The sequence below is a fragment of the Coffea arabica genome, chromosome 7c, assembly GCF_036785885.1.
Source record: "Coffea arabica cultivar ET-39 chromosome 7c, Coffea Arabica ET-39 HiFi, whole genome shotgun sequence".
Lineage (NCBI taxonomy): Eukaryota > Viridiplantae > Streptophyta > Magnoliopsida > Gentianales > Rubiaceae > Coffea > Coffea arabica.
The window spans coordinates 9623083-9729427 of NC_092322.1; the positions used below are offsets into that span (position 1 = coordinate 9623083).

Below are 106345 nucleotides of genomic sequence, written 5' to 3' on the forward strand. Positions count from 1 at the left end.
TACAAAGGGACGAGTGCATTGCACTTAGAAGTTTGGTCTTGGCATCAGTCAAAAGGTGAGAGTAGGGCTCCTCAGAGTCAGACCCCTTTAATATCCCGGGCATTTAATTGGATCTTGAGGTTTGGCCAAATCACCAACTAAAGCCAATAGGCAAAATGAAAGAAATGCAAGATTTATTCTTTAATGAGAAGAATTAAATAAATGCCAAAAGATTAGAAGACTTTTGAAAAATAAGTTGTGAGTTGCCAACAAAAAGTTTAATCATGAGCAAGAAATTTGCATATATAAAAGGAATGCATGATCCCAAGTCCCCAGCTCCTAATATAAAGAAATTAGCAAATAAAAGAAAAGATAATCATCGAAATTGCAGAGAAACATGAGAGGAAAAAGTCAAGTGCCATAGAAAAAAAAAAACAAAGAAAGGAAAATTTAAGCAAGAGGTATTTGCCCGGAAACTTTAGGAAATGAGAATATATAGGAAACGCATTGTGATGATCAAATACTAAATTGGTGCAAATTAAGTAGCCACAAAAAAAAAAAAAAAAAATTTTATTTGGCTTAAGGCTTTAAGCTTGTAGCATACTTAGGACATGTAGCTTTTCTTTCATACTTTTAACTATGTGTAACTTTTCTTTCATACTTTAACCATGTCTAACTTCATATCCTAATTATGCAAATTTTAAGGCTTTAAGCTTGCAATATACTTAGGATCATCATATCCAACTGATGCAATTTTATACTCTTTCTTCGTGTCTTATAAAAACATGAGGGAAAAAGGGAAAATGATATATACATTTACATAGAATGTCTAGAAAGTAGAAACCTCATTCTCCTTTGCAAAACGAAGAAGAACAAAAACGTAAAAAATTTGATTGAAAATTCAACCAAAAAGGCTATAAATGGCAGCTCTTCTTTTTTTTTTTTCTTTTCCATTGGCAATTAGCAAATAACATAAAACGCAATGCAATACTAATAACTTTGCATAAGTCAATGTTTGATCTTCGGCGGAAGTTTCACAAATCATCAAACTGGATGGTCTAGAAGGCATTCACTTCGACTCCTTATCCAAAACTTTGGAACAAGCGGCAATGCCAGTTTGACTAACGGAATCCTCCCAATTCCTACCATCAATTTGCTTGATCTCAACATGGTTTAGCGTTCCAGGGTCCACACAACGAAATGTAACTGCTATACCATCTGGATTAGATCGAGGCACATAGAAGGAGGTTATGCCACAAATCTTGCAAAAAGTGTGTTTAGCAGTGTGAGTGCCAAAGGTGTAGGTTGTAAGAAACTGTTTGGAATCTCCAAGAAGCTCAAATCTTATAGAAGGGACGATAAAGTGAGTATTCCCTCTCATGGAGCAATCAGAGCAGTTGCACTGCCAGACAACAATGCTGGCTGGTGCTTGGACTCGCCATCGTACACTTTTGCAGTGGCATCCACCGTTATGTATGACCATCTCAGGGTTCATCCTCTAAAGGTTCTATCTGTCTGGAGTTGCAAAGACAAGCAATATGCTGTTGCTGCAATCAAGGACAAAGATCTGCAGAAAACTTAAGGAATGAAAGACTTGCAAAGGTTTCAAGCACTAAAACCTATTGGAGAAAAATACTAAATAGTAGAAGAAGAATGTTTTGTATTAAACTCTTAAACTAACCAACAATGGACCAGAAAATATAATAATTGGAAAGCGTCCTCAAGATTCTCAACAACATTCACCAATTCAGTGCGTCTCTGCAAATACTCAAAAGACAGAGAACACAACCCCAATAGACTTACAAATCAGTTAAACAAGAGACCAAAATCACTATCCAAAAGCTCAACTCATATAGTAATTGAATAGGGGGTTGTTGTATAGATGAAAAAATTTGAGAATAATATTTGAGTAGCCCATGATGCAGGACCCCTTGTACTTGTCGACCAAGTTCTTGATCTCTTGAAGAAAACACATAATATGAACTGCATATAGCACATGCATGGCAAATATGATCAAGCTCGCCTAAATGATTTCATTGAGAAAATATTATGAATGCAGAATATACGTTATGAATTGGTTCAGGTAAAAATATCCATGCACCAGAATAAGCTTCAAGTAAAGGGTGATTGTGGCCTATGACAGATTACTGGGATAATATTTCACTGGTAAAACATGTCTATTGTGGTGAAGATTGCATTTTACATTAGAGAAAGATATATATATATGTGTGTGTGTGTGTGTGTATCACCTCAAAATCCTCTAGTAAGTTGACAAGTATTTGATGCTTACAGTATGTCATAGTTATATAGCTCTCAAATAAGTCTCAGGTTTTAGCTTATTGAGTATCAACTATCAAGAAGATACAATAAAGACCAAACCAAGAAACTATTTCCATTCAATTCCTACATGCTGAAAAGTGAATTAAATTCTAAAAACTAAACAACTCCACATACAATCATTTGAAACAACTGAGCAAATTCACTTATCTTTATGCACCAAGGAAATTGGATAAGGTACAATACCTTAAGACATCCAAAAGAATAGCAGTAAAATATGATGAGACAGCGTTTCGGCATATATCTGTCATCCAATTATTGAGACTATGCTGGAGATCAGTCTCTGACCTCAACAACTAAACAAAGACTACAGGAGATTGTCATACTTTGTAATTTGGCAGACTTATGCTCTGCATAATAACTGCCAAGCAGGATACACATGCAGCTAGACCAGTGAAAACTGAAAGGAAGTCATGTTTCTCATACTTGCATGAAGTTCTGTAACACTATGAAATCAATCACATCCATAAGCTGTAGATGAATGAATGAATGACCAAAAGTCAGACAACTTATATTCCATCTTACTCAACATAATTGTTCAATGGTGTATTATCTTCAACATTCAGTGGCATTTTGATTTCGGTTTATTCCTTGGAAAAGAAACCATCATCTAGGCATCAAATAACCTGGGTTTCTTCTTACTGAGCATCAAAAGATAACTTCTCTAAGGATCAGTCAGTGATTGAAGATTATTTAGTCAGAAATTTGAAATGAAATAGTGACACTACTGTTACTCCTTAGGCCCTACACAAACATTACAAGTACATATTTTTGGATTCCACTATTGCCACTGCAATTTCGTTTATATGTACGGAGGATACATGGAGAGTCTTATGTTAGTTGTGTGCCCATTGTGCTTGGATGGTGCTATGGCTGAAACTTGTGTGAACTCCTGAATCCTGGGCCAAACGGTTGTTCGTGTACTGACATCAAAAGTCGACTTATAGAACGAAACTGATACATTCACTATCAAAGTCTTCAGTTGACGATGGCTGATTACATAGAGGCAAAGGGAAAGAAATATTAGGAAATGAAAAAGCATTTTGTGCAGTGGCAGTTTGAGCTCAACTAGAAGGTTGGATTTGGTTTGATCAGATTAAGATATCACAAATGTGTTCTTCTCATCAGATGCTTCAGTTTCAATGGTGTTGGAATCCCACTGACTTCATTTGGTGAGATTTGTCCCGGAATTCCTTCCACAATTAGTAACAATTATGAAGATTTTGAATTGGATTTTGCGTTTGATGGTTTTTTTTTTTTTCCAATTGGATTAGCGTTCAATTAGTACTAGCAGAATATGGTTCCCCTCAACAGAGGACTGACAAATCTCATATCATTACCCTATACATGTTGATTGTCACACACAAAAACACAGTTCAAACTAAATTGTAATAACTTCCAAGATGCCACACTGCATAGACAAAACAAAAATTCGACTTATCTGAGTTAGCCAAGTAAGAAATATTTTCTCCTAGCTTTGGTTTGGCAAGCTACAGTAAGTTTTAGATGAGATCTTTAATAACCAGGACTATCCCCTAACCACGATATCTAAGCGACTAATCCAAAAAGAAATTTGTAGGAATCTCATTCCGAAGATATTCATATGGCTTGAACTCAAATCCCACTAACCTTTGGTCCATATTTACATATTCTCACTTGTAAATCACTAAATTATAACTTTGTAATTCATCCTTGGTACAACCAATACAAAATAACCAGTTTACAATAATAAAGAACTAGAGGAAAATAAAACTCAGGCGCTAAATCAAACCAAAAAGGGAAAAGCACAAGTCTACTTTGGCTATATTGGAGAACTACTCATCATTTTTACGCCTGAGTGGTACGAAGTTTTCACTTCAAGAAAAGTTCCAAAAAACTGCATTAATCAGAAATGCTGCAAGAGCCATTACTCAATGAGCTGATACATGTCACTACCGAAAAACATGACTTTATTATAATTATTTCTTAATTTTAGTCAACTGGATAGGCAGAGGTAGATGGCAGTCCCAGGGTAACAACTGAAAGTCTTCTTAATAATAACAAATATCCGAATCCCAGACGAAATTCAAAACATCCCGAACCAAAAGATAAGTGGACATGAGATTATTTTGCACGAATAAATTCGCTTGGCATGCATCAGCTTAGAAGGCAAATTATCGATGCACCAACATATCTTGAATTAGTAGAGGGAAACTGAAACAGTAGAATGGACAACAGAAAAAAGTACCTTTTCTTGATCAGATCATCAGAGAAGCAAACTGCAGAGGAGGCCGGAGATACCGAAAAGAGTTTTCAGAAAACAAAACGTCAAAGCGTGTTTCACTTGCATGCGAATTCGTGAATTTGAGTATTCCAAAGTCCAAACAGAGCCTGGCTGGCCAAAAAAAATGCTAATTTTCCACCAAACTGAAAATGGTTGAACCAAACTGAAATGCTAATTGTCAATATTAAGTATTGTACAAAAACATATTTTTAAATTATGGAAAAACAGAATGCAATTACGAAGGACCCAAAAAAAAAAAAGGGTCTCTTGGGCTTGTTAATAATACATCCAAGAGAGAAGCCTGTTTTACTTGCTCCGGTCAATAGCCAATCTATAAGAAGGGTCTTAGAAGCCCAGCTCTGCGATATAAGCATAAAAGCCCGGCTCTTGTTCATTTCGTATTGCCAAATTCTCATGGGCACTTTGAAATTTTCTTTTTACCTTATTTATATTCTTTTCCATATTGTAGTTGACTAGTTTTGAACGCTATTATGTTTGATTTTCTTCATAAATATTTTTTTCCTCTCCTATCATGATTTTAATAGTAAGTTACCACTAATATTTAAGGAGCAGAAGCAAGAAAGATTACTTATTTGGATAGACAAACTTACATTTATATGAAAAATTTAGGGGATATAAGTGAGATGTAAAATCTTTAAGAGAAAGTAATTGGTTGTATTTTAAAATCTTGGGGATGTCTTTCAATGCATGATTTAACGTGAAATGAACCAGCATCCGGCTACTTCAACCCATCAATATTTGTCTTGCAAAACAAAAGAAAAAAGTTTTTCTTGATTTTTTTTTTCTTGGGGTGTTCATTAGGACCACATCAAAGAAGCTATATATATCTAAGGTAAAATGCTGTGTCGAGTTTCAATTGGGATCTTCTGGAAATTGCATGGATAAACGTTCTTTTTTTTTTTCTGGTTACGTATTTAAGGCAGAAGCTAACATGCATGTGCGAGGACCATTTTTCGGCTTGAATTCATCCATTTTCTAGCTCAAGGATGCATAACTTATAGTCTTTTTCTTCTCTCTTGTTCTCACCAACTATGAAGAACTGCTTTGCCAGCTTCTTGATGTATGCATATGCATGTATATGTATTGGCTTAAGCTATTAAAAGCTTGGCCGAATTGCGGAATCTGGCCCCGTACCAGTTGACTGTTATTCAATGGGGTCATGAAGACAAAATACAAGTCTCGCTCTTATCTTTGAGATTGTTTACAAGAACTCCAATTTGGAATTTGCTCCCAATTATTTTGGCAGTTGAGGGATAAACGTCAATAAGGCTATTCCTGTGAGTATAAAAACGTGTGGAATTAATCAAATCAACACAAAGACGTTCAATTTCTTTCTATACGTCATGCCGTCAATGATTGCAAGTTACATTTTGGAAGGTTGCATCCTCATTTGTCAAAACTTATCAGAAGTAATGAAGACATTATTGTCTCGGATAATTGAGTATGTTCGTTTAGCTTTTTGGAGCACGATATTGTTGATGTAAAATCGGACATTTATCTTTGTAAAAGTTGGAACTCCCTTCCGACTTTTGTCAAATAAATGGTGCTAAAAGATTTTCAATAATCTCATCAATAAAATCGCTCTTGTTTTCTATAAAAGAAAAATTATCAAAAGGATGAGCATCCAAAAAAATTTAAATGTTTATAGATGCATGCTTTGTTAAAGGGCTCCAATTAAGGAGCATGGCGAAGATCAATGACCAAAAATGGGAGGACCCCAAGAAAGTTGGCGATGTCAAATGCTGCAAATGGCGATGTCGATTGCACATACATCCACCCGTGGAAATAAACATGTATCTGATCTTAAAGGCTTTCACGACGATTGATTGAGACCTCTCACAAATCGTGCAATCGATTTTTAGATCTTTAGTTTCTATGAGATGTTTATATATATATATGCTTTCTCTTCAGATCTTATAGATATTCACTGTCCAGAAGGCTATTATGGGGTCATTCCATTAGATTTGAAATTGATAGAAATTAATGAGATCTCTAAACAAATTAACAGCAGAGATGATACTACCCTCACAATCAAAGCACTTCATCATTAGGCCGGAGCAGTCAGCAATTATGTGTCACACGGTGATATGCAAATTAAGTGTGTCGGCCTCCCTGCTACTGCTGAACAGTTTGGCCCTCAATTATGGAGATACATACTAGACGGGCTAGTAATTGACTAATTGGTGAATTCTTGAAATGCAATCTTTCTTTTTTTAAAAAAAAAAAAAAAGTAGAAAGTTTTGAATCCAAGATCTTTTATTTACTTATAATCGCTCACATTTTATCTCTCAATTCAACCTTCTGCTTAGAAATCTAATCATTACTAAGCCTCAATACGTATTTATTTATTTTTTTGTAGAAGGAACTCTTATTTATGTATAAATCATCAACTCGAATTTCCAAATCTTTTAGTAGGGTTGTTGGAAGGATAAAGTTCCTCTCTGTTGAGCCATCAAACTAGTTAGGATAGCTCTTAAAGTAGCATCATAACTAGTTTGATGGTTGTGCTCGAGGGGAAAAAAAATCTTGTTTTTTTTTTTTAAAAAAAAAAAACTCTCTCACTCCTCCCTCATTTGATGGTAGTGCTCGAAAAAAAGCTTGTTCTCTTTTGATTTCTTTGAACCTTTCACTCATTTCCATACCCTTTTCACTCCAAACTGCTAGTAACTTATTTTCCATTTTACAAAGAGTTGTCTAGACAAGTAGAGAAAGCTTGTTTTAACACCCAAAAAAAAAAAAAAAGAAGTGTACAATTTGCTGTACACTCATCAACACCAACCGAAAAACTGCACCAACACCTAGCGATAAGCATTATAGAAATTTCAAAGAATTACACACAAATTTTGCCAGAATATGGTAAAAGATATAAAATGAACATGAAACCACTTAACTTAGCACAAAGTAGCCTGTATCATCAAACTAAACAAATACGACCTTGTCCAAGTCGGTTTTTCACCCTTTTTCTTTTTTCTTTTTTTTTTAAAAAAAAAGGAAGAAGAAGTGAAAAAAAAAAAAGATTACGTTACTCAATTCTTTGAAAAAAAAAAATTTTTTTGGCCTTTTTACTCAATTCTTTGATTGGCATATCTATCATGCATGCACGTAAGCTCATCCTAGAGTCGGTTGACAGCTACTTCTTCTGAATAGTTCTATATTTGTGAAAGTGGATATGAGTCATATCCTTGATTGAAAGAAACTGATGAAAAGATTTAGTGGCAAACCTCTCGAATTTCATTATTCTAGATAAGATAACTTTAACAAATCGATCGATGGGTATTGGATGCGAATACTGATTGATTAGTCTTGAGGCGATTTAGACAGATTAACCGCTCCAAGTTCAACATCAAAAAGACCAATACTAGCCAGCCCGTGATCCCTTCAGTGAAAACAAGAATCCGTGAATATCAATCTTAGCATACTACCTTTTAGGGTTCTTTTTACTCTTTTAACTTTTCAATTCTCACCTTCAACGTTAACTTCATCTGGGCTTTTTCCAGTTGCTTCAAGTGAAACTTTTGCCATCAATTTTATTTCACACAAAGATCTTGTCACATGATCAAGTGTTCATCAAAGAAACAAATGCACATGCACTCATTCCTCAGGGGGCTCGCGAGTTAGAAAATTTTGTATGAAACATATTTTCAGATTTATTAACTTATAACAAAATCACACAACATAGTGCGTTTGGATGGTAGACGATTTGGAATAAAAAAATTTTTTTTTTTTGAAAAGATATTATAATACTTTTTTAATATGATGTATATGAGATAAAAAGATAGTTAAAAAAATGTGTTAAAAATGAAAGTAAATAAATTTGTGTAAATAATTCACTATTTACTCTCATAATCTTCAAAATAAAAAATTACCAATGAAAGCCCATATTGGCAAATTTCAATTGAGAGGAACTAATCAGTTGCCAGCTAACAACTTCAGAATCCCTAAACCACCAGTTGAGTCAAAAGCTATACCCATACCGTGATGTGATGACCAAGTATTTGATGCAATACGTATAGGCTAGTATGGCCATCAACTTTGAACCATAATCGAACCCTGGTTGGTCCAGTTTCCAACATGAAGCTATAGGGCCTGGAAATGTAATCGAATCGAATCGAATTCAAGTACGGAGATATTCGAACTCCATTCGACTCAACATGCAAGAGCCCGAGCAAGTAGTATTATTGGAACTCGAACTCGAGTTCAATGCTTGCTCGCAGAACTCGAGTTCGACTCGCATGAGCTCGAGTCAATGCGAGCCTTATCGAAGTCGAGTTAGAAATTATAATTTTTTAGACAATTTTTTAGTAAAAAGACATTATTGTCCTTCAAAAATTTTTATATGATTTAAAATATTTCATAAATTCAACAACTCTTTTGGGTATAAAGGTAATTTTATAATAATAATATATTAAATAATTAAATTTAAAAAGCTCGATAAGGCTCGACGAGCCTTCGAGCATTGTTTCTAAATGCCCGAACTCCATTCATTTAGCTTATCGAGGTGCATCAACTCGATTTCGAGTCAAGTTTTTGATCTACTTGCGAGCAGCTCCGTTCAATTACATCCCTAGTAGTAGGGGTGGCAATTCGGGTCCAAATCAGGTTGACGGGTCGGGTTCGGGTCAACCCGCCAGAAAATCTGTTGACTCGAACCCGACCCGCCAACCCGTGACGGGTCAGGTATGCTGACCCGAACCCGAAAATTTCAGGTTGACGGGTTGGCGGGGTCGACCCGAAATGACCCGAAACTTAATTTTAATTTATTAATTTATCACTATAATTTCTAATAAAATCAATTTCTCACAAAACTAATTACATAATCAAGAAATAAAAATTTAAATAAGTAATTCCAAACCAAATCTAAAATAAATTAAACACCGTAAAAGTGTTTTATCCCAAACAAAATCTAAAATAAATTAAAATAGTATAAAAGTAAAAAATAATATAATATATTATTTGTCCAAATATAATAATTTCAACTTCACACAAATTAAATAAATTCATTTATGATTAAGTAATTAATGCCTTTGAAAAAAAGAATAACTTAGGTTAGTTAGATAAAATTATTTTTATATTTATTAAATTATTTTTAATTCGTAAACGGGTCATATCGGGTCACCACGGGTTGATCCGAAATCGACCTGTTTTCTTTTCGGGTTCATCGGGTCCAACCCGATTCTGACCCGAATTCCCAAAACCTCAACCCAAACCCATTAATTTCGTGTTAGGTTCGTGTCGTGTTTTCAGGTCGTGTTGAAAATTGCCACCCCTACCTAGTAGGACCTAAAAAAATTGTACATCATAAAAAAAAAAAAATTCTATTATTAATTCAGCTAAAACATCAAATAATGATAAATTGAACATTCAGAGCTCATCCACCTCAATCCTTAAATCTTCATTAATTCTTCTTAATCCTTAACTGTTTAAGACAAGAACGTCAATGATTGTAATAGTTCCAAAAACCAATTAGAATTGATGATTTTGATGCCCTATCCGTTCTAATAGAGACGGACAGACGGTAGACTGCAAGAGTCTTGCATCTCAGTTTAAGATGGTGACACATTTGAGGTATAAATATAATAGAAGTTAGTCCACGGGCACAAAAAACCAAGAGTCGAGTCATCCCAACTTTCTCAAGAAAAAGAGGAATGGGGAAAGGAACCCTCATTACTAGTGACTAGACTAGTTCAACGCACTTCATCAAGCCACTTGGCTCGAGTTAACCCAGAATTTGGTCAGTGATGCTGCTTTCATAATTGGCTCCCGAGGGTACGTGGAAGGTCTGGTTTTACTGGACAGCCTTGTCATAATTATGGAGAGTTACATCCAAGGTTAGATGGAGCATATGAATTGACTGGGTTTGTCAAATTTTGTGACTTGAAAAACCATGATGAGTCATTTTCTGTGAAGCAAACACCATTTTTCGTTTATGACTGAAGTGTAGAACACGTGAAATATATAATTACTTAAAGCAGCCTTGGGGGGCTAAGAATTGAGAATTGATGTGTGAGAAGTTCCTTGCCACTCTTTGTTCTTCTTTTAATTTTAGTTTCCTCCTTTTGTAGAAAAATCAAGAAAAATTTTGATCTTTCTATATTAACAATGTATACATTAAGATCTAAATACATATCACACGTGCAAAATGATATAGCTACCATTCATCCAGCATGCCAAAGGAAAACGTGCATAATAATTAATTTTCTTAGAAGCAGAGACAATTCCTTTACAATAGATTAGCACAAGGAATAATCACCCTTTACACTAGAAATTTTTTTTTTTTTGGGGTTGTACTCTAGCATCAAAAGTGGAAAGAAATATTGCTAATCTGAAAACGTGCACGTAGAGAGGACTCACCAGATTCTCACGATTCTGTCAAGGCACCTCCCAACAGCATGATATTTTCGGAGACACCAAGACAAGGTTTGATGAAACAAATTATGGCCAGCACTTATTATTTGTTGATGGGATTCAGCTGCCAAAGATTGAACCTAGCTGGGAGTGACAGGACAATCTTTCAAAGGCCACGCAGCTTCCTTTCAAAATTTGCTAAACGCCTTTTCTTTTTAGCTCGAGGAAGAAAAAACCGATTATCAACAAATGCGTAGAATTTCTAAGCAAACAAAGCAATTATTATCAGTAAGTATAAACCAACCATAATCTGCTAATTACGCCAAGAACTATTATTAAGAAAGACCCTAATCAAGGTGTATCTACGTATATAGGCCTCAGGGCAAGAGCCGCGATGGACCGTCTTGTCTAGAATCCCTTGACAAATTCTAGGCTCCAAGGAATTTAGTGCCAAATTATGTGCATCAAAAAAAAATATATATATATATATATATAAGATTATACTAGTACAAAATGAAAACCTCAGTGTGTTTGATAGAGACATGAGGACCCGCAGCTGCTATTGGTCCCATAGATTCAATTACTCGTTTAAAAGAAAAAGAAAATGTGAACAGATGAGGAATGGATTAGAGAAGATCTAAAGACGTGTGTATATGACATTAATAAAAGATGTTCTAGTACTTTTTGAACGAAACTGAGTGAGAATCCTGCATCTGTTGTGTTGATGATTTTGTAGGAGTAATTGACTTTAACAAAAGGTTTCTTATTCGGCAGGGCAAAGTGAAAAGGGGGGAAAAAAAAAGCCAGCAAAAGAGAAGCTGCTGCGGTTTGGACCCTCTTTTTGTTGGTCACTCAATGTGCAACATTTGTACTTGGAAAGATTCCAGTTCACAAATCAAGATTTACAGTATTTAGGTGAACCACAAGGGTAGCTGTCATATGGGTTGGAAATTGGAATTGTAATTATGAGCCTTGGAAGTTTCTAATACACTACTCTGTGGACATGAACTTTTTTCTCCATGTTAACTTTTTTCTCCTTGTTAAAATTCAAGGTTCAAAATGAGGGAGAAGATGATGGTGACAAAAACAAAAAAAAAAAAAAAGAATGAATGAAGTTTACTAGATTTAATTGGATAATTTGTGGGATTTGTTAACCGTTCTGATTAACTTGACTTCAATTTTGGTAGGACAAAAAATGTTTTCTCTTTTTTTTTTTTTGGCCCTTTTTATTGGGGTCAACACACAAATTGAAGAAGAGGATGAGCACCAGCCCGAGACCCAAAGGTTCTTCTTGGCAGTTAGCAATAAGGGCAGGCCAGCTGTTGGGATATTAATGGAGTTTAAATTCACGAGTCCATGCTTTGACAAAATAGAGTGAGGAACTCGGAACAACCTCCCATTCAATCAAATACAGGGTGAAAGTCGCGACCAGGGCAGGATCACCCAACCGGATTAGTTTGAGAACTCTTGCCAAGTTGGCAAGAGATTAGTAGTATTTTACTAGCCGTAGCTTTCAACATGAGTCCTTGTGTTAATGTATTTTAAATTCCTCAACAGATGAAAAAAAAAAGCTTGACGGCAAGAATAAACTTTTCATATCATGGTTGCGACAGTAAAATTGCAGCCAATCTTTGAGCAATTGCCAACTATGATGATAGTGAGTTGAACGTGTGACAATTAGAGATTAAGAGCCTTGTAGTGATAGGAAGTCAATCAAGACCCTCATATGGAAAAATTACAAGCGATCTATGGTCTAAATCGAGAGATACAAATTTGAATTCACAAAAATAAAAAATTTTCCAATTTGAGCGAAAGACATTGGATTTTGAGGATAATTGGCACTGCCCGATCTACTCGGCAAATTGTCCCTTAACTTGCGACATGGAAGACTTTCAGGAGATCAACAAAAATTGGCACACTTAATAAGTATGTGGACGGTACGAGAGAACTCTTGTCAATGATTTATCGTTCTGTGAACGTACCCTGATTCATGGTGATGATCGCAGTCAAATCTATCCAAATTTTAATTATTAAAAAAAATGATCCTGAGGAGGGAGCAAAATAACCAATTGAATTAAGAATTCAGCAGTGAAAAGATAACTATTTGGGTGATTAAATTAAACTAATTATAGCAAATTACATAGCCCACGTATTATGTGGCACCATTGAGAAGGACAGTCCAGCGCACGGTGAATCTCCCTCGCTTCACTCGGTCTTTATATATTTTCGGACAGAGCAGCAGTACTGCTCAGCTAAGGAGGCGATCAATTAGCTGCAACAACTCATCAATAATAAGGAAACCGCGTTTTTCCGCTCTCTTTGCTTTTTTGGCTTTGCATTGTTCTTTCCGGACCCTTTCCAACCCATATAAATACCAACCAACCCCTCTCCACTTCTCACGCCCTTCCCCACACTTCAGAGTCCAGACTCGCTCCCTTCTCCCCCTATAAGTTTCCTCTGCCAAAACAATCTTTGTTTTCTTCTCAGGAAGCTCTTGAAGTTTTAAACTTCTTCTTCATCCATGGCTTCCTTCAGCCCCCTTTTCTTTCTTTCCCTCATATTCTTCTTCAGCTTTCACAATCTTTCATCGGCAGCCCACAAGAACCATCACTCAAAGCTGACTAAAGCAACAGTCTTGGACCATTCCTTTTCTCTTTCTTTTCCTCTAACCTCAGCCCCTCTATCCAAACATGCTTCGTCAGAAACAAGCTTTCTCTCGTCTCTTGCTTCATCATCAACGAGCACCAAGAAACGGAACCGGAATGCTGGAGAAAAGGTCGAGCAACCATTGCCATACGATTACAAATCTTCGTTCAAGTATTCCATGGCTCTGATTGTTTCTCTACCAATAGGGACCCCCCCACAGAGCCAGCAAATGGTTTTGGACACCGGAAGCCAACTTTCTTGGATTCAATGCAACAACAAGAGTCCATCACCGAGAACGGCACCTCCTACGACGACGTTCGACCCTTCTCTTTCCTCTTCTTTCTCCGTTCTGCCTTGTACGCACCCCATGTGTAAACCCAGAATTCCCGATTATAGCGTTCCAACTTCCTGTGACCAAAAGCAATTGTGCCACTACTCTTACTTCTATGCCGACGGCACATTGGCAGAGGGCAATCTCGTCAGAGAAAAATTCGCGTTTTCTAGTTCCCAGAGCACCCCTCCCCTGGTTCTTGGATGTGCAGCTGATTCGAAAGAAGACAAGGGCATTTTGGGAATGAATCAGGGGAGATTATCCTTTGCCTCCCAAACTAAGTTGCAAAAATTCTCTTATTGCGTGCCCGTCCGACAGGGTCAAGGTAACCTAATGCCCGCGGGAGGATTTTACCTAGGCCAAAATCCGAACTCAAACACTTTTCAGTACATCGATCTTTTGACTCTTCCGGATGGTCAACGCATGCCCAATTTTGACCCTCTGGCCTACACCATCGGGCTAGTGGGCATAAGAATTGGCACCAAAAAATTGAACATATCGGAATCCGTGTTCCGGCCCGACGCAGGCGGTTCCGGCCAGACGATGATCGACTCCGGCACCCAGTATACATTTTTGGTCGAGGAGGCGTACAATAAAGTGAGGGAAGAAGTTGTACGGCTAGCAGGTCCAAAATTGAAGAAGGGGTACGTTTACGGGGGTTCGCTGGACATGTGTTTTGATGGCAACCCTGTTGAAATTGGGCAGCTGATAGGGGATATGGTTCTAGAATTTGAAAAGGGTGTCGAAATATTTGTTAATAAAGAAAGAATCATGGATGATATGGGTAACGGGGTGCATTGTCTGGGCATCGGACGGTCACAGTCCCTTGGAGTTGCAAGTAACATTATCGGCAACTTCCATCAGCAGAATCTGTGGGTGGAATTTGATTTGGCTAATAGAAGAGTGGGATTTGGAAAAGCCGATTGCAGCAAGTCTGTGTAGTACCAAATAGGGCTGCTCTGGCTTGGTAAATATATTTTCTTTCTTTTGGGGGGGTGAGGTGGCTAGCTGGAGATAAACGAGAAATGCATCCATATTGTGTAAAGTATTATACTACTGTATTGTGCTAGTGAAGATATTTTTTTATTTTATGTCTGTGATTTCCTTCCTCTTTTTTTTTTTTTTGGACATTAGTATCACCTGTAGCACAATAATCATCCAGTCTTTTTTGGTCAAACGTGGTCGTTTTCCATGCCAAACCGTACTTGGTTAGTTACTAAAAAAGCGTTAAATTATATCCAACCATTGCTCCGCATTTCAGCTTTTTCTATTTTTGGTAATTACAGAATTTTTTTTTGTGGTGAGTAATAACAAATGTTTGCCTTACATTAATTATTAACAAAACATCCTTTAAATACAAATTTTCATTTTATGTTTTGCATGTGTGGGAAATTTTAGGTGGGAAGCAGCGCCGATCCTTATTAGAAAATAACTTGTGAAGAAAGGGATACCAACAAAAAGGTGGTTATGCAAATCATAATTCAAACTGATGGTTGGTTCAATCAATCAATGTTTAAACGCACTCAATTCTTTTTATTTTGTCATCTAAACAGAATCTTTTAATTAGCACAAATAATAGAAAGCAATAGATGCCTAATGTATGGGAGGAAAAAAAAAAAAAAGGATTTGGCTAAAACGGGTAGCGCTCACAAATTTGTGTTTTAAATCGGACAAGTATTAGTACTAGAATCTAAGAGATGCAATAAATATGAGTATTTGACTTCTCAAACTGTTGCAGAGGATAAATGTCCATATTTTTTTTTATTTTGGGGTGGAAGATAGATGATAATAAATTATAATAATAATTGTTTCTTCACCTAACCCACGATGGAGTAGACCGGAGCCATTATTATTAGAAGGAGGATTAACCTAGTAGTAGTAGTAGTTTCTTAAAGTTTAGGATATCACAGCACAGGTAGTAATGCTGGGGTCTACAAAAAAGGAAGGTTGCATGCAATCTGGAAGACAGCTTCTTTAGACTCTTCCGCCGGCCCTTACTCAAAAGCTTATACATTCCCGACATGCGCAAATAAAATGATTAAAGAGGCTCTTTCATCTTGTCTTGTGGGATTAAGCTTAACCACTCTTTTTTTTTTGTTCTTTTAATCTTTGCATGTGCATTACTGTATATGGTTACTGCATATGATTCATCATTTGTAAATTATGGTGATTTTTTAATATCAGTTCATTTTTTAACAACTTTTTTTTGTAAGAGATAAATCCTGTATGACAATCCACTGTTGGGTAGCTTTGTATCTTCTCTTCCTGTTTGGATCGCATAATTCTTTTCTTGTCAGGGAGACTGATGTCAGACCTGCTAGAAGTTAATCCAGCTAGCTGGCTGGCTAGCCTGAATGGATAAGAAATTGGATTTACTCTCAATGTTTTTGTTTGTACCCTGCATTTGTACTTTTTTTTTTTTTTTTTTTTTACTTCAAGGGTAACCTGGAGGAGACAGGAACGATTAACCTATTCTATTTTATATTAGAGGGAGGGAACAAATCTGAAGAGATCTAAAGGTAATTCGAAGGAGATTGAACCACTACCAGATCAAGGATAGGAAATTGGATTTACTCTCAATGTTTTTGTTTGTACCCTGCATTTAAAAGGGAGAGCCGTGTACCTTTTTTTTTTCTTTTTTTTTTACTTCAAGGGTAACCTGGAGGAGACGGAGACGATAAACCTATTCTATCCTGTACTAGAGGGAGGGGACAAATCTGAAGAGATTCAAAGGTAATCCGAAGGAGATTGAACCACCACCAGACCAGACAATTGCACTACACATCCATATAAATTTTTTAAACAAAGTCACTTAAATATAACGATTGGTGGAAGACAAGGTTTGAACCATTGCCTCCCATCCTACCAAGCTTTAATGCTTTGACGGTGACCATCAGATCAAAAGCTGCTGGTTGGAAGAGCCGTGTACTCGTACGAGCAATAATTCATAATACTTGACGAACCAAAAATTATGTGAACTGAATAGATTTACTTTAGGTTGTCCTTGGTTCGACAGAAACAAGTATACCCTATTCAAATTTCAAGTCCAATCAAATTTCCAACTCCTACAGAACCAAACGCAACCGGAGTAGATTCATTCCAATTTTGGTTTCAGTAGGGAATTGTCACTCCAATCATGAAGTAGAATTTGAGTCATGTACATTAATTGTGGAGAATAGTTAAGTCCAGCACAAAAGAGTGACAAGATTATCACGAGCGGATTTATTTTCTTCTTTTCGTTTTGTATATATTTTTTAATTATTATTATTTTTTCATAGGAAAATATTTCGATGAATACAATTCTAATCATCATTACGAATCAAAACACATATCATAGGATCATAAGTGGCTTACAGCTACATGAGTTCTTATAAATTATTTATCAACATAACTCTCGTGTTAACAATAAAATTTGAATATACGATTTTTTGTGAATAAATGACCATCTTGATTGAGTGGGGTTTAACTTATCTATTTTTTGGTGGGGAGAGGAGTGGAGCCTAAAAGCTTAGAAGTTACCACAAAAGAACGAAAAGAAAAAGCGACGTGCAAAAGCCAATCCCATGACTGGAAGACAATTAGAGTTTGGGATTTATCTCTTTCGTGCAGTCCCCTCAGGATAAACTTTAAGTTAGTCGGCAGTGACTTCTCAAGCTAATTTCCCTGTATTTGCCAGCCCTATAAAGGTCTCTAGTAATCACCACGAGATTGACTAACACATTGCATTAGCTGTGTAACATCAATAATTGTCCCATCATAATCTTGGTCTTTTTCGTCTTTCTCCTTTCTCTTTTCATTCTTCTTTTGTCTTTATATATTAAGCAACCAAGTCTTTCAACTTGATTGGTCTCGTGCATTTGACTATAAGCTAATATTGTATGGCATAGATTTTTGATTAAGAACTTGATGCAAGAGTTGAAGTAGCATCTCTTAAAAGTAAAGATGATATACACACATACTATGATATTAATCCATGCAAAGTTACGCCCGAAAAACATATCATCTATCCAAAATTATGGGCATCTAAATTAGAGAAGACTGAGTCTAGAACATCAAAATTTGCATCACAAATTGTATATTCTACTGATTGGAATTGGATTTCCTTTTTGAGATACACGTACAAGTCACTCTTTCCAGCATCCCATGCCGAATTTCTTTATTAGTGTCATGATATAACTTATACCTAAGGGAGACATATTATGACATATCCATGGACGAATTCAAAATAGCACGATTGATGGATTAAGACAAGTCCTCAAGTGGAATGGAAATTTTCCTGGACATTTTAGGTGCAGGAACTCACAATAATAATGATACGGTATAAAGAAGGGGCCACCTAGGAAATGACAAGAACCAAATCTCACCTTACTAGTAAATGGCAATCTTATGTTCAACCCAGTAGAAAATAATAATAAAAAAAAAGAGGTTCAATTTTAGTTTTTTGATCAGGCCATCCATAAAAAAGAGTGCAAACCAGTTCTTTTAGAAGCCACATATGCTTGGCATTCTTAGCCAATGCAGTATTAGTGCAAAACTACAGATACACTGAAAGAAGGTCAGTATGAAGATCTAACTAGGATAAGATTTCATCTTACATAACTAGCATGCACTTGGGGCCAACCAACGAATCATCGGGATATGCCATTTAGGACCCCCACCCCCTCCCGCCCAAAAAAAAAAAAAAAAAAAAAAACAAAAATAAGAAGAAGAAGAAGAAGAAGATAAAAAAGGAGATTGCAACTTGTGGAAGGTTGCATTTTGGTTGGAATGGAAGCAAACAAACAAATGCAGTTGAGACTTGCAATGCGAAAAACAGCTGGAAACCAAAACAAAAGCACAACAAATTAGGCTGCGATCCCTTTCAACTTTCAAGCCTCCTCGAGTACCCCATTTTGCCGATCAAATACGGCGGCTCGCACAAAAACGCATTGTATTGATTAACATAAAACATTAGATTTTAGCCACGCTTTTAGAATCTCATCACTTTATTAGGGTAGATGACAGAAGCTGCTGCTATGTTGTTGCATGGATATGATATAAAAGCGCACACTTCTTTTGAAAAAGTGTGTCAAACTCAAGTTTTTGTATATTTGCTACGTGCTTTGATATGCTAGTACGTACCATCGATTTGGACCCCTCTGCCCCTCACCACCTCCCTTGCGCCAAAACAATTTCTTCAATTCTTCTGCGTTTACCATGAGATGGTTGGCCTTGGCTGCTAGTTACATGAGTAGTTATTGCCAGCAGGGAACAGTTTCCCTTTTATTTTGTCCATGTCCTTTTGTTGGTTATGGTACTTTTTTTTTTTTTTTTTTTGTCGATACGATAGATTATCTTGTACTAGGAGAGGGGAGGACCTGAAGAGGTTCAAGGATAACGTGGAGGGAACTGAACCACCACCGGATCAAATGGGTGCACTACGCACCGATCTGAATTTTTTTAAGCATGGTCACTTTTAATGTGTCAAATTGGTGAGAGGTATGGTTTGAATCCTTACCTTCTCTCCCATCAAGATTTAATGCATTGGTGGTAGCCACGAACCTTTGTACTTGTGGAAGTCAAAATGGAGAAATGGATGGAAACAAATAAAAAAGAACAAATATCAGGGATCAGTGTGGTCCTATAATGTAGTATAGTACTAGTTCATGTCCCTGTTACAGAGTACTACTAATTGTTTATATGAGGTAGAAGATGGTGATTCTACAATTCCACGGTTCATTTCCCAGGTACATCATGTAGGGTAGCATATTGGGAGATATAAAGTAGTTGATTTTTTAAATATATATATAAAAAAGAAGAAGAAAAAAACCAGTAGATTAGACAATTTTTACCGCATTTACTCTTTCTTTTACTTTGCTTAGTTAGAAAGTGGCGCTTTAAATCAACTTATATAGGGTTTGGTGCTTTAAATCAATTTTGAGAGGAGTCACACTCAGGTATTGATCATTTGGCAAAAGTGAAATTAATTTGAGAAAGCATATAAATATAGAATGTGTAAGAAATTAATTTGAACGTATGTACTCACAAAATAAATTAAATATAATCTAGCTAGGGCACATGATATATATTCATGAACTACATCTTCTCCACTTGTGATGCAATCTGGGGCACCTGACATATATTTATGATGAACTACATCTTCTCCATGGAGTCCTTTCATAAGACATGGACGACTACAATAAGAACACTCAGACTTAGATTTAATTTGCAGGCATATGACTGTCAAATCATTTTCTAGTGCGCAGCCCGTGGGAAACACAAACTGTGACTTGCTAGCTTTTTCTCCTCTTTCGATCTGTGACTTTATTTTTTAAAGGCATTTTGGCATTTCGCATGTGGAGAACTGCATAATGTTAAGATACACTTTAACGTGATTTCAGACGAAAACACTGCCTGCCGAAAAATAAAGGGCTCTTGGCTATGACCCTGACTTGTTGGGAAAAAATTTAGCTTCTACATTTGTTTTTCAAGACAATTTTCGAAAACAAGAACAGAAAATTAATTTGCGAAACCCTTTTCTTGTACTAACCTAGGAGTACTTCAACATGGCTTTCAATAACATAATCAAAGCCATGCCCAGTTTTAAACTTCCAATAACAGCACAGTGTTTCTTTCTTTGCAGTTTGCAGGGATTAGTTATATTTTTTGGATTATTAAGGCATTTGGCATTGGGATTCTGCCCAGCGGATTCATTGCATTCAAGTTGAAAAAGTTGTCATGCTTTTTATCCAATGATGCATCTAGTGCTCGATGCATCTAGTGCTCGATGATGAGCTATCAAAGCTTCTTTTTTTTTCTTTTTTTTTTTTTTACGTCTTTTCATGCTGGAAATGCCAATGCAAAAAATAAATCAAGAAACATTCGGACAAAGAAGGCAAGAGCCCCACAAAAAAAGAAAGAAAATTCACCTAGGCCCAATGAGACTCATAATTACTCCATTCCTTTTTTTATAGCTGACGTTTAAGGTTTTGCATACCAATTAAGAAAAGTTTTTCATTGCTTAAATCTGTACACTACTTTCCTTTTGTACCCTTATTAATTGTCCAATTCACCCATGTTTTCTCTCACTAGAGTACTAAATGGTACTGTTTTACTGGGCCAAAAGCAATAATTACTAGGAGTAGATAATTAAGAACCCTGTATTGGAAGAGAGAGATAAAAGGGTAAAATTGTGAAAAAATAATTAATACTGTATGGGGATAATAAAACGACAGATAAAAGTACACTAGAGCAAATTTCTAAAACGTCAGTTATAAAAAAAGGAAGGGAGTATTAAATATCAATCAATGTACGTTGATATATTAATTGGAGGCCCGCAACAAAACCTTCAAATTTCAAAGTTGGCGATGAAGTTCATACATGAAATTAACCTGCCTCCCATTATTGGAAAAAGAGTCTACTTTTGGCTATTGGAATACCTCATAGCACACTGCTGGATCCAACGTTCTTCCAGTTTGCACAAGAATTTGAACAATTTTTACATTAATGGTTTCTACTTTATTTGTTTTCTTTAGGCTAATAAATGCTGATCCCTAAGCACTTTCCCAGTTTTCTTTTAGGAGTAGCATTATTGAACAATCCCCATGCATTTATTATTTTGAATACTTCAATTTTGAATTCCAAATGAAAAGGGTTCGAATTTTGTACCATCTCCCACTCTTGCTGATTATATTAAAGATTTCGATGGCGATTTGCTGTTGAATATATGCACCTTCTTTCACATTCCACACGGATTCTTGAGAGCTCCTGCCGCCTATAGGCGCCATGGCTACCTACCCAATATCTCTGTCTTTGTCCTTGTTTTGTTGGTCTTAAAGTCTGGTAATAAAATACTTTTGGATCCATCACAAAAGTTTTTTTATAGATAATTTTCTTTTTCTTCAATATCTTTTTTTCTAGAAAAGAAGCAAAATTTTATTTTTGAGATTATTAGAATTCGTCCAGTACCAATTGCTTTACAAAATGGTCGGAGGGAAATTTCAAAAAGATTAAATATGATTGGACATCTTTGCATGATGTGCTGATTTGTGCTCAATGTTTTCCTCTCTAGAAATCCAAATTACATCCACTACATGTTGATGTAATACAGTAAAGCGAACGTTCTCAATTATCGAATCTATGTCTGAGAGAATGTCTTCAGAACCGACATCATTTTCCTCAAGTCTCTTATTTTGAATAATTGAAATATTTAGACTAATGCCGGTTTGCCACTAGGGATGGCAATGGGGCGGGTACCCACGCGGGGGGCTCTTGGGGCGGGGGCCGGGGGGGGGGGATTTTTTCCCCCCGCTTAGAAACGGGGCAGGGGACGGGGGAGTATACCCCCGCCCCGCCACTCATAAAAAAATATATATATATAATTATATATAATATGTAAGTTAATTAGTTATAAACTTATGATAATGATATTATTAGTTAGATGTATTATATAATGTATAGTAGTTTATGTAATATAATTGATATTATCAATTATATGAATAATTATACATGTCTACTAATAAAATTTATTAATTAGTTATACTAAATTTACTAATACATTTATACTAAATTTCTAATTACACTTAATAGAATAACACTTTTTTCTCAAAAAAAAAAGCACAAACACAATAATGAATTAGTGATTACATTTGTACTAAAAGTGAAAACTTGACTATTTTAGTTATATTTATTTCATCATATTGGATTGTATTCAAATAACTTCTGTTTAATTGTTTTTATGAGTTTCAATTGTAAAATTATAATGAATAATAATTTGGTGATGTGTTGATATTTTAGTACTTGATTATTTATTAAAATTTAATTATAATAAAATTTTATTAACCCCGCGGGGGAAGCGGGGCAAGGCGGGGAGGGGGCGGGGCGGGGCGGGGGGAGCAGGAGGCGGGGGAGGGGGCGGGGGACGGGGGAGGGTCCCCCGCCCCAACCCCGCCCCGTTGCCTCCCCCGTCCCCCGCCCCAACCCCGCCCCGTTGCCATCCCTATTTGCCACCATCTTTTCGACCATTTCCGTTTAAATTTTTCTATAATTTGTCATCCCCCTCAGAGAACGAAAAGGTACCATTTTGTGATTTTGCATTGAAAAATATTTTGTGACATACACTTGCCAAAATAAAATTTTAAAGTGTCAGCGTATAAATCATGAATAGTTTTTTCTCTTTCTCTCTCTCTCTTTTTTTTTTTGGTTGTGAAATTTCATATAATGAATGGTTTTCTCAGTAATAAAGCTTTTATTTACCTATTTTGACAAACTTCTTGGCAGTAAAGCTCATATCTTAAAAGGCCGTGTGAACTAAATAAAACAAGCATTAAAAGGGCCAAATTTAGCCGATCGAGTCTAAGTATACTACAACAATTTTCCAATTTTCGGTGTGCGACCCAATCAATTATTGGAAGATCCATCCCACTGAGCCCAATACATTGACCCAGTGAGGCTATCTAGCTGGATTTCTCCAATGACTTTTGGGGAAAAAAAAATTAAAAAAGGAAGCAAAATAAACTAAAATGCGTTTACCCTTTTTTTTTTTTTTTGTCCCTATAATTTACTCCAATGAGATGGTAGAAAACATCATACTTTTTAAGCCCCTTTCAATTTATCTCCTACATTCTTTTTTTTTTTTTTTTTTCTACTATGCTAGAAAGTTCAATGAGCAAGATTATCCAATACATTGGTTTTCAACAATAAATAACATCTTAATCATACTGGCTTCCGTAAGCTTGACCATAGAACAGAGACTTCTAGTAATTAAGAGTTACAAATGATGAAAGTAGCCAATCATTCTTGCAGTGTTGTGAAGAATCATCGAATGGCAATCTTGAATAAGAAGAAATCAACTGCTTTGTTTCTCATCAAGAAGTATCGCAACTCCTCATAAGAGGAGGAATGAACCCACCACCCAAAATAAAAAAAGGAGAGAGCATAGCCATGGTGGTGCATAGAGTCCTTTTTTTCAGCTACAGGAGAAATCTTTTACCCGTATAATACACGTCAATTTACTTATCCACATTGCATTTTTTTAATCCCAGACAAGAACTTTAAGTGCCAAGACAAAGTTAATGAAAACATCATTTAGACCTTTAGTTGGTAGAATTTCTTGTTACATTGCTCTTTGGACATCTCTTAACATAGGTTAACAGCCCTGTATTCTCAGATCCCTCTAGTTAATTTAATATTAACATCATCCCAGAAGTCGCTTTTCTATGAGATCAAGCCAAATTTGCAATATTAAGTGTACCTATTCAATTCTTCAAATCCATAAATTGCATCAGCTTAGTTGTCCCATCTGTTTGGACATCGCCTTTCAGCACTGTTCTCAAGCCTCCTGCCCGGAGAAACTCAAGGTGTTGCTTCCACACCCAACAATCCCATTAGACAATCAGATTCTACAATGCACCAATAATGAAGCAGCAATACTGTCTCACTTCCATGAGGCTGTTTGCGACGCAGGAGAACCGACTGAATTGACAGAGCCTTTTAAATCTACCATCTTTCTCAATTTCGGCAGAACTGTATCTTTGAGCAAACCCGTGCAATTTCCATACCCATGAATTATCACAAGCCTAGATAGCTACCTAGCATGCATTTTCCACCTCAAGGAAATGTAACACGTATACAACCTGGAAAAGGTCCGCCCAGGAATAGATATCTTGAAGCTGTTTAGGCTGTTTGCTAGGAATACTCAGTTTTCTCCACCTGTACAACACATTTCATCCAGTCTGAGGCTATTGTAGAAAAAGTCCTTGAGTTTTGATATCCAGTTATTCCTTTGGGATGAGCACAATGCGGCGCTTGATCATCTATTGTATCGTTTTGAGGTTTTACTTAAACTGGCAATCAGTGAAGAATAAGAGCCATAGTCAAGAATAAGCCCTTTCTCACTACGTAGTTTCTCATAATTGTCAGGGTTGCCATACTTGCAATGCCCATCCAATAGGATGTTAAAAGTAATGTCATCCGGAGCAACTCCCAGATTGAGCATTGCATGCAAGAGCATGTCAGCATTCTTCATCTGTCCCAGCTTGCACAAACCATTCATTAGCACATTGTAAATTATAATACCAGGTATATGTCCATCACTCTGCATCACTTTCAGCAACTTGAAACCTTTCTTAACATCTCCCTTCTTACAAAATCCATCCATGACCATAGTAAACGTAGCATCATCAGGCTTCAAATCAACATTTAACATTTCCCTCAACATAATTTCTGCATCATCGATAAGCCGTTCTCTACAAAGGCCAGAAATAAGAGCTGTATAGGCAATATCATCAAGCTGAATTGCTTCACGTACCATGACATTCCTAATTTCTAATGCTGCTTCCAAATCACTCCCTTTACATAATCCATCAATGAGACTCGTATATGTAACTTTATCTGGCTTCAAACCTTTTCGTGTCATCTCTTCAACAAGACCCCTCGCTTTGCACACATCTCCAGTCTTGCACAGCCCATCAACAAGCGTGTTATAAGTGATTAAATCAGGTTGCACTCCATCACTTAACATTTTCTGATAAACTTCCATTGCCAATCCAATCCTTCCATTCTTGCAATAACCCTTTATCAATGTAGTGAAAGTAACATGATTCGGAATTAAACCTTTCCCACACATCTCACCAAACAACTCATTTGCACCATCTATCTCACTTTCCCTACACAATGTATTAATCAAAACACTATAAGTATAAACATCAGCCAATATTCCACTCCCCTCCATTACTCTCTTCAACCTGAACCCCTCGTTTAAACTACCTAACCTACAGTACCCATTAATCAAAGTATTAAAACTAACTAAACTAGGCTTCAGACCCCTTTTCCCAATTTCATCAAAAACCAACTGGGCTTCCCTTATTTCACCTATTTTACAAAATTTGTTCATCAAAATATTAAAACAGAACAAATCTGGTGGAAACCGAGCTTCCAAAATTTCCTTATAAAAGTCCCAAGCCAAAGCTGGGGACTTTAACTTCATAAAATGATTAAGAATTCTCAAACAAGCCTCAAAAGGGACATGAAGTTGATGTTTCTTAATCAATTTATAACACTGCATTGCATCGTCAAAAAGGCCTAAATCCAAGTAAGCAATGATCAAACTGTTAAGAATCACATAAAGATTGGATCTTTGGCTACCTTTGGTCTTGAGAATTGCTGAAAAAACTGAGAAAGCTGAATTTTTGCCTTTTCTTGAAACAACAATGTTGATGAGGTTGCGAACATATGGGAGCATTTTGTGGCTGCAGAGGAAGTGGACCATCGTGCAATAAGAGAAAAGGGTGTGGCGATAGGGGGCGGGGTGTGAAGGAGAAGAGAGCCATGTGAAGAAAGAGTAGATGGAATCAGGGGAAATGGAATGAGGATTGGTGTTTATGAGGTTTATGATGTCCTGGGGTTTTAGAAAAGGGAGGAGGGTTTTGAGTGAGGTTTGAAGAGGTTTTTTTGGGGAGTTTATTATGGCTTCTGAGAGAGTTGTGAGAATTGGGTCTGATGAGCCCTGAATTTGAGGTTGGCGGAGGGATTTTGGTGGTGCATACCAGGCGGTGGTGGTGGAGGTGGCGGCAGCGATGGTGGAGAGATGGCGGAGGTGGGTTAGAGAGGATAAGGAGTGTTGGGGTGCTCCCGACATCTGCTGTAGTGTCACGTGTTCAAGGTCATTGAAAGCAAAGTTAACAATTCCAAATTCTGCGCCTTTAAAGACAATGAGGATAAAGGCGTGGTATACACAAGAAAGAAAATCAAAACTTTCTCCATGAATTTGTCCGGGAAGCGTGGGCCTAACCTTTTTGTGCTGTTTGTGCCCCTGAGAATGGGCGCGTGAAGGGGATCCTATTACTACTAGTTACTGGCCCTGAAAGCGTAACTAGTTTCACGCTTTTTGTGGAATTTGTGAACTTGGTACTAAGCTGGATAAAGCGTCGTGTTATTTTTTTTTTTTCTGAACAAAAACTACAAATTTACGTTAGAACCCGTTTAAAACAAATCATTGTAGTAGCAAAGCCAGCCCAGAAGTACCTTACAAGTTGATGGAGCAATCTCCAGAAAAGCAAGAAATTTTACACTTTTTGTTTACTTCAGATTTCTTCACAGTTTCACACTCCATTCAAAAAAATGATACCAATAGAGGAATTGAAAAACTAAAAAAAAAAAAAAAGAAAAGGGTCCACCTCAATCAGATCCATAACTAGCATACATTACTCCTACCACGCCTCAATGTACTGTTTCTGTTTTGAGCTTTTAATTCCAATCCAACAATCAACTGAACATATCCAATCACATCAATTTTGACTAGACATGGATGCCCCGTGTTCAGCAGCTAGAAGTTTTGACCTCCGTTACCAGTTTTTCCGGCCACCATGACTATATGCAATTTTAAAACTCCGACCATCCACGACATCATCCTTCCTCGAGCCACATACCGCCCCATACTTAATCCAAAACCCTCTTGAATTTTTGGGTTTCTGCTTACTTTTTCTCTCACTTGTGCCACTTTCTGATAATGACACAACTTTGTTGTTAGCGCGATGATCACTGCCAAGAGAACTTTTTAAATACTCGGCTCTACTCGACTCTACCATATAGCGATCAAGTTCCTTCGATATCCTCTCGATTTCATAATCATCAAGAAGAGATATCTCGCTCTGTTTGCTACTAGCAGTAGAGAACGGACTAAGAGGAGCTGATGTTGGAGGTGAGAGACGATGTATAGGAGCTTCTTCAGACTCTTTCATGGCTTCAATCTTGTACCTTGATGGTTTAGGAGCTCTTTTAGGCATTGCAAGATCGTACTCGCGCACTGCTCGGCCTTCAGATCCTGATCCATGTTGATACCATGCCCATGCTGCTGCCTTCACCAAAGCCAATTCATCAATGCTCCCTCTGCTACCCTTTCTTCTTTCCATCAAAGAAGCAACGCTATGGCGAAAGGGTTCTTCTGGAAATGGCCAGTTTTGCTTACTATTGGGGTCGGAATGGAATGAAACACAAAGCTCCACGCTATACTATTGGGAATGTGTTGGTTTTGTGCTTCAACCATTCGAACAATGTCTCTTTCAGAAAATGAAAGTAACGTACGTATGCCATATTGTTATGGAAGTAATGAAGGCCGTAGGATAATTCGTTAGTTACATGAATCATAATAATATATGTCTAGTTGTGGAGCTGATGTGAATGTCCATTTAATTCAATGTGTCACTAGGGGTCCATTTCATTACAAGGACTGTTTTTAAGTTTGGTGAGAAATAGAATATCTAACCAGGTGAAACTAAAAACAACAGAATTGGTCCCTTAATTTATAATTCCCAGTTGTTAGACGTATAACAGACTTTATCTATTCACCAAAATAGATTACATATGAAGTCCGGGTGACCGGGAAAATCTTCATCATGTTCATATTGCTAGAGAGAGTTAGCCAGGCTGGTCATCCCATTCAGCCTCTTTTGTTTTATTTTTTTTAAATTAAAGTTTGGATGGATTCGATTTCGGTCACTACCACCATGAATCAAGATATATTTTCGAAACTATAGGTCAGTAGCATAACGGTATAAAAATTCATAATCTTGTATTCACGTTTCCTTATCAATTGAGTCAACTTGTATTCGTGTCCTGCTTAGCCTTTATAACTTGTATTCGTGTCCTGCTCAGCCTTTATATATCTACTAGTAGAAGGAAAAACAAGGTTGCGTGCGTTCAGTTGATTTGTTCAATCCAAATTTGTTGTTGAATACGTTACTTCTAAAAATCAAATGCTTTGAACTGTTTTCACATGCCCTGCACGTTTGAAATTTTACACTTAATTATGTACGTACATTGGTTGGAATATTATTGGTTGAGCCGGTTATCCGTGATACTTTAATGAAACTTCAGAAGAACTTTAGACTTGACACTTTTTCTCCAAAATTATGATGGTACTTTTGGATCTTCCCTCTGATAATCCGGTGGTGGTTGAATTCTGGCACGGCACGGCGGCGGCGGGGCATTTGTTTAAGCTTCCACCCGTTGCAATATTTGTGATTTGGATCTTCCACCCGTAGCAGTTTTATTTTGGCTGTTGCTTACTTGTTTTTGTTGTGTTTGGTCATGTCACCTAATCCAACCGTTGCCGTATCTACTATTAGAAGAAGAAAAAGTATTGGATAATCACTTGATAACAAAAATTCTTTTCCCTTACATTGCAGTGTTGCAGTATATATACTAATATTATGACTAGATACTTTATCATTATACTTGCAACTATTCTGAATCAGCAATCAAGCACTTTTTCGTGTCATCCCACTATGCTAGAGTGCCTAATGCAAAAGTTGGCCGATAACAAATCGGAAAAGGAGGCACTAATTTGGTTGTTTCTCTTAATTAAAGATGCCAACAATGAAGTAAATTTGTCCTTGATTCCAGCTTTTTGAACTCTGTAGCTGCAAAAATATATCACCTACTAGCATTCTGTGTAAAAGCATTCATGACCATATATGCTACAAGATGTGCATTCTTTCATGTGTGTGCTGATTTAATTTTCTCTTTTCTACTTGGAAGCTGTTGTTTGTTATATTTTCCTTATCTTCTGCTTTCATGGGAAAAATGTTAAAATGAGCATATGCTGGAGAGCTCTGGAATTTCAGTCACCATGTACTTCACATTCTGAGTAAAAATATCTGTACAGAATACCTATCGAAGCAAACCCTGTAAACCTTCAAAAGAATAGGAATCAAAACTCCCAATTGCAATTGAGCTACAGAAGCAAAACTGTGGAAATCCAACAAAGAGAACTAACTATATGCACATTGTGCTTTCTTTTAGCTGAACAGCTAGCACAATTCTGAGGACTTCAACTGCATGTTAAACTCTGCTGGAACATTCTTTGAATCTGCAGATGCCAGTGACTGAACTTACATCATGTACAAACAAATTTAACTTCTACGTTTTCTGGTGGCTGAAATTTCAACTTCTACATGCTTGATTTCGTCTTTCAACTCTTCCAAAGCAGCCTTTCTGGATTGCTTAACGCTTGCTGTTGAGTTATCATTTATCAAAGCGAGTAGATGCTTCAAGCACGAGAGGTACTCGGTTTTTACCTCAGGAGAACTAGACAAGGACGTCTCGGTGCCAAACTGCAAAGAAAAACCATACTGCCTTGAACAATTACTGCCAAACAGGGAGTGACAATCTCTTCATGTGAGGTCAAAAAAAAAAAAAAAAGATGATCTCTTCAGCCATTGTCAGGATTAGACCTCATTCACATGCAACTAGGATCAGCAAGACGAGTCAAAAGGAGGTCAACAGGAAAGGCATGAGCTACAGTAGAAATGGTAAATTATATCATAAAAGGAAGAGCAAATGTAATGCAGAAAAGCTCTCCCCGCTAGTGACCCATGAATTTGGATTAAAGAAGGATTATAGGAGGATAAGGTTCTGGGTTTTGTACCCTAAAAGTGTATTGTGGCTTGATTGTCAATTTTTTTTTTTTTTATTTAAACTGTCAAACCAGCTGGGGAGATGCATCGCTGAATCTTCATATGCTCTGAGAAGATCGTGTTCCATGATGCATCATGTTGTCTGCTGAGTGGAGAATAACGTTGTAAGTTGCAAAAGAAGAAAAAGAAAAGCCACATGTGATAGGAGGAGACCGGGAAGCCGATTTCTTAGTATGACTTCAAAGTCATTTCAAACTTATAAAAGCTTCAATATTTTTGTTCAATATTTTCTAATTTGGTAAAAATATAACAAAAATATTGTAAATAATCCAATATCTGCAGCTATATGACGATTTTTTATGTGTAAGGGAACACATCCATACAACTAATTTCTGGAAAGGGAGAGCAAAATCAACCTGACAAGGATCTATAGTCCATTTTGCACGTACCTCCTTAAAAGTAGACATGCATTCGTGAAGAATTTTCTCAGCCTCAAAGACAGGACGATCTTCATCCTGTTTCAGAAAATAGAACTTAAGAATGATTAAACTGCACTAAGAATTTTCAAAACCAGAACATGGTAGAGAATTTTAGGATTAAATCCTACAGAGATAATATGAAAAGAACATCCAGAAGATAGTGAAATTTCAGCTGGATATAAGCATAAAATTAATCTTTCTAAAAGTATATTGCCCATTATGGTCAAGCTGCTTTATAATGTATGCCCACTCAAGCTCCAATTGATCAGAGAGATGCAGTAGTGAATTGGTAAGGAAGATAGAGAAGATCAAAAACAAGGGCATCAAGTGCTATATATTTGCTTTCTGTTGGTCATTTTCTTAATAGCCTTCTCAGTATGACAACATTACCACAATAACCACCATAAGCAGTAACAAGAATTTGCACAAAACCCCCATAAGAAGCATGTTTTGCTACAATGAGGTCAAAGAAACGTCCATGGTACTACCAATGCAATTACAAACATTACCATATTCATAATAATTCAGACATCAGAAATGACTGGAAAAAAAATGATGAATTGATAATATCTAATTATCAAATCTGATGAAAAAAATGAAAAGGTATAACATCTGATCTGAGAAAATAAAAATAGTAATTCTTCCATCAATTCCATTTTATCAGAGCAGATTTGTTCCTGAGTATGTGAAGAAGTAACAGATGCTTAAGACTTGGACATTCAAAATATTTGTAACCTGAATTGGATGCTGTACTTCTAGTTCAGATTTGTTCCAAACCGATGGCCAGGTATCTCAGAGGAATCCTTTATTCTAATGACCTACCTTATTCTATTTGAGAATATAAAATAATCTTATCAACCCACAATATTCCATTTTACGAGATCCACACTTCATCTTTTCTATCTTTATTCAATTTTTTATTAAAGGTAAAGTATCACACTTAATGTTTCACCAAAAGGTCATCAATTTCATTGATTTTTCACGGAGCTGCAAACACTGACCATAGACTCCTGCAGTTCTAGCTTGGTGATCTCCAATGATGCAAGTGCATTAAGTGACTGCAACTGCAGCAAAATTCACCAGCAATTGTAGTTAGAATCACATAAAAGTCCCTTGATCCAGAACAGCAAGTATTGCAAAGCACATATCAGTATATTTCTGCAAACCAAACTTAGTGTATGAACTCATATAACGTTAGATAAAACATAATTGACTAAGCTTTTCCAAATCAAACCAAGTCAAACGCATTAAGAAAACAGAGGATTCCATTTCTCAGCTGATTGAACTGAAACCTCATGTAACCTTCATGTTATACAATGAAATTTGTTAATTCAATTGAGTTAAAAATAAGTTTAGTAGATCTCTAGCAAATCTAAGTAAGTATTTTGAACTAACTTGAGCAGAGCTTTCCCCAATACCTACAGGGAAGCATTTTCCTCTTTTCTATTTAAGAAATTCAGCAATCTTGATAGACCTTATCTTTCTCTTTTCCCACCCGTTTAAGAGCTTTTCAATCTTAGAAAAAAGCATCTGCACTGAAGCGATGTGCAACTAAACTAACATAGTTTAAATTTCTTTTCATTGAAATTGGATAGATCTTCAAGATGTTTCTTTCCAGAATTTTGATCTTCTGAACCAATTTACCTGTCAATACTTCTAGCTGTAAATACCATTAGAGGTATAACCATCACAAAAGGAAATAGAAAAAAGATGTCTGCTTAAAGAACATACATCAATGAAAAGCAGAATCAATAGCAAAACGAAAATGTCAAACTTGTCCATATGAAAATATGAGAGAAGAATACTACATGAAAATGATTGTGATAATCAAAGTTCCTTGAACCAAAACAATGAGATAAAGAAAATGATAACCATCAAGAGAGCCCCAAAACTGATGAATGCTTGAGAAGGTTACAATATTCCACCCAAGATTTTTTTTTTAATTTGCACACAAGAAAGCCTGCAAACAATAAGGAAACTCACAAGTATTAACATTGCTGAATGCTCATTTTTGGCAATGTTTCGGACCACTCCATGGGGCTGCTGGTTTCTATTCTGCTTTCTTAATTGAACCAGAACTTTTCGAGCTACCCTATTATTCACAGATCAAAAATGGGAAAGGAGAGGATCAGAAGAGTGAAATGTTCCATAAAATGTATTCCAATATCAAACACACGAGATTTACAAGAAAGATTACCACCAAATAAGAAAACTTGCCTAATACTACTTCTGTCCAAGATCATAATGATCTAAGAAGCTATACCACTTTTCTGAGTTAAATAGTTAAAGATCCGCTGATGGTCTCTCACAATTTCTTTTAGTGTATACATGTAGTCTGTAGAAATAAGTTCTGTTCATATGATCCTCAACATTTATACTTCCTCATTTCAATTAATTGTTTACCAAAAAAACATTCAACATTAAACCTAGTCTTTTATATATTGCACAATCTTTTTCTAGCTTCAGCAGAGACGCTAGGAGAATACTAAACTTACAATCTCTAATTTAGTGCTTCAAACTTTCCTCAAAATGAACATTGATGTTCTTCCAAAAAAAGTTTGATGTTACTGTATTAAGACTCCCAATAGAATGTCAAAACATCAAAAACATATCAATAATTATATTGCCTTGAGGGCAGCTACAGTTAACTTGCTCGTCCATGATTACTAGGCCACTAAGACGAGCCTAAAACTCATGGATTAAGGACTTCTTATGGGCCACACTGGACAATATTTGAATATCTTGAAAATGAGAAAGAACCAAAACCAAAATAGCATAAAGAATTAAACTGAGTTGACACTCTCATCTCAGCATCATTGAAGAGCCAATTAACATATATCAAAAGCTATACTGCTAAAGCACACAGCCCCCAACTAAAATTTAGTTTCTACTATCCAAAGACAACATTAAATGTGTGAAGTAAACAAGATCAAGATATATTGAACAGACCTTATTGAATTACTTAAAAGGCCTTTTGCCCTCTCCAGCTCTTCCATTGCTTGAGGGACATTTTTCTTCCTTAGCTGGTTAGACTTGAGCTTTTTCACCCTAGCAATGTAGAGCATATTTGCAGCAGTCTGCATGTGAACCAAATTAATCATCTTAGTTGAGATCATGTTTCTTGTTCTTTCTTCTTTTTCTTTCAACTGGGATAAGTTAGGCAGCAGCAACTATGTTCCCACCCAACTTTGTTGATTCATAAAATAGTTGCCAAAGTTAACCAATCAATCAGGCTTCATGAGGTAATTAAAGGAATAAGTTTGTTGTTATACGAAATTCCAATGTTTCCACCTTCAAGATAAGCAGACTTTTCAATTAGAAAGAACCGCTAAAAATTGACAGCTACAGAGGTGGACAATGTCAGTGTTTTTTGTTGACACAAACCTCAATATGGTCTTCAGGAAGTAAGGTTTTTCTGGCATCAAGACATCTGCCATGTAAATTGATGCATTAAACATTTTTGCAAATGGAATTAGTAAACTTGACAAACTTCTGTCTTTGATATATGAAATTCACCTTTCTAAGAGCTCTTCTGCTTCCTTTAAGTTTACAACTGATTGAAGAGTCAGGGCAAGGCGTTCTGCAGCAATTACAGTATCCAAGGAAGTCCAACCCTAAGAAATACGCTACTTGTTATGCATGTATTGTGCACATGATGACCAGAAAAAAATGGAATACATAAGTACAGAAAAAAGGTAGCAGCAATAAGACATATCAAGAAAAACGAGTGTATTGCATACAACCAAGATCAGATCAAAGCCAAAATACAATAGTAACATGAAGATTGTGAAGGCAGCTAAACATCAGCAGCTGCAATTGGTATGACAGCTGATGGAAAGAGCACATAACACAATGAAGCATTGTTGGGGTTCAGTCACAGAAAATGAGAAAACGTTTCTTCCCGTTGGAAAATTTCAATGTGTCCATATCTTGATAAGAAGAACTTGTTTGAAGCAAAGGGACAATATACAGCGAGAGACTTACTGTAATATGAAGAAATTCAAGTTCTTGAAAAGAAGAAGAAAAAGTGAAAGTGTGCAGGGAGTTGCGAAAAGAAGCTATCTAAGCTGTCCATGTTGATACTGTGGGCACTGTTGGCACAAAAAATCAGCTTATGAAGGAGACTTCAACCATCAGCCACACTACTACCCTATTTTGTGATTGCATTTCAATTCAGCTGATTTGAAACACCAAGGTTGTTGATTTTCTATATGCATCCTCAATTTTGTATTCATTCATGAAGAGATATAATCCAGAAGGCTATTTATGACCATCCCGTGCATGTTTTCCCATCGTGAATACCATTCAGCAACTGGGAAAAGCTATAGAAAATCCCAGCCAGTTGTAAAAACAACTATTCAGCGAGTATCGTTTCCACTTCACCACAAAAGCTAAAGTATAACCAAACAACACCAAATGAGACAGATTCTTGACTGGAGTTTGAATAAGTAGTAAAGACAGAAAAAGGAACATGCAATACCTTTGATAATTCCATCCTGTGTAAGATCTTTCTCTGTATATTCTCAGCTTCTGCAATTTGGTTGGACATTGTGTAGATCTACAAACCCAAAAAAAAAAATCTTATTGAAGAGCTTTCAATGATTCCGCATGAGATGATCAGGATACAGGATCCTGTTACATCCACAAAGCAACTGAATATATGCACAACATAAAAGAAGGAAAATGAAGGACTGAATACAATTATGCACATAAAGTAGATGAGCATCTTTGAAGAACTGAACATGGTTTAGGCAGAGGCAAGCAAATGGTTGAGGTAACAAGCTAAAGCAAAATCTTATGATAACTATGTTTATCTGTTCTGTCTGCTTACGTCATTGTCTTCACAATCAACAGCTTAATCAAGAGCTTAAGAATAAACTGAACAATTTTCAAAAACAGAATATATTTACTGAAACTCCTTGAAAGACCTTCTACCTAGATTTAAGATATAATTAAAAAAAAAAAAAAAAAAAGAGCAGGTAGCTGACACCATAGGAACAATAATAGATGCAAAATTAGGGTTGCATCCTCCATGACAATGAATTTAGAGAACCTTCCTCAACTAGATAGTACAGAAATACAACCTGAGCAAGATATTGCAGCCTCCTGAGACATGTAAATGATTCCCCTAACCCAGCTTCCTACATTTTATGTACAAAGCCAATGAGGAAAAGAGAAGAGAAGAAATCATTGACAGCAAACAACCAGCAATTGCAACAGATTAATGGACCTCAAGTATTCGAACAGAATCTCGAACCAAAGCCTCAGCATCCTTCTCTTTTCCTTCAAGAAACATTACCTGGAAGTCAGGTTACATGTATAAGACGACGAACAGTGAGAGAACCATTATACATAACAAAAAGAACTTAATCTAGCTGTCCTAACAGAAAAAATTTTACTCCCATTAATGCATACAAGAGAAATCACCCAACTGGAAGCATCTGAGAAGGAAAATTATGTTCACCTCTCATATTACTTCATCCTGACCTTCCCAATGTGAATCTAAAATTCACGCAAGGGCTCAATTTCTGAAGACTTTGAAATGCTTTTCACTAGTGGCCACATAATGGAATCAATAGAATAAATAGAGCGCTCTCATCCATTATACTTGTTAGAACAAAAAAGGAAAACATAGTAAAAACACCAGATGAATTATTGCAACTGCTTAACCACTAAAACAATAATTAAGTAGTGTCACAACTGTATCTGTTACTCAAGATCTAATAATAAGGCTGAATCAATCGCCTCTAAAAATCATGAGGCGTATTAACACTTACAAGAGTATAACCAAATAAAGCTTTTGAAAAATTTACCAAAGGCAAAAAGTACCATTTTTTCCTGAGAATTTACCGGTCCCCAAGTCTAATGGAGGATTACCAAATAAAACCTATTAATTTGGCAAATAACAGAAATGAAATCTGAACAAACTGAGAATCAAATTAAGGAACTCCAAGAGTAAAAAACTTCAGCCAATAGCAGTAGCCAAGCATTGCTGCCAAAGTAATCTATTCAAGTATGAGGGACAATATTAGATATCTAAATGTTGAACTGATCTGTAATCTGAAGTTGTGGGCAAAAGTAATCATAAACAAACAACAACTCCTAGGAAAGCATATGCCAGGACTGGCCATACTTAACTTAATGGCCTTTAAGCATCTAATGATCATAGCTTTTCATTATTGTGCCAATCATAACCCAGCCGCCAATTAGAGCCTAAATGTATCTTTCATATCAGATCATTCCTTAGACCTAATTTTTTGGAACTGAACAATGTTAAGGTTAAGAACATAAGCTACCAGAATGCAGCAAGTATGGGAAGATTTAACAGTAAGGCAGAAAATTAAGGCATTACAGTTCCAAGATGATACATTGTATCAGCATGGTCCGGGTGGCCCTCTCCCAAAACACGCCTCTTTATCTAGATAAGAAATCCAGGAAATAAGACTAGATGTCAGTAATTTTATTTATCAGAGTAAAGGAGAGAAACCAGTTCAATGATTATAGCATACCTTTAGAGCACGCTGCCAAAGGAATTGTGAAAGAGAAAGGCAAAAAACAGTATTAGTAATTATTACACATGATGTATACCACTTCTCCTTAAACACAAAAATGAAATGTATATTCTTGAATAATTCAAATCACTCGAAAGGAGAGAATCAAAGTCTATAAGGTAACATGTCAGATGCAGAAACTCAATATGCATGGCTTTCTATGTTTTGACTGCAAAAGTGATATTAGTTATGGGCAAATTTGCAAAGGTGAAGTGCACAGGGCCAGAAGTATCTCGCTTTGGTATTTCCATTGTATCCCTTGAACTTAATCAACAATCTCATAGAATTGATAACAGCTCCATGATTCCTTGCCAGAAACACGGACATCCAATTTTCCAGGAATAATTACAAATTCAGTTTCAGGCCTTTCTGTTAAAAATTTGTGCTTCCAAATCTGGGCTGTAGTACAAAAATTTTGGTCCTTTTGAGCCAAAAGCGGCTAATTTGTGGATGTTATGCTTTATAGAGAATAGCCAAGCATACAATTGGTTTTTGCACTAAACTCTTATATTCGGATTAAAAGGGAAACAAATATGCCAGGCCCAATCACTATGCTATATTAAAGCTTAAAGTTCATTTGAACCAGGGGCTATGCCAGATTGAATTAGACAACTAGACGCTGGTCCTTAAAAAGAACAGAATTAGACTGATGGAGAAATGGAATCCTGAAGGAGAAAACAAAGAAGCAGTGAAGACATGCCGGAAAGTTACGGTGCTTTGTTCATGCAGTTACCTCATAGCAAGCACGAGCTTTTTCCAATTTCCGCTGGACTAGATAGAATTGGCCAAGGTTGTGAAGGGCAGCCCCAACTCTATAATAAAGCACGTGCAAATGTATAACAGTTATATAGTGGTTAGACATGTACATTGAAGCGTCAAATGAGTTACTCAACTAGTAGCCCAGTAAATCACATAAAACCATTCTACTTCTCTTTAAGGCATGAGGATGAATGTAAATGTCACTAAATGCATGCAATAGGCAGGCTGTTAAATAGCTTGATCACAGAAGTTATAGCAATTTAAACTTGTTTATGCTTCATTAGTCATCCATGCATTGGACACAAATAGGTATATTACTAAACAAAGAAAATCTTGGTGAAGTTCAAAGTATAGTTAACCAAGAAAGGACAAACAAATGCAGTTTTGTACATAGTAATAACTCAGTTAACAAAAAAGAAAATTTCCTACCTTATGTCATCAGGTCCAAATGACTCCTCAAGTATACTGATAGCTTCCAAATATAAAGGTTCAGCTTTATTAAGTTCCTTCTTAACTCTATATAATTCTGCCTGCAACATTATCAGAGTTGCAATAACATGAAAATTCAATTTTTTCTAAAGTAGAAAAATAAAGAGAAAGATATCTATTGATATTTGTTAACCATATTTAATACTGGGAGTGTTAATTAAAATAATGTAAACACAAAATTAGCATTTGGACCAAAGCAACATTTCAAAGTATGATTTTAGATCTTTATCTGCAAAACAAGGCATCAGAATTTGCCAAATATTGCACTCTCATACATCTTGGAGAGAAGCCATATCCAGGTATCACTACATTCAATTCAATAGTAATACTTATTCCTACCCAAACTTCAAGAGAAAAACCTACGTAATTGTTCAAACATCAAGAGAAAAACAATGTATATAATTGTTTATAAGTTGTGAATGACAACATAATGAACGCCCATGACCACCACGACACTTGATGACCAATTTAGATGAATTGAAGCCGTTAAGACTAAAGTTTGCCAATCTGACGGCACCTCCAATTACGTATTGTCCAAGGAATTGTTTTTCTAGTCAAAACAATAAATCAAGCAAACATTTATATGGAGAGTCCTAAGAATTATATTTGAAATTTCTCCATCTACAACCTACCAAGTTGTTGCATGCCGATGCAACATGTGGGTCTCTCTTGCCAAACCCCTCTTTAGCTTCTTGTAATGCAGAAAGAAACAACTTTTCAGCTTCATCCAGTTTTCCCTTGGATACAGTAAAATAACAAAGATAAGTCCAGAATCACGACGCGCACACTCAGAGAAAGATAAATCTCTGGGAAAAGAGTCAGAACATTGCTTACCTGCAAAAAGAAGTCCCTTGCATTATCTGTAAAAACTCTCCATTTAGAAGTATGTATGTTAGACACCACAGAACCGTCCTCAACTTGGCGCAAATCAGCTATCTCGGGACCGCTTGTATTTTCAGAACTTAACTGAATTGAAGAATCATCTGCCAAGGCTGGGGTTCCATTGATCCCAAGAAATATTGCTGAGAAGAAGGGTACAAGGAGAGAAAAGGAAACTCATAAGCAGGAGATTTTCTAAATAGAATCCGATGTTTCTGAACATTATTTATAAATATTCAGTACCATTTGTTATCTAGGTACACTCAAAAGTGGCTAAATGTGTGCTTTGAACCAAGAAACGTTCAAAGTTAGATAGAATGGAAGAGAATTCCAAACATTGCATTTCTCGGTTATTGTGAAGTGTCAACTATTACTATGTAGTGCACAAGATATCTAAAATCTCATAATATGCATTTTCCCTCGTGCAGAAACATGATATAGTGACCATAACAACCCTTATTTTCAAATGCTGCCATAAAAGAATGATACTACCAGCTTGACCAGACAGAAGAATCCATTGAAAGGTTTCCTTATGCTGCCCACTCCTGCCATAATCTCCAAAACCATTTTCAGCAAAATATTTTCGCCTTCCTGGAAACAAAAAGAATCACCTTCTTCAATGAGGAAGCACTAAAACATATATCATCAACTAAATTTATCTAATTTTCAGCTACCAAGTATATTACCACTCCATAAATTTTATCCGGCCAAGAGACTATTACTGATTTTGCTGTGGCAATGAGATCATCTATAACCCTTTATTCAGTTAATGGTTAAAAATGACAACTTTATCATCTGATCAAATAGAATTCTCACGTTGGAATATATGAAAGGTCAACTTAAAAATCAAGAAATCACGTAATAGTTTCATTCAAATTCGAGCAATGCAGTTTCATAAATCACCTGGAACCGGCAAATAATTCGTGGGCTTTCTTGAAAATGGAAAGGTAGAGCGAGCATAAGGAGAATTCCAGAGCTTTCTCAGCAAATTAACTGCTGCTTGGCCGAAGGAAGACATCGTCTGGTTAATACAAAACTAAAGTTTTGGGTATATTTAGAGAAACCTCTGCAGATTATTTGGTCAATTTTTGGTTTTTCCAGATAAAGCTTTTGAAGTTTATGTCGTTTATTGATCAAATTCTTAAACCCTTCACAGCCGAAATAGAGGGATTTTGCATTTTCACTTTGTGAGCGCTGCCATCAGCAGAGGTGACATGCTAAACCGGAATACTGTTTCTGGTTCAACCGGGAAGATTAACTCCGGTTGCTAAATGACAAATCAGTTGCAGGTATTTTCTATGGGGTTTAAACCAATTTAAAATTTTGTCGAGCTTAACTTGGTTATTATTAAAAAAAAAAAAAAAAAAAAAAACTTGGTTATCATTCACAAGTCACAATCGGATAAACTTTTATTGAATCTAAGTCGAGCATCTATTTATATATAAAATATAAGATTTTAGCTTACAGAATTCAATTATTAATGCAATTTAAAATTTTTAGTAACACCAAATATCGTTGTTGATATGTACTAGTTTGGGTAGATAACAAAATCGATCTTAATATAACTCTCTCATTTATTGAGCTCGAATTGGGTCTTTCACCCTTAGCGGGGTTCTATGTCATCTTGCTTGTGATTTAACAACTTGATCTCAAGTTGGGCAAAATCTTGAGTTCAAATTGGGTAATGAATAATTCGACTTGTCTTTCAAACCTAGTAGGTAGGCTTCTATGTCGTATTGCCTGCAATTTGACAACTAGGCAGTTTCACTGGCTTTGCTTCTAGGCAACTTAGTAGAGAACGATGTTAGTCACCGGCTTGTTGAATTGTTCTTCACACAATTGTATTGTTGAGCATCATTTTTCACGCCTTTATTCTCTTGATGGCCTCATCTTTTTCCCCTCTTGGCAATATTCTCTGAGGGCAGTATCGATACTTTCAAGTTTGACGCCAACTTCCAAGTTTTAGAATGACAAAAAGGATGTCACGCTTCAACTGTCATTAGTAAAATGACAACTGTTATTTTAAGACTGCTGCAAAAGCACTAGGCAACAACGCAATGAACTATAGTCCTTGCTGCCTGAAATACAAGGTAGCAAACAACAAGGACACTATTCTATTCAGTAATACAAGATAGCAATTGTAAGTGAAACACAATTCTTCTGTGTGAATTATCTCGTCTTCAGGCTAATAGAGCTTTCAAGGTTTCCAGAGGATAGTAGTATCTGCAATCATTGAGGTGACAGTATATGGATCCATGTTTGAAGCAGGCCTTCTGTCCTCAAAGTACCCTTTGCCCTCTTTCTCTGTATCTCGGCCAACACGAATTGATGCACCACGGTTTGCAACACCCTGGAAAATCCCATGATTCAAGAAATCATGTGTCATTATATGATCAAATGTCAAGTAGTACGTCCCTAAAGAAATGTCGAGAGAATGTCAAGGGCTCAAGGCATTAAGAAAGCATCTGTGGTAGATTTTGGAGGGAGAACTAGATGGAAGTAGGAACAAAGATATTGATATCAGTGGTAATTACTTACCCACAAGAAGTTATTGATATCAGCTGTTTCGTGTCGGCCAGTGAGACGACGTTCATTTCCTTCACCATAGGCGGCAATATGCTCTTTGTGCCTAAGTCCAAGCTTCTCAATTGCCTTCTTGATGACTCCATAACCTCCTTCATTCCTCGTAGATTTAGTGCTGAAAAGAACAAGACAAACTTCATTTTCAGAGAGAGAGAGAGAGAGAGAGAGAGAGAGGCGGGGAAGGTGTTGAGAGGAAGCTGAGAAACAAGTCATCCAGATTCTATACTACATTACCTGTAATTGGTGTGGGCACCTGCACCATTCCAGTCACCCTGTAGAGAGTTAAAAAGTTGTGTGAAAAGAGAGAGATTATAGATATTACATCACATAGTCTATTGTTATCCTGGTTTTCTTTCCAGCATCCAATTTCTGCCCACTTAGATTTTCTTAGCTACATTTCAATATAATATAAAGATATCAGACAAGAAGTTCCCTCAGAAGCTGTATAGCAAGCAAGTTCTTGCAATAGTTAAAAAAGATGTAGTATTTCCTGAAACCAACAGCATATAAGGTTCTTTTCAGATCCCAAAAAGAAGCCTCCATGTTCTCCAAGAACATCACTCACTTTGACAATGACAAATCAAGATTTCGTAAGAAATAATAAATAAAAATAAAAATCCTTACCTGAATAGGTTTGGGATCGAACGAGAGCACCACCCCAGCAATCTCAGTGATCCTCTGTTACCAAACAATTTTAACTGGTTTAACGACATGTACTATATTTCAGCTGTTACTTGAACAAATTGTCCTTGTTTCAATGACTCAAGAAACTAAAGCCAAATACCTCCAGAATGTATCGAGCAACCCAAAGCTCATCTGCTGCAGAGATGCCAACGGCTGGTCCAACTTGAAACTCCCACTATAAAAATATTCAGGAAAATTTAGAAATCAGAGATGCTAAAGGAGATAACAAGATGCCAAGAGGAGACATAAGAAGCAAGCTTTATCTACCTGGCCAGGCATCACTTCCCCGTTGATGCCGCTTATGTTAATTCCAGCATAAAGGCACGCCTTATAATGTGCATCTACTATATCACGTCCAAATGCTTTATCAGCTCCAATTGCACAGTAGTAAGGGCCCTGTGCAATCAAAGAAATGGGGAGAAACATAAATGATCTAAATCTTGAACGATTAAAGACAATAACAAGAGCACGGAAAGAGAAGAGAACAAACTCGAGGCTTGGTGGTAAAGGGAGGAAAATCTAAGCCCATGTTAAGAAATTTGAAAAAAAAAAAAAAAAAAAAAAAAGAAGAGAGAGAGAGAACGTACATGGGGATATTTAGAAAAAGAACTGAAAAAGATAGTTAACACTAGGTCTTTATTCTACCGCAACTAACATGAAATTCTTGTATGACAGGTTAAGAGAATTTGGGTAATTTTGGCCATCCTGCAGACTGATATATTACCAATCAGTTATCCATATATCCTTAGTGCACAATCCTATTGGCATCTGCATTGTTAGCAAATCTTCCGGCTATATTATCAGGGGTAACTTCAAAAGAGGAAAAAGAAAGGCCAAAACCTCAAGAATCATAATTAACTGCACCATGATTGAAGAACCACTCAGTAGGAATTATCTGAAGTGGACAAACTATGAGGATAGAATTGAAAGCAACTGGTAGAAGAAAATTACCTGAGGCCCAGGGAAGCCTCCCACGGGCCATCCAATAGGCCACTTGACATCCTTTTGCAACAAGGTGTATTCTTGCTCAATTCCGTACCTTATTTCATGGATACGTTTCCAAATGAAAAGAGGTAATAAAAGAAAGAAAAGCAGATAACTAGATAATAAGAAACCACACTCCAGAAGCACTAGAGGATTAAGAATTACCAGGGCTCTTCAGCAGCAACGTCAGGATGACTGAAAATTTTGGCTGCGTTATGCCTCTTGTTTGTGGGAATCGGCTCACCTGCTGGCGTGTAACAATCGCACATGACCTGAGAGAGAGAATCGAGACATAAAGTCAAATCAAATCTTGTGTATTTTATGTCAAAGATTATACAACTGAATACCGCTTACCAGAATGTTGTTGCCCCTCCTGAAGGGATCCTTGAAAATTGCTTGAGGACTGTTTCATTAGATGGTGAAAAAAAAAAAAAAAAAATTGGTTCATTTACCAAATAGTCCATTAGCAGAATAAGAAAACATTCTAAACGTTGCGGATATAAACTTACTATATGATCACTTCACTGTCTTCGCCAGGAGCTTGGCCTGTGCTAGAACCATCATAGTTCCACTTAGGCAGCTTTTTGGGATCGTCTACGGGACCAGAAATAGTCTGCAATATTTCAAGTATCTCATACGTCATCGACCTCCATAATCACTCAGTTAAACAACGGACCAAAAATGGCTTAAACAAAATTCAGTCTTCTGGTAAGCAGAAAGATTATTACCCTGGCTTTGCTTCTGAGGTCCATACCGGATCCCCCAACCCTGTTAAAAAGTTTAAAACCACAAATCATTTAGATTTAACCTATTCATTGACCTCTGCAAATGCATGGAAAAAGTATCTCCCGGAGTGGATCATTGCAAAAGAGCCTTGCAATCTTCACCTCCGTTGGAAAAATTAAACATCAATAGAAGCACAGCATTTCTCTATAACAAGAGTGTATACAAGGAACAAGACTCGTGATATCAGATTAGATGTTACTCCAATAAAAATATGAACACAAGACCCAATGGGAAGGTGAGAAACCATGAAGATTACTCGTTGTTAAACCATCTTTACTAAAAAAATATAAGAAAAGCCATCAAAAATGAAACCAAAAAGAACCCTTTCGACGGAAGCATTCATTAAGCAAAATCTTCACCAGCCAAGTTAAAGATAACGGATAGAAGTTCACAGAAAACCGAGGAAAACAGAGCAAAGCAAGTGATTAGTCTCACCATATATACTCAACGATCACCTTCTCTGTAGAATCAGAGAGGTTAAGATTAACAAGATCCGAGAGCAAAGCCATTTTAAGCAAGAAAATAAATTCTCTGAGCTCTGAGAATGAATGAAGGATGAATTCTTGAGGGCAGAGAAGTACTGAGCCAGCCCCTGCAAGGAGTTTGTTTATATAGTGCAGTTTCAGAGTTGGCCGCATGAAGCAATTCAGATGTCTGACGTCTTCTTCATTTTTTTTTAAACGTATTTTAAATTAAGTAGACCAGATTTATGACGTCTTCTTCCTTTTAATGGTATTTTTATGAGAAAATACACGGATTAAAGTACTAATATTGGGAAGCGGGGTTGTTCGGAGAAGTATACGACTGCGAGAGAATCTTCAATCAGATTCTCATCTTCAGACGGGTAGTTTAACCTGGTAACTATTTTCCCGGTACAATAAGAGTCCTTTCCTTTCTCAGTCCAAGCTCTTTTTTTTTCTTTCTTTTATTTTTCTTTCACAGAACGTTTTCTTAATTTCAAAACCTATCCTTAGTTTTACTACTTGTTAATTGTTATAAAGTAGTTTCGGATTGAGAAAATAAAAACCTCGTAGAGGGATTTTTTTTTTTTTTTCCCGTATCAACACTAGAATTGCTACCCTACTCTTATATTTCTGCATTATGGAGAGGATTGGACCCAAAGGAAGCCAAGGAAAATTTAGAGGGAACTAAATCACCTTCAAACAGTGTATTAGAGCACTTCTTGGATTAACTAAAATTGAGGAGAAAGATTAACTAAATCCAGGAGTGGAAATGTTTCTGATTGGTGAAATTTGTTTTTTTTTCTTAACTACTAATTAGGTTACGAGTAAAAGATAATTTCAAACTTTGATTATAGATAATTATAATATTTTGAACTCTTAGATTACATTCATCCATAAATTATGGATAAATTTCCTCTCCATTACGAGACATGCAATTATATACTGCCATGATAAAAGAAACTAAGAATTCTATTATTATATTCTCAACAAATGAAAGATTGTTATGCACATTCAAGATGATTGAGAGTTTTGAACCAAATGATTCTCACTCTAATATTTTTATTGGAGATGTCATCTTTCATTTGCAAAAATTTCTAATCTTGGAAGGTTTATTGGACGCTCCACTTTGCTTTGTTATTTCTATTCCTAGAGAAATTGATTAGACATACGTGCATTGATTTGGCTTTAATCAGTCATGCTTAATGCTATGGATTTCGGTATTTGTGAAGCATTAAATGACAAATCGAAACCTCAGGTAGTCCTCTCATTCTCTAATATTGACAGATTAGTGTTTGAGAAGAAGCTGCTATTTTATCCCAAAGAAAAAGAAAAGTGTTTGAGAAGAATGGCATCAAATTAATTTCCTCTCCTACGCAGTGATTAAAGCATTTCAATTTCTAGAAACAACTTAGTCTCCCTAGAAAAGAGAAAAAGAAAAGAAAACTGAATTTGGGATCTTATGACTTGGACAATAATATTCAACAAACGTCCGTTTGTAGATTCAAAGCACGAAATGCAGGTTGGATGTAGAATATTTTTTAGGGTGTTTTGCAAAAGTTACACTAGAACATTATATTTCAAGAGCTTTTTCACTTTAAATGTGATTTAGAATATTTTTAAAATTTAAAATTTTATTAAAATATTTTTAAAAATTTATTAAATCTTTCCTCACCATCTCGCACCTTCTCCCTTCTCTGTCACTACCACTCCATCCTCCTGTCTTCCACTCTTCCTCTCCCTCATCCTCATCCTCATACAATGATAAATCTAGCAAACTGAAGTAAAATCTTATCTGAAAAGGGATTTTCTATAAAAAAAAATTTTGTATTTTTTATAAATACATTTTTCAATCATATTTTTACTTCACATATATCAAATCGTTACGGTATATTTTTTATAAAAATTTCAGAAAATTACAATCCAAACACAATTGAATTCGAAAAGACATCCAGTAGTGGCGTGGAGTGCATAGTATTTACCGTCACGCAACGCAACCTCGAATTCGAAAAGTTCAAAGGCAAAACCTCTTTGGAGTCCCACAGCCAACTGGCCAAGGGAACCAGTATTGCCTTGAAATCGCATCTTGTGTGTTTCGCTTAGAGTTCTCTTTTAGATAGATTCATTCCACCAATAGATTTTGGCTGAATCTTCCGTCCTCTCCCGGCTCCACTGTATACTACTCCGTATCGTATTACAATTTGCACGCGCTCATGACATGTCATCCATGGGAAGCTCTCGATCCTACTATTTTCTCCCTAGTCATCTTAAATCATGTACTAAATGCATGACATATCATTTTTATTTTTAAATTTTAAATTATTCTTTTCACATTTGTATAAAAAAAAAATCTTTAACCTAGTGTCGAAGAAAAGATCCTTTTTTTTTAAAGCAAATTAATGTTTAGAAATAATCAAATTATCCTTCCACAATATTAGCAAAGAGTCTTTACTGATTATAAATAAAAGATTTTGAATTTTAATCTTATTAAATACTTCACATCTTCTATTTGGATTTACGATTTATCTTTTGACTTGTTTACTCAATTTTCAAATGTCATGTATGTTTAATTAATTTATAATTTATGTTTATCTTCACTTGAGTCATTTATTTTTCATCGAGGTTTAAAGGAAAATGACATTAGCAATTTAGCATGTTGGCTTATATTCTTCCACCAAGAAATAGTGGGGGGAAAATGAATATTCCATCAAATCCAGCCCTCCCAATACTAAAGGTTATTAGTTTTTAATAAAGTAAAATGGAAAAATGCTCCACAAGGTTCTCACTTCGTGACATATTGTATGTTGTAAGTGGACGCGCCGCTCCTTGTTCTGGGGGAGGAAATGTACAGTCAATAGAACGCACGCCTGAGCTGACGTGGAAGAACGTATGCCGCTTCGCTCATAAGTCTATGTTTCACAAATGTGAGATTAGCGGTCGGGATTTTGTTTTGCCCTTAAGAAGTTGACTTTCTCCAAGTGTATGACTTCTTAACATTTTTATATTTTTATGCCTTGAATTGGAGTTTGAGATGAGTTACACACTTCTTGTTTTGCTCCCTTTTTTTTTATTTTTTATTTCATGAGCTGTAAATGAAATTTTGATACCTCCACCTTTCAGTCTTATGGATGGTTGGTTTTGGTTTTTTTTTTTTTTTATTTTAAAGTTTACTAGAGTATAACTTGATTAAAAATATTGTACCTAACAATAAAGTAATTAGAAAACGTCCTACAAACATTAATTTTGTTGAACAATCTAACAAAACATGTGCTATGGTAATATCCAAAAGGAAAGCCAAAGGAAAAAAAAAAGAGAGTCACATCGCTAATTAATACTTAACTAAAAACGTTGTTGGTTTTGAATTTATGATACTGTTTTTGCATATGAAATTAATTTCGATTCAGAAAATGATGGTCCATGGAGTTATGTATACGTGCATAAAATTTTAGACCACCAAATCTAAAGGGATTTTTTTTTTTTTTTTTGTGTTTTGTTTGTTGGGGGGGGGGGGGGGGTGGACCTAAAAGATTGTTCAGTTGCATTAGGGTCTAGAATTGCTAATATGATAAATGCTTGTGTCTTGTCAAAATATACCTGACCAATTGCTTAAAGATTTTCCGCATTTGTATGTTGGGAAGGTTGGTTTTTGTCTTTCTACTTATTTCCTTACGCGATCCATCCTGATGCATTGTTTACAAACTACCACGAAATCAATTGTTCAATATTCCAAAATACAAGAATCATTTGACTTCTTGTGTATACACATGCATGTGTGATGTGGCTTGCAAAAAAGGAAGTTCATATGGAATATCGTAAATATGCAGAATCAAGTGTATGAAAGCACGCATTTGGCGTAATGACTTCAAACTCGAGTTGCCTTTGGACCTAACCTAGCTCAACTTGGAAAAGAAAATTATTTATGCCCAATTTTATGTCCTATCAATATTATCATACGATATTTAATCAAACAATAGGAGATTAGAAGAGACAAAATTGAAATCTTGTTGTTATCTGTTAATTAGGCTAGCCTACTCTGCAAAATGCATTTTCATGGTCGAACTATCACACGTTTACTTCGAATATAACTTTCATACATTGATAGCGGATACACTAGTCAGATCGATTCGCGTCAAATGCGTAAGAACGTAAAATTTAGATTCAAATTTTGCACAAGTCATACATGTGCAAAAGTATCAATCATTTAACTTTTGTTTTCCCTAATTATCTACACTACAATAAACCACAACCTATCACCTACTTCTAATTGTGTAAGCTCGTGGATACAACTACAAGCATGCCTTCTCAATTTATTTAGATTTAGATGCTAAACGCCCAAGTTTCTACCTTTATTCCATTCAGTGCTGCCACCGAATAATTCAGAGGGATACAATATACGGTCAACCGAACTTTCAGGTAATCACGTAACTTTGGTACGGCCAGAAGTTTCTTATTTATGGCCAAACCTTAAAGTAAGAGTTTCTTATTTATTATTCTTATTACTTGTGATTTGTATTTATGATTTGCTTTAGATGTATGACAACACTGCAGAAGGGCAACAATGCATGTAGATTTGGAAAAATAGTTCGTCTGCATCCTTGTTGAAGTAAATTTCATAAGAAATTGCATTATAGCAAAGCTACACATCTAGGATTTCAAGGAGTATTGAAGTCCGTTTTAGTAATTCAATGCCTCTTAACTTTTTTACGAAAAAAATTTCATAATACTCTTGTAAATAAAAATCTTATAAGTAGTAGTTATACTAAAAAAAAGTCTGAATTAGCCTAAAAAAAGTCTGAATTAGTGGCACCTATTTAATGGCATTTTTTAAGGGAATGCCATGATTAAAACTTTTATCCACTTTAGAATTGCGTACAAACATAATTTGAATAAACGTTACTCCTCATGCAATGCACTTCCATTTTACTTCTACAGCTCCAACAAACAACTGCTAAGATACGTTTGTATCTTTTTCTTTTTTCTTTTTTTTTTTGAGGAATCTGTATCCACTTTTCAGAGACTTGCTGAATACGATTATCTTAATTTTCATTATAAAATTTTGTTAAACAATGCCTAATAGACAGTGATTTAGTGCATGCAATTTACCATATAAATATATACATACATACCCGTATTTATTACCTTTCCTTACATTTAGGTATATTATTAATCAACTTCACTTTTTAAGAATACTAGTGAGACGGCCTCTGTGATGCAAAGGGGGGCTAATATTTCCTGTGTTAACTGTTTTTTGTTGTGTGGGTTTATTAGTGTACATCTCTGTTATTATCTAATTCATTCGGATCATTAGGAAATTATTGTTTTTGTTAAAGGTTAACAATTATGAAATATATAGAATGTATGAGGGTGCTTATATAGAATGCATAAGGGTAAATTAGAAAATCGTATAAGGTTATTTTGCATTTGGATCAGGATAATTAGAAAATTGTAAAGTGAATCATTCCCAAAAGAGTATTAATTATTGTTGACACAAAAAAGAAGGGATTCCGCAATTCAATTAAGCACTTAAACCATAGAACTTGACATTGCTAAAAATTAATCACCACATGTCACAGTAATAAAACCCATTTTTCAAAGTTACTAAAGCCAACAATAGTTTAATGATTGTTTCCTCAATAATTGTACATTTACAGAACAATTAACAATTTTATTTCATGTCAAGCCAACAATAATTTATTAATTGTTTCCTCAATAATTGTGCATTTACAGAACATTTAACAATTTTATTTCATGTCACAGCAATAAAGGCCACTTTTAAAGTCACTAAAGCCAACAATAATTTATCAATTCTTTCCTAGGTAATTTTGCATTTGCGGAACACTTCAAAATAATTAACCACAAAAAATCAACTTTCATAGATTTCACTCTTTACACCACCAATTACCAATTCGGTCAACATGTCCGGTAAATGCACCAAAACTGTACCAGTTGCAAATAAATAAAACAGGCAATTGACGAAAATAACCCGAACACCAATAACAATTGCAGGATAACCGCTTGACAAAAAAATACTGTTCATAGAGCAATTCTCCCTTTTATATTGTTAGACTAATACTAAAAGAGTTAATATTTTATGCACTTTAATGTATACACTATCACGCCACAACAAGATTTCGTTTTTTATTCCAAGTAAAAACCCGGCTGCATGAATGAAAGTAAGTCAGCAAGAAATATTAGTGTTACTGATATTTAATTAACAAGTATTACATCAATCATTTTCATGGTAAGAAAATGGCAACATCAGAGGTGTCAGTTTTGTCATTGTGGAACTTGGTTCATGAATTAACTCATAAGGCACGGTACGTATAGACCTGGTAAAAAAGAGATCCGGTCAACCGAAACGAAACTTCTTATTCGGTGATCATCAAAGTCATTGCAATTTTTCCATAGGAATATCAACTTCATTTTCTTTTGACTATCTGCCGGATAAAAAGAGGCAGATGGAATGAAAAGCACTGTAATTCTGTAAATGATTCAAAACATACTTAATTTTCTTCTACCTTTTTCTAACTTGTTGAATTGGCAATTCTAAAGTGGAAAAAGAAAATTAATGAATGGTTTAGACTAACTGTCAAGTGGTTGCTTGATCCAACATTATCTTTTGTTTCTATTAATTGACGCCGGTTAGAAAAACCTTTTTTAAATTCACAATGGACGCATTTGCCAAACTTGGATCCCGGAAATATTCTCAGAACCTCAACCCTGAGGAAAATTTTAACAATGCCCATTCTCAGGATTGCCAATTGGAAACACAGTCTTGCAATTGTCCTGTATTCAAACTGTTGAATATGAATAGCCTACAACTACAAATAACACAATGGACAAAGTCTGCTAACTCATAATAATGTTTAACCAGCAAGCAAGCCGTCTAAAAATGAAGCAAAGCTGGCTGCTTAAAACAAGGCGTAGGACAAAAATCTCACGAAATTGTCAATGCCAGAAGGTTACTTCACAAGGCATTCTTCTCAAAATAAATTTAGTTTGAAAGGATATTCAATAAAAAAAAATAATCTGAGGAAAAATAAATGATAAAATTAACATGCAAAAGATCTTTGTAACCCACACTCTTGCGTAGAAGCCAAATGCAATACTTATTCGGAGCCAGAAAAGTCATCCAAGGGACGCCAAGACCTTCAGCAAAGGCCAAGATTGATAATGACTTGCCATGAATTAATTTCCCTGATGATTAATTAGAGTTGAACATTAGCATTTTTTATGTAATTATAGAGATGATTAATTAGAGTTGAACATTAGCATTTTTTATGTAATTGTCGACAATTTGCTCAGTCTAATCTTAGCGTCACATTCTTGGTATCTTAACAAAGTCTGACCAGCATCCTTCATTAATTACTAGCGAGAGAATCTACAAACAAAGGGCCAATCAGAAGATCTAATAACAATTTTATAACTCAAAAACTGCTTAATGATGATGAAGACGGTGATGATATAGAGTAAGAAGGTTGTCTTTAACTCTTGGCATAATAATAGAAGCCGCTTGAAAGGGACTTGATGGAAAACTGGCTTTGAGATGAAGGTCAATCATATCATTATTTAGTATAATGTGGAAATTCATATATGCAAGTTTGTCTTGCATCTTACTTCTAAGTCTGGTAAGAAGATAAAGAGTACCTTTCCAAGTTCAAGAAGAATCGCCCCACGTTGTCTGCTTTAGAATCAGTTCCTCAATGATAGTTTTTCTTGAAAGAATTTCAGGACTTCTGTTTTGATTTGGATTTCTTGTGAGGGCCATTTCATTTTCACTTTCTTTGTTGGCTAGTCATAGAATAGCCAAGAGAAGCCAATATGGAATTTCTTTTCTTCTTTTGTTCTTTTACCAAGGATTCAGTGTAAATGCATTGGAACTTTCCACGTAGGACATTAAAAGTGAATATAGAAAACTTAAAGCAAATCAAAATTGTGAAGCTGGTAAGTTATAAGAAGATATCATATAATTTTTTCTAACCAATGCCTATTATACACCGATAGATAAACCCAAAACTTAAACCTATCGAAAGAACAAACAAAATAGAGCCTTGTACGTTGGTTGGATTTACCAAATTAGATGCATTCAAATTCAAGTTGTTCCACGAATACTTTAACCTAAAAAAAGAAAAGATTGTACAGTGTATATTAATATTGTCAGAATCACACATCAAATAACTACAGAAAAAGTAACTTTTATGCAAGCAGACGTTATAATTCACCGACGTACTTTGCGAAAATGTGTCACTAGAAGTGGATTCTTTATTTCAAGGTATCGTGGCTAGGGTTGCAAAACGAACCGAACCGCTCGTGAGCGGTTCGAATCAAACTCGAGCTTAAAATATTAAGCTCGTTAGCTCGCGAGCCAAAGTATCATAACTAGGGTTACAAACGAACCGAATTGCTTGTGAGCGGCTCGAATCAAACTTGAACTCAAAATATTAAGTTCGGCTCGCGAGCTCAAGTATATATATATATATATATATATATATATATATATATATATATATATATATTATTTTTATTTTTTATTTTAATAGTATATATATTTTTTATTTTTTTAATAGTAAAATTATATATATTCTTAATATTTTATTATTTATTAAGAAAAAATATTATTTTATTTATTTTTTTAAAAAATAAAATAATTATTTTTTATTTTTTCAAACTCGAACTCGGCTCGAATTGAGTCGAGCTCGAGCTCGAGTTTTAAATTGTTAACTCGTCTAGCTCGAGCTCAAGTTCGAGTTCAATAAAAATAAGTTAAGAATCGACTGGATTAGGCCAAAACTCGACTCGTTTGCAGCCCTATCGTGGCATAGGCCTTCTTGTTTTCTAAAGTCCAGCTAGTAAGGATTTACCACCAGTGTGTTCGTCTAATCGAGTAAAGCTTCCAATAACTTGGCCAACTCTTCATTGTAGTCTTCTTGAATTTACATTTTCCATCATCTTATTTAACTAATTTTTCGCACCTTACTCATCAAAAACTCAATACAATTAATAGGCTCTCTATACTAATCTAACAAGTTGTAGACGTCAATATTTTGTTACGTGATTCTGGGTCAGGCAGCCATTTATCATCTTTCCACTTGCTGATCAAGCTGTTAAAAAAGCAGAGTCACAGAGCCGTTCATTGATTCATTGGAGATGGCCAACTGCGAGCCTCTACCAACGGTGATTGTAGGTATCTGGTGCCAAATTCGCCAGGTTTTTGAATGGTCTGGTTTGTTTTCGTAGTCTTGTACATATTGGGGGATGAGATGGAAATCACAACAGGAAACATATAGTAATTCATTTGGCGATCATGCTGTAGCACCTAAGCAGCAGCAGCATCTGGAACATATTCCACGCACTGCTGCCTAGGTTCCCAGAAGCCCATAATTCCAATATTCCATATCTATCCATCACATTGATTATTGAACACAATTGAGCCTATTGGCACTATTTTTGGATCTTCTTTTGAAGCATTTAGGATCATTGAATCAGATACGAAGAGTTTTCTAAAGATTTTGTATATACGGGCATTTTACAATTTGCTTCGCAATTTGGAGAAGAACTTCAGTTCTTTTCTTTTTCTTTTTTTAATTTCGAAAGAGACATATAAGATTAATTTTTCTACATTAACAGTATATATATATATATATATATAGGTTGGATCTCATTTTGATTTTATAATTCAAATTTTATACATGTGACATGCATTTAAACTTGTAAAAACATACGCGACCAATAGATGAAATATTAACCCGTATTTCTATCAACTTTTTTTGCTGCAGGGAGGAGGGGCAGTTGTCCAATCTTAAAGAGCAGCTATCCGCAATCACATGAAGCTCATGATTTAAAAATTAACAATTTAAGTTAAGAATTAATTGAAATGCTCCTAAAACTAGCGGTGAAAGACGAACCAAATTACTCGATACTCGAATCGAGTTCACGTGGTAGGAGCTGGTTCAAGTTTGATTCGCCAAATAGTCAAACAAATTTGAACACTATTTTATGTTAGATAACATTCAAATTCGATAAAAAGAAAAAAACTTGTTTAAATTTAGATCGACAAATAAATAAGTCAAGTTTGAACAAAATTTTGTACCCATTAACATAATATAATCAAACAAGTTTAAACGCTAAGACGATTGACATGATTAAGTTCGTTTGCACTCCTACCTAAAACTCAATTTAGCTAGTAGGCAAATTAGATAAGTGGCGGCAAGGTCTTCTCTCTCCCCTTTATCTTTGTAAGTTTTAGAGTCTCAAAAAAAAAAAACACGAAGATAGAACACAGGAAGATAGGTAAAATTGCTTTGTGGTCTCAATTTTCGTTCGAGTACAGAAACAGTAGTGCAAACTTTATTAAATTGCCAAGAATGCTCTTGTTAGTAAAGGTAACAAAGGCAGACAGAGATGATATTGTAGGTGTTTTTGGTCGATGTCTCAATCATGTGAATCCATTAGGACCAACACTGGGCACGGGAGGGAAAAAATGCAAAAGTTGCCATTATGAAATCTGAGTCAAGGAATTTGAAGAAAAAGAATCAGATTCATTTATAGGGTAGACAATATTCTTTGATATCCAATCATCCATTAGTATTTGCTTGCATTCTAGAAAAAGAAGGTCTTGCTTTTTGGTAAAACAATGACATAACCCAATTGACGAAAGAAAACTGAACCAAACTCTGAAGACTGATTGTTCTAGCTTAGCCCTGCAAAGATTGGCGCTTGCAAGAACTGCAGCTGAAGTATTACCAAGTTCTTTCTTTAAAGCCAACATAGGCATAAAGAGTCAACTTCTAAGTTCTCACACTGAATTGAAATACGAGGATTAAAAGTTAAATTGAGACGAAAGCCTTAGGTCAATTTATACACCAGTTCAAGTTTCAGCTTGTGTTATTTACCTGACTTAAAAGTTCTGTCCAAAGGCTACAAACCCTTCTTTTTATTTCATTCTCCTGAGGGAAAATGTGTGTAGAACTTTTCTTTTCAGCTGAAAAAGGATAAGCCTTTTTTCTCATTCGACTCAGTACAAACATGGAAGCATGCAATGTGATCTTCTGACCAGCAGCATGCAAGAAATTCAAAAAAACGAGCGTACGTAGTCATTCTTAGGACTTGTTTGGCAGGCAAGTTTTTTGCTAAGTTTGTCTGCAACAAGTTTTTTAAAAACTTTAGCTACGTTAATCTCAAAAAACTTTTCAAAGTTTTTAAACTATACATTTCAAAATATTCAAAAATTTTACACATTTCAAAAATTTTTTAAAAAACTTTTACAGTAAACTACAGTAAAGTTTTAGATAAATAACCAAAAAACTCACTTACCAAACGGGGCCTTTAAGTTAATTTGGGAGGTATAAAGCTCACATACCTCAGTAATAAATTTTGCAGAAGTTTGAAAACCAATTGTTTTTAGTTTTCAGTAGCCCACAAAGAACACAAGATAGAAAGTAAGACCAAGGGGAGTTTGGTACTTTTCTTTTTTCTTTTTTGGACCATTATTAGAATTTTGCCTCATCGAATGTTAGTTATGATGAGCCCATGAAAAATAATTATCACAACTTTTAATAATTTCATTTCTTTCTTCTTTCTATAGGATGTGTATTTTCAACTGGCAATAGTTTTAGATTGTCTATAACAATTCTAATGCTACATAAGTGCTTTAGGGACATGTCTTCATGATTTTATATATTTTTTATTAAACCATTTATTAGATCATATCTTGGAAGGGACATGTCTCATAATCTACCACCTATTAATTGATATTAAGTGTGAGTATACATTTTTTTTCTTTTTTGGGTCAAGAGGAGGCCAAAAACCAATATTATAGAGTTACAAATTTGTGATGATTAACACCCATCACTATTGTGGCTTAGGCACCACATGGGGTTGTGGTATATTTACCAAAAAAAAAAAAAAGTCTTAAGTACTAAAAATACTTTTAGGGTGTTTGATAACTAATTTTTCATAATCTAAGGAGCTCAATTTTTTGTAATTCAAAAACACTTAATAGTGAAAGTGCTTCTTGTATTGCAATGCAAACGTAAGAAAAAAACAGAAAAAAAAACTCCAAATGTGAGAATACTTTTTTAAAATGGATTCTTACAAGGGGTCCAAAGCCATGGCATGCGGCCTTTTTCGATGCACGCATTTCAGCCTATTGTACACATTTGAACACATCATATCACTGGGCTTGTGTTGCACCGCCCAACTCCCAAGTCACAACTGAAGCCCATTCGAATGGGCCCAATGATCCAAAAACCACTTTTTTTTTTTCCCGCTCGAAACTCGAAACAAAATTTAAAAACTAACCGATCAAATTTCCTCCGACCACACCTGACCCCTCAAAAATCACACACAACACACACTCAGAGGATCCGGGGATCACATATTCATCTTGTCCAGAATGCCGCGCGCCACCGAAGAAGACGAATTGCACCACCACAAGTTACTCAAGGAGAAAATCGCCAGGGTTTTCGACGGGACCAGAACTTCTCACGCCACGCATACTCGAAAGCTCAAGGAGCTCTTCACTCTATTCCTCTCATCGGCGTCGCCGGAGAAATTCTTCACAGCATTTTCCGAAACCTTAGCTCCTCTATTTGACTTCAGTCGGCGGACGGCCTCCGCGGAAAGGATTATCAAGTTTGTCGCCGCCTTCGCCACTTTTCGGTCCGAGAAAAATATTAACGCATTGGAAATTGACGAGTTTTTGGAGCGGTTTTTGAGGTTTCTGCTTGTGGCTTCTACTGCGGCTAATAAGACTGCTAGACATAGGGCTTGCCAGATCATTTCCGAGGTACTTTATGATTTTTTTAGTAATTTATTCTCTTTTATTTGAGATTAATCTGAATTTCTGGAAGAATTGAAGCTTTACTTACTTGGCAATTGGATTAATTTTCATATTCTAATATTCAAATGATTATCGGACTTATTGTTAATGCATGTAAGAGAGAATGAGCTCTTTTATTTTGAATCAAACTGTATATAGTTCGGTTTACTCACAGAATTAGTCTTATAATTTTTGCTAAAATGTCACCTTGTAGATTATAATGCGACTGCCTGATGACACAGAAGTGAGCAATGAGCTCTGGGATGAGGTGATCGAGCATATGAAGTTGCGAGTAAATGATAAGGTCCCAGCTGTGCGTACATTCGCTGTTAGGGCTCTTTCACGCTTTTTAAGTGATTCAGAGAACAGTGATATTCTTGAGCTGTTCGTTGATAAACTGCCTTCAGAACAGAACCAGGTAATTCTTCTGTTCCAGTTTAGAATATGCATTTGTTCATTTTGCTGCATTACAACCTTGTATCAAAATGTTTCATCTTGAATGCACGTGTTATTGTTAAGCCCTATATTGCGTTGGTGCAAAAGGTGATGGTGAAATCACTTCAGAATGAATCCAAGTAGATGAGTATGATGTTTTAAGAAGCCAGGTAGAATGATGGAAACTTGAGACAGGATTAAATATGCGAACACATATTAGATAGCTAGCAGCTGGATGACAGTGAATTTTGTGCAGTATGCTTTCTTTAGTGAACTTCATATATGTCTATCCATGTATATATTTTTGAGTTCTGAACGGCATCTGTATGCAGGATGTTCGAAAGACAATTGTGTTATCTTTGCCACCTTCAAATGCAACTTTAGCTGCAATCATTGATTGCGCATTGGATGTAAGTGAATCAGTACGCAAGGCAGTTTATTGTGTCCTTGCAAGTAAATTTCCTCTGCAGAGTCTCAGGTAATTTCAAGTCTTAGTTTTTTGAATGCTGCCTATCTTTTGCTTTCTTTGGTCCTCTAATTCAGTTCTTTAGAGCTCCAATTTGGAAATGTTCGAAGTTAACAAAGTTTACAATTATGAGAACCTCAAAGAGAAGCTTTTTATACCAACAGCTACTATAGCTGGCAAGATACCTTTTCATTCTAGTATGTCCTTCTAAGTGATCTTAATTTTTGATGAAGTTTAGATTCCCTAAGTTAATGTAGGTGTGGTTTATATGCAGCTTTGAGATTTAGTATACTTGTTATGACATTTGCCTGCTGAATATGGCTATACTTCATGCACATTTTGTGCAGTATCAAGCTCAGGACCACGATCCTCCAGAGGGGACTTGCTGATCGATCAGCAGCTGTGGTGAAGGAGTGTTTGAATCTGATAAAAGATGACTGGCTTCCAAAATTTTGCAATGGAGACCCTGTAGAACTTCTTAAATATCTTGATGTTGAAACCTATGAAGAGGTTGGGGAGTCTGTTATCTGTGCTATATTAAAAGAAGGGTTGGTGAACTTGGAAGATGTTAAGAGCCTTCATGAGTTCTCGACTTCAGATGGTGAGACAACTGGAGGTTGGTATAAAACATGTTGCACTGTTGCATTTGGGTTTAACGAAATACAAGCTTTTCAGTTTTCATTGTTAAGTGTTCCTTTCGACCTTGTATCTATGGAGCATTCTTCCTAGAACACCTTCAGTAGCAATTCTGCACCATTGTTGATCAACTGGCTCAAATTTCTCTTTCTTCAATTTTTTTTCTGCTCTGTAATAACCTTCTAGATTTTCATAATATCTTCACCATGTAAGATCAATTATGTGTAACAACAGTCTTCCTAGTTCATAATACAATGAGGTGATGAACTGTATCATTTTTTTTTTATCTCTGTAGTATCTGGATGTCGTCAGCATGTTGTGTTCCTGACAACATCTGGTGGTCTTATCAGTTTCACGAGACCAATCAAAATTGGTTCTGAGATTATCGTTATATAGACAGATGAATGATAGTTTAAGTGAAGCCAATTGCATATTTAACTCTATGTTGTTGAACTGTAGTTCCTAAAGCACTTAGATACTGTATCACACCGAGTAGCTATAGTAATGAGATGTATAGTCTGAGAGTTGAATGTTCTTTTTGTTGAAATCAGGGCCTTTAAAGCATGACATCCAACTAATGGAACCTGAAGTTGCTCTTTACTGGAGAATTGTGTGTAAGCATTTACAGATGAAAGCACAAGTAAGTGATTTGTCTTCTGCTTGTTGATTCTGATCTAGTAAGCTTTTAAATGTACTAAAATTATATGTAAATTTATTTTTCTAGGTTAGGAAATATGCACGTGTTTACTAGGTTGGCAATATATGCTTAAATCAAAAACCTTTCAGTAAATTTTGTCTTTTAAGATAGGGGTTGGACAAATAAACTCTTTTAACCATTTTCCACTTTATGATGCCTTCTTTTTGCTATCCTAGTTACCTTTTGTGCATGTATTTTACGATATTCTTAGATGAGTAAGCTTTAAGAGTTTTTAACGTGAGTTCTGACATTGACATACTCAATACTTCTGTTGTCTTATAACTGATCATACCTTCTTGTATGTTTGCTTGTTTAGTAGTCATATATTGTACCACCATCACTCTTCACTTCATTAGCATGGCTGAGGATATTTGGATATATAGAGGGTTGAGACGGAAAATTTTGCATTAGGCCTTAAAAAAATTTTCACTAAATTGTGTATAGTTGGGGTGCCAGAAAATTATAGTGGAAGAAATTCAGAGGGTATTTTGTTCTTGAAGTATGTCAGGAGACTGGGAATTTTATTACGTGCATTTTAACCATATTCTTTTGCATTTTTCTATACTGTAGTAGCTGAACTAGCCACCAATACCCTTTGTATCTAAAAGTCTCTTGTCTAGATTCAGTAAACTTTATTTAAAGAGATAATTTGGGAATTCTTTTATCCTGGATGGTTTATGAGGAATTTGCCCATGATGGAACAGGTAAAGGGCTCTGATGCAGCAATGACGATGGGAGCCGAGTCTGCTGTATATGCAGCAGAAGCATCTGACAGCAATGATCTTCTTGACAGAGTTCTTACAGCTTCTGTTTCAGAATATGTGGAATTGGTCAAAGCTCATCTTACTGCCGGTCTGTGATTTTTGATTAGCTATCGTGCACCCCATCCCCCACCCCCTTCTTTTTTTGGCTGTAAATGTTAATTTTTTGGCTGTAAATGTTAAAATCACTTGATCATTACAGGATCAAATTATCGATTTGCTTCTCGCCAACTGCTATTGCTTGGTGAGATGTTTGATTTCTCTGATGCCACAAACAGAAAGGTTGCCGGTGAATTGGTGCAGGAGTTGCTGCGCAAACCCCTTGATCATGAAAAGGATGAAAATGATAATGACATAGTTATAGGAGATGGCATTAATCTTGGAGGAGACAAAGATTGGGCTTCTGCTGTGTCGAAATTTGTTAGACAAGTTCATGCAGCATTAGGAGAATTTGAAGAAGTTGTTCTGACGGTTGTGGCTGAGCTTGCTCAGCCTTGCAGAGAGAGAACTGCAGACTACAAAGAGTGGCTCCACTGTCTTGCCGTGACTGGCCTCCTTTTGGAAAGTGCACGATCATATCAGTTGTTGCAGGGCAAGGCCATTGAACCTGCTGAAATTCTTCACTCGTTATTGCTTCCTGGGGTGTGTATCTGGGGGGAAATTTGCCTTTACTCTTTTGGTTAACTTTTTGATTGTGCATTGCTGATTGTTCTTTTTTCATGTTCCTTTGGCAAATTACGATTTCGAACTTTCTGTTTCTCACAACAGGCAAAGCATGCTCATTTTGACGTTCAGAGGGCTGCAATCAGGTGCCTTGGTCTTTTTGGGTTGCTGGAGAGAAAACCATGTGAAGATCTAGTGAAGCAGTTAAGATTTAGTTTCATCAAAGGTCCCTCATCAATTACCATCATGTCAAGCAAAGCCATGCTTGATCTGGGACTGTGGCATGGTCCTCATGAAGTTGACAAAGCCATGAATCAAGACGTAACATCACAGTTCAAAGACGAAAAAGTGGATTTTAGTTCTATAAATTGGTGTGATGCTAGTGAAAATTTGCATATTGGAATGCTTGATATGCTATATTGGGTAATGGAGAGGAATTGCATTACTGATTTTGTAGAAAGCGATGAGATTGAGTTTGTTCAAGCTGTTCTGGCAGAAGGTTTTGCAAAGATATTACTCAAATGCAGATGCTTCATCGCACCCTTTATTATTAGGAAAGCTGATTGGCCTCTTTTTTTCTAGTGACAGAAAAGACCATCTGAGGTGGATTCCTTTGTCCCTTAGCATAATTCTTATTTTATTTATATCCATGGCTGACCAATCGACATTCTTTCATTTGACTAGATTGAAACAGTGCCTATCCGTATTCTTTGAGCATTATCCATCCCTGTCTGCAAACCATAAGGCATGTGTTGTAATTTCAGAAATTAGATGAATGCAGTGTTGGTTTGTTTTGTTTTTGCAATTCTCTGATCTGCAGGCGGTACATGCTCATTTTTTGGGGCGCAGAAATGCTTATCAAAGGCTTTCATCCCAGTTATGCGCTCCTTGTGGCCAGGCATCGTGGATAGTGCTAAAAGAAGTTCAGCAATGGTGGCAATGATGCGCAAACGTGCTGTCCAAGCATCACGCTTTATGGTGCAGATGATGCAAGCTCCATTGTACACGAAAGATAATGTACCTAAAGATGGAGATGGAAGCGAGGACACAAAAGATGTCTTTCTCGAGTTTGATAGTGGAGAGGAAGGGCTTGCAATACGCATAGCTGCAGAAGTAATTATTTTCCATCTCAAACTTATTTGGATATGCAGCTACTCTTTTCATTTTTAACTTGAATGAACATCAATAGAAGTCCTAATTTCTATTTAGCTGGTTTTTTTTCTGTTAAGTGATTTGACAAACTAAAGCTTGCATTCGGAATCATATGGCATGGAGGATTGGGCTATAGTTAATTGACATTCAATGCCGACTCTCTTTTTTTTTTTTCTTTTTGAAGGTTATGGGCTTCCCCTCAAATAAAACAGCTGCTGAGAAATCATACGTGTCAGCACTTTGCAGAATACTTGTCTTGCTTCACTTTCGATTGTCAGAACAAGGGCCAATAAAGTTAATGCGGCAGCTTCTGAGTTGTATTGCCCAATCTGTAGTAGCCGAAAGGGAGCTTCTAAAAGAGTTAAAAGAGATGGCTTCACGCTTAAAGGCTGCAGATAGAAGTCCTGATCAACAATTATCTTCTGATCAGGCTAATCACATATTTGGTAATAAATTTATCCTTTTCTCCCATTTAATAAAGGAATCTGCGTTTAGCAGGTGAAATCCTGCAATATTCGGACTAGTTTAGAAAACTTCATCAGTTATAACATGCTTCTGTTCATAGGACAAATTGGAAAAATAGACAGCAGTTTAGGGAGTGACTACAAATGCCCTGTCCCATGGGGGGATATTTTTCCTTCTCCAGTGGACTAGAAATGCATTTTGGATACTTTATTCTTCCTTGTGACCACAAGCGAGTCTAGTGGTTGTTATTAACACCTCTCAGCTGAGCCCTAGCACATAGGAATCCAGGTCTCTGATCCTTATATGCTTCCTGTTCAGATGCAGTTCATGTGTTAATTAATCTCCAAAAGCATGACTTCTTTTTTGTGTTTCATCTCATAATGACTTGTGTACTGGATCTATCTAAAGAAATGCTGGAATCATTTTCTACTTTTGCTTTCTTTTCCGCACTTCTATGATCTATGCATTTTTATCTGAATTTTATTGTCAGAAAATTACATTGTTAGATTTCTTTTCATGCTTGAAAGAATGTGGAAAGTATCCGTGTATTGCCACTCGTATACGAACGATAACTTGCTCGTAGAATGAAACTTGAGTTCTTCTCGTCCAATGTTACTGGGCAGACCAAATAGGACATCACATATGAGAAAATCCGAAGCTTTCTCTAGGTAGCTTAACTCATTTGGTAACACCTGTGAAACCTTTAGGGACCGTATGTTCCGTAGCCATTATCATGGTATCACTTCTTTAGACATGTCATTTCTTGCGACCTAAAGAATTACCATGCCCCCATTGATTGTCTTGAATAGATGGGTCGATTAACTTTACGATATGAACATAACTCGTTCAAATTCATTGCTATGAAATGGGAGGCCACGGTGTCAGGGTGCATAATAAGCAGGCTGCTAGTTTTCCAATTTTTTTTTTTTTTCTGTATTCTCTTGGACATCTATGAAATGTATGGAAGTCTTATCAATCTTATTTAACTTTAACGACTCCAGGGAGATTGGAGCTAGAAGTGAACCTCGATGAAGTTGAGTCAGTGGAACTTCCACCCACTCCAGCACCTCGATCAATTAGAACAGCCCGTGCACGGAGACGACCAAAAGCTGAAGAAGAATCTTCCTCCGATGGTGAATTGTCGCCAACTTCTGTCGTTCCTGCAGATTCGAGCAACATGAGAGCTCGCTCACAGAGGGCCAGCAAGACAGCTGCTATGACCAGGATGACAACCAACAAGACTTCAAGCATTAACGAGGAGGAGGCAGAGGATGATGACAGTCAAGAGGATTCAGGTTCAGAGGTGACATCTGCAGATGACTCTGATGCTTTTTAACTGGAAGATGATTTCGTGGAAGTAATGGTGCAACATCAGACTCTGCAATCGTTTGTTTTTGGGACTCTGAAAGTAGTAGAATCTAAGCTCATTCGCGTCTTTCTCCTGCACTAAACTACACTAGCGAGATCCTATCTTGTTTATTTATCTGTTGTTATTTCGCATGAAATGCGCTGGAGCCCAATGCCACGCTGCTTTGCTCTGTACACGTGAAAGGAGTTGCACCTATGAATGAATGTTTTTGCTGCGGACTGACACTGGCAACAACAAGTTTGGCGATAAATATCTCAAAAGAGACTCGAACTTTCAATCTCTTGCTCAGAGCGGAACCCATCCAGGGCTGGGCTTAGCTGTTGAATAGGAACAGAAGGGATGACTTCTTTTAATTGGCCCAGTTGAGTGTCGGAGAGGCCCAACCTAAAACTCGTGTACTGCACAAATATTTTGAGGGGATCATACTAATGACTTCCTAAGTCGTAGGAGTATTTTTTCTTACGCGCATGTATTTGCTTTAGTTTACCTAACATTCAATGTAAGCATCAGAAGCTCTGACTCAGCATTTGCTGATTGGATCAACGGTAATTGAACGAATTAGCTAGCAATCCAACTAATAGAAGGCCATCTTTTGATGTCGTTACACTTGCGCAGCTGCACCGCCGAAAGCATTGATGAACTGTTATTGGTCATAGAAGACTTGGAGCCGTCGAATCTCCTCAAGCCAACCATTCCGAACAACACTTTATTTTCGGGTCTTTCGGATTGTGGACGACAAAGTGTGATCCGGATGAATTTCGAGGAACTTGGGTATGATGACCCGTTCAATTTAGTTTAAGCTTTTCTCTTCTTCTCAATTATAAAATGTGGATGGATGCCTTTGGATATCTAGTTTAATTCAGACCACATCTATTCCATCTCGAAAAAGTATAGTAGAAATTAACCCAGACCGCCTTGCCCACCCTGTCGGAATAATTTAACTGCATAAGAATCAGTTGAACTCGGGGTTTATTATTCCTTGTCCGTTGTTACTCAAAAAAAAAAAAAAAAAAGAATATGTTAGCTTAGCTTGATTATTCATTCTCTCAAATAAAACATGGTAATCCTGCCTTTGCGCCACTAAATTGTGGGATGAACTCGCCCCTAAACCCAAGCAGGGGGGAAAGAAAAGTCCTTGTGTCCCATGAATTTTGATATCTGCTGAACTTATATCCAGTTTTAGTCCACAATGTGTACGCCTAGACGTTCTTTTCCCCCACTGTAGACGTTCTTTTCCCCAACTTCAGATTGTGATTTTAGCTGAATTGGACCTTTTCTTCCTTTATCTTTTAGAAGAAGATTTTTGTTTTCTTGAGGACTTTACAGGTGGCCACAAATGAAGATTGATATGTAATGAAGATGCAACGTGGATGACCAGGCAAGGTACATATGTTTCTAGAATGGAGACCCCATATGTCTTCAACTCCACACTCTATTTTCCTTGATAGTCATATCATCTTTATATTTCACAATAATTGATTTGCCCCACCACAAATCTGAAACCGATCCTATATAATTGGACAATAATCATTTCCCTCTACAGCTAATCATATAAATATAATAGTATTGGTTTGTAGGAACTCAGCTTAAGGAACGCAAATCTCTTATTCTATCCTTGCCCACCCTCGAACACATATACCATGATCGCAAAAACTTGGAATGAATAATCTCTCTTCATACATATGAGTTGCATGTTCAGGTCTTCTCTCTTGTCTCATGTCCTCTAAAAAGTCAAACTTTGCCACAAATTAATCATTATTCTCATCACAGTCTGATTCACATCGAAATTTCTCTGAGTCTGCCACTACTGTTGTTGTCAGTTGTCACTAACTAACTCCCCCTAATGAAACCCGTGTTACATATAAATGTAAATATATATTAAGAGAATTCAATCATTTTGACTAATGTGCACTAATTTAATCCACAGAACCCCATCGTTGGAACTTCATTTTCAACATAAAGACAAAAAAGTTCCCAATGCTAAAGCGAGAAATCAGTATCGATTTGATGTCACCTAATGCATCTTAGAATGCGACAGAGTAACAATTATTAACTCTGCCAATTAATAATCAAACTTTCCCAAAGATAAATATACTTGCATTTATTGTCGACATGGTGTAATCATATCTATGCCATTACTACCATCTTTCTTTTTCTTCTTCGTTTACATAAAACCGACCAGGCGTGGATCACGATCCAGCCAATACTTGAAGTCTTCCCAGCGCTTGGTTCTTTGTGCATGATTCTTTGTACAGACATTTGCGTGCTTTCTGGGTTCTGGAAGGATGGGGCACTTCTTAGACTTTCTTGCTTAGTTATTGCATGCTGGAGTCGGACAAAGTATTTTGTCAAAATTGTACTTGGGTTCAGACCATAGGGTGGTGGTAGTCCGGCAGAGTTAAAATTGTTGATCAATTCAAAGTATTCGTTGAGTGCTACATACGTTCTGGACTCGTGATCATAGCAGAAAATTTTTGCACTTTCTTTGTCAATCGACATGTCTGTGGTGAACTTGTGGGTTGATTCTATGGAAGTTTCGGTTTTTATTGGTCCGTGAAGGAAGACTTGCAGCATCAATAAGTACATGGCCTCATTTTGTTCATCCTTCTTTTAACTTGAGCTGTCCTTATTAGTTACCAGAAATTTTCGTCAATGATCAAATATTATTGATAAAATCCCCACACCAAACACCCCCTCTCCAAAAAAAAAAAAAAGAGTAAAAGGAAAAGAAAAAGACAAGCAGCAGCAGTATCTGAATTCATTTGTAGAAATTTTCTGCCAAAAATTGGACTCCATGCATGTAAATTTGCCACGTGATCAGATATGGGGCCGACGTTTCTTGCCTTGAGGAGTACCTTGGTTTGCTGCTTTTCAACTGAGTAGGACATGGTTTAGCGGACGTTGTTTAGATTGAAGTATACGCAAAGAGAGGGTAAAGATTCTTGGGATCCGCCAGCATCATTTAAAGGAATCAAAATGTGAAACAGTAAGAACGCTTTCGGCAAAATAGTCTATCTGAAAATTGCCTGCTGCAGAAGTATAGCAAGCCACAGTAAATAGTAAATAGTACATGACCGTCAAGCAAAAACCAACCCTCTCCAATTTTAGCATCTTAGAATTAAATTACCGAGAAGAAAATTGAATGGCCGGCGAGCCAATATGAACTGGAATTATCTGCTTGTTTCAAACTTGGCTTGAGATGCATACAAGTGATGTATATATATATAGTGGTCAATGATACTCAACTATTAGCCTTAATTTGTTGCCCTTTTACATTGTTAATTTAATATTGCAGGCCATATGGATCATCGTCATGCGCTCGGTAAATTTCCTAGAAGAAGCTTGAAAGGTTTTCAATTTGGCCTATATCTATAGCAGCTAGTTTTGCTAGGTTGATCTATATTCTACATTCTACAACCGGCCGGCGCAAAAACACAACTACTTTTCGGCTGAAGGGTTGTAAAGAAACCATCTGTAGATAAGTAAAGAATCCGTTGTCTGACTGTTAAAACTCAAAACAGGAAATGGACAACATTTCCAAGTCGGAAAGGTTTTTTTTTTTTGCTCTTCTTTTTTTGGGTTTTTAAAGTGTTTGTCATTTTCCTGAAGATGGGACAAAAAGAATGACATCTCTAGCTGCAGTCCTGTCCACTCTCTAAGATGTAATTAGAGGTTTTTGGTCATCAAGGATAGGTATCAAGCTTCATCCTTATCTTCTACACCGTTCCAATCCAAAATGCACCTCTTAAACAAATAGACAGGAGCAGCTCTACCTCTTGGGAGCAGGCAAAACGGAGGGCAAGAATAGAGTTTGAACATTTCAATGTTAAAACCCATATATCATACAGTAGTAATTTACACTTTTTATGCGGGAATCGCCCACCAAATTATCTCTCGGTCAATAATTCGATGAGAACGTGTTTTAAAATCACAGGCATCTTGTAAAGAAGTTAATGCAGTTCCCGTACAGAAATCTGCAGCCAGGGGTTTCCCCCAAGAAGTCAATGGTATCCAAGAATGGGAGCTTGCTCATTTGGCAGCCATATTAGAAAATTTTGCATGTGATTTATTGTCCTTCCAAATTTCGAATCAATTGTTTATTAGGTTGAGGTATCGAAATTAAGTACCGTAACAATATTATATATTATGCGACTTTAAAATGCAAATGATTACCCAAGCGAACAGATGATTGTTCCCCTCAAAATCATTGCCAGAGTCATGTCGTGTTAGGGTGTGGTGATATTTGTTTATTTATTTTTATTTTTGACAAAATTGGTGATAAATTCTCAAAGATGTATTTTTTTTCCCCTCAAAGATGCATTACTGTGTTTCAAATATATTTTGAGCACACCTATGTATAATAAATTAATCTTTTATTACATTAATAACATATGTATTAATGAATTTAAATACGTGTTAAATGTACAAATTTTGAAATTCAATTTCTGATTGAGATGATGTGATATCCATCTAGATTTGCTATATATATATATATATATATATATATATATATATATATATGGATTAATTTGTATTGACCCTCCGTGAAGTTTGGGCGTAACATATAATTCTCATCTCATGCACTGGGGTGACACTACTATAAGCTAATTATTTGGTACAAAGATTCCTGATTGGCAGTATTTTTCATCGGTCTCCAAATTTTTGCTTTAAAATTTTATTCAACCGACAAAATTACAAATGCTGCTTAAAGTATTATTGATGCTTCAAAATAACTTGGACGTAATTGGGATTATGGAATATTTAAACCTCCGGTCCATTGATACAAGCTAAGGTCAAATAAACATGCTAAAATTGTAAAAAAGAAAGAAAAAATTAGTATGAAACGAGCCCATGAAAAGAGTTTTGTGGTTTTTATATTTCTTCTATTAAATCCATTTTTTTTTCAATTTGGAATTCTTTTTGATCTATCTCATCAGATGTCACCTTAACATCTGGATCGAAACCAATTCATTAGCATATTTGGGAGAAAGGAAGCAGTGATGATTTTGGGACTACAAGTGTTCTATCTTTGGGTTCAAATCTTCTGTCCCCGAAGTAGTCTCTGTCCCCCCTGTCCCTTATTTATACAGCTGCCACGTGTCTCTAATTATTCATTTTTTGAGTCTTGATGATATAATTATTCATTTATATTTTTTATTTTTAAGCAGGTGCATGAAGGTCCTAGTGGTAGTAGAGATGGTCTAAACATATGGGAATCAAATAGCCAATGTATGTTGTGCTCAATGCAATTGTCACAGGTAATATTTTCTTATTTATAATTAAATTTTAGTTATTCCAAAATTCACTTGTTTGCAAGAAATAGTTATTTAATCTAAAATTTATTTGAGTTTGGGTTAACAAAAGATTAGAGATATGTGGCAGCTGTATAAATAAGGGACAGGGGGGACAGAGACTACTTTGGGGACGTAGGATTTGAAGCCTCTATCTTTTGAGTATTTTTGGAATTTTGCAGTGTAATAGTCCACTGATTTTCCATAACTATAGTACGGTATTTAGTATTTGTTCTTCAGATGTGTTTGTATATGATTGATGTAATTTATGTCATTAGTGCAGATTTAATAAATTAATGGTGTTTTTATATATAGATAAAAAAAAAAGATAAACTACAATCGTTATTAAATGATGTGACCATTAGTAACTGAAAATGAGATGAGAGAGTTCCCCAAAGGAACTATAGAATTTTCTTGAAAAGAAATTTGAGTATCTTGAAAAATTTTTTTTTTTTAGAAAGTCGTCGGTTGAAGTTTATTTCAGAGAAAAATAAATGAAAGTGATGTAAGATATGACGGACATCGTAATTAGGAGGCAAAGGGGTATTAAATGAAGTCTCGCCTAAAATAATCCAGTACTCCGATTCGGTCCTCCCATTGTCCATTTTCAGTAACCGACGACCGCCGTATCCCAACCGTCTTCATCGGTCGGCCGCCGCACTCATTACTGCTGCCCATTCAACGCTCTCGTACCCTTTTCGGTTGAATTTTTTCACCGACCTATAACTTTCTAGCAAAACACGGAATCAAGAAGGTTTTTGCGCTGGCTTTTGAGGTGTCTTCTGGGATAAGGTTTATAGACAAAAGTCTTGCCGTTTCAGTAAAAAAAGAAGGTTTTTGCATTTCCCTACCGCAAAGGTAAATAAACAAATAAAGGCTTCTGTCTTGACAAATAAAGGTGAAAAAAAAGTCTAGTGACTAAAGTTGAATAGTCTAAAAATTAGAGATTTTGAGTACTTCAAATTTGCATTCTCTTTCCTTACTTTTTGAATGTCATTCATTTCCTGCTAGAAATTATTTGGAAAAAAAGTTGTGTAGAGTCCGATTTGTGACTTAACGCGGGTTATGTTTGCTCGACTTAAGTTGTTTATTTTGAATTAGAAAAAAAAAAAAGCAAATTTTGTCTTCTAATTTGATAACTCATATCTAAAGCCTTATTTGATAACCCAATTCAACACTTAAATTTAAATGAATTCAGATCTTAATATATTCAGACACGTTTGATAACAAAAAATTGAACATCTAAATTAATTAAGAAACACTAAATTTTCTAGGCAAACTTGTTCCCAAAAAATAAGTAATAAACTATTCACTTATCAATAAATGTGATATACACTCAAATGTATTTGATTTAATATTTAATAACTTAGTGGATTCAAACTTCAGTTTTATCAAACGCACCCTAAATCACATTAGGTTGCGAAGCCAATGCAATTGCAGAGAAACCAAAATTGAAAAAAGTTAGGCTTATCCTTTGAATGGTATGACCTAAAATTTTTTCTTCTTATGAAAAATAAAATTTTCTTTCAAAGGATAATGCTCTGTCCAAACTCCAAATTCAACCTCAATTACAGTAAAATTGGAAACTATCTAAGCCTCTATTTTTTGCTAGTTGCACATCATTTGTTAAAAAGGTTTTTGCCAAGACTTTCGGCCTTGAAACCTCTAATTCATGTGCATCCTTCACAATTAACAAGTTATCCACTATGTCACTGTTGCAAGTGCTGGTAGAAGAGTTTTGATTAAACCAAGCAAATAGCAAGTTTTAGCCGGCATTCCTAAGCGGAAATATTAAAAAGCTTGATTAAGGCCTTTAACTCAAAATAACCTTTGTTGCATCGACCATATATATATACACACACACTAGAGGGTATGAATGTATGACAATTACTCTCAATTTGATATTAAACTTTAAGTTCTACACATATTGCATGCATCCACTTCTACTAATATTACGTTGATCATCGGCCGTGTAGCAAAGAATTAATTCTTGACTCAATTACTAAATAGATAAACTTTAATTCGAATTCATAGGACTGCATCCTTTCAGTAGTGCAGATGATGTCCTGAGTTGATCACTGATATTATGACGAACAAGATTGAAACATTTTTTCACACCTTAGGGGCTACGTTAGAAAAAAAAAATGTAACAGGTTTAAGAGCTTAAAACTCAAAGGAATCCATCTCTGTTGGCTTGGAGTAAATGATCAAATCTACCACCCTTAAATTTAATGTTCCATTGCCATCAATGTACACTTGTATCTTTATTAATTTTGTGAATTTAACAACCCACTGTGTCATTCCCACCTACTCCCTCCGTCCCACTTTGATAGTCTTGTTTTCCTTTTTCGTCTGTCCCAAATTGTAGTCCACTTTCCCATTAAGAAATGTAGTAATCTTTCAAATTGTCTAAAATACCCTTATTAAATACTCCCTCCCTTTTTTTATAACTGACGTTTAAGAAATTTGCTCTTAAGTACTTTTATCTGTCGTTGTATTATCCCCATGCAGCATTAATTATTTTTTCACAATTTTATCCTTTTATCTCTCTTTACCAATACAGGGCTCTTAATTACTACTCCTAATAATTATTACTTCTCTCTTTGCTTTTGGCCTAGTAAAACAGCACCATTTAATACTCTAGTGAGAGAAAACATGAGTGAATTGGATAATTAATGAGGGTACAAAAGGAAAGTAGTGTATAGATTTAAACAATGAAAAACTTTTCTTAATTGGTGTGCAAAACCTTAAACGTCAGTTATAAAAAAAGGGAGGGAGTATCTTGTTATTAATACATTGTTATTACATACTAACCCACTACATTGAATACATTGAGCTTTTCCAATACTAACCCATTAGCTGTAACTGATATTAATTGGCACTCTTCGTGATTAGCATAAGGGTATTTTAGGAAATTATTAATCTAAATTTATGTTTCCAACCAAATTAATTACACTTTCTTAATCTGTGTGAAAAAAAAAAACCAAAACTAACAAAACGGGACGGAGGGAGTACAATATTTTAATCCAGTGTATATAATCAATCATAAAAGTACATGAACTAAAATCGGACCGTGATGCACCTAATAAATACTGGTCCTAGGTATTGTTTGAGGAAGTCTTTATGATCATTAATTGTATGTATCTACTTGAAAAAGGTGAAACCAAAAAAAAAAAAAAATCTAAATCTAAATCTGCTTTTTTTTTTCAAAAAAAAAAAAGAAAGTAACTAAATCATTATAACATGTATTGAAATCACTTATCTGTATAGTTCTAACGTGTTCCAAAAAAAAAAAAAATTTTTATCAGAAGATCACACAGCATCGTTTTCTTCAAACATGCACTCACAGCATTGTTCAAAATGAATGAAGGTCCAACAATAGAACGCGCACTAATGTGGCCAAAATATATATATATATATATATGTATAGTTTGAGGACTCATGGTTCAACCAAATTGTATGGTCAGTTGATGTGAAAAGCACAGCAAGTCCACACATCTTATCTTTTCCTTGTAGGGAAAAAATTCGTTGCAATTAGGCAGGATAAGTACCTTCATCAGCATCCTTAATAAAACGAAGCACACTAGCAGAAGCTGTGCCTAAACCATTATCTAATCTCAGAAAAGAAACTCATTTCGTGGTCACAAATTAATGGTTGCCCATCCGGGAAGGATGCATGGAATCTGCTAGAAACCCACCCAAACTGTGAAAAAGTTACAAGTATTAGATACAGTTGATTTGGTATTTTGTATCAATGACTAATTATTTTCGCTAAAGCAACTTTCTAGTTCTTTCTAGAGATGCAAAATCATTCAATTCGTAATTCACATTTCGCTAAATAAATTCTTTCGCCCTTCACTTTTAAAATATTAACTTTACACATGTTACAAATTCAAGTTGATAAATTTTGATTCCAATCTAACTTTTCGACCCTACTTTTTTTAGTATAAAAAATGAATATGAATTGGATCAGATACCACCTTTTTAGAAAGGAAAAATCATTCAGAATGTCTTTCACATTTCGCCAAATGAATTTTTTCATCCATCACTTTTAAAATATAAATTTTACATCCCTTATAATTTTGAATTAGCAATGTTTGGGCTCAATCCAAGTCTCTACAACTACTTTTTAGCCTAAAATCACCATGCGGCCTAGCTACATGCAGCCATTCTTTTTTTTTTTTTCCACAAAAAGGTCAAATTCCAAATTTTTAGTGACAAAAATGAATATATATTTGGTCAAATATCACTTTTTTTAAAAAACAATGAATTTATCCACTTAATTTTGTAAGAGACATAAAGTTACTAGTTTAAAAGTGAAGGACGAAAAAATTTATTTGATAAAATGTGAGGGACGTTTTGAATAATTTTTTGTTTTGGAAAAAAAGGTTCGAATCAAATTCTACTTTTTTTTAATGCAAAAAAAATGAATATGAATCAGACCATTTGATTAAGTGCAAATGGGATCTAATTTTTTCGCTCATAAAAAAATGATCATGTGTAGGTCATGTGATGGATTTATGTAAAAATTGGTTGGAAATGGATTTTTACAAGGAACGTAAAGTTACTATATTCAAAGTGAAAAATAAAAAAAAAATTATTTGACAAAATGTGAGGAGGTTTTGAATAACTTTTCCGTCAAAAGCTCACGAACAAAAGTATGTCCAAATCAATGATTTAAACAAATAAAGTACTTTGATTAAAAGTTTTGAGGTTCACATATAGATCCAATAATTGGAAAAAAAAAACATACAATGGTGCTAGGAGGTTTCCTAGTTAATTCCATTTCTTTTACTTCGTAAAATTACCTTGGCATGGTCTGTACTATACGAAGAAGTTGGTTACAAAATTGTAATCTGCTCCATAAATACCAGAAAGAAATGGGACAAAAAGACAGAAAAACGGCCGCACAAAAGACGCGTCACCGCCACGTGTTGACTTGAGAGTTGGGGTGGGGTTGCACTTATCAGTCAGTCTCCATCAATATGCAACATTTGCAAAGCATTTAAGTCCCTCCACCCAAACCCCTCGAAGTCTCCTCTGCGTATAATACACTCCCTCAATACTTCTTTGTTGGCTTCTCATCAGTACTCTCTTCTTTAACGGTTTCTGTGGATATTAAAGAAGTTTTTTCATTTTTTGAAGGCCCCGGATGCAATCCATACTACTTTTTCCTTGTATAGTAGAACTGGCCTTGGACACCCTTTCATTCGAGAATCGAAAAAAGTGTCTCAATTTTAAGGTTTCATTAATAGTAGTAGTATTTCATTTGGTCCCATGAAAGATCTGCTGTGAACGATTTTTTCTGATCAGTGAGTGAAACATGGAACTGAAGAACATGGTTGCCTTGGTTTCTCGTACAGGAAGACATTTGCAGCGTTACGAAAGAGGTTGTCGCCAAGTCGTCGGGTTTGTCAAGCATCCCTCTCTCTCTCTCTCTCTTTCTCGAGATCATCCAACATATTTGCATGCTACAATGAACTTCTTTAACCTGTTGGTCCATCTTCAGTTTTCTTTGGGTATTTCTTTTTTTCCGTTTTCCTATTTGAGAAATTTCTTCATACTACTTAAATGTTGTAGATTTCTGGTTTGGGCTTGTGTAATGTTAATGGTTGTTGAAGCTTTTAAAGTTGCATTCTAGCCCCTGGAGTACTTTGTTTTCAGGGTAGCACCCAAATTATTGTTTTTGTGAAATTATGTTACTCGACTTCTAAGAATGTACCAATGGACAAGATCATAAATGGACAAGGTGGTTAGTGGTTAGTGTAATTTAATAAGCATTCATGACAGTGACATCGATTGGAGGGCTCTATTTTTTCATAGGCATAGTTCCTTTCATGATGGTCATTAATTGCAAATGGCAAAACTACCCATTTTCCTTTTGGCCCAAAGTCATTTTTTCCTAGTTTTCTATTCTACCGTGATGTGGATATGATTACTTTGAAGAAATTTAGGGAACCAAATTGATATGGAATCTAATTAAATGGTTAAAATGAGACTTTTGAGAAAACTTGGTGGTCTTTTACGTATTTTCCTCTTGTTTCAAGGGTTTGGATCCTCTACCATTCTATTCCAACCACAGCATCTAATCCCCACCCTCTGATGTTGCTTTTGCTGTTGAAATTAAATCAACTCCAAATTACAGAGTTTCCACTTACCAAAAAGAAAAGAAAAAAAAAAAACACTCCAACGTGCAAAATTAGACAACTAGTCTAGCTCCCCAAATGGTATGGGGAGATGAAATCAATATTGGAACCTTCAAACTTCACGTAATATGGTACAATAAAAGGAGACACGTTGTGAATCTGACTGAATCAATTCTTGGATGAATTTGTACCGAAAATAATTTGAACAATTCAATGTTCATGGTGGTGGGGGTCCTTGCATCATCAACTGCATTTTCAGTTTTGTTTTGTTTTGTTAGTTTACTTTTTCTTGGGGTAGAAAGTATACAATGAAGAGGGGTTGACCCCTTGTAATTGCAAGGAAATTACGCCTTGTACCTACTTAATTTTATGACATCAAAGTAGTTGGGGATAAAACTCAAACCTCATTGTTATTTGTTTGTAATAATTTATTTCATCTGGTTTAGATAGAATCGTAGAAGTCGGAGAGAATCTTCATAACTCAATGTATGTGATATATAGTAATTAACTAACCGTTCCTGGTTGTTGGGAAACATGGGAAGATGGAAGGCTTTGGCTTTGGCTTTTGCTTTTGGTTGCAGATCGTAGCCTACTGTTTTGGACCAAGAAAGAATTGTAAGGCGTGGATATCACTTTTGACCTAAAAGCCTAGGTACAATTTCTTGGAATGAAAGGTTATGGGACGAAGTCGGAAAAGTGACTGGCATTGAATCGCAACTGAATGCCCGAATGAGTTTCTATGCACTAACAATTAGAGACATACTAATGAGAGGAGAAATATAAACATTTAAATTGATTTTAGTGCTGGAGCAAGAATTCTATGACAAGAGGAGGACTTGTTCATTGATTGATTCCAATTTTATGCTCCTAGAATTGTTTCTTGACTTGCTACTTGGTTCAAATACTGATGGATCGTTTAATTATGAAAAGCAGCAAAAAGTTCCATTCATATCTGAAAGGCCTGGTACAACTAAAAACCATATGAAATTCAGTATTGTTGCTAACTACATTTAGTTGGTAATAACATGTATCGATGCTGTTTGGCTTCCCATTAAATCCCTGCCGATCTCACTTTGTGGCTACCACAGAGAGTTGACTACGCAAATAATCAACAATGCTGAGGATGATAAAAGATTTGCAATATCCTAGATTGCCCAGATATTGGGGTATCATCCAGTAGTAAAAAGAACAGCGGTGGGAATGATTGCAGCTTTTTATTTTGTATTCGGGTGCTTCTAGCAATATCATGTGAATGATATGATTGGTGATTACCTATGTCTATATGACTGAAATATGGTTTAGTTAATTTTTGTCTTGGAGATATGCTGTTAAAATGCTTGATTTACAATCAATCGTACAGAAGGAGGATCATGATGATTCAATTACATATCAACTAATTGGTGTTTTCTTTCTAGTATACTGACCACTGAATTGAGAAAAACTGGAAATGAGATCCACAATTTTCTTGTTCTTTAGGGACGAAAGGGTAGTTTGATGTGTAAATTTTTAATTCGGTGGCTAGGGTAGCATGCTGATGGATATGTTGAAATGCAGATGCATTCCATATAGAATAAAGCTTGCCAATAAGGCCACTTTGGTGGATGAGGATTCCCTGGAAGTCCTTGTCATTACTGCGCAGAGAAAAGGCAAAGGAGTGCTGTTTCCAAAGGTAAATGACTATAAAAGCTTGCTACTTGTCACAAATCTTGTCTAATCATACAGTTAGTTACTAAGTTTATGAACTCCAAGCATGGAACTTTAATTTTCTCATCGGTTTTTACTCATAAATTATGATTTGCCAGGGAGGTTGGGAAACAGATGAAGACATTTTTGAGGCTGCAGAACGTGAGACAGTGGAGGAAGCTGGGGTGGTAGGCGATGTTCAGGTTAGTCCCTTTCGGTTTTTAATCCGGTTATTTTTTCTCACAGAAGTAATAGGCACGTCAAATAAGACGTGATTACATCTTGGACATTTTTCTTTAAAGAAACGAACGGTAGTGTCTGATATTCTGCTGAAATGCCATGATAGTACGTGCTTAACTTTTAAGATCGATTCCCAAGTCTTCACAGAAACGCCTGGTGGTTTGTGATGCTAATACCTCTGTGTTGGAAAGCAATGCATGATATCTTGCTCTTGCATTTGATTTCTTTGTATCCATCTATGATTGGATGGCTGCTGAACTTGGTTGTGGAAATTTTTGCAGAAGTTCCTGGGACACTGGAATTTTGAGAACCAAAATAAGGAGAGTTTCATGTTTGCAATGCAAGTCAGAGAGCAGCTAGAATTTTGGCCAGAGCAAGACAAACGCCAAAGAATTTGGGTATGTTCTGCCAAATATTTAAAATTTCTTTATTGTTTGTGTGTGATTGACAACCGCAGAATATCTTTCTTATCCTCTCAAGTCATTTGTGACAGATGAGCGTGGCAGAGGCTAGGAAAGAATGCAAGCAGAAGTGGATGAAAGATGCCTTAGAGAATTTAGTGAAATGGTTAACTGATGAGGCCCCGTTGGCCTCTTCTTCCCCAAGCCAGGAGAGGAGATCCAACTTGTAAATAGCAAAAAAATTGTTTGCAAAGGGCCTAGCAACTAGCAAGTAGGATTGATCTAATCAGCAACCCCAATTTGCAGAAAATGAGAATTATATCTGTAATTCTAGCTTCATTTTCATAGAATTGGAGCTTTGCCTAGAAGACATCTGAACTAAAGGTTGCTGAAATAGCGACAAAACAAAATTTGTGATGCACCTACAAGCTGATTTTTGACAATGATTAAACGTTGGTCCTTTGCTAAGGGTTGTAACAATAGTAAGGACCTTTTTGAAATTCTTTCTGGATATACCCTAAAAAAAAATGTTTTTTTCTTTCTTTCTGCATAATTTTTCGTGTATGAATCATTATGTACTCCAAATTGGCATCAAAACAAATACACATCAACATAAAATGCTAAGATTTGAAAGGGTAAAAAAAATAATGAGAATTGGTTAGTTTGAAGTTAAGAAACCTACTACGCAATTTGCCTATAGAAAGAAAGAAAAGAACGTCTTTGGATCCAAACTCAAGAAATACACTCCTACAAGGATAAGTAAGAAACGAGGGAACTTTTTTGAGGATGTCCTTTCCTACCTTGTTTTGCTTCAAAATATCTTGGGAGTGAAAATGGGGGTTCAATAGACAAAAAACAGGACGAGGTTATATTAGTCATTTTAAGCGGAATTAGGGTTTTTTTGGAGCCCGCACGGCATATAACCCTAGCCTCTATCGCAATAAGTTACTCTACAAATCCTATGGCCAAGATTTTCTACGACATTACCCCATATGGTTATAAAAAGCCGGTTTTCTTCCTCATTGACCCATAAACAAAGCCTGAATCCTCTCTGACACATTGGTTAGCCTACAGTACTTACCAGAACTAGCGAAATTCTTGAATATGTGCTCTGCTTAATCACTTTTTTTTTTTTTTTGGTGTGTTTTACTCTTTTTCGGTGCCGAGGATTGCATACGCGCCTGAATCGGCATCTGCAAGAGACTATGGTCAGTAGTCATAGGATCCATTAGTACATTTTTTGCCGATCTAGGTTCGTATGCAAACTCTGACACCGTAAAAATAAGTCAGCGTAGCATCCGGTGTACTCGTGTCTTGGTAGAGATTTACTTATTTACCCTTTCAATCGGTAAAAGTTGGCATCAAAAAAAGATTTTTTTTTCTCTTTTAAATGTTGAATTGAGATAGTATGCAAGTACTTGGCTTCTGATTAGTTCGATCGAGACAAGCGGCGGTTAATTTTTGTTTAGTGGGTTGTATGTTTTGTTATTTTTAATTTTTTTTGGTTTAGATTTTTTTTGTTGTGCTTTTGGTGAATTTGCAGATTCAAGATTTTGCAGGGTTTGACTTGGGATCTCTGTAGCTGATTCTGAGATTAGAGATGGGATTTATGCGAAAAGAAGAGAAAAGGAGAAAAATGTGTTAGACATTGTTGTTGACTATATTGTTTTATTTTGTGGCATAATGCTACTTTTACCAAACTAGAATGTCTCCAATTTTATCATTATCAAGTAATTTAAATGTTGCTTTGATTTGTTTATGTTTATATAAAAAAAAAAAAACGACACACAATCCTTTGTGAAACAAGTTGATGTAGGCAAAAAAAAAAAAAAAAAAAAAGTATTGATCTATAACATTTCTTTTATCACAATCATAATTTATTTAGCATAGTTACTGAAAGGTGCTTGCCCACATAGCCCTTTCTTCCCTTCCTTGTTCTATAACAAGAATATCAAGAATCATAGGATAGAAGTTGAGCTATGGCTGTTCTATACCCAAACTGCCAAGAGTACTTGCAAAAAAAGGGGTAAAAACTAAAAAAGATGGGGTAAAAGAAGGTGAATGAGAAAAGTACCTATTTGATTTCTATTGTAACTTAAAATTTTTAAGATTCTTTTCTTTTTCTTTTTTTTTTCTTTCTTTCTTTTTTTCTTTTCTTTGCTCTCTTCTTCTTCTCCTTCCCCCTCCCCCTCCTCTCTTCTTCCTCCTCTGTCACCTCTCCCTCCGACGCTAGAAGAACTAGCAGCAAACATGAAATTTTTTTTTTTTTTGCTTTTTCTTTTCCCCTTTCCTTCCCCTCTCCCTTCCCCTAGCTGCAATCTAGTCAAGAGCGGGGAGAGAGGTGGCGGGGGAGAGAGGAGGGAAGGGCAGGAGGAGGGGGCAGAGGAGAGAGAAAGAAAAAAAAAAAAAAAAAGAAGTGGCTGGTGCTAGCACTGGAGCTGGAAATTTTTTTTAATGTATTTTGGATATTTTGAAGTGTGTGACTTTGAAAAGTTTTTTGAGGTTATTATTCATTATGAAGGAAAAAGAAAACCTTAGCTGCAAAATATGGGCACCGATCCTAACGTAAGAACATGCCATGGCCTCAGCCCACAATTGAACCTAGATTACCAGTAATATGATGTGTTTGCGAATCTTAACAATAGTCTGTTATTGGGTTATTATTACTTTATTCTCTTAAACTATGTTACTACTATCAGTTTACTCCCTAACGCTATCTTTTAGTCACATTACCGTTATAAGTAATTTAACTCAACATGTTAAAAAATTTTGGACAAAAATACACCTTTATTCTATAGTGTTATCGCATTGTTATTATTACTTTATCCCTTGAAATTATAGTGATACAATCGCTTTAATTCCTAATATTATTTTCTAAACATTTTATCTCATCGTTAATCTAACTAGTATGGTAAAAAAATTTTAAATATATTTACCATATTTATATATAATTAAAAATAAAAAAAAATTGGAATAGTTATTCTTCCTTTTTTTCACTTTAAGAGATCCAAAAATATAAAAATAAAAGGATTTTTTTCAAAAAAATTTTCACATTTATTGACACTAGGAAAAGAAAGGGTAGGAAAGAAGAAGACAAAAAATTGGATTTTGCAAAGAAAGAAAATAAAAAAAAGTCTAATATTATCGTATTACTTTAAGGTTGTTAGGATTAGAATTGGAATTTGGTGATAAATAGAAAAGTGAAATACTTTTAAAATATAAAAGTATTTAATTCTTTCTTATTTGTATTTTTTTTTTAAAAAGAGCTCTGTCTCTCTCTCCCCCCCTTCCTAGGCCTGCCAACAGTTCGGATCCGTGAAATTAATGTGGGTATGGATAAGAATTTAATTCCGTTACCTGGACCCGGATTCGGATCCGTTTTGTCAAACAAAAAAATGGGTCAGATACGAAATATAGTATTCCGACCTGTATTAGACCCGGATCCGAATATAAATGGATTAATAATTTAAAATATGTATATTTATCAATATAATTTGATTAGGGTGATGTATTTGAGTAAAGTCAATTTGATTTATTTTCTTATTTGATTTTTTTTGTATTAGTTAGAAATTAGTGTACAAATATATTTTTTTCTCATTTTTATTAGAAATTGTAAATTTTCATAATTTTTTTTCGGGTAGACCCGGACCCGGATCCAAGACCCGTCGGATTCGGATCCAGAACATAGAATAGAAGACCCGTCAGATAAACGGGTCGAATTCGGATCCGATTTGGTATGCCGGGTCCGGAATAATGAATTTCGCCCCGGACCCGACCCGTTGGCAGGCCTACTCCTTCCCCTCCCCTTCTTTCTATTTTTTCAATATTAATAAAATTGTCAAGAAAAAAGAAATTAACATTTTGACTTTTTTCTTGATACTAAAAAGGAGAAGAGTCACTTTAAATTTTTAATTATTTTTATTGTACAAAGAGAAGGATATTTTCTGTTAAAGTTTTTTAACTTGTTAAATTGATTTAATGGTGGGATAAATTTCCTAAAAAATAACTATAGAGGGTAAATTGATAGTGAGATTATAGTTTATGAGGGTAAAGTGATAATAATTTTAAGGGTTAAGTATGTCTTTTCACTTTAATTAACAAACTCCATTAAGTTTGACTGTTAATCTTGGGAATAAAATGACTAAAAGATAACGTTAAGATGAGAATTGATAATGACACCGTACATTAAGGGGGGGGTAAAGTGACAATAACCTGTCTGTCATTTTAACCTGTCTCAACTTCTTCATGCTGGAGATGCTTGAGAATGGGCGCCGGGTAAGGCCCTGTATCCTTAAGAATGGGCCCGTCCACCATTTCGAAGTATGGAGATTTGTAACTTTTTATTCCACACTGCGAGAAATTACAGAGATTAATATCATACGTGCCCAAAGCTTTGAAAACTTAACGGATAAGATTTTGGATTTAAGTGATTTAAGTCATATATGCACAAAACTTGCAAAACTTGACAGAGAAGATATTAGATTTATGTGTGTTTGTTATCATTTAACACTACTCTTTTAGTGATATGATGTATTTACAAAGACGAATCCATGGAGGCGTTACTGCTCCTCGAAGTTCTACAAATTCATGTTTTATTTCTTTAATATTTTGAGAATTTTCAATGTTTCCTCTACGTATTTATCTATTTGCGACCCCAAAGGTTTTTTAAAAAATTCTTCGTACATATGCATATGCTCCCTCAAATTAGATGCTCTAGTCCTATCACTGTTATATGAGATGAAAAGGTTTTTAGAAAGATTTTTTTTTTTTAAAAAAGTAGTAATTAGGAAACATGTTTACAATACATCCAAATGATGTGGTATCCAAACAAGAGGTATGATAACATCAATTTCTGTGTGATTAGGCAGAGAATGCTGTTCTCAATTTACCCAACCTTGATGTCTCATGATCTCATCTCTACACATACAAACATATCTTAGTCCAACAAATTATTTGCACAGGAAATGACCCCCCCACCCCCCCCCCCCACCCCCCGGCGGGTGGTTGAGACTTGAGAATGCTGAAAATGTAGTGGCGCAGGCTGCAACTGTACATAGGCAGTAGTAGCGCGTTGACGTTGGGTTGTGGAGGGACCCTTATCCTAATCAGAAAGGGGCCGGAAAGTGACAAATGGTTCGGTCGGAAGTTCTACACTTCTACTGGCCATACTTGAATCCAGAAAGCTTCACTGCAAGAAAAGTTGAACTCAGAGACAAACTGCAATTAATCTATAAACGACACTCCTGATTGTGACATTCTTTGTTACATCTCATTCTCTCCTTGTTTCTCATCAGAAAGCAGGGCTAAATTTCCTCCTACGCACTCCGAAAAAGGGAGCTACATAACTGAATGATCACATTACACATCATTTCTTCAAGAAATTACAACCCCTGTAAAGATGAAATGCCGAGCAATATTTAGATCAGTAGTATCTATCATGCATTGCTGAACTCTTTCAGATGTAGTGCTTTCTTGGATGGTTATAAGAATTCAAACGTTGCAATTTTCAGCTTTAATTAGCACAAAATGTGGAATGATAACCTGTAGGGGTGTGTGGTAAGGTTGCTTGTAACTAATCTTTCACCAAGCTTTGGCATTTATATCTGGTAGAAGGAATGGGGCAGAAAGACTTTCTTGCATGAACCCTCAGTAGTCACTACAACCTCTGGAGTAGTAAAAAATTAGGCGAGACAAATAATAGTACAGATCTCCTCCTGTCTCCCCTCTGTAATTGAGTGCAGCCAAAATTGATTTTTAGGTCCACCAACGTTAATCATTGCTAGCCCTTCCTCTCTTCCTCTGTGCATGATCTGTTAACCAGGCTAACGTCTTAAGTTCGCTTTTCAAAACCAGTTACTACGTTGAACTTCTGGAAGAATGTCTACATAATTTTCCGGAGAATGTAGTAATATCTGGTTTGGAGGTTTACCTTCGACCCTCATACAAGCACAGTTGGATTTCTCCTTTTTCATAGGAATAGTAGTGTATATTGTTATCGTTAGATCAAATATATATTTCTTTTATTTTTTGCTTTTTTTTTTTCTTCTCTCTGAAATTACATATCAATAAGGTTGTTCGGTTGGCTACTGAAAATCATGGCTTCAGTTATAGTCAAGGCTAATCTCTCTTAAATTGCGCACAATAACTTTACTATAATGTCCTAACTTTATTCTTTTAGATGAAACAATAGGATAAAGCCGCTATGGCCCCTTTCCCACAAATATTCCTCGATTGGTTTTCTTTCCTTTTTTTTTTTTCTTTTTGATTCTTTTGTGGGACAAGTATTAACCGTCCTAGGCTGTTTATTGGCTATTGTCATTAAAGGAAAAAAGAAAGAAGATGAAAAAGAAAAAGCAAGAAAAAAAAAAAGAACACGTATAGACAAAAGCTTATTAATTGGATCATTCAATAAGCTATATTAATTGTTCAAGTTTGTTTTGAACTTTCAATAAATTAAAAATTCTGTCACAAATTTGCTTATGCACTCTATTAGCCCATGTTAGATGAACTTTTAGCAAATTGACCTCGAGACACAAGATTTCATGTTGACTAACATTTTTTTTTTTTTACTAACATATAAAGAGCTAGGTAGCTAGTGGTTGGTTTTGTTTTCATCCGCACAGACATTTTCATTTTTATAAAATTATACGAAACTTACAATGCGTTTGTTCTCAACTGATTTTGAAAACTTGATTTTAGCTTACGATTTTTGAAAACCAGCTATTATGTTGTATTTTTAATTGAATTTAGAAAAAAACTGATTTTAGATTTTTTGGGCCCAAAAAACTGATCAAAAGCAGGTTTTAACACACTTTTAAATTCTAATTCTGGCTTACTTTTTCATATAGACAAAATTATCCATTAAATTTTAACACAATTATTAAATTAATTAAAAATTAGATAACTTTTTTCACCTTTCTATTTTCTTCATATGCTCGTCTCATTTTCAGATTCATCTATGTGTCCCTTGATTTTCTCACTAGCATTCAATCTTCATAATAAAATTAATTAATTACATAAAAGTCATTTAATTAGCACGAAATTCAATTATGTAGCACATAATGGTACCATAGTCATCCTTTTATCAAAATCAATTTTTTAACAATAGCCTACACATTTATTAAAATGGATTTTTTAACAATAAATGAAATCACATGAGTTTATCTTGAAAAATCTAATTTTGAAGAATCAATTTTACAAAATTAGAATTAGTTGAGAACAGACCCAATAACAATTGTAATAAAACAAATTATAATTCAACAATCCTAAAATGTTCCTAGAAATAGTGAAAGGAATACTAACATATAAATCTCATAAACAAAAAACTCATATGCACTCATGCAAAGGTTGATTCAAAATATTATTAATTTAGTATTAGCCTAAGCAAACCTTACCGTACCACTAAGCATATAAAGACCTACAAGACTTCATCACAGCACTTGTTGTTTAACTACGAGAAGGATAACCAGAGCCACTTCTTGCACTGCATGCAAACCTCATAACCTCCCAAACCTTTGTTTCCCTATCATCAAAATGGCCACCACAGCCACAAAACTCCGTCGTTTCCTCCCCCTCTTCCCCATCTTTCTTTGTCTCTTTTCCCTTTTCATCATCCCTTCTCATTCCTCCTTAGACTCTTTCATCTACGGTGGCTGTTCTCAGATAAAATACACCCCAGACTCGCCCTACGAGTCAAATTTAAACTCACTCCTCACTTCCCTGGTTAACTCAGCCACTTATGCAGCTTACAACAAATATTCCGTCACGGGTTCTAGCCCACAAGATGTTGTCTACGGGCTGTATCAATGCAGGGGCGATTTATCCATGCCTGATTGTGCCACATGTGTGACTCGGGCAGTGAGTCAATTCGGTGGCTTGTGTCCGCAGACTTGCGGTGGAGCTCTACAGTTACAAGGGTGCTTCGTCAAGTACGATAACAGTAGCTTTATTGGCCAAGAAGATAAGACTGTCGTGATGAAGAAATGTGGACCGTCCAATGGTTTTGATACCGATGCAATGAACCGTCGTGATGCGGTTTTGGGGAGCTTGGGTTCGGCTGGTGGGCTGTACAGAGTTGGTGGGGCTCAGGATATTCAAGGGGTAGCGCAATGCGTCGGGGATTTGAGTATGGGACAGTGTCAAGATTGTTTATCAGAGGCAATCAAGCGGTTGAAAACTGAGTGTGGAGGAGCTGTTTTTGGTGATATGTTTTTGGGGAAATGTTATGCTAGATATTCTACCAGTGGAGATCATGCTTTTGCAGCAAGATCTGATCATGGTTAGTAATCTACTAGTAATTTTGTGATTTTCTGCTATTACAATTTCACTTTCTAGCTAAGTTGATTTACTTTAAACCATGGTTGGTTACAATTTGCTCTCTTCTAAGTGCATACCTGTCTATCAGCAGTGGTATTACGCAACTTGCAAGTAATTTTTGGACAATCTTCTCTTATTTGATATTACAGGATCTTCTCACAGCGATTCTGAGAAGACATTTGCAATTATTATTGGACTATTAGCTGGTGTAGCTCTAATTATCATATTAGCAACTTTCATGAGAAGGACGTTTGGTGAAAATGGTAAGTTTTGCGAATTAGATTTACCTTGATCACTTGTCTAATTTTTCCTAGCATTTGATATCCAATAATTTGATAACTTACTTTGATTCTTTTTCCCTTTTCCCTTTTTGCAGGTAAATAAATAATCATAGAGCCCTCGTGCCAAAGTAACCTGGAATCAACCAAGAATTTCAAGAATTTTTCTTCTCCGACTTATTTTTTTGAAAGCCATTTTTGCTTTTCTCTTTTGATGTCGCCCTTCACCTGCGTTTCTGTTTGGGGATTTACTTTATGCTTCCATGCGAAAGGAGTTACAGATCGTGGATGAAATCAAGACGGAAAAGATGCCTCTAGATTCTAGGGATATGTGTACTCTGAAAGCAAAATTCCAAGTTAAAGATGGTTAAAAGAGGGATGCAAAGATTCCACCCTTTTCTCCACTTCAACAAAGTTGTATCGTCTAATGTTAAAAAGTGGCATATTCTTTTGTAAAGGAGCAAATGGCGTAGTCTGTATGGTGCTTTTCATCCTTTTATCGTTCAATTGTCACAGCAATTTTTTTTTCCCTGGCTGGCATTTCTTGTTCATTCAATTGACTTAGGAATTGCAAAATGCCTTTTTCTGATCAGTTTGAATGAGAGTCCTTCAAACCTTGCCTGCAGTGCCTTGAGAAATTAGTGCAATATATTCTAGACCACCACCACCACGGCCGGCAATTGCCACAAACACCTTGAAGCCTTGAACAAAATACTGCACTGCCTGCAAATTTTATCTTAGTAGACATAAATAGCCAAACAACACATATTCCAAGCATTGCAAGAAAACCAGAAATATGAAGGCATGTATGTATAGAAACAGAGAATCACGGAAAACAGAGATCATCAATAGCATGCGCAAGGTGCATAAGATCAAGATGTAGATGTACTGTGACTATTTAAGAACCTTTGGAGCAAAGGCCAAAGACAAAAGGACACTGCAAAAGCTGACTTGATCACTTGCTAATTTGCTAGTTGATTTTGTGGGCAGCATTATGATACAATAAGTCTAGGCATTTCCTGGAACTTAGAGCGAAATCCTGTAAGTTTCAGGGTTATCCCCTGCTTAAAAGCTAAAAGGAGCCTAAGCTTCTGAAAATCTTCTGCTATAGCTGAGGCAAAATATTCTTGATTGGGGTACACGTTGGCCAAGATTTTCATCAGAATCATTACTTCATGCGGATGCAACATATATATCCTTCCTCCGTATCTGAGTTCTGAAGCTCAAGTCCATACAACGAAAATCTTATGCAAACATAGGACTTCATGGACCATACTATATATTACCGAACGTGTAGATGAAACTTTCATGGTTCTGTCATGCTAAAATTGGCAAACAAACATTTGCTCATGGTTGGCTTTTGCATGAGGCTACTAATTACAGCCAAAGAGGGAAAATAAATCTCAAAAGACTTTTTTTTTTTTTTTGTGAAATTATTATATGTTTAGACCCCTAGGCAAAAGAATATGGAAACCTTCTTGTTCTATTATTTGGCACCATCTTTGTCGAGCTTAAATATAGTGGATGACATGCAGGCAAACTTTTGACTAAAGTTGTTCTTTTTATGGTACTTTACAGTCTCATATAAAGAAGAATGATTCTGCATATTCTCTCACTAATTATCCAAAGCTTTTTTCAGATAATACTTAAACAAACACCAAGAATTGATTAATGGGAGATAAAACATAAACTTTCATGGAAAAAAGCAAGACCGCTCATGCATGTAAAAGCTTTTAGAAACTGTAGAAGACAACCGACTTCGCCATCATCAATCATCTCATCAAAAGGACATAACTCTATGCATGGCTTTGTGTTGGAATGAGACACCAGCCAATATGGCGACCTATTGCTGTAAAGCTCAAATGCCCATGTCAACTTTCAATATACAGAAAATTTTAAGGGGTTTAAGCATCTTCAAGCATAAGTGTGTGTGTGTTTAGTAACTGTTTCTTTTCTTCTTGCTTTCCTCTATTGATCCTCTTACTTGGAGATCATGCTGAAGCTGTTCCTGTTCCTGTCTAGAGGGGTAGTGTATGATTGGGAGAGATTAATAAAACCTCAATAAAAAAGTTGTATCACTATGTATGACTGATCATCCGTTTGATGAGACTTTTGAATCATTCACAAGTTGGATTTGAACAATTAAATTCTAGTAATTCAGATGGATTGATAAATAACAACAATGACAATATTTTAGCTTTGATTCTTGATGAGTTACCTTTGTAGCTAAGGAATACACAGCTGTAACCTTTCCCTCCATACTAGCCTTTCCGGAGGACCATGCACCTACTTTAGAAGATATCCAAAAGGAAGAAAAACCAATCAAATTTCTTCCAAAAAGAGCATTAACCAAAAAGGGAGAGTAAGGAAGGAGAGCAATGATCAACATTTCAAGCACGAAACTTTCCCATCAGAACATGATTGATCCATATTCTTTTTGGAACAAGGAAATATATGTGTACATGGACGTTTTTCACAACATACGTAATGATATATTGGCATGCAAGGTACAAAAGCTTTACAAAATTGAGGAAGCAGGAAAAGTCTTTTCCTAATAATGATTTCAGAGATCTCAATCCCTAGCAAAATACTCATTCACGGATCAATTTTTTACTTTCTAATAAATTTCCTTGGTTCCTTTTTTTTTGTTTATTTTTTGTTTGAGCTCACCTGCACTAAATGATTTTAAAAACACGAAATGCCTAACCGATAAATACAAACGTGGAATCTCCTAAAAATCCGGAGGTGGCTCATCTTTTAATTTGTGCTTGTATATAAGATTTACTCATTCAAGATTAATATTTCTTATACTGACAATGTATACACTATCAATGTTTGATGAATGATAACTACGCAAAATTTGAATTTGAAATTCAATTTTTACATACTATCATGGATCCAACAGTGATAGTGTATGTACTATCAATGTATATAAAATTTACTCTATTATTAATAGTACGTCACTGAAAGTAGGAATTTTCTTTCTTTTTGTATGTGAGGCTATTGCTTGCATTTTTTCGCATGAATGATTTAAATAATTCACACCTTAGCAAATTTAAGTGGACTAACACTTGGGGCTCAAAGAATTGGGCTACCCATTAGTACACAAAATCTCTGTTCATGCTTTAGTCTCCTCAGTCCCCCATTACCTATCCAACACAATCCATTACTGAACGAGATCGAACGTTTTTCAGGCAACCCCAAAGAAAGTAGGAAGCAGACACCAGAGTCTATCAAGAATTAGAATGGGCTTATTGTTGGAAGGGTTATCCATGATATTATTGTCAATGGATCTAAAACGAAGCTCACAGAGCAATCCACATGGAGGGAAACTCTCATCTTCTCCAAAGTACCACATCCCATGATTCCCATCCCATCCCATCCCATCCCGTCAGGATAATGCTAGAAGCCTCCAGAATCCAGTCTCTCTAGAGAATCCTATACCTACCCTCTTTAAATTTAAATTGCAAGTTTCTGTTTTGCACCTTTTGGACTGAATTCCACACCCATAAAAACAGCTCGAAAGGATAGCAATAAAGCGAAGATAAATGGCTCTATTTGGTGACCCCTTCAGGCGATTTTTCTGGAGTCCCACCATTTATCGCACGACCCCAGGGTCTTCAGCCCTCCTCGACTGGATTGAATCCCCAGATGCCCACATCTTCAAAATCAACGTTCCAGGCCAGTAATAATTTCGATGGCTTGCTTCCTCTTTTTTTTTTTTTCCTTGTTTTGGGCTTCTGTAATTGATTACTGATTTTGTTCTAATTTCTTTAAACCGCGGTTTTCTTTTGAACAGGGTTTAGCAAGGATGAGATAAAGGTACAAGTGGAAGAAGGGAATGTATTGGTGATAAAGGCGGAAGCAAAAGAGGAGGGTGGTGGGCGGGGGAAGGAAAAAGATGTGGTGTGGCACGTTGCCGAGAGAGGAGGAGGGATTACAGGAAAGGCAGCTGGGTTTTCCCGGGAGATTGAGTTGCCGGAGGATGTGAAGGCGGATCAGATCAGGGCAAGTGTGGAGAATGGTGTGCTTACCGTGGTTGTACCAAAGGATACAACTCCTAAGTCTTCTAAAGTCAGGAATGTTAATGTCACTAGCAAGCTGTAGAAGAAATATGATGATGATGTTTTATGGACGCTTACAATCTCGATGTTTAAAGGGCATGTTAATGAAATCCAACATGGAATAAGGAACTGTGATGTTCGATCAAAATGTTGTATACCAAATTCTGTTCTCCTCAAGTTAAATCATCAATGCCTTGAATTTGTACGAGCAAAGCAAATTGGCTGTGTTGGAGCGAGATCAGATCAGCCACTCATTAGATGAAAAAGGGCCAAATATCAAAGCAGCTTGCAAGTAGTAACTACTAATCAAAGCTAAGAACAAAAATGGAAGCAATGGTCCGAGATCTGAATCTATCGTGTTTTTATATTTCAATCATTTTTTTATTTCATATATATCATATCATTAAAAGTGTTATAGTATTTATTTTAAATAATATTTCTAATAATACTCTATATATCTAAAGAAACGCTCTCAAAGAATCCGCGCAACTTTGAATGGTGGTGCAAGAGTTTCGAATGTTGTAGTACATGGAGAGTTTATCCAGTCGTGCGCAAGAGTTTAATGGCTTGATGAGTTAATGTAGCAACTGCCTGGATTTCTTTCGGTCATCGTGTCCTTTTTTGTTTTTTAGGGCCAAAAATTATGTGCCAATTCTTAACTTGAGTGTGACGTTTTAGACGAGAGAAGTAAACCAAAATATATTTTGAAAAGCCAAGTTTAGAATTTCTCGTTTGAATTGTTATTTTTAGAAATTTTTGAAAAAAAAAATAACATATCTATATAATGTTTGTAAAGTAAAAAAAAAAAAAGAAGATTGGTATGAACTTAATCTTTGGTGTGAGACAATTAATTATGATAAATATGATTTTAAAAATAAAAACGAACAAAAAAAATGATGACGTGTTGTACACTTGATCAAAGAATAGAAAAACTGAAACCTTGGCAACGAAGAAAAGAAGAAAAAGAGAATAAAAAACATTAGGAGATTATTTGTCCAAATATATATGCTTACATCGTCATTATAATTTTCAATACGCCTTTTTATTTTTTTAATTATTTTTTTATTTCACATATAATAAATCACAAAAAATACTACAGTAAAAATATCTCAAATAATTTACCATCCAAACGCACTCTATATATCATTTAACCGCATCACGCAAAATATTACGAATAATACTTGTCCTCTCATCGACTTCCACGCCTCCTTCCACTCTCTTCTCTTGCTGAAAAATCACAGAGATCTAATCGGCGTCAACCTACCCGAACACCCAAATACCCGAATGGCATTAGAGTGGGTGGTGCTAGGCTACGCTGCCGGAGCTGAAGCAATCATGCTTCTACTCCTCACAGTTCCCGGTTTCGACCCTCTTCGCAAGGGTCTCCTCTCCGTGACCCGCAGTCTCCTCCGACCCTTTCTCTCAATCATCCCGTTTTGTCTGTTCCTGTTAATGGACATCTACTGGAAGTACGAGACCAGACCCACTTGTGAATCCGCTGAATCCTGTACCCCATCTGAGCATCTCCGTCACCAGAAGTCCATCATGAAGTCCCAGCGTAATGCCCTCCTCATCGCCGCCGCTCTCATCTTCTACTGGCTGCTTTACTCCGTCACTGGTCTGGTTGTTCGTATCGAGCAGTTGAACAAGCGGATTGAGAAGATCAAGGCTCAGGATTGAGCGGCAATTTCCGATTTGTTGGTTGGTTTTAGTTTCTGTTTTTAAGGGAGCCCTTTTGGGAATTTCATCTATAATTAGGGATATTATATGTTATGATGTTGATTTTGACACTCGTTTACTGTTAATTTCGAATTTGGTAATCTGAGCTAGTAGCTTAAGGCCCAAGATTGATCAATCTGATATCTCGGTTTGTCTTAGTTCTCGATTATAAGGAATCCCTTTTGGGAATTTCGTCTCTGGTTAATAGTGATTTTGGATGCTTTTGTGATGATTTAGACTCTTGTTTATGGTTAATTTCGTATTGAAAATATGAGCTAGGATATTTAAGATTGAATTTATGGATTGGCGGATTATATCCATCTTTTTCTTATAACTGTGTCTATTGTGGGGCTAGTTGCTTTTGTCTGTGATGATGACAAAAATGCTGTTTGCGAAACGCGTATCTTAATCGTTTTGCTACAGTGCTGTCATTTCCGTGTGTGTGTTTGCTAATTTGCTGTTCTAGCAGTATTTTAACTTAGTTGGGCACTTGATTGCTGAAGCTCACGAAGTGTGTGTATGCTGATAGCAAAGAAGAAATATCTAGTTGGCCTCGACAGGCCTCTTACGATTTTAGTTTATATTTTCTGTGAAGCAGTTCTATTGTGTTCCTGAGTACCAAAACTAGAGCTGATGTGGTCTATATGGCAATCTCCCAGCCTAGGATGCTCGATATTTTGTTCAAGAGAGTTTTTCCTACTTCTTTCTTTTATATAAGCTCATGAAGTTATTTCATTTTATATGGGCTGGGGAATTTTCTTCAGTTCTCCTTTTTTTGTAAGGGATATTAGGAGAACTGGCAATTGATCACCCAGCTTCTGAGCTTATGGCGGATACTATGTTGCTGTTACATACGCAGTTCTATAAATGAGTTTGCTTAGTGGCAGGGTCAGTTTCTGCGGTGGGATGAGTTGAAACTGGAAGTGTTATAAATTCTTTCACTTTAGTTTAACATCACTTTTTGGAGAAAACACGTACATTGTCGGATGAAAAAGTTTGCAAGAAAATTACAAATCTTTTGTCAGATACAACTAGCCCTTCCCAGATTGTGCAATGGCAAGAGCCTCTTGCATTGAGTGTGTCATGTAGTATTTCCAAATAATCATTTTAGTTTCCTCTTCATGTCTTTCTTCAATATTCTTGCCCTTTGGAATCCACTACATTTTTTTTGCCTGTGTTGCCTTTTTGATTGAAATTTGAGTTCTTTGCCTATTATTTGAGGTTTCCCTTTAGACGCATACTGATCCAGGACACTTGCTGCATTGATGTGCATTTGAATTGGGGAGTCTTGCATAGTGTTTGCTAATTCCTCGCTTTAGAATTGTCGAATTTGTTTGCAATGTTTACATCAGTTCCATAATCTCAGGTGCTACCCGTTCTTGTGCACAAAAGGTTTTCCTATGACTATTGAACTGGAGATGAGCATTTCTTTGTTTCTTAAGATATGGTTACTTTACAAGTCTTCTTGATGGATGGTCATATAGCTCACTCCACAAACTTTTTGTTCGTGTTATTGCCACTTTTTGGTGATCTTTGTTCCCTTTGTCATCTCCCTCCCGCCCTAGGGCGCATGTGCAATAAAGAATATGTAGGTAAAGAGTGTCGGAAGGTACCTCTGCCGCTATTTTTGTTCAATTGCAAAGTGGCTGAACGTCTGAGTTAGGGATTTCAGAAAGATTAATGGGTAGAGGATTCATGAGTATGCTGTTAGAGCAATTTGGTTAGGAACGTGTATATTGTAGTTCAGCTGCCTGCTGGATACGTCTTTTACTGGAGTCAGCTTTCTTTGTCCAGTCGCAAGCCATCGGACTTAAATGGGTGATCTAATACATCATGATATCTAGTAACTTGAACTGCATGATTGATGCTTCTTCGGTTGCTGATTATAGTTTCTTTTGCCTGAAGAGGAGAAAAAGAAAAGAGGGGGGGGGGGGGGGTTACCTTTAGGGCAGGTCGTTGGTGTTGTGGAAGAGAAGGGCACGTTGCCAACTACAGCAGGGTAGCGAGTATAACTATTCCAGAATTCGGTCTACATAGCGTACAGCGCGAAGGCAATAATAACTTGACTGAACCCCCCCTAGGGTACCATCATCTGGACTTCTGTAAAACGTGTGAACTATAATAGGAGGAGCTCAAAATTACAAATAATAGTTGGCACTTCCTTTGGAAGACCTCCTCATCTTCAACGAATGCTCCTTCAACTCAATAGACATTTAATATCGGGAGCAACATCCACTTTAGAGCAAAATTTTAGATGGATGAAAGATTCTTGAGCCATCAAGGATCTCCGGAGTCAAAGTAAATGAATTTCGACATCTGAATGCTCGGCTAGTCGACTAGGCTAATTTCAAATCCGCGAAAGCATTCGCCATCGCAATCGCGTGGATGGAATTCGATATCCTGTCCTGCAGCATTTTACAAAAAGTTACGTTGATGCATGGTGATCAAAATAGCCAACTCATATGCTGCAGTCCATCCGTTCATCGGCATGTAAATTATTTGAGATGATTTTGTGAAAAAGTATTTAGCACTTTTTTTTTTTGATATAATGTACGTGAGATGAAAAGATGATTGAAAAATGTGTTTATGATGCAAGTAAATCAGTGTATGTAAATAAGTTGTAAATAAAGTGAAATAATCTTCAATCCAAACACACATTAATAGCCTTCTCCAGATAGAGCATTATTCCAAATAATTATTTGGAATAATTACTGTAGCATTTTTTTGTGATGTGATGTATGTGAGATAAAAAAATAGTTGAAAATATAAAAAGGTGAATTGAAAAATGTGTTTATGATGCAAGCGAAATTTTTTTTTAAAAAAGCACAAAAACTTGATCGCGTAAAGCGCCATATACCACGCTCGATCAGTATAATGGGCCGCACCAAGTCCAGCGATTAGTCCAAAGCTAGTTATATTCCCTTGAGTCAAAAAATAGTTCATTGTAAGTTACATTCTCGGGAGTAGAGAGAGAAAAATACTGACCAAAAGGTTAACATACTTTTTTTCCTTTTAAATTTTTTGTAAATGGAAGATTTTGATCCAAGACCTCCTAATTACAATCCTTCTCGCATTACCAACCAACCCAACTCTCCTCCTAACCCAACACACTTAAGTTTCATTTAAAAAAAAAAAAAAAAAAAAAGACAACACTTAAGGCTCCTTTTAAGTGACGCTCCTACTTACAATTGTTCGCGCCTTATCACCCAATACAATTCTCCCTCTAAACCAACACACTTAACTTTTATTAAAATAATAATAAAAAAAAGGCGACACTTAAGGCCCCTTTTAAGTGACACTGGTTAGGCAAATGGTTGAATTTTTTTTTTAAATATCTTTAATAGTGTTCATAAAATATTTATTGGACCGACCTTGGATGCTCATTGAACAAATCTTTTATTATACACTTTCTAAGTTTCTTTTTCTGGTGTTGGAAAAGGTGAAAATAAAAAGGAAAAGTGCCTCTAGTTTTGGGGAAAAAGAAACTAAATCTGTAAATGGCAAGTCTAGCGTATGTGACGCATACTGTTAGGAGCAGGGGCGTAATTGCAATTGGAACATAGTTCTTAGGGGTGTTAGTGTAATTAGCTGATTGGAGCCAAAAAACTGTTAAAAGTTAGTTACAACTGAATTTGTTAGCATCAGACCAATGCACGGCAATTCTGTGCCAATTGGATTCGGATCCATCATTGCAATTGTATAAATCCAGAACAATGTAATGGATTAAACAACAAGTAATACAATCAGAATTCTTTCTTCCAAATTCTCAATTTTCTCTCTCCCTCTCTCATTCTCTCTCTCACCCTTTCCCTCCCTTTTCTGTTCTTTCATTCATTCAAACTCTTCCCCAAACATCTGGTACATTTTCTCTTCACTCCTATGTTGAAGAGCCTGACAAATTGGTATCAGAGCTGACGAATCCTCGGCAGCTCGGAGATCAATCAATGGCAGAGAATACACGCTTCAAAACCTTGGAGGAACATCTCCGTAAACAGGAACTTAAATTGCAGGAAGTAGTGGAGGATATGAAGAACATACAGCTACAAGTGAAGGAAGAAATGGCTGGTAGAGATAAGAGATTGGATACGATCGCGCTAGGCATGGATCAGAAGTTTGAGGCACTCGCTGCTATGATGAAGACACTACTAAGCAGAGAGAAGAGTACAGAAGAAGAAGTCAAAACTGGCAGAGATCGTACGCCATTACTTCCCACTCCTCCTATACACCAGAAGCTGAATTTGGGAGCAGATGAGGAGAGTAAGAGTTGCGAGTTCTTAGGTAAGATTCCTGGCTATAATCCTCCAAAAATTGAGTTACAAATGTTTAACGGGGAAAATCCGAGGGAATGGATCAGAAAATGTAATAAGTACTTCCTGTGGAATAAAGTAACCGAGGAGCATAAACTGCTGGTAGTAGAGATGTTTTTAGAAGGCAGGGCTGATAATTGGTTCCAGGGAATCAAATTAGAAAAACCAAGGCTAACCTGGGGGGAATTTGGGGAGTTGCTATGCCAGAGATTCAAAGGATCATGTTGTAAAGATATTGTAGAGGAATTCAATAAATTGCAGCAGGTGAGCGCAGTGGAGATCTATCAGGAGAAGTTTGAGGAGTTAAAAACACTGATGCTATTTCAAAATCCGAGCCTTAGTGAAGAATACTTCATTTCCAGTTTCACCAGTGGACTCAAGGAGGAGATTAAACCTATGGTGAGAATGCTCAAGCCAACTACTCTTTCTGGAGTTATGGAGGTAGCTCATTTGCAGGAACAAGCTCTCAGGTTACAAGGAAGGACAATCAAGGAGGGCAACAAGGTGATGGCTGAACCAAAGTTTGGAATGTACAGACATCCAACCTCTGCCAATGGAGGAGTCAGCACTTACAAACTGCCACAGAACAACATACCTAAGGTAGATTCCAGACATCCAGATAAGAGTCCAGAATTTAAGAGACTATCCCCCCAGGAACTGCAGTTCAGAAGGAGTAATGGACTGTGTTTTAAGTGTGGGGAGAAATTTGGGGTAGGACATCAGTGCAGGATGAAACACCTGAACCTTATGCTGTATGAAGAAGAAGAGGACACTGAATTCCAGGATGCTCAAGGGGAGCAAGATGAGCTGACTGTGAATCCAGGAGAACCAATTGAACTTTCACTTAATGCTCTCTCAGACTCACTCAGGCGAAACACTATCATGTTGCAAGGACGGATGGCAGGGGAACCTGTTAAAATTCTGGTGGATACAGGTAGCAGTGACAGCTACATTCATCACAGGCTAGTGACTGCACAAGGCATTCCCTTTGAATATGTCAAGCCTTTCACTGTCACAATGGGGGATGGGAGCTTGGTGACCAGTGGAGCTCAGTGCCCAAAGGTCCTGTGGAATGTTCAGAATAATAAATTTTGCTTTGACCTCAGGATTATGGAACTAGGGGATTGGGACATTATTTTGGGGGTGGATTGGATGCACAACTACAGCCCCATAACTTTTGATTTCCATCAACTCAAGATCTCTATGTTCCATCAAGGAGAGGTGGTTACATTGCACGGGGCAGTTAATGATGCAACTATGGAGCTTATCAGGAGGAAGGATCTCAGAGGTTTTTTGCAGGAGAAAAGGAGGTGTTGTGCCATCTCAGCACAACAGGGAAAAGAAGCCACAGGACAGTCAGGGGTTCCAGAATCAATCACTGCAGTCATTAAGCAATTTCCAGGAGTTTTTCAGGAGCCCACTCAGTTGCCTCCCAACAGGCCATTGGATCATCAGATTCCCCTTAAGCCAGGAGCAGAAGCCTTTAAAATGAAACCATATAGGTATCCTCACTCACAGAAGGCAGAGATTGAAAAGCAAATAGCAGACATGTTGAAGTCTGGAATCATCAAGCCAAGCAATAGTCCTTATGCTTCACCTGTGTTGTTGGTCAAGAAAAAGGATAACACTTGGCGTTTTTGTGTGGACTACAGGCATCTCAATGACTTGACAGTCAAGGACAGATATCCTATTCCCAACATTGATGAGCTGCTGGACGAGCTCTATGGAGCCAAGTATTTCTCCAAGATTGACCTCAGGTCAGGTTACCACCAGATCAGAGTCAAACTGGCAGACACACACAAAACAGCCTTTCAGACTCATCAAGGACACTATGAGTTCCTAGTGATGCCGTTTGGACTCACGAATGCACCAGCAACATTCCAAGCATTGATGAATCAGGTTTTTGAACCATTCCTAAGGAAATGTGTTTTGGTCTTCTTTGATGACATTTTGATCTACAGTGCTACCTTGGACCCTCATAAGGAGCACCTAAAACAGGTAATGGAGGTGCTTCAGCATAACCAATTGTATGCCAAACTTTCCAAGTGCTCTTTTGGCCAGCAGGAAGTGGAGTATTTGGGGCATGTCGTGTCCAGTACAGGAGTAAGTATGGACACAGGTAAAGTGGAGTGCATACAGTCATGGCCTACTCCTAGGAATATTAAAGAACTCAGGGGGTTCCTAGGCCTCACAGGCTATTATAGACGTTTCATCAAAGGCTATGGAACAATCAGTAAGCCTCTGACAAACCTGCTGAAGAAAGATGCCTATGAATAGAGTGCAGACTCAACCAAGGCCTTCAATTGCCTTAAGCAGGCCATCACTAGTGCTCCAGTACTTAGGCTGCCCAACTTTGGTATTCCCTTTATGGTGGAAACTGATGCAAGTGGACAAGGCATGGGAGCTGTACTCTTGCAGGAAGGTCATCCCATAGCATTCATCAGTAAAGCATTTTCTCTCAGGAACATGGGATTATCTGTCTATGAGAAGGAGCTGATGGCATTGGTGTTTGCAGTGACCAAGTGGAAGCACTATCTGGTAGGGAACCACTTCATCATCCGGAACTGAAATTTTTGCTGGAACAGAGGTTGACCACTACTGCTCAGTATAAATGGTTGACAAAGCTGCTAGGATTGGATTATGAGATTCAGTACAAGAAAGGTTCAGAAAACACTGTTGCTGATGTTTTATCCAGAAGAACCAGGAGGGAACTACCACCTGCACCACACCAGTTGCTGGCCATCACTGGGGTTCAACCTCTTTGGATGCAGGAGTTGCAGGACAGTTACTTTGAAGACACACAGTGTAAAGAATTAATGAGTCAACTGCTACTAGATCCTACACCACAGGGCTCTGATTTCCAGCTCACTCAGGGGATACTCAAGTATAAGGGGAAGTTGTTTGTAGGGAATAGCAGAGGAATCAGGCAAAAGTTAATCAGAGCTCTGCATGAATCCCCTGTTGGAGGACATTCTGGCCAGAGAGCATGTATACAGAGGGTGCAAAGCATATTCCACTGGCCAGGCGTGAAGAAGGAGATCATACAATTCATACAGGAATGTGAAGTCTGTCAAAGGAACAAGAGCGAAAGGGTCCCTTATCCAGGATTGCTGCAACCATTACCAATCCCTACCCAAGCCTGGTCACACATTACTATGGATTTTATAGAAAAATTACCCAGCTCTAAGGGATTTGACATTATTTTGGTGGCCATTGATAGACTGACGAAGTTTGGCCACTTCATGCCACTGTCTCACCCATTCTCAGCTGTTCAAGTGGCACAGGTCTTCCTGGATCACATCTACAAACTCCATGGACTACCTGAATCCATCATAACAGATAGAGACAAGGTATTCACCAGTAAGTTTTGGCAAGAGTTATTTAGGATGACTGGAACTGAGCTGCACTATAGTTCTTCATACCATCCTGAAACTGATGGCCAGAGTGAGAGATTAAATCAGTGTTTGGAGACCTATCTGAGATGTATGACTAGTGAGAATCCAACTCAGTGGAGTCGGTGGCTCAGCTTAGCAGAACTATGGTATAACACGGCCTATCACACCAGCTTAGGGGTGTCCCCATTTGAAGCTTTATATGGTTACAAACCCCTATCACTGCCTATAGGGCCCTACCACGACACAATCATTCCAGCAGCTCACAACATGCTGCATACCAGAGTTCAAATGCTTCAGAGAATCAAAGAGCATCTGCATCAGGCTCAGAGTAGGATGAAGTTGTTTGCAGATAAACATAGAACAGAAAGGGAGTTTGAGGTTGGGAATTGGGTTTTTCTGAAGTTACAGCCATATAGGCAACAAACTGTGGCACTCAGGAAGAATCTCAAGTTGACTGCAAAATTTTTTGGACCTTTTCAAATTGTGGAGAAGATCAGTGCTGTGGCATACAAGCTCCAACTGCCACCTGGTTCTAAAATACATCCAGTATTTCACGTTTCTCTTCTGAAGCCTAAGTTGGGCCCTCATCAGGTCACTACTTCTACACTACCAGAATTTAATTGTCAAGATCAATGCCTTCTACAACCTGCTGCAGTTTTGCAAAGGAGGGTGATCATGCGAAATGAGATCCCTGTGATCCAGTACCTCATCAAATGGTCTCAGCTAGGAGAGGAGGAAGCTTCATGGGAAGATCAATCCTTTATTCAGAGTCAGTTTCCTGAGTTTCAGCCTTGAGGACAAAGCTGCTTTCAAGGGTGGAGTAATGTCAGGAGCAGGGGCGTAATTGCAATTGGAACATAGTTCTTAGGGGTGTTAGTGTAATTAGCTGATTGGAGCCAAAAAGCTGTTAAAAGTTAGTTACAACTGAATTTGTTAGCATCAGACCAATGCACGGCAATTCTGTGCCAATTGGATTCGGATCCATCATTGCAATTGTATAAATCCAGAACAATGTAATGGATTAAACAACAAGTAATACAATCACAATTCTTTCTTCCAAATTCTCAATTTTCTCTCTCCCTCTCTCATTCTCTCTCTCACCCTTTCCCGCCCTTTTCTGTTCTTTCATTCATTCAAACTCTTCCCCAAACATCTGGTACATTTTCTCTTCACTCCTATGTTGAAGAGCCTGACACATACCAACTAGTGCATGGCAGCACAGGGCAATGTCAGTCAATCTATGAATACGTCTTTACTTTCCCATTTCCCAATGTTGGCTCTTCCCAGTAATTACTTGTAACCGAAGGAACATATTAAGCCTTTTCTCCTGCTTTCCTCATAATTACAGCGCATTCCATTGATTATCAAGCAATCAAATTCACACTACATTCGTGATTTAAGGTCAATAATCAACGAGAACAGCTTGGAAAAGTATATTCTATGAGCGCATCATCTTAGATTTTGGACTGCTTATCTTTCAAGAAATGACAAAAAGTCTCTCAAGTTATTGATACTCTCTACGCAAAGAATCTTTGCCTCCAGTGGCAGGGGCTCATGCACAAGAAAATCAGCAGATGCATTATGGGCTTTGCCCAGAATGAGGCCTTACTATTTTCCACTCTGGTGGGCCGAGATAGGCCTTGGGATCAACTGGAAGACATGATGGTTTGGTTGGTTTGGAGTACGTTGATCTGGTCAACCCTCCCACAGCTTTGTGATATCGGGAAATTTTGCTCAAGGCGTTTCTTGAGATTCGCCGTAATAATTATATGTGTTTTAATTTTTTTTAACAGTACATTAATTAGCCTTCTCATCTTTAATCTAGACTAGATCGCAGTCGCATAAGTTCATTTTCATCGCCATCAAAAGTTGCGTGCAAACATCAAAATTACCTTTACCACAACAAGAACACAATAATAATAAATAGTTTACTTTCTTACTCTGAAACTGTTATGGTTAAATTTGTTTAGTTATATAATAATAAATACACGAAAAGGAGTGCTTTTGACCAAACTAAAAGTGACCCTTTGTATTCATCCCAGCCTAACATCGTACGCTGAGGCACATAACTTTAAATTAATAAACAAATGCCGAGTAGGTCTTTGTCTCGTGATTAAATTTAAGAATTTGGATTCAAATTATCTTCTCCGTTCTCCTCTCGTTTCTTAAATCTCACTTCCTGTACTTAATAATAATAATAAAAGAGCGAGAGCTAAGAATGCCATTTTATCTTTGAAGGAAAATCAAGATATTGAAATGTCCCACATTTTTTTGGGGGGGGGGGGGGTTGATATTTGAGATTAGCAGTAGAGAATGTCACGTCACGTAGGAGAAGAGAATAATTGAAGGGAGCGGGGGCGGGGCCTGTGTTCTTGAACCGTAAATGGGGCCGCCCGTAGAGAATAAAGGCAGTTGAACCGACGTTTTGGTTTTGCTGCCTAACCAATCAAGTTAAACGTTGGGATTTTTTATAAGAGCATATTTGAGACGCAGCTCTCAAAGGCCGTTGTAATGTTAACTTCCTTTTTGTTCTTATCAAATTTATCCTCCTATACCGCCCATTGCTGCTGCAAAGAGTCTTCGCTCTCTCAGCCTTTCTCGTCTCCCTTCCCTTTCCCTTCTACAATTACAATAATAAAATGTTGCACATCTCTTTGTAGGGGATACAAGTTTCAAGTTACATCACACACTAATGGCCAAAAAAAAAAATTTAAAATTAAATAAAGACTTGAGTAGAACTGATCTATAATACCCGTCTGAGTTTAGGTAAGCATTTTTTGGTTTATTGAATGGAAGGGGATAAATGTGAGAAATAAGGGGTGAAGAGAAGTCAAGGCAAATAGTTTCATGACCCTTTTTATGTGTAGTACTACAAGACATTGAGACAAATTTGTTCTAGAAAAATGTGAAAGTTGTGCACCTTTTTGTTCATCATTCATTTGTATGATTGTTAGATTTTCATTGCAATGATAATAATGGTTTCAATAACTCACCATGTGAAAAGTTTTTTGTTTTTCTCTTAGAGTTGAGAGGGTTGATTTGAGTAGGGTTTTGGTCTCCGACTACTAAGAACCTCAACGTGTAGGGATGGATGATTTTAGACACAAAAATGTTTGGCTTGCCATTATGGTCAACTTTCAGAGTAGAAGGCACCGTCAATGCAAAATTCCAAATCGCTTCTTAGTTGTGTTTTCCTTTCACTTTTAATAAGTAAAAATGGAGTATTTAGGTTCTCGAAAATTTTGCATGTTGAAGTATTCGAGAAATCCATTGAAGAAACTCTAAGCTTACTTTCTTATTTTTCTTTTAAAATTGTGGCATTTGTTCTTTTTCCCCCTAAAACGACATAAACAAAAGTCAGCATTGTCATGTTATTCTGGAAAGTTACAAAGGAATGTTGTTAGGAACATCTGACACCAAGACTCACACAATTGTAAGAATATTACATCACTATACATTCTCTGGTTTCGGTCTAATCACTTCCGCTTGCTTTCACTTTCTGAGTTTTTGTTGCCATTGTCCTTATTCGTGTGGAACACTACTATCTATCTTTGCTTAGTTTGTAAATTGTAACCACCACACCACATTGCCCCGCTGTTTTCCCGGTTCTTTTTTTTTTTTTTGTCAAAAAAAAAAAGGACATGATCCCACTTCAGGCCTCAACCCTTATTTCGATTGTTGGGTTATTTTCCATTTTTGTTACAAGGGTCGAACTCTGACGGATGCCCTAGCTAGCTAGGGACTACACCACCAGGTCTGCTCCCTTGGAGGGACGGCTGTTTTCCCAGTTCATTTGCACCAAAAATAAGACATTTTAAGTTTTGATAATTAGGCAGGAAACAAGAGAATAAAAGTTGGAGTTGGGAACAAAAAAGAAAAGATTACTTTGGAATCAACTAGTAGGGTTGTCTTCTGAAATTGCAGCTGTATGTTGAGTTTGACGAACCTTCCAACCAGATAACAAGAAAACTGGAGAGCTTGCGAATCAAATCCGAGCCGAGGTGACTTCACTAATATAAAACCAGTTGTCAGAGATATCTTTGGCCTTTTTTTTGTTTTTCTTTTTAATTGTGTTTGAAGGTCCTGTCAATCCTGTGGCTGGAATTTATTAATCTTTGTTTATTTAACAAATGCCCAAAAAGTATTAAACAATTTTTGTCCAAACTCCAGAGGACCGGTGATTTTGTGAAGACAGTGGAAATTTAAGTGATTCCAAATCAAAAAAAAAAAAAAAACAATCAGCAATTGATATTTATTTCAACAATTTGGTTTACTTATGTGGATATCATCCAATTGCAAGAAAGATTGATTTTTTTTTTTCGGTGGGTACAAAAGAAAAGTATGTTAGACGCACGGTAATGGGTTAACTAATTTCATTAGCAAAAGAGGTTGTAAATGTTGTTTATTATCATTATTATTTCGGCTGAGGCTAAGACCCTAAAAATTAGAGTTTTTGGATTCAAATTTCTCTACCTTCTTCGCTTCTTAAGTCTCACCATTCATGGCAGAAATTTAAATAAAAAAAAAAGATAATAAAGAGTTTTAGAAGTCTGTATTTTCATTATTTTGGATCCTCGGGGCAAAATTCGAAATTGCATGCTTTAAAAATACCTGTAGAAGGATCGGCAGTTACAATTCTGCAATTTAATGTATTCTTAACCCAGTTGTAGTACTTGTTATTTATTGTTAATTTTTTTTAAGGACCATGTAACTGTAATTTGGAAAAATAAAAAACTCTAACTTCAACTGTTCAAAAATAACCAAACTTCAACGAGATGATTATTCTCTGACATTTATATATATATATCTATCTCTTGAACAGTTTACAAGGAAAAAAAAATCCATATTGATATGTGTTTGTAAGACAGATGATATCTGGATATTTCTCAAAAGGTACATATTCATTTGTCTGTTATGACACACTACTCTGTATTTCCAATTACAACTATGATGTTTTAATCCTTGACATGGATGCATCACTAGACAAAAGCACAAAAAGGTCTTTTTTTTTTTGTTTGTTTCAATCAGCAAAAATATAAGAATAGGATAAAGATTGGTTGCATTGACAATTTGAAATGAAGTAGTAATAAATTCTTAAGCCCTATTTGATTTTGATTATTTACAGAACCTTTTGTCAAATGTTATACTTAATATTTTCTAACTCCATTAAATCTAATAATTTTTCAACTCAGATATATCTGTGATTCATAGCGTTATCTTTCTTATTTTATGTCTTTATTAAATCTAATGATTTTTCAGATCAAATATATATGTGATATGTTCTATATATTTTTTATCATTAGTGACAAAGAAAATTGTGCTGGATGATTTTCAATTAATTTATTAATAATATTGGCTTCTGTTTTATCCAAAAAATAAAAAAGCTATAATTTAACATTTTGGATATGCAGATATATTCCAACGGTTCTTTAGTGTAGACAGTCTGGAAAATTGCCATTTATCATTCGTCCATTTCAAAAACAGGAAAAGTTTTACATTGAGGTGGAATAGTTATTTTACCCGGTAGTGGCTTCAGTTGCAATCAACCAACCTTAAAATAATTTGGGGAATTTAATAATTTTAGGGTCTGAAAACGACATGAGATCCAACACTGAAGTGGGGATTTTGCAATTTGAAATAAAGAAATCGTGGATCGCCATTAAGAGCCCCATCACTCAACAAGTCAACAAAATAGCTTGCTGCGCTGTATCATAGTTGGCCTTCTAATAGTTTAAAATGCTTTTGGGCTACAATTGAACATAATTAGTTGTCCATAATTTTCAATATTTAACCATCTACTGAACAATTTTTAGATTAATTTTCCAGATTTCAAGGAACAACCAATTCTCATTGGCCATTTATATATTTATGGAATTGTAGAATACGACACTAAACAGAAAGGTAGGGGGGGGGGGGGGGGGGGGGAGGGAAGCATAATCCAAGTTTTATGGACTGCACATTATTTCCACCTTATTTACACACGCTGATTTGTTTGCATCATTAACACATTTTTCAATCACCTTTTTATCTCACATACATCATATAAAAAAAGTGCTATAGTATTTTTTTT

General features: G+C 36.2%; 9 protein-coding genes and 1 pseudogene across 10 annotated transcripts; 6 read left to right on the forward strand and 4 right to left on the reverse strand.

Moving 5' to 3' along the window:
• Positions 1 to 867: 867 nt before the first annotated feature.
• LOC140010157 (uncharacterized) lies at positions 868 to 4723 on the reverse strand. The gene is made up of 2 exons (XM_072056626.1): positions 4544 to 4723; positions 868 to 1546 (listed from the first exon to the last, which is right to left on the reverse strand). Exon 2 carries the CDS (start codon positions 1472 to 1474, stop codon positions 1049 to 1051), a length of 426 nt encoding a protein of 141 aa, XP_071912727.1. The 5' UTR covers positions 1475 to 1546; positions 4544 to 4723; the 3' UTR covers positions 868 to 1048.
• Positions 4724 to 13315: 8592 nt separating this feature from the next.
• On the forward strand, positions 13316 to 15013 carry LOC113702260 (aspartic proteinase PCS1-like). The gene has a single exon (XM_027223377.2). The coding sequence runs from the start codon at positions 13467 to 13469 to the stop codon at positions 14862 to 14864; it is 1398 nt and encodes a 465-aa protein (XP_027079178.2). The 5' UTR covers positions 13316 to 13466; the 3' UTR covers positions 14865 to 15013.
• Positions 15014 to 23971: 8958 nt separating this feature from the next.
• Positions 23972 to 28155, reverse strand: LOC140010482 (uncharacterized). The gene has a single exon (XM_072057684.1). The coding sequence runs from the start codon at positions 26536 to 26538 to the stop codon at positions 24712 to 24714; it is 1827 nt and encodes a 608-aa protein (XP_071913785.1). The 5' UTR covers positions 26539 to 28155; the 3' UTR covers positions 23972 to 24711.
• Positions 28156 to 29511: 1356 nt separating this feature from the next.
• Positions 29512 to 40851, reverse strand: LOC140010483 (uncharacterized). 2 transcript variants are annotated; one of them, XM_072057685.1, is made up of 18 exons: positions 40377 to 40850; positions 39966 to 40064; positions 39429 to 39616; positions 39227 to 39331; positions 38535 to 38635; positions 38080 to 38158; positions 37305 to 37316; positions 37148 to 37213; positions 36026 to 36094; positions 35880 to 35936; positions 35276 to 35353; positions 34312 to 34409; positions 34180 to 34225; positions 33745 to 33872; positions 32779 to 32887; positions 31797 to 31859; positions 30766 to 30831; positions 29512 to 30013 (listed from the first exon to the last, which is right to left on the reverse strand). In XM_072057685.1, exons 1-18 carry the CDS (start codon positions 40489 to 40491, stop codon positions 29813 to 29815), a joined length of 1680 nt encoding a protein of 559 aa, XP_071913786.1. In that variant the 5' UTR covers positions 40492 to 40850; the 3' UTR covers positions 29512 to 29812. The 2 variants fall into 2 exon arrangements, with proteins under 2 accessions (XP_071913786.1, XP_071913787.1); XM_072057686.1 differs by lacking the exon at positions 37305 to 37316 and having other exon boundaries at positions 40377 to 40851.
• Positions 40852 to 41455: 604 nt separating this feature from the next.
• On the reverse strand, positions 41456 to 45103 carry LOC140010484 (glutamine synthetase cytosolic isozyme 2-like). The gene is made up of 12 exons (XM_072057687.1): positions 44946 to 45103; positions 44453 to 44492; positions 44234 to 44337; positions 44079 to 44127; positions 43890 to 43996; positions 43692 to 43779; positions 43008 to 43136; positions 42841 to 42915; positions 42681 to 42734; positions 42291 to 42328; positions 42012 to 42171; positions 41456 to 41823 (listed from the first exon to the last, which is right to left on the reverse strand). The coding sequence occupies exons 1-12, from the start codon at positions 45017 to 45019 to the stop codon at positions 41671 to 41673; spliced, it is 1071 nt and encodes a 356-aa protein (XP_071913788.1). The 5' UTR covers positions 45020 to 45103; the 3' UTR covers positions 41456 to 41670.
• A 12221-nt stretch (positions 45104 to 57324) lies between these two features.
• LOC113698086 (uncharacterized) lies at positions 57325 to 64672 on the forward strand (annotated as a pseudogene).
• Positions 64673 to 74779: 10107 nt separating this feature from the next.
• Positions 74780 to 78696, forward strand: LOC113701039 (nudix hydrolase 18, mitochondrial-like). The gene is made up of 5 exons (XM_027221489.2): positions 74780 to 75135; positions 77427 to 77541; positions 77675 to 77758; positions 78077 to 78193; positions 78289 to 78696. The coding sequence occupies exons 1-5, from the start codon at positions 75050 to 75052 to the stop codon at positions 78424 to 78426; spliced, it is 540 nt and encodes a 179-aa protein (XP_027077290.2). The 5' UTR covers positions 74780 to 75049; the 3' UTR covers positions 78427 to 78696.
• A 6900-nt stretch (positions 78697 to 85596) lies between these two features.
• LOC140010108 (plasmodesmata-located protein 7-like) lies at positions 85597 to 87255 on the forward strand. The gene is made up of 3 exons (XM_072056448.1): positions 85597 to 86474; positions 86662 to 86775; positions 86889 to 87255. The coding sequence occupies exons 1-3, from the start codon at positions 85730 to 85732 to the stop codon at positions 86894 to 86896; spliced, it is 867 nt and encodes a 288-aa protein (XP_071912549.1). The 5' UTR covers positions 85597 to 85729; the 3' UTR covers positions 86897 to 87255.
• Positions 87256 to 90082: 2827 nt separating this feature from the next.
• Positions 90083 to 91002, forward strand: LOC140010485 (15.7 kDa heat shock protein, peroxisomal-like). The gene is made up of 2 exons (XM_072057688.1): positions 90083 to 90471; positions 90590 to 91002. The coding sequence occupies exons 1-2, from the start codon at positions 90339 to 90341 to the stop codon at positions 90895 to 90897; spliced, it is 441 nt and encodes a 146-aa protein (XP_071913789.1). The 5' UTR covers positions 90083 to 90338; the 3' UTR covers positions 90898 to 91002.
• Positions 91003 to 92017: 1015 nt separating this feature from the next.
• On the forward strand, positions 92018 to 92805 carry LOC140010486 (uncharacterized). The gene has a single exon (XM_072057689.1). The coding sequence runs from the start codon at positions 92139 to 92141 to the stop codon at positions 92532 to 92534; it is 396 nt and encodes a 131-aa protein (XP_071913790.1). The 5' UTR covers positions 92018 to 92138; the 3' UTR covers positions 92535 to 92805.
• Positions 92806 to 106345: the final 13540 nt, after the last annotated feature.

What these genes read in the sequence shown, in the direction of transcription:
- LOC140010157 (XM_072056626.1), bottom strand. Translation starts at nt 1,474, where the DNA reads ATGAACCCTGAGATGGTCATACATAACGGTGGATGCCACTGCAAAAGT.
- LOC113702260 (XM_027223377.2), top strand. Translation starts at nt 13,467, where the DNA reads ATGGCTTCCTTCAGCCCCCTTTTCTTTCTTTCCCTCATATTCTTCTTC.
- LOC140010482 (XM_072057684.1), bottom strand. Translation starts at nt 26,538, where the DNA reads ATGTCGGGAGCACCCCAACACTCCTTATCCTCTCTAACCCACCTCCGC.
- LOC140010483 (XM_072057685.1), bottom strand. Translation starts at nt 40,491, where the DNA reads ATGTCTTCCTTCGGCCAAGCAGCAGTTAATTTGCTGAGAAAGCTCTGG. An exon ending in TCTTCTGTCTGGTCAAGCTG is followed by an intron (nt 39,617 to 39,965) that starts GTAGTATCATTC and finishes CCTTCTTCTCAG; the next exon opens with CAATATTTCTTGGGATCAAT. An exon ending in GCAGAAGAGCTCTTAGAAAG is followed by an intron (nt 34,226 to 34,311) that starts GTGAATTTCATA and finishes TTTACATGGCAG; the next exon opens with ATGTCTTGATGCCAGAAAAA.
- LOC140010484 (XM_072057687.1), bottom strand. Translation starts at nt 45,019, where the DNA reads ATGGCTTTGCTCTCGGATCTTGTTAATCTTAACCTCTCTGATTCTACA. An exon ending in ACCTCAGAAGCAAAGCCAGG is followed by an intron (nt 44,338 to 44,452) that starts GTAATAATCTTT and finishes GAAATATTGCAG; the next exon opens with ACTATTTCTGGTCCCGTAGA. An exon ending in TTGCTCGATACATTCTGGAG is followed by an intron (nt 42,735 to 42,840) that starts GTATTTGGCTTT and finishes GTTTGGTAACAG; the next exon opens with AGGATCACTGAGATTGCTGG.
- LOC113701039 (XM_027221489.2), top strand. Translation starts at nt 75,050, where the DNA reads ATGGAACTGAAGAACATGGTTGCCTTGGTTTCTCGTACAGGAAGACAT. An exon ending in GGTTGTCGCCAAGTCGTCGG is followed by an intron (nt 75,136 to 77,426) that starts GTTTGTCAAGCA and finishes GTTGAAATGCAG; the next exon opens with ATGCATTCCATATAGAATAA. An exon ending in GGGTGGTAGGCGATGTTCAG is followed by an intron (nt 77,759 to 78,076) that starts GTTAGTCCCTTT and finishes AAATTTTTGCAG; the next exon opens with AAGTTCCTGGGACACTGGAA.
- LOC140010108 (XM_072056448.1), top strand. Translation starts at nt 85,730, where the DNA reads ATGGCCACCACAGCCACAAAACTCCGTCGTTTCCTCCCCCTCTTCCCC. An exon ending in TGCAGCAAGATCTGATCATG is followed by an intron (nt 86,475 to 86,661) that starts GTTAGTAATCTA and finishes TTGATATTACAG; the next exon opens with GATCTTCTCACAGCGATTCT.
- LOC140010485 (XM_072057688.1), top strand. Translation starts at nt 90,339, where the DNA reads ATGGCTCTATTTGGTGACCCCTTCAGGCGATTTTTCTGGAGTCCCACC. An exon ending in CTTCAAAATCAACGTTCCAG is followed by an intron (nt 90,472 to 90,589) that starts GCCAGTAATAAT and finishes TCTTTTGAACAG; the next exon opens with GGTTTAGCAAGGATGAGATA.
- LOC140010486 (XM_072057689.1), top strand. Translation starts at nt 92,139, where the DNA reads ATGGCATTAGAGTGGGTGGTGCTAGGCTACGCTGCCGGAGCTGAAGCA.